The sequence below is a fragment of the Paroedura picta genome, chromosome 11 (genome assembly GCF_049243985.1).
Source record: "Paroedura picta isolate Pp20150507F chromosome 11, Ppicta_v3.0, whole genome shotgun sequence".
Classification (NCBI taxonomy): Eukaryota; Metazoa; Chordata; class Lepidosauria; order Squamata; family Gekkonidae; genus Paroedura; species Paroedura picta.
The window spans coordinates 27,382,315-27,526,493 of record NC_135379.1 but is presented as its reverse complement, the minus strand read 5'-3'; the positions used below and the strand labels follow the sequence as shown (position 1 = coordinate 27,526,493).

At 42.3% G+C, this 144,179-nt stretch overlaps 2 protein-coding genes and 2 long non-coding RNA genes across 7 annotated transcripts; 3 read left to right on the top strand and 1 right to left on the bottom strand.

Annotated features, from left to right (window-relative positions):
• The first annotated feature begins 2,929 nt into the window (after positions 1–2,929).
• Positions 2,930–5,484, top strand: LOC143821120 (uncharacterized). The gene is made up of 3 exons (XR_013225689.1): positions 2,930–3,298; positions 4,736–4,780; positions 5,257–5,484. It is a non-coding gene; the product is annotated as an uncharacterized LOC143821120 (long non-coding RNA).
• A 25,583-nt stretch (positions 5,485–31,067) lies between these two features.
• ITGB8 (integrin subunit beta 8) lies at positions 31,068–79,798 on the bottom strand. Of its 2 annotated transcripts, none has more exons than XM_077302542.1 (14): positions 79,089–79,798; positions 59,267–59,352; positions 56,298–56,469; positions 55,440–55,686; positions 54,989–55,154; positions 50,158–50,316; positions 47,704–47,799; positions 47,529–47,618; positions 44,672–44,806; positions 42,338–42,740; positions 40,884–41,109; positions 39,170–39,270; positions 35,488–35,654; positions 31,068–35,380 (listed from the first exon to the last, which is right to left on the bottom strand). In XM_077302542.1, exons 1-14 carry the CDS (start codon positions 79,216–79,218, stop codon positions 35,258–35,260), a joined length of 2,301 nt encoding a protein of 766 aa, XP_077158657.1. In that variant the 5' UTR covers positions 79,219–79,798; the 3' UTR covers positions 31,068–35,257. The 2 variants fall into 2 exon arrangements, with proteins under 2 accessions (XP_077158657.1, XP_077158658.1); XM_077302543.1 differs by lacking the exon at positions 79,089–79,798 and adding an exon at positions 59,822–64,410.
• On the top strand, positions 79,680–88,123 carry LOC143820128 (uncharacterized). Its single transcript, XR_013225245.1, has 3 exons — positions 79,680–79,815; positions 81,217–81,365; positions 84,600–88,123. It is a non-coding gene; the product is annotated as an uncharacterized LOC143820128 (long non-coding RNA).
• An 18,802-nt stretch (positions 88,124–106,925) lies between these two features.
• Positions 106,926–133,575, top strand: MACC1 (MET transcriptional regulator MACC1). Of its 3 annotated transcripts, none has more exons than XM_077303216.1 (5): positions 106,926–107,112; positions 115,947–116,045; positions 117,017–119,082; positions 127,608–127,796; positions 131,153–133,575. In XM_077303216.1, exons 2-5 carry the CDS (start codon positions 115,955–115,957, stop codon positions 131,363–131,365), a joined length of 2,559 nt encoding a protein of 852 aa, XP_077159331.1. In that variant the 5' UTR covers positions 106,926–107,112; positions 115,947–115,954; the 3' UTR covers positions 131,366–133,575. The 3 variants fall into 3 exon arrangements, with proteins under 3 accessions (XP_077159331.1, XP_077159329.1, XP_077159330.1); XM_077303214.1 differs by having other exon boundaries at positions 106,927–107,112; positions 117,014–119,082; XM_077303215.1 differs by lacking the exon at positions 106,926–107,112 and adding an exon at positions 108,442–108,462 and having other exon boundaries at positions 117,014–119,082.
• The last annotated feature ends 10,604 nt before the right edge of the window (positions 133,576–144,179 follow it).

Genomic DNA, 144,179 nt, shown 5'->3' with positions numbered 1-144,179 from the left:
TCGGCAGGTTAGAAGTCACTGTTCTTAACCACTGACCCAGTTGGCTCTCAGAATCATGCCCCTGTCACAAGCATGTCCAGGTTTAGAGAACTGCAACACCTGGAAGATGGAACGGGAAGCTGTCTGTCACAGTGACTAACAACTTGAAACTGCTCCTGTCTCAACAAGAGTTTGCCAATCAGCTGACCGAGGGGGGGGGGGGGAACAAGCATGAAGCTCCCTTGGGCTTATGGGATTCTTTAGATCCTGGCCTACAGCCACAATCTGTAGATTCTGCTGCTTGATGAATGAGAATAAATGTTCATTTCTATTCAACTATCATTGCCTAATTCTTATTAAGTGGCAAAATGGGGATCCTGTAGTGTCTTCGTATGTGCTAAATGGAATTCAAATAGGCAGAGCTTTGGGGGTGAATTTAAATGGACAGGTTTGCATGTACTATAAATGTAGACATAATTATCAACCCTTTGAAATATTCTGCCTCTGTCTGAAAAGCAACGAGCCCCCCCCCCCCCAATCTTGAATTTGTTACAATGACAACTCAGAATACTGGCTTCTTCATCCCTTGTTGTCTGAGGCAATATCCATAAATCTTATTTTGTTCAATGACCTTGTAGTCGGAAAGAAAGGAGGTCAGCAATTAGCTTCCACAGAACAGAAGTCATGCTGATGTAAGAGTTTTGGGTGGCCTATATATCAGAATCACTTCTAGCTACTAATTAACTAGAATCAATTATGGGTTACCCCCCCCCCCAAAATCACCTAAACTGTTGAAGTGTCTGCTACATGGCATGGTCCAATTTGAGGAATGGAGTTAGAGTAAATGTACCACCAGAATCTGATTTATGTGTTTCAAGACACACACAGGCAAGTCAAGTTCAACAGAAATAACAAGACAGAAGAATAATTAGATATTTTTGCCTATCATGAACTGTAAAATAGTGAAGAAATAAAGAAACACATGAACCAAATATGTGTTTATGGTAAAGAAAATTTTTATGAGGACTTTTTTCAAAAGTTTTCCGAATTGTTTGATTCAGGAACAATTTTCATTGGTGATTTTAATGCAGTTTCCAACATACAGCTGGACAAATCACATAAGAGGTATGGAGCTAGAAGCCCAAAGAGAGCTTTGTCTACTCTCAAACAATTGGCGCTAGTGGATATTTGGAGATAGCAGAATCCAAAAATTTGCAAATATACTTTTTTTTCTAGAGTGACATAACTCTCACTCAAGGATTGATCAATGCTAGCTTTCGGACAGTCTGCTACCTCTAGTGATCAATGTGGAAATCCTACCTTTGCAGATCATAATCCTATAGAATTGGAATTGGTATATAAGAGAATGGGGATAAGAAGGTGGAGAATGAATGACAGTATTTTAGAAAATAAACAAAGATTGGAAAGTTGTCAAGCAGAGTTGCAGGAATATTTCCAAATCAACCGAACCACAAATATGAAAAATACAACAAACAAGCCTTTGTGAGAGGGAAATTGATTGGATATAATTCAGCTTCTAGAAAGAAGAAAAGACATGAATAGAAGATGAAATTGGATCAACTACAAGTGTTGGAATTGCAACATCAAGCAATTCAGTCAAAGCAAATATGGAAACAAATTAAGCTTTTAAAACTCAAAAGAGATTTGTTAGGAACCGATGAAGAGAAAAAATGGACTTTTTGAAGCAATTGTTTTTTGAAAATGTGGATAAGCCAGGAGTTTATAGACTCCAGAAAAAATCTCATAAGAAGACTATATCCCAAATGAAATTATATGGGAATACAGTATTGTACAGAAAAAGAGATCAAAAAATGTTTTTTGGGATACGTCAAAAAATTATATAATTTAAAAGATCAAGATAAGGATTAAAAACCTTATTTAATGAACTACCTAAAATATATTCATCTGATTTTTTTTCCTAGAACACCAATACAGCATTTTTTTTCTCCTAGAACACTTCCTGTGTAGAAACCAAAAGGTTTCTACACAGGAAATGAATGATGCAATCAAGGCTATGAGAAATGGGAAGGCTCCTGGACCAGATGGACTAATGGCTAAATTTTATTTTTAAATTGTTCAAATTGTTACACTCCTGCTTCAGGAGTTAATTAATGAAATCATGGAAAATACAGAGTGTTCCCAGAAACATATGAACAGGCTTTCTTAATGCTGATATATGACTGGACCCCTTAACACCTCAATCTTATAGACCCATATATTTGTTGGATATGGAATTTAAGAATTTTGATAAGATACTAGTTGAGAGGCTTCAAAGATTTCTCAATGACATGGTCCATGAAGATCAGACTGGTTTCATGCCCAAAAGACATATGAAGAATAATATCCGGCTTGTATTGAATACAATGGATTATTCTTGAAAGTAAAAACAACAGATAGCTGGTGTTCTTAGATGCTGAGAAAGCATTTGATAATGTCAGATGGGACTTTTTACATGCAATGTGTCATGCCTGCCCTGTTGCTTGCATCAGCTGCACCACTGGCACTCACATTAGGGGGCACTGGCCTTGCTTGACCCTCTCCTGGAGCCACCGGGAGACCGGGCCTCAACTCTGCCAGATAATGAGCAGCCTAGGCCTAGCCCTTCATGCTGGTCTATATTAAGCCCTGGGACAAGACCTCTCTTGGCCCGAAGGACTCACCAGAGGAGCAGCCCTGTCAGCATCACATCCTTGCAAGCTCCCTGCATTTACTGGGATGGCAGTGATGGTGGAGGCAATCTACCTTGATAGCTGTCAGAAGATCAGCATGCTTGGCAGTGAGCTTACAATGTAAATGGGGCACAGCTGCAACCCCTTCCTCTGATGAGGATTAGCTCCAGCTGCAGGCCTTCTGGCTGAGGGCTGCTCCACCTGCTTCTGGCTATTTCAGAGGGACCTTGAGACAAGGTGCTTTGTGGGGGCAATGCATGCATTATCCTGCCCATCTTCCCAAATGACTCCTGTTCTGCTTCACCTCAGTGAAACTCTTCTCCTTGGAATCCTGGTTCCAGATCCTTGGCTCAATTTTGACAATGTTCCTGGTTCTAAATCTTCAGCTTGCCTTTGACTATGCTTCCTGTTCCAGACTCTCAACTTGACATCAAATACATCCTGACCCTCAGCTTGGCTACTGACTCTGCTCTTGAATCTGGTTTAGCTTTTGAATCTCTCCCTGGCTTTTGACCCCAGTTCATCTTGACTCCACCCCCCTTCCCACTTGCTATGAATTCTGTCTCCCTTGGCTCCTGACCTCCTGGACTGGACTCTGGCTGGCCCTCTCAGCACCACCACCCAGCAGAGTAAGTGAGGCCCAGCAGAATTTTTTCTGAAACTAATTTAGCAAATATGTTAAAGACAGGAGACTAGAATCTTTGTGAATTGAATGATTACTGAAGAAAAAAAATAAATATTAAGAAAAGAAGTAGACAAGCTTGTACTCTTTCCCCCTATTATTTAATTTGGTAATAGAGACTATTGCTACAAAAATAAGGAATTTGGTGGATTTACCAGGAGTATCAATGCCAGATGGAAATGAATTTAAGATAAGAAGCTATGGAGTGGGGGAAAACTTATCACATCCCTATGGGGTGCTAGAGGGGCGATACTCTCCCCCAAAATGCAGCTGCTAGGGTCCTTACAAGGTCATCCTGGAGGACCCACATCAAGCCTCTGCTGAGGCAGCTGCATTTTGCTACCAGTTAGCTTTTGCATCGGGTTTAAGGTTTTGGTTCTTACCTTAAGGCCATTTGTGGCCTGGGCCCTGTTTATCTGAGGGACCACTTGTCTCCTTATGCCCCATGCAAGACTCTTTGCTCTGTGGGTTTGAATTGGTTGGTTGTCCCCCGCCTGGCCTCGACCAGGGCCAGGGCCTTTTCACTCCTGGCCCCAACTTTATGGAATGATCTCCCAGGAGAGCTAAGAGCCCTGATGTAGCTATCACTGTTCTGTAGGGCCTGTAAGATGGAATTCTTCCACCAGGCATTGGGTCAAGACAGGGCTAGGAAAAGCGAGTCCCTCCCTTCCGGTATAGGCCCCCATAGGCTGGACATCATCAGAAGATCCCCCCCTCCCGGATGTGGGTATGGTGATGGCTGCTATTACAGGGAGTGGATGGGTGGGAGGGAAGAGGTTCATAGAGTGGTTTTTGCTGCCAGTATGGTTTTATGGTTTCGTATGTATTTTATATGGGTTTTAAATTCTATTGTAAACCACCATGAGCTGGCAGGGTGCGGGAATGGCGGTTAATAAATATAAATATAAATAAACATGAACATAAATGAAGGTGAATGGCGTAAAAACAATGCAGCCTTTTGTTTGTTTGTTTGTTTGACTTCCAAAGCCGCCCAAGCAAACATTACAATAGTTTTCAATAGTTTTAATATCATGAACATATATGCTTTCATGAGTCCTGAGAGCAAGTTACTTCTGTTGAAAGCAACTGAATCTAGAACCTACATCCCTAGATTTAAGTGCTTCTAATAGAGCATGTAAGATTTAAATGTGTAGTTATGTTCATGGGCTGGTTCATGGGTTGGATGTTCTTCATCAGTATTAAATGATGAACTGTATATGGAATTAAACCATCCCAGATTTAAACCACAGAAAGGAATTCTGTTTCAGCTGTCATAACCTCAGATGCAATGCATTTAGAAGAAGAGTTAGTTTTTATACCCCACTTTTCACTACCCGAAGAAGTCTCAAAGTGGCTTACAATCGCCTTCCTTTCCCCACAACAGACACCCTGAGAGAAACTGCTCTATGAGAACAGCTGTGACAGATTTGTAAGTACTCCAAGATCACACAGCTGTCTGCATGGGAAGAAGTGGGGAATCAAACCTAGCTGTCCAGATTAGAGGCTGCCTAAACCCAAAAAATCTGGAAGTACAATGTAATCAAATACCATCCTGAAAGACTACGCATGTTCTATTTTCAGCCACAAGGTGGCTGTAGGAGACAAGATTTACCTTCTGTACATTTTTATGGCAGGCCACCTGCTATTTGTTAATTTGGGGGGGGGGAGCTCTTATTTTTGCAAAGGAAAATAAAAACTTAAAGTATTGGTATGCAATTTGTATCTGCATTTTTATTTATAATTAGTATTAGGTTAAAATCCAAGATATTTTTGGTCAAGTTGCGAAGTGCTAAAATATGGTTTTAGAATGTTCTTAAAACCCACCACAACCCCAAACTTATATGCATGTACGTTTGTATGTATTTTATTTAAAACATTTCTGTGTTTTCTTTCCACCTACCACAGGGTCCCCAAAGGTAGTGAACACCCTGGTTTTTGTCCACCAACCACTGGTCACTATCTGGACCAATGCCGGAGGAATTATTTATTTGAATTGTATGCCGCCATTTTTTATGCTAGAGTTTTGGATGTTAATATTGGAGTGTTTTATGGGAGATCTGTTTTTATGTTAATTTTGTGAACTGCTGTGAGCCAGCTTGCTGGGAACGGTGGTCTACAAATCAAATAAATAACTAATGAACAATTAGAACACTGCAAACATTCATGACTGAGAATGGCCTTTCTTGCGTTGTTACCTGTTACCTCAGATGACTGGTGGGTAGGCTCCAATGCAAGTGGGCAGTCCGTAAGGTATACTGGCCCCCAATGAGATAGGACTTTTAACCAATGTCTTGAATTGGGACTAAAGGCAAACATTTGTGGAATGATATGGTTTCCTGAGCCTCTTGTGGCGCAGAGTGGTAAGGCAGCGATATGCTGTCTGAATCTGTCTGCCCATGAGGTTGGGAGTTCAATCCCAGCAGCCAGCTCGAGGTTGACTCAGCCTTCCATCCTTCTGAGGTCGGTAAAATGAGTACCCAGCTTGCTGGGGGGTAAACGGTGATGACTGGGGAAGGCACTGGCAAACCACCCCGTATTGAGTCTGCCATGAAAACGCTGGAGGGCGTCACCCCAAGGGTCAGACATGACTCGGTGCTTGCACAGGGGATACCTTTACCTTACCTTTTATGGTTTCCTGATCGACTCTAGTCAGCCTTTTGGCCACAAAATTCTGAAGCAGCAGTAGTTTCTGGACAGTCTTCAAGGGCACAGCCACATAGAGCACGTGACAGTAATCTAGTTTGCATGCTACTAGCACATACACCATACACCAAGATCTTTTCTGTTCAGTAAGGACTGCAGCTGGCTCATAAATCAAAGCTACTGAAAGGTCACTGCTGCAGGAGGCCCAGATCCAACAGCAATGTTAAGCTACAAAGCTTTTACTTTATGGGACCTGCAAGTCCTTCCAGAACAGGGGATAACCCATTTGCTGCATCTTCCCTCCACCAATAGCATCTCCATTTTGATGGGTTTAATGTTGAAGAAGAAGAGTTGGTTCTTATATGCTGCTTTTCTCTACCCGAAGGAGGCTCAAAGCGGTTTACAGTCGCCTTCCCATTCCTCTCCCCACAACAGACTCCCTGTGAGGTGGGTGAGGCTGAGAGAGCCCTGATATCACTGCCCGGTCAGAACAGTTTTATCAGTGCCGTGGCGAGCCCAAGGTCACCCAGCTGGCTGCATGTGGGGGAGTGCAGAATCGAACCCGGCATGCCAGATTAGAAGTCCACACTCCTAACCACTACACCAAACTGGCTCTCAGTTCTGCTTCTTAGCCCTTATCCATTCCAAAACTGCCTCCAGGCACCTTTTCACAGTTTCTACAGCCTCATTGGTAGTGAGAGATAGAACTGAGTGTCATTGGCATAGTGGTGGCAGCTCAGCCCAAGTCTCTGATTGCCCATTCCCAGCAGCTTGACAGAGATGTTGAAACGCACAGGAAACAAGTTGGAACCTTGGAAAGTCCCAGAGGCCAAGGTTTTTATCTTTCTATCAAGCAGAACATAATGTGCCTTTGCTGACTTTTCATCATTTTTTACTTGAGGGAAGCTCCACTTCTGAAATGATAACTCTTTGGGGCTTTTGTGGCATTCATGGTTTATTCACTGATTCCTTCCTCTCACTGCTGGTATTAAATAGTTTATTAAAACTCATGAATGACCTACATATTTTTCCTGATTAGGTTTGAATTTTTTAAAAATTCTTTTTCATTGAGTTTGCCTTTTCATATCTCCCCCATAAAGGATCTGCTCAGAAGCCACTGCACTGCCTCTGAAGAAGAAAGGCCTAGTCTCTGTGCAGCCTAATGCTGGGATAAAATCTGACTAGTCTTTACGATGCCTCATGACTCCATCTCCCCCACTTAATTGTATCCCCTTCCCATTTCAAAGTCAGTTATATCTCTGGCTCAATCCACTGACAGCTTTTCCAGGTCAAACAGAATGTGATGGAAGGATTCAGCATATATTTAGTAACTGGTGCAGTCTGGTAGCTAAATTAAATGAGTACTCTTTCTTTAATGCCATTAAAGGTTTGCAGATTGTTGTTAAGTGAGCAGCCCTATGTGCAGCATGGAAGTGGTCTCCACCGTAGATATTGTGGGCTCTTCTGGATTTCTAAGATTAGGTAGCAGCTACCACCCCAACATGGATGCCTCAGACCTCTGCCTGAGACCCTGGAGAGTCATGGCTAGAAAGAACTGTGGTGTCCTGTAGAGAAGGGCGATTTGTAATTTGCTTTCATGGAATATAAGGGTAGGATCTGAATACTGTGTGTGTGGGGGGGGTACCTCAAAAGCATCTTTCCCAAGGGGCTGTGATGGCTTTTAGCAGACCTTGGCATGGCCTGATAGGATAAAGTACAAGAGGCCTTAGTGCAAGAGTTTCCTCTTCTGACCTTATCTGCCACCTTCAACATCCATTGTGCAGTGCAGCTGAACATATCCCAACCTGCCTGGACTCCGGAGCACTGGTCCATTAGCTCCAGTGCTTGCTGCTGCCCTTGTGTAGGATTTGGTGTGGCCCTGTTGCACTGCAAGTGGGTTCTTATTCCAGTATTGGCAGCTGGGCTCCTGATCCTGTCCTGCACTGTCCTTGCTCAATAAGTGAAAGAATGGATTGGTTATTAAAAAACAACAACAACCTTATCAGCGTGGTGTAGCGGTTAAGACTGGTGGCTTCTAATCTGGCAAACCAGGTTTGATTCCCTGCTCTTCCACATGCAGCCAGCTGGGTGACCTTGGGCTAGTCACAGTCCTGACTGAGCTCCTCTGACTGAGCACTCTGTCAAAGCTCTTTCAGCCCCACCTGCCTAACAGGGTGCCTGTTGTGGGAAGGAGGGAAGGCAATTGTAAGCCGCTTTGAGACTCCTTCGGGCAATGAAAAGTGGGGTATCAACTAGACAACTCTTCTTTCAATAAGGACGCTTTGCTGCAAAGCTGGTCATTCCAGATGGGTTGCTATGCATCGATGAAATAAAGCAGGAGATTGGAGTCTTGTGTTCCTGTAGCCTCTGTTTGTAACATCTTTCTCCTGCTGACTTTCTGCTGTCAAGAAAACCTGTCAGCCTAGTGAACAGACTCGATGCATCCAATGAAGTGAACTTTCATTCAAACAAGTTTCTGCTGGAAGACAGTCAGGGCCCTTTCCACACACATAGGATAATGCACTTTCAATGTGCTTTGGCAGCTGGATTTACCTGTGCAGAGCAGGAAAATCTACTTCTAAAGTGCATTGAAAGTGCATTATCTATTGTGTACAGAATAGGACCTGGTCTCTAAGCTGCCACCGGATTCCTCTTTGATCTTTCTCCCCTCCAAGGGTCCAATAAAACAGATACTCATTTCCCTGGAAAGCTTAGATCACCACCACCACCCCATTTTGAAAAGACCCCTGCTGTATTTACATTCTGGCTGGAGCAATTAAATACATGGAGTCTCCTGGAATTTGGCTTTCTGATATTTATCAGCCAGGATCTTCTGTCATTTTCACTTACTGTCTGCACGTTGTCCAAGCTCTCCCAAAAGACTAGTATAAGCTTAATTCTTTTTTACATTATTGGCAAAGAGGGATTCTGAGGCATGCATAAACACCACTTCCTTGTAAAAGAGCTGTACTCATCCCTCCCTCGTGGGGATCGTAAAACCCTGGAGCAGCTGGACCATTGTACTCCCAGCCACATCTGCTCCTGCCAACCAGAGTGACGGTTTGCCTGCAATTAATGTTCAGCTAGAGACCATACACAACACTGCGGTGATTGCAGAAGAAATGATGTCAAAGGGAACATGGTGTGTTGAGAGGCATATAGATTGTCATTCAATTCAGTGATTGAAGAGCACATTGTCCTGGCTGCCCTTGCAATTTGGCATGAGGAAGGATGCTGGCCAGGTTGAACCACCTGAAACCCTTGGAGTCTGGCTGCTTTCACCCATGAGTTTTATTTGAGTTATTTGCATATCTCTTACTTGAATAATTCCTAGTTTTGCTTACAAGCACTTTGTTAATCTTGATCTAAAATGCTGTTCATGAAGTATCCAGATTTTAGAAGAATGGTTCTAATTTCCACAAAGTAGGCTTGCTCTATTATTTTTTGTAACCTGCAATCAATTTATTTTTCTATTTTGGGGGGGAGGCAAGCACTCTGCTCACTAATTGCATATGTTTTGTTCCTATTTTTCCTTCTATTGCCCAGACAAAACATGTTGGAAGTTAGCATTGCTCAACAAACTTAATGGGTATGTGGGGAATTGAATAGTGAGATAGTTAGATCAATGCATGTATTACACTATCTGACTCTTAAATTCTAAACTGCTCAAAGAAAACTCAAAATAAGCGATTACCCTGCTGTGGGAGGGTCATTTTTTCACCTTACACAGTGATATGTCTCAGGGAGATTGAAAATGTTTCCACATTTCCTTCCTGACCCCGCAGTGTCATGGCCCAGTCGTTAAAGTGACCAACTTTTCGGGCACTGAAAACTCACCCTGTGCCCCCCTTTGCTCATATTTATCCCTTTATATTTAGTTAATATAGGTGCCATGTTCCAGGAAGACCAAATAACCATGAGTGCTGAGATGCATCCCTTTTAGTAGCTATAGTTGCCAGTTCCAGCTTGGGACATTCCTGGAGCTATGCGGGTGGTTCTTGAGCTCTGTGCGGATGTCATGCTCCAGAGTCCGGCTTCTGAAGCAGCCATTTTCTCCAGGGAAACTGATCTCTCTAGCCTGGTGATCACTTGTAATTTCAGGAGAATTCCAGGGGGATTTCCGCACCTGTTAAATGTAGTGGAATACTTAACTTACGTAGTCATTATATTCCAGCCCCTCCATATGACGTCGCCAACATCCAGCGTCTGGGCAGTAACCGGCTGGCTACATCCTCCATTTTAAAGCGCTAGTTGGGGAATTGCATAAAATGGATTCCCCAACCTCTTTAGCACTAGCTAAGGGAGAACAACCAGTAGAGGGAAGGTATGGAGGGTCAAACGCACTAAAGGTGCCTGCCTTGTCCCGCCCTCACACCCACCTCCCTCTCCCTTGTTCCCAGGGACAGGAATGTCTTTTAAAAAATGGAGCAGTGAATAGGCATACAAGTGTGCAGGCAATGCCAAAAATAATGTTTGCCCAAAGTTGTTACACAAAGCATGCCAGGAGTTGCAATAATATTTAGCACTACGCCATTCAGCTGGCATAACACTATTTTTACCAATGTGCGGAAGAGTCTCAGGTTCTACCTGGACACTTGTAAGCTCTGAAGTTTTAAAAGCAAGATATTTATTATGGATGCAGTGGGAGTGGGAGGGGAAAAATAAACTGCAACTATCATGAAAATATGTGAGAACATGCATGAACCAATTAATCCACACCCAGAAAACTCAGCAGCAATAAATTAACTTGTCATAATAAGGTGCATAGAGACAACAACTAAGGCCTAACAAACTGTAAGTTAAAAACGTGTCCTTTTACGTCATAGGCAGTGGTAGTATCAGATGTGGTAGCAGGATGGGGAGGCGAGAGCACTGAGCAATCGTACATGTGCAGTTGTCTTTTGCCTTCAGAGTCTGATGAACCATCTGTCAAATGGTCACCTCCTATGATTGCTACCTACAAGTGGGCCTTAATCTGAAAAAGTGGATAACTGAGCCTTCCGTGGCCAGAAGAGGTCTAGTCCTGACAGAGGTTCAGGGAGAACTTGGGCTAAGTGATACCAGTCCTCAGGTGGGGAATTAAAGGTGTCAACAGCATTGCAGTGATAGTCAGATACTCACCCCATTCAAGCTGCTCTTTTGTAAGAAGAGGGAGCTAATGTAAACACTCTTGTATATGATAAATGAATGGGGAGTGGAGTCTAGTAATTGGTGGCATATTATCTATTAATAACCTTCAGGTTAGCTTTGCTGTATTGTGATCTGCAGCTAAAACTGGGTTTAGGCAAATAACATAAAGCTGCATGCAAGCTTTGGAGTTCTCTCTCAGCCTCTTTCCACTTTGAAAACATTATTCCAAAATGGATAATGATGTTTACTGCAGCTAGATTCAGTATTTAGAGATTTTCTGTGTTACTTCCCTGGAGATCTGTTCTAATTTCTAAAGAAATGTTCCCCCCCAAAATTACACAGCAGCAACATATGCTTAGATTTGCAAAACAACTTTTGTTATGGTGATAATAAAGAGGACAGAATGTGGCATGTGTTCCTACAGGGGTAGTCAAACTGTGGCCCTCCAGATGTCCATGGACTACAACTCCCATGAGCCCCTGCCAGTGAATGGTTAAGAGTGGCAGCTTCTGATCTGACAAGCCAGGCTTGATTCCCCACTCCCCCACATGCAGCCAGCTGGATTACATTGAGCTCATTACAGCACTGATAAAGCTTTTCTGACCAAGCAGTAATATCAGGGCTCTCTCAGCCTCACCTCCCTCACAGGGTGCCTGTTGTGAGGAGAGGAAAGGGAATGCAATTGTAAGCCACTTTGAGACTCCTTCAGGTAGAGAAAAGCAGCATATAAGAACCAATTATTTTCCTTCTTCAGTAATATCAGGGCTCTCAGCCTCACCTCCCTCACTAGCATGAGAAATTAGGCTATTGTATGAAAATTGGAACTGTTATTTGAATCACCCTTTTTTGGTAGAACACAGATCATTTTCACTCCTCTGGCCAGTTATTAGTTTCCCAGATTTTCTAGCACAAAGCTCTAATGGTGTTGATTGGTACAAATCTCGGCAGTTCCACAGGTATGATGTCAGTGCCTGGGGCCTTGTTGTTTGGCAATTGACTTTAGGCTCATTCAACTTCCTCAATAATCAGCGGTTCAAGTTCTATTTCTATTTCTTTTTCATTTTGAAGAGAGTGAACATCCATTCTGCATGCGTGCAGTTCTTCTGGGTATTCCCATCACTTGTTCTTAAAGCTCTGCTGGTCAGTCAGTTCCTTCCGGTCAGCCAGAACCTTCACAGAATCAGCCTCCCCCTCAGATGCCTATCCAGCCTCTGCTTAAAAATTTCCAAAGATGGAGAACCCAAAACCTCCCGAGGAAGCCTGTTCCACTATTAACCACATAATCACCTCTCCATGTAGTGTCTCCCTCCTTGGATTGACCAGAAGTTCCAAATTTAAAGGAAAAGAATCCCATAAAAGTCAATGATCAAGTCAAAAAGACTTACACCACTCTCCTGCATCAGCTTCTTCTGCCTGTGCTACATCTCTTTTAAGACAATCACAATTTGTACAGATGGGTGTAGTGGTTAAGAGTAACAGCTTCTAATGTGTGAGCTGGATTGATTCCCTGCTTCTTCACATGCTGAGTGACCTTGGGCTGTTAGGAACTGTTCTCACAGAGCAGTTTCTCTCAGAGCTCTCTCAGTCACAACTGCTGTGGGGAGAGGAAAGGAAGACTATTGTAAGCTACTGGGAAACAGTGTCTCCCCCCTCCATGTGTCCCCATGGCCTCATGGTGCTTCTGTGCTCCATCTACACTTCCCCCATCTTCCATGCCAGTAGTCTCAAATTTGCTTTGTTAGGATGTTCTTGGGAAGACAGCAGCAATACCGATAGTATCCATATGGAAAGGGAAAGTCTATGTCTTCCCAGTCCCACACCCATCAGCATTATTGTCCTTGCTGCAATTGCCTGTGATGGCCAGCAGGAAGAGAGGGCCTGTCACACAGGCAGCCCCTTAAATGGGAGGCTTGGCCGACCCTCTCTTTCCCACCCCCCTGCCGGCCCTTGGCCACCAGTGCCCTCAACAGGCTTCCAGTGGCCGGGCGTGCGCTCTTTCTCTTCTGGCCCCGGAAGAGAGATCCTTTTGATTCATTAACTAATTAATAGTATATGTGGAAGTGTTTTTGTAGCTGAATGTTATGATTTCTGAGAAACGGCAACAAATACATTGTTGTAAGCATCCATATAACATGAGATCTAAAAACAGACATGATGTGAATCTCTACTGGAAAAATTCTTGACTTATCTTTGCCAATTTCATTTTCAGTGAGATCTACAGTTGCCAACTGACAGACTGTGGAGCTTTTCTTTGGATGATATATTGTTCAAAACAGGCACTTTGACATGAAGTAGGGAACATTTTTTTTCTGGCAGAATTACTTCCACGGGTGTTTTCCCGTTCAGATTGCAATTAACATATTCTCTTAGCGAGGTTTGATTGTTAAAGAAACAGAGGGACTAAAGTGATTATTTTTGCAGATGATGGGCTATTGGGATCAACCATCAGCAGTTGTGAACAAGATCACACAGTACTGTATTAAATGTGCTGACTGGGATCTTTTTCTAGTGTCACATGCATCCCTCTGCATGCGCTCATCCTTTCAACAGTGGACTTTAGGATAAAGCAACTCCCAAAGGGAAGTTTTCATTGAGTACAGTAAGCCTCAAATAAAAGTAGCTCAAATAAAAGTGTAGCTACCTAGTGAATGTACAGCATCTGCTTTTGGCCTGTTATACACTACTTTGGATTCTTGTAGGAAAAGAATAGCTGGGTACTGTAACGTCTCACACAACTTAAGTTTTCCCTTGTCATTTCAATTTTTTTAAATTCAGCAATCTGAGACCAGTGATAATCACATATCTTGAGACTCATGTTGTTTGTCAGAAAAGAGAAGAAAATGGGGAAATTTTCAGTGGAACTTGTATGCTGAGAAAGGGAGCAAGATGGCGAAAATGCAGAGTGGGCAGAATGACCTCAGTGTGGATGGAAGAGTGGGCTTCAAAGCGGTGGCAAAAGGGTAGGGCGGGGAATTCCAAGGGAATCTGTATGTTCTTGAATTACTATTGGCTTGGAAGCAAAACAAGGGAAAATTTGGCACAAAAGTGCTCTCAGAAAACTCGTGGCCAGAAAGCAAACTGAGCAATGAAGGAAGAAAAATCAATGCAGAATGAAAATAGAAAACCTGATAGACATGCACAGTGAAAGCAAGGGAAAACACGTGTGCATAATAGGCCTTAAAGACTGTTACAATTAAGTGGAAGTTGCTGTGTTATCCCATGCATAGCAGTATCAACTGCACATCATAACTATGACAACATTGTGGGTCAGATTAAAAAATAGTTCAGGGGATTTATTTCAAACATACTTTGTAAGGTATCTTTTTGTGATGCACACAAAGAGAGCACTCTCCATTCAAGTGTGTGTGTAATTCTCTCATTGAATTCAGTAGGATTTTGTTAAGTCTGTTCAATAATGCCTCCAAGTCAGATTCCAAAATCAGTTTATTAAGGTCTCAGCCAAATAGCAGTTAAAACACATTCCTACAGCTGCATTCGCTCCAACTTCCTGCATCTGATTTATATACAGCTCTTCTCATAACAGTTTTCTTAAAGAAACATGCACACACCTACACCACAGATTTACGAATGCTTCAGCTCCATTGGTTTGGTCCTTTGGACCATTAGATGTCACTATTGTATGCCAAAAGCACTGTTGTAGCTCCTTAAAGGTGTCTGGTTGCTAATATTGCTTTCCGGTGAGCCAACTGCTCTGAGATGAGGGTTCCAGGGTTGTTATGGATCAAGATGCTTTCTCTAAATTTCTTTACCTCTTTCAATAGAGCTGAATCAAACAGCTAGGTATCGGAGAGTGATAGATAAAGATAATGGAAATCCCATTCCTGTTTTAGTAGACATTCATGAATAAAAAATGAAAACATTATTAGAAGAAAGAGGGGCACTTTCTTACACGAGCTGTTACTCAATTTAATTCTACACAGTGTCTATGTCTAAGCCAATCAGGAAGCTGATAAACTGATTGCATTTAATAACATGGCATTTTTATTCACTGTGCTTGTTTTAGTTTGCTCACAGCTATGCTGCAAAATCTGACTTTCTGATCCGCAGATTTCTGGTTTCCGTCATGTAGCCCTTTACTGCCCCTTATCATCAGTGACACAACCACTTGGAACCTTCCTATGACTTCCTGAACGATACCTTTATTCATCAAATATGCTGCAGTGCGATCAACTCACCAGAAAGTAGCTCAGCTATTTATAAAATATGCAAAAATCAAAACTGGAGTAGGCAAATGAGATTTGCCCTAAGGGTTTAGGGACGGGCAGACCACTGGATAAACTGTGTTAAGAGCTGGAGGACATCCCATACTGGGACCAGGAAGGCATTGTTGCAGTGTGAAGTGCACAATGGCAGCATACCTGACCGGAGGGGCTATACCAGTGGTTCTCAACCTTCCTAATGCTGCAACCTTTGAATACAGTTCCTCGTTGTGGTGACCCCCAACCATAACATTAGGCAAGTGTTCTTTCACAGAAATTAAACCGAAACTGACCAATGGCGTGAAGATCCATTGTTCACAACTGTATATTTATTTTATTTATTTAGATTTATATACCGCCCTCCCCGAAGGCTCAGGGCGGTTTACATTGAACTAATCAACAATACATGAAACAATATAAATTGTTTTTTTCACGGAGATTCTCAGTTCAATTCTGCCTCTTGTCTCACCATGCCAATCATGCTCTTTTCCATTGCTCCAGACAGACGAATCTCAATCTACTCCACAAGGCTGTTGTGTAGATGGTGCCACCCACCCGGCCAAGCTGCTTGCTGTGCCGTGACCCCCGTGAAAGGGTCATTCAACCCCCAAAGGGGTCCCGACCTCCAGGTTGAGAACCACTGGTCTATACCCTCTGCTTGTACAAGAATAGGGAATGGATTGTGTCAATTTCTATTCTGTGTAAGTAGATGCTTGGGAGAAAACTACTATTAATAGGTTATAGTCTTAAAGCAATGCAAGTCAAAGAAGAGCACTGGGGTGGGGGAAACATTATTCAAAGGCCTGGCAGAGTTGCATGGAAAAATGGTTTCAACTCTCCAAAGATGTATAAAATAAGATTTATAAGAAAACTGAAACATGAACCTTTGCGTAGAACTCTGTGTATTCCAAGTTGACCTCTGTTACCAAGTATTAAAAATAAATTACATGACAGATGTCTCAGCACATGGCTCCTGCTTCATAAAAGCATCCCACTCGCAGTAACTAAAATAGGATCTGGATTGTGATTAAGTATATCATTGGCATATAAATCCACAGGAGTTTGGACTTTTATTTGGAAGCAAGATACGCATTACACTAAGCAGTTCCATTGTTATACAGAAAATACAGACAAGCTACTGGAAAATCCAGCAAATTACTCCTGCGTACCTACCAGGATTACATTGCCTTTTGGTATATAGTGTAATGGTGTGATCATGGCAATGAAAAAAGAAATATCACCATTCAGGATCATGAAGAACCAAACTGGCAATGACCTGGCTATGCTAAGAAAAACCCCAGCTTTTGTGCAGGTGTAAAGATTCTGGGAGCGATTGAGGGCAAAAGAAGAAGGGGACGACAGAGAATGAGGCAGCTGGACGGAGTCACTGAAGCAGTCAGTGTGAACTTAAATGGACTCCGGGGAATGGTAGAAAATAGGAAGGCCTGAAGGATCTTTGTCCATGGGGCTGTGATGGGTCGGACACGACTTCGCACCTAACAACAACAACAACAAAAGATTCTGCACCCAAAGAAAGATCATGTCCCTTCTGTCCTGAGCTCCACTTGCATCTGTCCAAGTGCATCTTGCATCTGCATCTGTTGTGTCAGGGATCCCGCTGGATACCTGCGGCTCTCCCTTGGCACTCAATCCCTTATCTTGTTATTGTTACTGTTGTTACCACATCACTTTAAACAGTTAATTGTATTGTTTGGTTTCATGTAAACCGCCCTGAGCCTTTGGGGAGGGTAGTATATTAAATAAATAAATAAATAAATAAATAAATAAATAAATCATGCAGCTTAATGCAGCAAAATACACCTCTAGAAAGAGTGGAGAAAGTAACATGGAAGCTAATTTACAGTCCTCTATGAAGGGTATTTTTGGAAAGCAAGGAATAAGATGCAATGAAAAAAACTTAAGCATTTGTAGCTCCATATATATATATATATATATATATATATATATATATATATATATATATAAAACTTTTCACTCTGGGGTAGATGAAGCTTTCATAATTTTCAGGAAAACAGGATCCAAAGAAAAATTATTACAAAGGACAGAGAAAAATTATCACAAAGGAAAAATAAGAAGGCTTGCTTGGAAGGTGGAAGAGAAAGATTTTGCAAAACGTAGAGGGAATCTGTCAACTAAACTGCACTAAACGTACCCCGATGATTTTTCCAAACAGAACTGCAAACACAGGAGTAACACAACATCCTATGACAGCAGCAATGACACCAACTGCTGTAACACAATGCTCAGGTTTGTTCAGAGACACTATTCTGCAATATGGTACCTCAGGAAGCTTTTCTTCCTACAAAAGTATGGAAAAGTAAAAAGTATGTAAATGAGCGTAAAAGTACGGAGATGAGAAAGGAGAACAAATTGGACGAGTCAAGATGGATGTCGGTGTTAAAGCGAGGGATGCCAACTGTCTAGAGAAGAAGCTCTGCTCCTTTAATAGAGGTTTAAAGGGTGATTTATCAGGTGAGGCTATTTACCGCCACAAAAAGCTTCAGCTGTCCATTTAGACACATTAAGCAGCTATTAAAGGTACAGGCCTGTCATCAATGTTAGTCAAAGCCTGAGTCATTCTGTGGAATAAGAAATCTTATAATGTGAATGACAGAAATATCTGTCTATTGCAGTCATCACTTAATATATAGGCAGGAATATCACTGGTGCATCTGTCATTTTTGTCTATATAGCATTACCAGAAAGTTACCAAAGGAAATGAAAATGTACTTCAACTGTTTAGTCTCCTTTTATAAGATATGCACTATTCATCTTTTATCAAATCAGAAATGTTATAAAACAAGAAACTAAAATATGTGTAATAAAAAATAAAAGAATGCCATATGTATAGGTCAATTTTATGTCTGATGATAACAGCATGATCATATTTCAGTGGTAGGAACTATTTTTCAAAACTGATATTCCGAGAAATGCTACATTTAGTCCTACTTTAAAGAATCTTCCTGCTATATTGCTCTATTTCTTCACCCACTCCTAACTTTGAAGCTTTTATTGTATTGTTTCCTATTATTAGAACAGTCTCCTTTAGATCCATCATAGTACTTCTCTCTTTCCAGCTTTTGATCATCTTTCCAACTCCATTAGTTCTTCCCAGCCTCTCTGTAAAGATAAAATATGCTCCTTGCACCTTGCTTCTGCTAACAAGCAAGCCATGGCATTTAGAGTTGTCTTCAGTGGTAGTCCGAAGTACACTGTGTTAACCCCAAGGTGAATACGGCTTAGATCAGTGTAGCTAGATTGGCAGAGTCCCAGTAAGGCACCAGCCTTCCTGCCAAATGAAGGTAGGGAAAAAAATCACTTCTTCCCATCAGATGAACTCGCTTCTCTAACAGCTCTTCAGGGGACAATGTGCCTTCTAGACTCCTAAGACAGTTAGAGATATCTGTAGACCATCAAATGTCAGAAACACAACATCCTCCAGGACCTCAGCCGCCTTGACCTTCGGTTTTATCTGGATTCATCTCCAGCTTGTTTGCACTCAGCCTCTTGCCAGTGGCCGGCAGACACAGATCCAGGACAGAGACAGCAGAAACTGTTGTCCTGGACAGAGCACTTCAGAGCTTTGTGTCATCAGTATACTGATGGCACCCAACCCAACATCTGCATATCAATGTTAGGAGAGACGGTTGGGAAGGGTCTTGGCCTCTATGTTCTGATTCTTGGTCCTCCACAGCAACTGATTAGCCTCTGAACTAAACATGTCACGGTGACCTCCAGAATATACTGTTGCAATTTGCTTGACACAGGGCTGCCCTTGAAGGCACTTTAGAGACTTCAGGTTGTTCAAAATGCAGGTGCAAGGCTTATGACTGGAACATCTTGTATATAAGGTACATATACAGTCTACCTTAAAGCAGCTGCACTGGCTGCCTATTGGTTTCTGGGTCAAATTCATGGTGCTGGTTTTGGCCTTTTAAGTCCTAAATGATCTGAGACTTTCATACCTACCTCTTCATTTCAAGGTCTACTGATGGTACTAGGCCCTCAGGATTTGGCATCCACCACAGCAAAGGATTTACAGTTATAGCCCCATATTGAAGAAGAAGAAGAAGAGTTGGTTCTTATATGCAGCTTTTCTCTACCGAAAGAAGTCTCAAAGCAGCTTACAGTTGCCTTTCCTTTCCTCTCCCCACAACAGACACCCTGTGAGGTGGGTGAGGCTGAGAGAGCCTTGATATCTCTGCTCGGTCAGAACAGTGCCGTAGCGAACCCAAGGTAAACCAGCTGGCAGCATGTGGGGGAGTGTAGAATGGAACCCAGCATGACAGATTAGAAGTCTGGACTCCTAACCACTACACCAAACTGGCATGAGTCCTGTACCTTAGTGAGGCTTGCAGCTTATGTGTTCCTGTGGCAGTGCTTATTCCAAGGTAGGCCACAAGTCCCTTGCTGACTTTCCTGAAATATGGACACACTGGGGAAAGATACTCAGAGGAGTCGCAGGTAACACAACGAAGAGCCACACGTGGCTACGAAGCTACTGAGTATCACTGCTCTAATCCATACTCTTCACTCCAAATACCTTAATAAGTAGCATGTCAAAGGCCAGTGACATATCTGCCAGTAGCAGCAAAGATGCATATTCTTTATTCATATACAAATCCAGGTCATCCAGCAGGACTGCCAAAGTAATCTCCTAGGCCTGAAACATGATTGTAAAGGGTCCATGGCTGATGATTCAAAAGCAGAATCCCAAAAGTCTCAATTGCAGCTGAGGAGCATGCTTGGTCCGCAAGTGGCGCACTGCATAGCGGCCATCTGGGAGCAGCCCTGGAGAGCAACAGCTGCTGGGTACCAGTGGGTGTGAGCCTCTAAGTGGCACTCCACTGCTACCAGGTACTGAGTAGGGTAGGTCCTGCTCAGCATGTGCCCAGCTTCTTAAGGAAGCTCCTGTTCCAGGCAGTCTGTTGCGCAGACTCAGTCTACCCCCCAAAACAGCTCCTCCCATGTCCAAGCTGCCAGCTATAGCAAACGAGAACAACTATTGCTTGATGAGACATTAGTGTGATGTCCTCACCATACCAGCCTTTCAAAAACAATGCCTTGAACATTACTGTCTGGTTTAGTTTTCTCCCCGCCACCCTTTGCCTTCTACAGGGAAGTGACAGGGAAGTAAAAAGAACAACATTTGCAAAATATTTCTGAAAACATTGTGTGGAAAAAATTATGAACTGTGTAGGCAACATCTCTTTTTTAAATTTGATTTCAATAAAATTGATCCTGTGATCAATATTATCGGATTTGGATTTAGGTAGATAAAACAAGGTTTTTAATTTTTTTCCTTAAAATAATAGTTGATATTATGATTAATGTTATCGATTTTTCTTCAGATCCTGAAATGCATGAAAATGCACTGTGTTCTTTCTTTCTCAGTTTAAATGGCAACTTGTTAAGGAAAAAATCCAAACCTATTAATTTATTTGTTCATACATAATCTGGAATAGAGTGAGCACCATTTGCCAATAAGCCCCCAATAGTCACTGTCAGGTAGGACCTCTTCATGCTGAGGAAATAGAGTCAACAGGCAATATTGTCAAAATGCTTCAGGCAAATGAGCACAGTGAGTTAAAGGGGGAGCTTTAGTCCCCTGGACACACATCCTGTTTTTCATGGGAAATTATTATACACCTCCACACCCAGGTTCCTATCACCTCTCTGCCAGTCAGCTTGCTGGGTTTCTTTCGACAAGTCACTGTAAGAATTATTGTAAGAATGAAGGCAGAAAATATGTACATCAACCTGAGCTTCTTGGAAGAAGAAGGGGATAAAAACTGTAGTTAATTAAGGAACAGGGTGAACATGTGAATGGATGTTCCATCTCATCTTTTGGCCCTTTAAAACGGATAAGTAGCACAAGAGACTGAACTAGGACTCATAACTATGTTGTTTTTCATTAGTGTAATTATGGTCTTCTTAAATTGGTTGGGGAGTTTGTTGTGCCTGGGGTGATCAGTAAGTCAACAACTCTTTGGTCAACTGTGTAAGATGTGGATGGAGGGATGACTGTACCCATAGCACCTATAGACTCTGAAAAAGGCAAATTGGCCCTCCTCCTCCTTCTGACAGTTATCATTTGTCAAGCTGGTTCCTCAAGAAAAACCCACTTAGGAGGAATTGCTAAAGAAGAAAGAAATTATGTACTTTGGACAACATTGAAAGAATTGTAGGGCAACCAAACATCAAAGGGACTCTAGTCTACTCCCAGACTGTACAGGTGGTAGTTTGTCTACACTTACAAGATCAAGAGAGCTGATGTATGCCTTTAGCAGCTGTCTTAGTGAGTGAACAATAATTCTTTGACTAATCCATCATCCTTTATGCAACTGACTGAAGATAATGAATAAGGTGATTTGATTACTCTGTAGCCAATACGTTGGTCTTTCTAAGAGCTTTCTCCAGCCATTTTCTCTCAACCTGGAAAAACAATTTGTCCATTATTTGCTCCTTTAGCCAAAGAGTTAAAGTTGTTGCCTAGGGTATTTATGCCCTCAGTTTTAGTTGTAGAAGTAAAGGTGGGTAGAGAACCTGCAATGCTCTTACTAAGGGTAGTTGTAAGGATTGCCTCACCATAGATACTAAGACGACTCCTGATTGTAAAATCAGACTTCTTTATTAGGTAGCATTGAAGTAGCAACAAACACACTGTTTGCTTGAACTGGGGAGAGGTCCCCATCTCAGGTCAAGCTTTTGGAGTACTAACTCCCCGCCCCCCATAAGGCAGCAGGGGACAGAAATTATAAAAGGTGTGAAAGGACAGGGGCCCAGCAGGGGGGAAGGTAACTGACCAGGAGACGTGCCTTACATGTGAGAATCCTGGGCTGAATGGTGGCCAGCTCACTCTAAACAAAAGGGGTTTAAATATTATTATTATTATTATTATTATTATTATTATTATTATTATTATTATTATTATTATTAGTTTCCTGCCACTCTCGGCATGCCAGCTGGTGGTGGGTTACACTACAACCCAGATACAATAGATACAGCCCAGACTGTGAAGAGCCTGAAAGGTCAAAACCAAAACCTTGAACCTGATTCAGGCTGCAACTGGCAATCAATGCAGCTGACCCGGCACTGGCTGGATATAGGCCCTCCAAGGTGTTCCTGTGAGGACCCTAGCAGACTCGTTTTGTACCAGCTGCAATTTCCAGGTCAGACACAAGGGCAGGTCTGTCTAGAGCGAGTTACAGATTTCAGTTATAGAGGTAACCATTGCATGTGTCACCATGGCTAGGTGTTCATAAGACAGGGCACTAGTAGCCGTGCCTGGCAAAGATGGAAAAGCACCTGGCAGGCTATCTTCTTGACCTGTGCCTACATGGTCAGTGAGGCATCCAAGATCACTCCCAAGTTCCTGGCCTGGGACACAGTGGTCAGTTGTGTCCTGGCCAGGAAGTTTCAATGCACTTCCAGTTCTGTCCTCTTCCTTCCCAACCATAGGACCTCCATCTTGGAGGGGCTGAGCTTCAGGCGACTCTAATCAAGCCATCTAGCCACTGCTTCCAAACATCTGGTGAATGGATCTGGGAGGGGAGTCTGGGCAGCCATGCATGAGGAGACAGAGCTGGGTGTTATTGGCATACTGATGATAGCCCCACCCAAAACTCCAGACCACCTGGGCCAGAGGGCGCATAAAAATGTTTAAAAGAACAGAGGAGAGCACCACCCCCTGAGGAACTCCACAAGGGAGCTTATGGGAACGCAACGGCTCATTCCTCATTGCCACCCTCTGTGTCCAGTTTTGGAGAAAGGAGCATAGCCAACTAAGGGCTGTATCCCATATCCCTGTCCTTGCGAGGAGGTGAGAAAATAACTTGTGGTCGACCACATGAAAGGCGGCCAATAGGTCTAACATTATGAGAATGGCTGCCCTGCTTCAATCCAGCTGCAACAAACATTACAACATGGTAACCATCGCAGAGGCGAGGAATCAAATCGCACAGGGGTCCGTTAACATGACAAATCCCACAGGGTTTTGACAGTGATCTTGTTAAGTTCACTTGAAATATACTTAAGCTGCCAATAAACAACTGCCACAGTTCCCCAGTAAGAAGGCAATGTTCACCTATAAAATATAATAAAAAATCCTTACAAGTGTCTCCAAGATGTCCCCCTGAAAACCTCTTGCATGTACAAAGGAAAAACCTTCCAGAAAGCAGTGAGGGACTTGTGCTTCACAACTTTACATCTGATGAGAGTGGAGGAATCAGAGAATCTAGTTACTGTGTCTTTCATTATATTAAGGTAATCCACATAAAGCTGTTTAGCAGAGTTAAAGAACATGTTTCCTTGTACTCTTCTCCTTTTCCATAGTTAGTGTACTGATAACAATAATTAAAAACTGTGGGCTGCTAGAGATTAAGTTCAAACACCCTGAGAAAATATACCCCTCCCCCCCCAAAAAAGAGAAAAGCCTACAAGATGTCTTGCAGCTGTCACAAATAATCTGGTTTTGTTGCCTGGAGAAAACAAACAGAGAGTACAGCTAAAACATCCAGATAAACCAGCTGAGGGGGAAAAAACTTGCTTCCAACAACTTTTTCTTATCAGTTTCTTATCACATTATAGTCTAAAAGTTAAAAGGCAGTTTTGACCATGAAGGACCCCCTGGAATAATCTTCAGACTTCAAGGACCCCTGGAAGAAGTCAGCTGGCCATATCCCCTGGAGGCCACACTCAGACTTTCCCACCAGATGTGACATCATCAGACCACTCCCACATAACAGAAAGTGGTGTTACAAGGCTTCTTCCTGTACCACCAGAATTGACATATCTATTAGACCCATTCCATACCCACCTACATTTGACTTTCACACACTGCAAGAGATGCCAACCTCCAGGGAGGACCTGCCAATCTCAAAGAAGTACAAACTGATCTCCTTTGCTTCATGAACAGAAAAATGCCTGCACTCTGTCTGTCTGTACTTCAAGGAAAAGGTGCCTGAGTTGGATTCGAGAGGCTGTGGCCAAAAACTGAGCAAGGGGGCCAGACCTCTCTGGGCAGAATGAAGCATCCTCCCTCTGACAGAAGCCTCGAGTCCAGCTGCAGCTTCTTTCTCCTCACCTCCCTGCAGTGTAGCATTGCAGAAGCCAGCCCCGCTCCTGATTGGGAATATTCACCAGATGGGCTGCCAGTTAACCATAAAATCACAAGAAAGGCCATGATGAATCAGTTCAGCCCTCTGTGTCACACAACCACCAAATCCCAGGGATCACCACAAGGTCTACCAGCAGGGCTGGACCTCCAAAAGCTCTCCCTCTGTTGCTACCCAAGCATTAAGTAAAATGGCATCACTGCCCCAGTCATAAGAGCAAAAAAGATGCCACGTTGGGTCAGGTCAGTGGCCTATCCAGTACACCACTCTATGTCACACAGTGGCCAAATCCCAAAGGCCATCAGGAGCCCTTGAGTCCCTGCACCAGAAACCAACCAATGGGGAAGGGCTTCTGGAGTTCTGGTCCTGCTGGGGGGCCTTCTGAGGATTCCTGGGTTCTGGGATGGGTATAATAGATATGTAAATTCTGGAAACACAGGAAGTAGTGTGGCAACCCCACTTCTTGTGATGGGGATATGCCAGTGTGCAGAACATCACAAATAAAATAAAATGCTTGTTATATAAGAAGATAGTTTCATTTGTGTGAGTGTGCAGTATGCTATATAGTGAACTTTGCCTGAGCAAAACAAGGAAGCATTAATCTCAGCTGTCATAAAGCCCATCATGCAAAGCAGCAATTCTCAGGGAAAGTGATCCATGTGCTTTGAAGGAGTCTTTGGGAGATCTCCAGGCAAACCAGGGGGTTGGCAATCCTAGCAAGACCTGAAAAGATATTTTCTTAGTGTCAGAAATGGCTGCTAGGGCAAGAGGAAACATGGGAAGAAAGGAATCCGTGTTCAGTCTTTGCACTGGATCCAGGTGTAGTAACTCTCATCTATGGATGCCAACGTTCCCGGCCTTTTCCGCCCATGCAGAATTGGCCTGTGTGAAATAGGATGCTGAACTAGGTGGACCACTGGTCTGATCCTATAAATCTTCTTATGTTCTTATTTAATGATTTTCATTTTTATAAAGATTTTAGCTGGCCTTACAGGTGCCTGAGCAGTATGTGGTGAAATATACATTTTCCCATGCAGCATCTTAGCTTTACAACCAATCTGGGGAAAAAATCAACAAGGAACATTCTGCTCATCCACAAAGCTTGCTGGTTACAGGTGCCCACATTGATCCAAAGAAATCGACACAATACCTTTTAATTAAACAAAATGACATAGAAGAATAGACTAAGATAGTTAACATCACTTGTTGAAAAAAGAGCAGGCTATAACTGTGACAAGCACATTCTTTCTCAATTGTTCCTGAATTATCCGTATTCATCAATAGAACGAAGTTTGACTCTAGTGACAGCTTTATGACCAACAAAGTTTAATTCTGGGTAGAAGCTTTGTTGGTCTAAAAGGAGCCACAGGGATCAAACTTTGTTCTATTGCTTTAGAACAACACAGCTACATACCTGAATCTTATCTTCATGGAAGGCACTGCTGTGATCAAGCAGTTCTTATGAGTTAATCTATGCAGCCACTGGATGGCACAGTTGGTCTGCTAAAGAAACACCAACTCAATTTGCATGATACTTAAAAAAAATAAGTCCCATGTTCTCTGACTTTGGTAGAAGAGAAAATGTAATTCATAGCTAGTTTAGTATGATGGAGTATCTTATTAATAGCAATTACGTTCTAATTTAGCAGCTTATTCTCACTTTTTTATACCATAACAGAATTCTATATTACTACTGTTCTATGTTTCTATCTTTAGGCAAAACAAATTATACATATTTGATATATATATATATATTAAAATGTGAGTGGAAATATTTTGAAAACATTGGGTTTTTGGATGCATTTTAGGTAAGCTGATCTTCTCACTGGGAAACCCAAGAAACATAAGGAACTCCAAAGAGCATAAAATGTTGTTTGGATCTGTTTGTTGTTGGAAGAATCTGAGAAAGTATGCATTTTCTTTCTTTCTGTGTCATGTTAAACATTATCCAGTTTCTTTGGTTTACATTTGCTAGCTTTACCTCAGTAAATCCAGACAAAGCCTGATATCAAGGACATGTCCTTACTAAAAATTTAAATGGCACTGTAAAGATGGATTCTTTCCCGAGGAATACTGGGAATTTAGTTCTGAAAGGCTCTGGGGATTGCCATAAAATTCCACACATGACAAAAGCCCCTCTTCACTGGGGGCTAACAATGGTTTAACTGGGCCGTGTACAACCTTAATGAAACTTTCCCCTCAGAATACTCAAAAGTTCCAATGACCTCAAGGGGGCATCCTCCTAAATTAGTGTGTATGGATTGCCACAGAGGAGTGCCATGTCTCCAAAGGCAGAATTAATTTTGGGGAAGACAATGTATGTTAAGATTTGCAATGTTTCCAAAGACTATTTCTAATACACAATAATCCATTAGAAATGTGTTTTCTAGAAATTGTGGAATATTTACTATATTCTGGATATTTACTATGATAAATCTTGTGCCAGCTATCATGCCTGTTTTATGTTAAACGCTTTCTTCTGCAAAATAATAAAATATAGAAAATCACATTTAAATCCCCAATGGAATTGCATTACTGACCATCACTACTAATTTACACTTTGCCTTTCCAGTTCAAAGCTGAAGATCAACTGACTCAGCATGGATTTAGGAGTCCATGAACCACCCCAATGTCTATATTTCATGGTATTCTCTGCATGAATATGTTGACTTGGACATTAGTCAAAACGGTTTCTGTATATTCTAAAATAATCCAGGGTTATCCGTCAAACCCAATGTGCATTGTTGTTCCATGTTTAGCACAGATATAATGAGTTCCAGTCCTGCTGCTCAGTTAGTTGATCTTACAGGAAAAAATAAACTATGAAGAGGACAACACAGCTAAAGAAAGCCAGAGAATCACCGATAGAAATTCTATGCAGAAACAAAGGCAGAGGTCCAAGATCAGTATCCCAGAGTCTGCAGCAATAAAGTAGATTTTCAACAGACATAATCCATCTACAGATGAATAAACAGCACTTGAAAGAAAGATGGAGTAGTTCAAGAGTGGAGGCAGAGAGATTCCAAGACAAACTCCTCAGAGAGTTTTCAGTAAAAAGAATTGTGTCAAACAGAACTCAATACTCCCTCACAGACCTATAGTAAAATCACATTGCTTATATCTTCACGAAGAACAGCTTTTCATAAAAATAGTAGCAGGTCACACCAATCGTTTCCACGACAGCAGATGCAGAATGAAGGGTGGTGATGAAAGGTTTTCCATGAATATTAAAGTTTAGAACTGATTTGAACTAACACATTGAATAAATTAAAGGCCAGAATAACAGAGGGATATATCACTTAAAGCATCAAGACCAACAATAATTATTTAAATGTATCAGGAGGAGGAAGCAGTTGGGCCATTGGAATTAAAGGAGTAATGAAGAGGAGAAGATAATTGCTGAAAAGCTAAATGGATTCCTATCATCTGTCTTCACACAGCTGAAGATATAAGGCAGATGTCTGTTCCAAAATTGATGTTTTTGGGAGGGAAGGATATGGAGCTTGGGCAAATAGTGGTAGCAAGGGAGGAAATTCTACAACTTAAAGACAAATTGCAAACTAACAAATCACCAGGGCCAGATGGTATCCATCCTAGAATTCTTGGAGAACTGAAATGTGAAATGGCTGATCTTCTGACTAAGATGCATAACATGTGCCTAAGATCAGCTTCTGTACCAGGAGATTGAAGATTTGCCAATGTAACAACTATTTAAAAAAAAAAAGGATCCAGAGGCATTGGGGCAAATTGTGGTTAGTTCTGGGTAAATTGCTGGAAAACATTATTATTACATATAAAATTGTCAAACATACAAAAAGGCAAGTTCTGCTAAATACAAACCAACATATCTTTAAACATGTGGACAGGATGATTCAGGTGACATTGTTTATTTCAACTTCAAAAGGCTTTTGACAAAGTCCCTCACCAACAACTCCTGAGCAAACTTCAGAATAAAAAAAAGATTGGAAATTGGCTAAAATACAGGAAACAGAGTGGGAATAAATGGCCATTTCTCACAGTGGAGAGATGTGAGCAGCTTGGTACTGCAGGGATCTGTATTAGGACCAGTACTTTCCAACTTGTTCATAAATAACCTGGAGTTAGGGGTAAGGTTGCCAGCTCTGGGTTGGGAAATACCTGGAGATTTGGGGGATGGAGCCTGGGTAGGGCAAGTTTTGAGGAGGGACTTCAGTGGGTAAAATAAGTAACAAAGTAGCCAAGTTTGCAGATGACAAAAATGGATTACAAGTCCTCCAAGAAGAGCTCTTCAAACTGGAGGAATGGGCATTAAAACAGCAAATATGATGCATGTGAGCAGGTGTAAAGTGATGCATATTTGGGCAAATAATCTGAACTTCACAGATAAGGATCTCAGCTGCCATCAACAGACCAAGAAAGTAGATTGCACAATTAACATGTCAACCCAGTGTGCAGTTGCTGTGAAAAAGGCAAATTCAATTCTGGCCATAATTTGAACAGGAATAGAGACTATAACTGCTACAATCATACTGCCGTTATGCAGATATATGGTGAGACCACAATTCAGATTTTGTGTACAGTTCTGGTCCCTGCCCCTAAAAAAGGAGATTGTAGAGTTTGAAAACGTGCAGAAAACAGCAACCAAAATTATCAGAGTGCTATGGCAGAGCATCTGCCATGTGAAGATTGGTTAAAATGCTTAGGGCTGTTTCGCTTAGAAAAATGGTGACTGAGATCTATAGAATTATGCATGGTGTGGAGACAGTGGACCAGATTCTCCCATAATACTAGATCTCATCCATTGAAGATTCAGGAAAGAAGAACAGTTGGTTCGTATATGCCACTATTCTCTACCCGAAGGAGTCTCAAAGCGGTTTACAGTCGCCTTCCCTTTCCTCTCCCCACAACAGACACCCTGTGAGGTGGGTGAGGCTGAGAGAGCCCTGATTTCACTGCTCGGTCAGAACAGCTTTATCAGTGCCATGGCAAGCCCAAGGTCACCCAGCTGGTTGCATGTGGGGGAGCACAGAACCAAATCTGGCTTGCCAGCTTAGAAGTCCACACTCCTAACCACTATACTAAACCACTACACCAAAGCTGTACTTCTAGTTGATCCCAGGGAGGCTGTGAAAACTTTGAGCAGGGATGAAGAGTAGCAAACTGAAATTCAATCCTGACAAAATTAAGTGCAGAGAACGTTAGACCCAGAAACTAGGATATATTCTGTTCTGGATGGAATTGCACTCCCTAAAGAGCAGGTAGGTTGGAGGTGCTTCTGGTCCTGGGGTTTCTGTTGAATAAACAGCTAGCAGAAGTGCCCAGGAGTGCCTTTTGCCAGCTGCAGCTCTTTCTGGCAGGGAAAGATCCTGACACTTTAGTGCATGGCCTGGTAACCTCTAGCTTAGATTACTGTAATCCATTTTGTATGAGAATGCCCTTGAAGGCTGTCTGAAAGCTAGTTGGTACAGAATGCGGCAGCTAGAATTTTTACTGGAGTGGGTTGTAGGAATTATATCATTCCAGGCACAGTCTATCTACATTGATTCTAATTTGCTTCCAGGATCAATGCTGAGTCAAAAACAACATAGAAATGTTTTAAATAAATACACGAGTACCCTATCTATCCAAGAAGTTCAAGGTCATGCGCATGATTTAATTTACTGCCTGTATTTTCTTAACTGATCCCTAGTATGGACAGCAAACTTTGAAAATACTTTGTGTGTTTGCAAATTGAAGGGCACATTAAAAATGAAGCCAAGAGTCTAGATATAATTCAGGAACAAAAAAATTATATTACAGTAGTAGATGTCCTGCTCTGGAAGACCCAGGAAGATCATTTTTCCATGACCTTGTACTGAACATGTGGCCAGCTTCAGTTTCTGCTACGTACAATCCATGTTGATTACAAAGTAAGAAGGCAAAACAGCTTTTTTTTATGGATCACATGTGGGCTTTCAGTTGGCGCTCTCCCCAAGGCATTACTTGATTATCACAGCCCTTTACAACTTCAATTCCATCACGCTGTACATATGCAATCTCATTTTCCCACCCGTCACAGGTTGTGTACCATTTAATCTGTGCACCATTTAATCCGTCAAAAATGCATATTATTCAGTTTCATCAAGTGGCTTATTTCCATTAGTTACAGTTTTCCAGAACTCATTGCCCATTATTTACACTCAACCACACAAGGCATAGATGAAATCAGCATTTCTATATTACCATAAAGAATATTTTCATACAGATACCATTTTCAGGATTAATTTGATTTTGTTTTGGCTGTCCAAGCTCTTGCAGTTCAACAAAACTACTTTTTTTGAAATACAGCCAAACAATTTTGGGGATTATGCTGAGCAAACAGTGGGCAATACTCAATGAAAAGGAATGTTAAAAGTAAAAGCAAAATGGTAAGATTTATTGAGATTTAGCTGTTCCTTCTGTAATCCCACTGTTCATTTGCAGTAAGACCTTAACGTAGCAGACTGAAATCCCATGGATTTGTTTTCATTCTTGTGCATGATAGAAATTGAAATTAGGTTTTGTGTCTTGGCATGTAGGTGGGAAGGTCTCTATAAAGTTTTTTTATCAAGACTCAAGTGCAAACATTGGGAAATTGTCTTGCAAGACCTGTATATTGTGACCGAGATGGACAACTACCCAAGGACAAACTTGTCAGTAAATACTTGTTGAACTGCCACATAAGTACTGATGGGCCAGTACAAGACAATGAGAACAATCTCCAGCAGGTCTGCCTCACATTATATAATGGGGCTTACTCCTGGAAAAATGCTTTTAAGATTAAAATGGTATGAGTAAACCAAAAAGATAAACCAGTTAAAATCCACGTCATACCAAGATATTGTTTGTTGTTGTCATCATCCATTCGGTTGCGTCCGACTCTTGCCGATCCCATGGCACAGCTGTTGCCACGATCCTCACTTAGCCACACAACGTTCTGGCTGGTGTCCCATCCTGATCACGTCCAAAGATTGTGCCCTTTGTTGGCCTTGCTTTCTTTTTCCATTGACATTGACAAATCCTAGCATAATTGCTTTCTCCATTGAGTTGGATTGCATGATATGGGCAAAGTAAGTGAGCTGGAGTTTTGTGATTTTGCCTACCAAAGATATATCAGACTTTATGCCTTGTAGTATTTCCTTGTTTGTGACTTTTGTTGTCCCTGGAACCCGCAGAAGCCTTCTCTGATACCAGAGTTCAAATGAATCAATTTGCCCAATTTTTCCATTGTCCAACTTTCACAGCCATGTGGCTCTTGGAAATGACAGATCTATATTGGTAGTCAGACTTATGTCCTTGCTTTTCCATGGTTGGTTCAAGCTCATCATTGCTGAGTGAACCAGGGCAATTCAACGCTTTATTACATACCGCGATCGGCACTCACATCAATTTGTGATCAAACAGAAATGAATTCTTGAACGCATTTGATCTTTTCACCATTGTTATTGTGAAATATCTTTTTTGCAGTGGTGATTATTTTTGTCTTTTTAAGAAAAGGCCAAATTTCTTACTTACTTCATTGACTTACTGTATTCCTCAACAGGATTCTGATTCAGAGATTCTGTTCTATTAATGAGGGATTCTTTCTCCATTCATTTTTACTGGAAGAAGGCATCACCATTGCTGGAACACAACCTTTGGATCCCACCCAAGCCTTCTAAAAGACCCCATTATGAAAGAAAACAAATCATGACTTCAACAGAATTTGCACATAACTTATGATAAGCAGGATTACAGGAATCACACTCAAATATTATTTTTAAAATAAAGGTCTTTCAGTAGAGAGAACATAACAAACATGTCAATTAAGGTGGAAGAAAGAGGCAACTTAACAAAAGGAACTAGAGGGAGGAATTCTTTTAATTTTTTTTAGACAATGTACAAGAATTTGGCATTAACTTAATGCTAAGTCATAGTTATTGCAGTTCTTATAGAAAAATAAACTATCTCCTGATATACTAAAGTGGCAAATTAATAAATAGAAATTAAAGTTAGTCATATACACTACAAAAATATACTTTAAATAAAACACATAGTAAGCTTTCAGGGGAGTTAAGGCAATTATTTGTTTCAAATGGTTTAAAAGATTATAATGAACAATGAGTATTTATATTCTGAACTGTTCTTTTTTCCCTAGAAAGATTCTACATATTATTAAATAAATCCCATAAAAACAGATGCCATTCACACTTATTTTTACAAAAGTACAGTACAAATTAAATACGATAAAGGCAAAAACATCAGAAACCACTGCAAAATATACATTTTAAATTTGAGTCTATTTTTTCTGTTTAAGTCATGTAGTTATATGCAAAATTCAAAGAGATTACAACATAATAAACAGAAGGAAAATCCAATTATGGGTAAGAAGAAATAATGGGCTGCATGATGTTGATAGTGATATTTGAGTATTTTGATATTACTATGTACCTATGCAAAAGGAAAAAGGAATTATTTAGAATGAGACATTTCCAGAGAACAATATACATTCTGATCCTCAAAGTGCTATGTTAGGGTAATTTGAGCATTGTAATCACAGGGACATACCTTATTATTTCCCAGGGTTGCCAACTCAACTTCCTGGAGATTTGGGGTGATGCCTGGGGAGGGAGCTTGGTATGGATGCAATACCATAGTGTGCAGCCTCCAAGCTGCCATTTCTTCCAGGGTAATTTTTCTCTATAGCCTGCAGATCAGTTGCCATTCCGGAAGAACTCTAGATCCCATCTAGAATCTAGTAACCCCATTATGTCCACAATAAGTTGGTTTGATCAAATGATCCACAGATTACAATGTGTAAAGTTTCCACTTCTGGAAATTCTCACTATTCAAATCAGTGCTGTAGGAAGCTCCTTCAGTGCAAAGGATATGAACATGAAACCTACAATACCATTAGGTTGTTGGGGTAAGGACTCTCTCTACACATGTCTGCATCTGTAGGGTCAATTTCTTGAATTTTTAATGAGATACTACCCTGAAGTCTGAAAGTAAATGGTTTCAGCAGTCAAAGCCCTAACTAGATAATACAATGAGAATTTGTGTCAGGAGCTCCCAGTCCTATCCAAAGCCACCAAGGCACCTGGGAGGCCTGACTTCAATCAAGCGGATGATGTAAAAGGACATAAAAGATGGCACCCTATGCCACTATATGCTGTATTGGGAAAACAAAAGAGCAAATAATGGCACCCTTCAGCCATTTTAGGTTAGGAGAAAGGCATGGAAGGAAGGCTTAGCTCCCTCCCCTTGTGATTCTATCCCAATCTCTGTCAGACCACTGCAGACCTTATAAATGATTTTAAGAAATACTGGGGCTCGTGACACATAAGAACAGGTCTTCTGGATTAGTTCAGTGGCCCAACTAATCCAGAAACCTGTTTCACACACTGGTCAGCCAACAGGGCAGGAAGGCCTAGGCCTTCCCTTGATGCCACCTCCTAGCACAGGTATTCGGACGTTTATGGTCTCTTGACAAGGTGGTTCTTTTCAGTCATCATGGCTAATGCTCACTGATGAACCTATTCTCATGAATCTGTATAATTCAAAGTACTCCCAGAGTATCATAGTTAGACCCTGAGTGGGTAATCTTTTTGTATCAGCTACACGACCTCCACTTAACTTTTCTGTACCAACACAGTATTTAGAAACTCAATAAAATCTGCTAGTCAAGTGGAATGGAATGTTTCAATGTACAGTCTTAAACCCTGTACACAAATTCTAACTGCTACAATTTTTTAGCTTAAAAAACCCAGTAGTAATCACAGATGTGTTTATTCCAGTCTCTTGCAAGTAAATGTTCTATTAAATTTTAGAAAGACTTCAAAACAAACAAGATCAGCACAATTAGTAGCAGCTACAGTCTATCAAAGGTGCTCTGTACAAGTATTCCTGTAGCTCCTAGGGCTCTCTGAAATACAGCTTGGTTAGGTTTTTCACATCATTTGCTCATTCACAAAGAATGGATTTTCGAAAAGCAAAGTTAATTTTCTTACAGATGGTTGCACAGTTGCTGAGAACCGTCTCCCACGGTCAACCAATCCTGGCCATTCTTATTTGTAAGTATATGTGTAATGGGATTTGCTTCTCAAATGGCGTGTTTAGGACAGTGGCCTTACAGTACAGTCTTCTAAATCCAATGAGGTTAATAGTCTCAGAAGAGTGTAATTCAATTTTTGGATTGCACTGCTAGTGTCTTAAGTTAGCAGAATTAATGAAAGCTGACCTCCTAATTAGTGCAATATAGATCATTAAAATTAACCATCAGTGCTGGAAGTGGAATAAGACTCAGTTTTTTAAACAGCATTTTTAGGCTTCTCAGTGGGTCCATCTGGTTCCGTTTTCTTGTCTTCTGATCTATTAGCACTGGACATTAAAATGTATCCATTGTATATTTCTTGACACAGTTTGAGAATCCCTGCCATAGATCAAGCCTGTGTTAGCTACCTCTAAAGTGAAATCAGTGCTTTCATCATGCCAGTTGTTCCAACATTTTATGCCAAAATGTTGTAAGTTACATTAAAGTGCTACAATGCTGAGTGGTATTCTCATTAAGTGGGGCGGAACTGGCTCCCGTCTAAATATCTCAGTTTAACTAGACTAATTTGCTAATCAGTAGTTAACACTCGTGTGTCTTTCAAAATGCAGCAGCTTGGTTCAAGCCTAGTTGTGTTGTGCAACTAAGGCTCTTAGGCCAGGCCTTTTCATTACGGTATTCATACCATCGTCCAATTTATCAGACAAGGACCCTTCAAATACACAGGCTTAGAAGAGACTGGTTTGTCTTCAGGAGTCACACTTGAAAGTTTCATTTACTTGTAACTTGGTAAGGCCGACGTTTATTTCTTCAGGCTTATCACACCTGTAGGTTACCGTTTTTGTACAAACCGCAGGCAAGAACATCTTATCCTTGAAGGAGAAGATACAACCAGTTAGAAATCTCCACCCAATTAATATGGCCTTAAATGTTCAAGGGGAAAAAAATACATGTATTGTGATTCTCTGACATGAGTTACCTTTTTTGCTGCCGGTACTCTATAGTCAACTGAAGTCTTAAGTTTATTATTGCCCCACTGCAGAACTATTTGCCGGATTATAAGTACATTAAGCAACCCAAAAAGAAATGTAACTATAAAGATGATGAAGAAGATCCTACAGTGGCTTGGATCATTAGAGATGCATTCTGCAATAAGAAAAAAATATATGCATTACCATAGAAGTCTAATAAGTGAAGGATCACAGTTACCTGTTGCCAATTACCTTTATCTTTGCATTCTGCCATGTTAAAGACTGAATAAATGCAATCATTATGTATGTGTGTGTGTGTTTATGGAAAGTACATTCATGAGGATGATTTGCAGCTCTAATGCCACCAATACAGTGTAGTTGGATTGATAAGCCAAAACTAAAAAGTACCGGGATCAGACTAGTTTTGTTAGCTTCTCAAATCCAGAGCACTGGAGAAAAAGTGACTTAACGGAGCTTTTTTAAATGTAAATGCATGGTCAGAGAATCACATTCTGAGGAGAACAGTTGAACCACATTCTGAGGACAACCAGGTTGTCCCTGATCCCCAGGAGGCATGCTTGGCCTCAACCAGGGCTAGAGCCTTTTTGGTCCTGGGCCCAACCTGGTGGAACGAGCTCCTGGAAGAGGACACAGAACTATCACAGTTCTGAAGGGCCTGCAAGACGCAGCTCTTCTGCCAGGCATTTGGCCGAGGCCAGGCTAAGAAGATCGTGTCTCTCCCTATATAGGTCCTCTATGCCAGTCATTGGGGCAGGAGTTACTCCTCGAGGCGGTGATTGAGGGCCATGGATGACTGTGATTGGGTATGCAGACTAGGGTTTTTAAATCACGTTGTACAGGATTATATGTTTATATCTGTTTTTATATGGTTTTATAATTTCATTGTAAACCACCATGAGCCAATGGGGCCCAGGAGTGGTGGTCAGTAAACACAATCATAAATAAATAAAGCCAGCCAGCCAGCCAGCCAGCAAGCTAAAACCAGGCATTTAAATGAACAGAGAATGTTGAAATAATCCACACCTCAATTATCAAATTAGATAACTAGAAGAGAAGGCAAGGTGCTGACGAGAGGCCCACTGAGCTGCCTTCTGGGGAGATCAAGGTCAGTGGTGCATATCTAGCCATAGGGGCACCATCTGGAAAGTGGCTGGCTCTTAAGAACTGGAGTTCCTAAGATGGGGGAGAGATGCCATTAGGTTGGAGAGTGCACCGAGGAGGGAGTGTGCAACAGTCCCGTCCTTTGGACCCAGCTGATGCAGCAAAGTTAGGAGAAGATTTAAGGGGAGAAATGGAGAGGGGTTGGGTGCCTCAAAGCAAAGGTGCAACAGATGCCCCAACACTGAGGAAGGTGGAGCAAGAGCATAGAGCATAGGGAAGGGAGTGACTGAGGCAGTCAGGAAAGGGAGTGAGGTTATCTGCCCTGAAGATCCTACATCAGTCAGCAGCTAGACACTGTATGTGGAACTCAATCAAAACTTGTGTTAGCAACAAGGAGGTGTCTGTGAATGCAGGTGTTGCATGCAGGTCTGAGCATGGCCCAATCTACTGACACCTCCCATAATGTTGGTGTGACCAGGGCAGTTGGTCACAGACTAGAACCCAGATACAATAAACCAGAGGGCCTTTCATGTAGCTGGTGTCAAAAGCAAACCAGACTCATATATTTTCTGATCACCTGGATTCTGCAGCTACCACCAAGCTAATTGGACAAAAAGAGAGAGAGAGAGAGGAGAGGACATGGCTCAGTGACAGAGCATCTGACTGACATCAGAGGTTCCAGGTTCAATCCCCAGCATCTCCAGCTAACAGGATCAAGTAGTAAGTGATGTGGGAAAACTCTGGTTGAGACCTTGACAAGCCATTGCTAGTCTGAGTATTCAATACTTACCTTGATGGACTGATGGTCTGAATCAATATAACGCCATTTGACATGTACACAGAAAACACTGGACACTATTTACTTATTTTATTGCTCCCCCATTTTGCCCCTTGCGTCCTCAAAATAGCTAGCAATAAAATCAGCAGTAGAACCTGCACCACATGATGCAATGATAAAACCAGCAGCATAAAACTCAGAATGGCATAGCAAGACAATGTCATCCTCATAGCCTGCATATACAAAGGCCAGTGGCATGGAGCTGCCTCAAGAATCATATTGGAAGGGACCTCAAGGGTCATCTAGTCTAACCCCCTGCACAACATGGGAACTCACAACTACCTGCCTACCCACAGTGACCCCAATTTCATGCCCAAATGATCCCCCACCCCACAACCAAAATCTCCAGAATCCAGCTTGGCCTGGAGGAATTCACCTACCATCCCACAGTGGCAATCAGCAATTCCTTGGGTATGTAAGGAAGGGCCACAAGAGACAAACACTGGCACATCCCTTCCTGCCCACCCACTCACAATCTGCCTAAGTTCATAAAATCAGCATTTCTGTCAGATGACTATCTAGCCTCTGCTTAAAAACTTCCAAAGAAGGGGAATCCACCACCACCCGAGGAAGTCTGTTCCACTGAGGAACTGCTCTAACTGTCAGGAACTTCTTCCTGATGTTTAGCTGAAAATTCTTTTGAATTAATTTCAACCCATCGGTACTGGCATGCCTGATTTGAAATCACATAAGTAACAATGAAACAGATAGTGATAATGGGCTTATAAAACTATTTCTTCCTGCATTACTCTTGCTGGCTTCAGTAGCAGTCAGTTAATTTCTCAAGGGCATGGAAATGCCCAGCCAAGCAATGCTTTCCAATTACATTCCCTGTTATTATTGAAGTTTTACTTTCCCTAGAGATAAAAAGAGAGAAGTTTGCCTTTAAATTCCTACATGGAAATATAAATAGAAGTGAGAGCAAGCAGCACCATCTATAGAAACAAAATCTATTTCAGCACTTGCACAAGCTCCAGGAATCCTTTTCATGTGCATTCCTTTGACCCAGAGATCAAGCTGGAGGAAGGCACTAGCACTGGCACCAGAGTCCAGCAGGTGAGGCAGCTCTTTTTAGGCTCCAGCTTTACCTTCTTGCCGGATTCTTATCCTGAGGACAGGAGGCAGAAGTGGGCTAGTCCTTTAAGCCTGCAGTTGGATGGCAGCAGGTAGGGCCGAGGGCGCAGGCTCTTGTCAGAGGCCAAGAAAGGACAAATAACAGGAAAAAGCAATTTTGGTGCAGGAAAAGTCCTGGGGGGGGGGAAGGTAGTGCTTGGCTACCTATAACCCAGGCAGAACTAGTTCCTCGGGTGGGACATGAAGAGTGAAGTTGGGAAGGTAATGAGGTCATATGGCAAGAGGGTGAAGGTGGGATCAGGCCCAGTGCAGATAATGGGCCTGGGAAGACAGCAGACCTTACTGCCTGATGCTAGAAGGAGTAAAGTTGAAGGAAAAGAGGAAAACGTGAGCCCCTATATTGCCCACTTCGGAGGCCATTTGGTAACAAGGTGCTTAGATGGTAAGTGTAGCTGTGGGGAGACAGGACCAGTGCTCACCATCCCATAATAACCAGAACAATCCTAAGAGGCATTCCAGCATCCCATAATTCTGCACATGTTCCAGCCGTGAGTTCCTGTGCCATAAACTATGCTTCATGCAAACTCAACAGGGGAGAATGAGGAACTCTTTCATGTAAAAACTTCACATCGGGTTTGCAAATCATTTTAACTTACCTGAAGATTTTTCAGAATAATGGATCCTGTAAGTACATGAGGCTTTGCACTGGTCAAGTGTAATTTGAGATGAATTAGCATGATGGCATGGCACACAGTTCCTAAAAAGAAAAGCGAAACTGAGTGGATTCTGGAAAGATTATTCTCCCTCTGGACTACAAAGCTCTGCAACTCTAAATGAGAATCTCAGACACATTTAGCTCATATCTACTTAGCAGTAAAGATAGCACAGAGAACAACCCAGCCTTTCAAGGCTGCTCAGCACAGGAGATGGGCTGGAAAACCCACATAGCCATAAACTGGATTCTTATCATTCTCCTGGTGCCAGTGCTTGCCAAGAGAAAAATGAATTGGGCAGTGTCTGTACTAAAATTACATAATATTTACTCAAGAATGAGGCAACAAGGCACTCCTCAGAATATAAAAGTGGTGCAAAGGACTTAAGCAGCACAAATCTAAAGACTTTTTCCTGGAAATAATCTGCACTGGAAAGACCTGAGTAGAATTCTAATCAGATCTGCTTAGGATGTTAAAAAATCCTGTCATGTACATTTTAGAAGACTTCTACTCCAGAACAAGAAGCAGCTGGTTTAAGATCCTGGAGCCATTTCTACCTCCTTGTGACCTTGGCTTTCAATTATCTCCTTCCTCCCTGCCCTCTTTACATTTGGGAACTGTGTAGGAACAGCTGCCTAAGAGTGCTTGGAACTGTCCAAGAAAGACATGGGAGTAGACAGTAAAACCACATTTCTGGGTGTGTCGGAATAAACAGCAGTTACTTCCTACTCATGAGCAAGTAGCAAACAGAGTCCTGAAGAATCAGTGCTGTAGCCCAGGGGAAGTAAACCTGCGGTCCTCCAGATGTTCATGGACTACAATTCCCATGATCCCCTGCCAGCAAATGCTGGCAGGGGATCATGGGAATTGTAGTCCATGAACTGTATTGTAGTCCATGAACATCTGGAGGACCGCAGGTTTACTACCCCTGCTGTAGCCTACTTTGTAAGGGGGGATCACAACATATGTTTTACATGGAGAAGGCTTCAAACTTAAGCTCTCACCTTCAGCTAAGGCAAATACTTTTCTCTGAAACTTGGATAGCTATTAGAAGTCTGAATATACAGTTCTGTCTCAAAGGTCTGACTTAATATAAGATAGTTTCATGTCTAATTAAACAACATCCACTTCCAATTGAAGCCCAAAGAGACCATGACAACCTGCTTGAGGGGGATAGGAGACAAGACAAGAAAAAGGGCAGGAGTGAGAGAGAGTTGTCCTGGATTGTAGTGGTTAGCCAGAACTGTAAGCAATTCCCAATACAAACAGTTCAGGGGGGGAAAATAAGTAAATGAATCCTATATCACTTATGCCATTTAAGTCAGGGGTAGTCAACCTATGGTCCTCCAGATGCTGGCAGGGGCTCATGGGAATTGTAGTTCATGAACATCTGGAGGACCACAGGCTGCTTTAAGTGTTATGCCAATGAACCATGAAGAATGACCTAGAGCAAGCCATGCACTCTATTCCGACTATTTCCTTAAACAAGATGGTTTGCCAATACTCAATATCCTTCCAGAACAACCAGTCATTAGTTAGATGCCACATGCCAGCATCTGAGGTCTGAAAGGATCAAGGAAGAGGCTTCTGTGATGAAGCTGCAAAATTCTATATATGGCAAATAAAGAGCAACAAGTCCAGCTTCTAAAAAACTTACCACTTTTCACTGCAGGTTGTAGTACAAGTAGGGCAGAATTCACACAAGTGACCAAAACTGTTGTAATCAGTGCACTTGCATTTTCCACACACACAGGTTCCTCGTCCACTGCAAATCTGGCCATTGGAATTAAGGCAGTGCTTTCTTGAGGACAAAGAACATTGGCAATGGTCACCTTCCCAGCCATCAAAACATCTGCATTTGCCTTCTTCACATTCACCATTGCCTACAACAGCAAGAGAATGAAGGGGTGAGGTGGCCTATCAATGCTGCTCAGTAGAAAATGGCCTTAAGTTCTAGCCTACCATAACCAATAAAAATTCACTGTTCTCCAACACTCCTGGTCTAAGAAACCTCAGTGATCTGGGACAATTTATCAGCTCTTGGCTTCAGTTTTTCATTTCAAAAACAGGAACCATACTATCCATTGACTGCTGTGGAAAAACAAGCTTGCCTACTTGTAACTCCTCTTCCTGGAGAGTAACAAATAGAGGCTGGCCAGAAAGGAAATTGGGGCGGGGTGGGGGGGGGCAGGGTCTAAATTTTGAGACAGAACTTTCTGGATACTTGTCTGACAGCAGGTGTATATGCCCCAAGCTACCTATCATCCTGAGTCAGAACAGCTTTATCAGTGCTGTGGCAAGCCCAAGGCCACCCAGGTGGCTGCATGTGGAGGAGCAGGGAAACAAACCCGGCTCACCAGATTAGAGGTTTGCACTCCTAACCACTACACCAAGCTGGCTACACCAAGATGGTTGGGATCACAAATTGCTAGCCAGATATTAATCTGGGTGTGAATTCTAAAACAAGGAAGGCAGGAAGAAGCCATGACTGTGTGGATATTTCTTTCATAACAATAGCTTTTATTCTACGAAGTCTTGCATATGGGTGATTAGTAAGCTTTTCAGGAAAAGAAGAAGCCATTCTCTTTAGTGACCTTGATATAAAGCACATGTATGTTCCAGGCATCAATATTTAGTGGTCCTTTGGATTTCCCACAAGTATCTACAAGATAAGAACTTGTGAAGAAACCTGTTCAAGGGCTTCTTACTCCAGGTGACATGCCCGAAAGGCTATCCATTATGTGTTTTTTTTTCTGGCATCACTTTAAGTGGTCAAGTAAACTGACAAATTACAAATATTCTGGACATTAAAATCTTTTTAGAAAGCATTTTTCCAATTACCTTTTTCAACACAAGACGTGGACTGTGCATACAACAAACACATTCTCTCTCTCCTTTGTGACTGCAGTGTCATATCGTTATGGATATGTTTTAAATAGTTTAATGGCCATTTTATCCTTTTTTGTGTTGCATATTGCCAATAATTCTAGCCACTTTGAGAATAATAAAAAGAAGCAGCAGCATTATCCAGCCTGGGCTTTTGAAATAGTCTTTATGCAGGTGGTTCTAACACAGCTGAACTGGTAAATGCAACAGAGTTCTAGAACTTACCAGCACACAGGACTCCAAGGTGATATGGACACGAAAAGTCATCCTTCTCACAGTATTTACCATATATCATGCCAAGTTTGGTTTTATGGCAAACACAATGCCCACCAATGCAGTCTCCCTGGCCACTGCAGATGGGTTGGTTCTTCTGCATCCTGCACTGCTCAGAAGACAACTGATCACTGGAACTACAGCTAGTGCCCTCACAGATGAATGGATCAGCATCCAGAGACATTTCATTAGAACATATTCTTCTGTCCTTTATGCTGTCCTCACACTGACAAGCACATTTTGCAAGTATATTAACCCTGGTAGATTCATTGAAGCCAATCGCTTTAAGCATCACAAATCTTCTTCCTCCCACTGTATTACAGCCTTTCATGGCAACCGATACGTTGAAGAGCACCTAGGACGACAACAAAAGACTTTTGCTCACTAGACTGCCAAAAGCAGTCCTGTGGTTCACTGTGACTTTGGCGGGACATTAAAAACATGACATCTATTTTAAAGTGCAAAGCAATTAGGAAGGGAAAAGCTATTGGTCGTCTTAACCTGTAATCTTGTTTCTGGCCACTGAGGCACGAAGAACAATAGACTATCATAACTTCATAACTAATTATAATCGAAGGCAAGCAGATGCTAGCTAAATCAGCCCCAGCCCCAGCCCCAGTTCCACGAACATCCCGGCAGCCAGCAGCTGCTGCAAAGCAGGCTGGCTGAGAGCTGCAGGAAGCAGCCCAGAAGCCTGCGAAGGAGAAGAAACAGAAGCGGAGGCCACAGAAGCAGCCATGCCTAAGGGGAGCGTGGCCGTGTTTCCCCTAAATCGATAATTCAAATGTAGGTAAATTTGTATCCTGGCATGTAGAGATTATATGTATGCATTTTGCCAGGTGCATCAGGAAAATTATTCTACATAAATAGTTTCCTGGTAAACTTATGTGGTAAAAAAAACAAACAAACTTGGCAATCTTCACTCATGATTATGGAACAGCATCCTGCAATTTTTGGTAGCAAGGGAAAAAGCAAATGTGCGTGAAAGTGAGTTGCATTTGTAGCCAGGTTTTTTTTAAAAAGCAGATCTCTGAGGAAATGACCCCAGGCAATTGTCCAGTTTAAAAAGTGGCTTGCCTTTGTGGGACCTGCAGTGGCAAAGTTTTAAAGAAGAGTTCTGGCTGCGTTTATGGGACTTTTCATTCCCTTTAAACATTTTCTCAGGATTATCCCAGTCTAAAAGTAGAGTCATATCCTTCTAAATCCATTGTCAATGGGTTTAGAGTGGTGCAACTCTGTTTCAGATTTAATTTCTAGTTTGGAACTGCATTCACATCCCCCAGTCCAAGAATTCACTGCAGGCAAATGAAATTATACCTGTGAGGTATTCCCTATCTATTTTATCAGAGGAGTACCATGTGCACAAAGAGCATACAAAATGAGATGCTGCAATCTATTTTTTTCCTTTCATAATAATAGAACTCAGAGGCACCTAATGAAATAGTTCAGGATAGGCAAACAGGTTCAGGATAGGCAAAGGAAATAATCAAGCAATTAAACTGTGGAATTCACTGACAGTGAGCATAACTAGCCTTAAAAGGGGGTTAAACAGATTCATGGATGAGAGGTCCATTAATGGGTACTAGCCATGCAACTGATGAGAGTCCTCTTATATAGAGGCAGCAAAATTCTGAATACCCAGTGCTAGGGTGCTGCCGAAGTGGTCCTTGACTTCTGTGCCCCGTTTGTTGGACATCCAGGGAAACTGGGTAACAACTGTGTGAAACAGTATGCTGGACTAGATGGACCTCTGGTCTGATCCAGAAGGTTCTTCTTGTATTTTTAACAGGAATAATTTATGTAGAATTAGACACTCAAAAGAATAGAAGTACATTTATTTGTTTTGGGATTTATAATCTTTGGAAACTCAGCCTTGCTAGAACAAAGACAATAGCTATGAAGGGCATCCATTAGAAACTGTGGAATCAGCATGAATGGTGATTTAAAATAGAAGTTTCACTTGTGGTTATTTGCCCTCAAACTTGCTATTCACATTCTTCAACCAGACATGAGATATAAACAGTGTGCAGGTACACCTTGGGATCAAACAGCACAGTGGACTTCTTCAAGAAGTTCTTAGCTTAGTTTGAGCATACAGATACATACTTAATCTTGGTCTGAATTTAAAATAAAGCTCTGTACAAATAAATTCAATGAACAACATGGAGTGCTCATGGACCACACCAGTTTACTTTAAATCCATATAAATACCCTCTTTTGAAAATGAAAAGAAGTTATAAAAACATTTTAAAGCACCCCCTTTCTGGAACAAAGGAATGTTCATACTTCAGTCGTGGATTTCACATTTTGGCACCCGTCAAAGCCTGTTCTACTACTTCCGTCAGGACAGATTGCAGTAATATTGACATGTATATCTTGGATTGTGTTATCCACCTGAATTTTCACTTCAGAGAGCAGCTTCTGGAACACAAACCGAAAGAATTCCATCATACTGCAACATTTTATTATTCAAAAAGCTTTAGCATGTCTGACTCAATGGCTTTAACCAAAATGAAAAATAAAAGGCTTATCTGAGTCCACTGATAAAGGAATGAATTGTTTCCCACATAAAGACTTCATTATGTATCAGACAGCCACAGACGGGGGAGCTACTAATTCTGTAAGAGGATAGCAATGCCTGTGTTTGTTTCTAGCTAATTATACTTTTGTAAGCTGAAGTGTATATGACAAAAGAAAATCCTGTTTGGATCCTGATTCATCTCCTAAAGAGGAACTGTGTGCATAAGAGGCCCCTGAGCACTTGTGGCAACCAAAAATCACTGCAGGGGCCCTCAAGCAATGACAGAACTGTCACTGAGCCCAGTTACCACTGCGGCAGTCCTTCTCTCCAGTTCTTGCTGGGGAAGGCATGTTATTCCTTCCGAGTTTCATCTGTTTTCCTTCCTCTTTGGTAGCTGCTAGTTTCCCTGCTCTGTCCTCTCTCGGAATACCATCCACTAACATAGAGAACGGAATAGGACATTGTTGATTTAGTGATTTCCTTGTTCCCGCCATGGTCTTCAGCAATTCTATTCTAATCATAGAATCATAGAGTTGGGAGGGGCCATACAGGCCATCTAGTCCAACCCCCTGCTCAACGCAGGATCAGCCCTAAGCATCCTAAAGTATCCAAAAAAAGTGTGTATCCAGCCTTTGCTTAGGCAGCCTATTCCACTGCTGAACTACTCTGACTGTGAAATTTTTTTCCCCTGATATCTAGCCTATATCGTTGTACTAGTAGTTTAAACCCATTACTGCGTGTCCTCTCCTCTGCAGCCAACAGAAACAGCATCCTGCCCTCCTCCAAGTGACAACCTTTCAAATACTTAAAGAGGGCTATCATGTCCCCTCTCAACCTCCTTTTCTACAGACTGAACATTCCCAAGTCCCTCAGCCTATCTTCATAGGGCTTGGTCCCTTGGCCCCAGATCATCTTCGTCGCTCTCCTCTGTACCCTTTCAATTTTATCTACATCCTTCTTGAAGTGAGGCCTCCAGAACTGCACACAGTACTCCAGGTGTGGTCTGACCAGTGTCGTATACTATGGGACTATGACATCTTGTGATTTTGATGTGATGCCCCTGTTGGTACAGCCCAAAATGGCATTCGCCTTTTTTACCGCTGCATCACACTGCCTGCTCATGTTTAGTTTACAATCCACAAGTACCCCAAGGACTCGTTCACACACAGAGTTACCCCCATCCAGTAGGCATGCTTTCATTTTTCTGACCCAGATGCAGAACTTAACACTTATCTTTATTAAATTGCATCTTGTTCTCATTTGCCCATTTTTCCATTGTGTTCAGATCTTGTTGAACTCTTGTCTCTATCTTCCGGAGTATTTGCCAGTCCTCCCAATTTGGTGTCAATCCTAGCCTACTACTTAACCAGGCACATTTTAAAGATGAAGTCAGTCTTTCCCCTCCCCTCAAGTGATATACTAACGTCTAAATGCAAGGATTAAAAAAAAGAGAGAGACTGGGAACAAATATGCAAGCTTCCATATGCACAAAGGGCTGTTCCCATATCCCGAATGCTGATTATCTCCATAAACTAAATGCATGTTTTCAATATTTAATTAAAGTTAAAATACAGGGGAAAGTCATACAGTTTAATAAAATGGAGTGGAGGGGGCCTTCCTTGGCTAATTCATAGCATGATCATAAGCAAATATGTGTCAAGTATTTGTGGACTCATTCTTCTGTAGGAGATTTCTGAGATTTACCCTGGATATCTTTCTATATTTCCTTTTCTAAGCCATTGAATAGATGACCTCAAAGTAGCTGTTTTATTACAAAGGAACTTCAAGAACAGAAAGGAAAGGGAAATTGCTGAAATGCAAGTTACTAGAACATGCAGAACAATGAAATCCCTAGGACTCAACATGGACATTGGTTTCTTAATTCACTATATACTAACCTGCATTCTTAACAAGCCCTCAGAAAGACCTAATGTCCTCTGTATTTTAATTTATTTCTTAATTGGAATAATTGATTTGAACAAGTAGATTGTAACTATGACTAGTGTAATGCAATGTAGTTTGGAATACTATATATATATCCTTTCCCTGGTCTGTGAACAGAAACAGCCAAATCAAAGCACCATAGATGCTCTACTTCAAAGAATTTGATGCCCTAAGAGGCTTCCATGCTTGAGAGGCCAGGCAGGGGGCAGAAGGGCAAGGTCCCAGCTAACTGCTATCAGTAACTAATTATCTAGCTGCCCATTATTCTTTTACTGTGGCATATTTATTGTACGCCAAATGTTTCCCATGCAACTCAATCTCAAATGAACACAAACAAATCCAAATTGCTGGTTTCTCCTGTTTATCTCTGGAATCTGCTAATCGTTTTCATTATGCTGTATGCTAATTTACTCTCACACTTTGCCTGTAAGTATGAACTGATTACTTCCATTCCATGACACTGTATGCGTCATGGAAGTGTGCGTGCACACGAAAGCTCAGACCTTGAATACAACTTTGTTGGTCTTAAAGGTGCCACTGGAGTCTAAATTTGTTTTCTATATTATAGTTGTCCTTGGAGTCTATTGTCTATTCACTTTAATAGTGATGTTAGGCAAGTAGCTAGTAAAGAAGGGAAAAAAAACTTTGCAACTGGATAAGATCTTTCAAAACAATTACCTCAAAGGCATCGACCACCAAATCACTAAGGTTTGCTGCTTGTGACTCTATCTGTCTTGCGATAGTACCAGGCAGCAGAGGCAGAAGGTCCTGTGAATAAGACATATACCCAAGATTATGATGCTAACTTAATCGCAGCCTTCTTTTTTTAAAAAAAATTAAATACTCAAAATACCTTATACCAGTGAAACTGGCTTCCCTGGACTGCAAATATTACATTAATGTTGTTGTCGATGAGCTTTTCAGAAAGTTGACCAAGTGATGGGTGCTCCTGTAAGAAAACAAGACATAAACAAGGAGCAGTAATGTGGCTGTTTTCACCACCAGGGAATACCAGAGAGTAAAAAAAGGAAATCCAACATATGTGGTAGAGTCTCTAATTGTTTGTACACGACTGGGGATTAGGACATATTTACAAATTATGGCAATTGCAGATATTGCTTGATAACCTAAACAGCTGCATATATTAAGGCAGTAGATTAAACAGAAAGCTTCATGAAAAACAAAATACAACAATGGTATCTGTACAAAAACAGAAGTAGAATTCAATCGCTTATAAACAATAAGATCAAACTTGATCTACAAGATTAAAAACAATATTGCAAAATTCCACAGAGAAGCTGTTTCATAGTGAAGCTGAAAGTCAACGACAATCTAATTGAAAAGAATGGAGTTCAACTTCAAAAGGTTAAACTTTAGACTACAGCTTTGAAAGGTCAATGAATCTCAACTGTAATAACAGGGAAGGTGAGTTTTTTTAGAGCTCTCTCTCTATTTCATACTTTGTTTTTGAGGAACGTTCTCCTTCTCCAATGTAGGCAGATAGCTTGTTATCATATTAGACCAAGGCCACTGAATGAAGTTGATCTTAGGAATTATTTAACTCATTGATTCCGACAATATGACCAATTTACAAATTATGGGGCACCAAATATCACCTCCTGGCATTGCATGTTCATGTGAAACATAAAGCTGAAGACATGCTTTTGTCATGTATATGCATAAATTTTCATTCCTAAGGTATACCTCAGATGTGAGGTGTAGACTCCCACTGTTTCAGTCTGTACCACTATGTATCAGATAGATTTAAGTACCTAAAAGTTAAGAAGCTGTAAATATATGGGCACAGTGATTCTATTAGGCAAATTTTAAATTAATATATAAAAATAGCTTTTAAAATATACATGCATTTATTTCAAAGTAAATTAAAAACAGATATTCGCCTTTATGATAGCCTCAATTAAGATTCATAATTGACAATGACAGCCAGAAATAACCATTGTTGACCCTGATCAGATGCACTTCAGCTCACTGGCCTTTCTCAGTGGTCAACAAATAATGCTGCAGGAGTCGTTCCTGACACACACATCTATATATCTATATCTATATCTATATATCATATATTAGGTACATAATTTATGTTACAACAAGGAAACTGTCAGAATAACTTAAATTTAGGGGCAGCCAATACCACACCTGACTGATCATGATAGGATATACCACACCTGAGTACTGAAGGCCATACATAAGTATGGGGAAAGAAGAAAGGAGAAAAAGCAATGGGCATCTAGCCAGCATTAACTAGGGCATAGAAATGCTATTTTCAGTTTAGCAATATCTATGAGTGTATTAGTTTCCAGAACATGTTGGCTTACCACCATCAGGCTGATTTTTGTTAATACAAATTAGCACAATTAGCATACCACAGAGTTTATTTTGGAACACAGTTTGTTGCTATTAAAGCTTTAATATTGCTTCAGCTTCAAAGCTTTGCCCACTGTCCGCAGATGTTCTTTGGCTTCTCTCACCACTAATTTTGCATACAAATACAGATTTAGCACGTATCACAGAATCTCCTTCTGCAGGTTGCTTAAGGCAGAAGGTCTTCAGTCTTGCATCTCCCTCATGTCTTTGGTATCTTACAATGCCTTTTATGTAAATTTCTGATGAACTCAATGAGACTGAATTCCTTTTGATTCTAGCAGGCTCAGTTACCTTCTACTCCAGTCTTTAGTATCAAGGAGTTACATTCAAGTACCAAAACATGACCCCCTAGTAATATGAATATGAATATGGGGATCTGCAGCCTCTGAGGGAAGTGGAAGGTAGAGGGGATGGGCAGGGGTGGAAGATGGAAGGTGATTTGCTGGCCGCTGGACAGACAGGCAAGCTGGTTGGAGGAGGAGGCACTCAGGGGCAAGACAGCCATCCTGAGTGGGTGTTAAGCTCTGAGTGGCACTTAAGACATGAGACTTGTTCCTCCTCCAAGGCCTCGAGTGAAACAGATTTCTAAAGAAAGCAGATCAAAAGAGAAAGAGGGAAAGCAGTCTATGTAAGAATTTAAAGTCTTTGTGGCATAGATTGTGGTCAGTTGCTTCACTGATATTTCTTTCTCTTTCCGCTCCAATCAACACGCAACCCATGAAACATAGTTACTCACACTGCATGGACTGAGAGGAAGCAGACTGCCATACTGCTTTCTGACCAATCAAGAACTTTAAACAGCTTGAGTGAGGAGAGATCTGGCAGAAGTTCATGTCTTCCCAGCAGTTGTTTCTCATTATGGATGCCCTCTCAAGCTTTGGGAACTATGGTCCAAAGATAACACCATCCGCAACATATACCTTACCATACTGGTTGCTTTGACGTACACATTATCTTTCAAATGGCAATTTCCATCATTAGGAACTACTATCCCTGCTAATTTACTGTCAAGGGCGAGATGAGAAGTCTGATCTGTCATCATGAGAAGTAGACGCTTTGCTTCCCTGCGCCAACCAATCTGGCTCTAGGAAAAGAAAAATAGTTCGGTAAGCTTTTTGAATGGAAAAAAAAATGCTAGTGAAGAGATGCCATTTGGTACTGGATTGCTCAAGGACAAACCTATGAAGAAGAACAGTTGGCCTTTATACCCTGCTTTTCACTGCCTGAAGGAATCTGAAAGCGGGTTACAATAGCCTTCCCTTTCCTCTCCCCACAACAGACACCCTGTGAGGTAGGTGAGGCTGAGAATGCTTCTGACAGGACTGCTCAGACAGAACAGCACTAGCAGGGCTGTGATGAGTCCAAGGTCACCCAGGTAGCTGCATGTTGAGGATTGGGGATTCTCACACAGGTTGCCGGATTAGAAGCTGTTGCTCTTTACCACTATACCATGCTGGGTCTCCATAACGATAGGATTACAGTAAGCACCATTTTTTTAAAGTCTGGGATACAAGATTAGGTGTTACGCATGGCAGGATCCCTGCCTTATGCCTTGGCACACTGTCTTCTATAACCAATGGCACCCCACAATAGTCTAGGCTTAAGCTAAAGCCATGACACTGCGAGGGTCAGCCGAGCCAGGCCAGACTCCATCTTAGAAATCTTGTTCTCTGCCTTAGGTTTGGAATGACAGCCTTTGCCTGACCCTGAGGTGCCTCTGGACTCAAGCTTGCATCAGCTCACCCCCCCCCCCCCCCAATTGTATTTCTAAGTGAGTGGACTGGCTTCCTCCTGTTTGCCTAAGGGCTCCTAGGAAAATCCTTTGTCTTGCAACATTTTTCACACTTGGTCCCTCTGCCAGGGGATATCTCCTCCCATCCTGCCAGCTAGACCTGATGGCTCTCTTCCTCAGAGCCATTAATACCTTTATCCAAATCCATTTACAGCCATCACCCCCCACTTGGCCAGGTATTGTCCTAATCTCTGGGGACCCTGGAAACTTCCAGCACATGCTTACCTGAGCCTTGTCACATAGCCCCCTTCCCAAAATCCTATAAAAACTGTGGCTTCACACAGCCACTCTGAGTGTCTTCCAACCCGGGACCTCCCACGCTGGTTCGTGCTTCTTCCTCTGACCCACCGCTCCTTGGACAGGTAACTATCAAGCCTTCCACTCTTCCTCCCCTTCTCTATATGACTGCTTGTATGTGTGTTAGCTATTTGTGTGTACTTTTGTTATTTTCCTTTCAATAAAATCTTATATTAATATTTTACCTTTAAATCTGTGTTTGCCTTGAGTTCCCACGGGTGTAATAAACCCTCGTATACAAAGGTAACGATCCGATAACGCTAAGTTACCCCCCTCTCGCAGCATTTTGGGCTAATATTCCCCACAAGCTCAAAGATACGTGTTTTTAGGACACGTGTCCACGCAATTTGGGTAACATAGGCACCATCTGCAGGACCTAGGTCTCCTGAACCGATGTTGCAAAACAAAAGGAAGGTTTGTCCTTCCTGTAGTGGAAAGTGCCATCAAGTCAAGGCTTAACTTTGGCAACTCCACAGGGTTTTCAAGGCAAGAGAGGTGCAGAGATGGTTTCCCATTACCTGCCTCTGTTTCATGACTCTGGTTATCCTTGGAGATCTCCCATCCAAATGCTAGCCTACTTAGCTTCTGAGATCTGATGAGATCAGACTAGCCTGGGCCATCCAAGAAAGGCTCTTCCTACTATACACAATAAAATATCTCTGCACCCCCCTATAAATAAAGCTGGCATTGATCATAGATCCAAAGGTTCTGTTCTACCTATGTGGAACTTTCCTCCAGTGCAATGCATTTTCCACCGGTGGAACATGCTGTTTCCACTAGAGGAAGGCTCTGTTGGTAGCAGAACGGAACCTTTAGACGCCAGGCATAGCTAATTGTATATTCTGGGTTTACATTGTAACAACTAAAAAAATAACTGATTGACGTGCAGGGAAGAGGGGAAAAGGCTACTAAACGTAAAAATGATATTGACCAAATTATTAGCAGATTATTAGAAGATTCTTCTTGCTAAGGAAGAATATCCCAGCTTCCCCTTAGGAGTGAAGTTGGCATATTCTTCCTTAGCTGGACATATATTTTCACTTTATTCAAAAACTTTAGAAGAAGAAAAAATCAAAATAATGCTTGTTTCACTAAATGAAGTAATACAATAGATTCAGATAGTGTCTACACATTTGTTATTTGTTCTTTTACAAAGTTTATACCCTGCCTTTCTGCCTTCAACGGGGCCCCCAAGACAGCTAACAATTTGCAGATATGCATAATAAAAATAGGTCTTAAAAACACTGCAAACATACAAAAGGGTTTGAAAGTTAAAATCAAACGCACATACAAAACCATAAAAACAACAATTAAAACACTGTGCAGGAAGGAGGTCACGAGGGACTGCTAGATGACACAGATGTCTTCCCCTGCTGGCTGAAGATGGCAACGAAAGGGACTCCTGGGGACAGAGTTGCAGAATTCCAGGGCTGTGATTGAGATGGCCTTTCCTCAGGTTGCTACCCGCCTAATATTTAAAAGTGGGGGCACCTGAAGCAGGGTGTTGGGAAAGGAGTGTAGTAGCTCGGTAGGCTTGTAAGGGAGTAGGCAGTCCTCTGGGTCGACAGCAGCAACTTGACTTGTGTCCAGAAACAAACTGAGACCCAGTTTAGATGGGCCAAGAGTGAGGTGACATGGTCCCTATGATACATTCCTGTCTACATTCTAGCTGCAACTTTCTGCACCCAGCACAGTGCAATGTATACATGGTGAGCAATGGGTTATGGTTGAAATATTATAAGGAAATGCACTGCTGAAGTGTATTCATATATGAGTGACATTTATCACATGCACATACAGTGGTCTTGTCAACAAACTGAGGATTTCCAAGAGAGGGTAAGAGAATTCAACAAACAGGCAGCTCATAAAATTCTATTTAACTCATGCTTGAGTCTGCTGGAAGGAGCTGAATCAAGGTGGAAGTTCATCACTGCAAAAACCTTAGAGTTAATCTGTTACTAGTATCACAGTTATATATTACTAAGAATTGGGGAAATGCCTAAATTTCCATGATGATGCAATGGGTGACTAGATGCCGGGAGATTGCCATCTTGCAGACCTAGCATTTGAAGTTCAGGGCCACTTTCTGAGGTTATAAGCAGGAGAGGACATATATTCATCTGGCCATTTATGTAAGACTATGTTGAAAAGAAGGATTTCAATGAAGCATTTTAGGTCACTGTATTTCGATTAAGTATTATGCAGAGTAGGTGGACTTGGATTTTTTTTTTTCCTTTTACAAGATTTGTTTAATACTGGGAATGAAACAAAAATTAATAGTTTTTAAAAGAAAAGAGTAAAATAATACCCAAGTTATTCCCGAACTGTCTTCTACATTTTATTTATACTATTCAACAGACATACAAGACAGAATCACAAACACTGTGTAGGTGTTGCTGGGAATTAGTTTTGGGATTTTCAAAGCATGACAAACTTCTGTAAAGCCATTGGGCAAAATATCTGGTGTATATCCAATAACTACTTTCTGCTAAGCAAAAGCCTTCTCCTGCCAAAGCAAGCTTCCTGGGTTAGCAGACAGAGATCACCGAACCCAATGCTATGCCTCTGGGAGCAGCACAAACTCTACAGTCCTGCCTTAGGCTATGGGACTTTCTCCACACTTCAATGTTGCCACTATTTTCCTGTAAGTTGAATCCCCAGCTGGTGTTTCAACTTTGTGGCACCCCTTCCACAAAGCAGCATTTATTTCAAGGCATTTTTCTTGAATTCAGATCCAACCCTCCCCATGTGTTCCACACTTCCCTTGAAATGGGGTTGTGCAGCTGGGTCATTGTGTACTTTGTAAACACCAGAACGACTTTTGTTGTGCATATACAGTAATGCTATAGCATCACATTATTGTAAGAAAAGATGGATGTATCATGGGAAAGAGCATGGTTTCTGCCATTTCAAAGGTCCCCTGACGATCGTTGAACTGGATACACCAATTCAATAATAATGAAGCATGCTAAATGTGTCCTCATGTACTCTGTCCTTTTCTGAACCTCCTTTTCTGATATGCAGAAATGTTATAGCATTGTAAAAAAAGAAAACACACTGGGAGCTATAGGAGAAGAGAAGGAGGGGGGAAGAATGAAGAAACATTAAAAGCGAATAGTATCAAAACCTACCCACCTATCCAAAAAAGGAAGGAAAGGAACTTCATGGACAGGTAACTGCACAGAGAAGGTGACATGAAACCTTGCTGCCTGTTTTGTCCCCATGTTATAATACGGCTATATTGTAATGAAAAAAAAATGTGTCATAATGCTTAAAAAAATAACTGGATTGCTCAGGGAACATTTTGTGTCATCAGTGAACATGTTACACTGATGACACAAAATGACAGTGCCATCAGAAACCAAAGTTGAACTGGGAATTCCTCACTGGAAAACTGAGCTAAGATCTGGAGGGGAAAAAACACTATAAAGAAACCCGTAGAATGAGGGAATAAAAAATTTGGATCTACTCCTGGGGAAGCAAAATTCTGTGCAAGGTTTTGCATTGTTCAATATTTTAAAGAATGCCAATGCGGAGGTTTGCTCTTATGTGGAAATGGTATCTGGGAACCTATCATCTGCTTCTCAAACCATAAGATTCTCAATTACAGAAATTTGGCAAAAATCTCCATTTGCTATCAATTGCTCCTTCTCTATTTACCTCTTACCTGGCATACAGCTGCCTGCAGCACAGCATCAAAGCCGCCTTCTGGTGTATCGATATTGGCAGAGATTTTTTGCCTGTTAATTGCACTTCTGAATTCTGTTATCTTGTCAGTTAGTGATAATACATTGATATAGCCATGAGGAGGCATACAATCCAGATTATAATCACTGTTTGGGAAAAAGAAACGCACCAAATAAAAATATAGCAAATGCAGCAGATAAATCTAATACATTGAATCTGGGGTTGCATGAAGCCCCATCCCCAAAATCACCCTAGGGGCTCTGGTAGCCCTATGCAAGAACCCTTAGTAGATACTCAAAGATGAATGGTTGCTCACTTATTTTTATACCCCAATGATCTTCTAAATATAAATTACAATAAATTTGGACTGGAACATGTGTGCGCATTACACCATCATGACTGAAATCACTATGGAATGAATGTGCACCTACCTGCACTGATTATGGATTCTTCCTGGGTGAATACTAATGTATGGAGTCACTGTCTTATCCACATATGATCCAAATCCAAGTCTTAAATCAAGGGAAATACTTTCCATCTTTTGAGATAAATCAAATCCAACGGTATTTAATTTTTCTATGTTTTTGTGCATAGATGCAGACACATCAACTAAATAATAGAGGTCCACAGGGTACTTTTCCAGAGGGCGGACTTTCAAAATAAAACTTGCTTCAGATCCTGAAATGTAAAAACACACTGCTAGAATCAATATTTCTAAATATTACACGTTATTCAACAAAACCCCGAATGGAAATAACTATTTCTAAATCAATTCAATTTTTTCTGAATAAGTGTATTTTGTAAATGGTAGACTACAAGCAAAATGGTAGACTACAAAAGTGTGCTGGGGTATGAGAAGCAAAAGATCCATCTGTGCATAACACTGATATGTCTTTCTGCGAGCGAAAATTGAAGGATGGATGAGAAAATCACCCTCAGTACTTTAGCAAAACCTTGGTGCATTATATTCCTGAGACCCAGGTCCACTTGCGAACATTTCCAATTCTCAAACTTCTCTACGACAATAAAGCATTATTATTGAAAATGTTTTGGACCCAATCTTTTCACTAAATACAGGTTTCATAGCAGCCTACAAATTCCATCCAAAATATTTTAAGAGAAGATAATACTTCCCTTCTCATCTTTGTTTCCCTTCCTATAGTGTTGCCAACTTCCATGGGGAAGCAGATCTCTCTCTCCCTCTCTCTCCCTTTCTCTCTCTCTCACTCACACACGCACGCACACACACATCCTTTTTTTGGGGGGGGGGGGGGAGGGAGTAAGCAAACCTTCATGTAGCTGGATTGAAATCTCTCCAGGTGTCACTTGTATATTAACTTCATTGTTGGATACAATGACATCAACTTTAGGACTTTCTATGAAGTCTGGCATGCATCCTCTGGTAATTAAATGTGAAACTATGTCACAACGTTCCTTCTGCTTTTTTCCAGCCATGAAATCCTGTTATAAGAGAGGTGGGGAAAATATAATGAAATAGAGCTCTAAAGAAAATGCTCTGTAGTATCTTCAATCACCACAATGCATTTTAGACAATGGTGCATTCACACAATTTTTCATAAATATATATTTTTGAAACAATGTAAAGAAAACATTTATACATAGATGCTAATTGGTCTAATAGTTTTTTTATGAAATTCATTTATTTTTGAAGTGATGGATTATTTTTTTTGCAGTTTTAATAACTTCTGCTTAATTTGATACACAGACTACATATCCAAGCTGGTGAGCCAGCTTGGTGTAGTGGTTAGGAATGTGGACTTCTAATCTGACATGGCAGGTTCGATTCTGCACTCCCCCACATGCAGCCAGCTGCATGTGGGCTTGGGCTTGTCATGGCACTGATAAAGATGTTCTGACCGGGCAGTGATATCAGGGCTCTCTCAGCCTCACCCACCTCACAGGGTGTCTGTTGTGGGGAAAGGGAAGGCGACTGTAAGCTGCTTTGAGCTTCCTTCGGGTAGAGAAAAGTGGCATATAAGAATCAACTCTTCTTCTTCTTTAGGGGTTTATGCTACAATTAGCAAAGGAGCCACCAGCTCTGTTAGAAGAAAGTGAAGCTTTGCCATTGACTTCAACTGGACTATGCCCTGAATTTAAAAGCCTAAGAGACCTAATTCATGACATTTATGCATTGCGGATGATGGTTTGAGACAACAGTTATATAATTGAGATCTGAAGTTACATTTCAAAGAACAACGTGAAGAGTCTGCTTCTAGCGGTTCCTTCTTGGCTTACATCTTGAGAAATGTTTCCTGAATGGTTACAGTGAATCGTTATGCTTCTGCCTAACTATATATGACAACTTCATTCAGCCCTGCTAAATAAAAAGAGCCTTGTTGTATCAGATCAGTGGCCCATCTAATCCAGCATCCTGTTTTACACAGTGGCCAGTCAGTTGCCTTGGAGGACCAATGAACAGGGCACAGAGGCCAAGGCCTTCCCTTGATGCTACATCCCGCACTGGTATTTAAATATTTGCTGCCTCTATATATAGCTATTCCCTTTACTGACCATGGCTAGTAGCTATCGAAGAACATATCCTCAATGAATCTGCCTAACATCTGTTCTTCCTTGTGTACTACCCTGAAAGCACATAGTGACACTATTCTCTTGAGACTTCTCTATTGCTACTTTTACCCCTTCAAAAGGATCCTGGAAACAATAAAAAATCCCATACCTCCCGGCTTTTCGGAAGTCCTGTTATGAAGTTTTGTTTGAAAGGACCTTTCTATTGAGGATGTGGTGTGTTAATACACCTGTTAAAGGAGGGTGCTTTTTAATGGTAAATTTGCTGTTGTGCTTCAAGTTTGTTGCAGCTTGTTATGCCTTCGTATATTCTAACTTCATTGCTCTGGCCATTCATATCAGTTTAGAAAGCATACACCCACAAAGCTGAATAACTGCAAATAACATATGAGTGGAGACTGCAAATGTGGGGTCACAGTGACCGGTTCTGTTGCCAAAGATATGCTGCATGCACCTTACCCCAATGCCCATCACTGGGGTATTATGCACTGGAGCAGGGGTAGTCAACCTGTGGTCCTCCAGATGTCCATGAACTACAATTCCCATGAGGCCTTGCCAGCAACATGTGCCAGAGTGGAAGTCAGGTGATGCTGCAGCTGACCATAGCCTACCCACGAGCATCTCGTACAATGGAGGAAGTACCCCTTCCACTTGAGGATTTGTAATCATAACTGTTTCAAATGCACAATCATTTACTATGATCTACTACAGGGGTAGCCGAACTGTAGCCAAACACCTTTTTTTTAAAAAGGGTATTATCAACGACACCTCATTAAATGGAATGCTTGCAGAGGACCTCTTACTCAGCGCATGCAAATTAAGTGTCTGTATGTGAGGAGAAAAGCTCATACTGGCTGATTTCACCTCAAAAATCCTTGACTGTATGACTTCATCATCATAGCAGGCAAACATTACCCTTTATCGGTGGCCATCAGTATTTCAACAAGAACTGCTTTTCACAAGACAATTTTTTAAATTGAGTAGATAATAAATTTGACAGATGAAAATGCATTTTGCTCTGAACTGCATAACTGAATTGCTTTTATTGCCAAACAGAATTTCTCATTTATTGGGCTGGAAAATATCAAAACACATGCTATGGTGGTTTGCTTAAAAACAGGAAACAAAAAAAAATGGGGGGGGGGGATGGAATGAACACAAGAAAGATGTAGAACCTGGTCCATACTTGGCACAGTTCTTACCTATAAAGGGGCATGATCAGGGTCAAAATCTTATGCCTACAAACTGCTAAGCACTGAAAGTAATCTATGACCACAGTCTTTGCATAGCCATCCCTCTCACTCTGTATGTTATTTCCTACATAGAGTGATAGCCCCCAAATTATATGGTGGCAGTGGTATGACAAAGCCTGTCATAAAAATCTCACGTCTACATGTAGACTGAAGCACCTTCTGAATGCAAACTAGAGACTCTTCTGCTTGGCAGCAGCCCCTCTCCCTATTAGAAAGTAAGTTGGTGCAAATTATGCATTCTTTTTACATGCAACATAAATACTCATTAGAAGGAGAGAAAGGGTTGTGTTGGCAGTTAAAAATAAATGTGGAGAACCATGCACAGAATTTAAAAGTTATTTCAATAGACTTTTCCTTCGCAATGGATTTCCTATTTTGATACAAAAGTTTTATTGTTTGCACAGGTCTGCACAAGGAACACCAAAGCCAGTAGCTCTGTACCATGAGCAAGAGCTTACCTCTTGAGTGCACCATCCACATTCTGGGCCCACAGCAAGGCACTTGGTACATGTTGCTGCATTTGAGATGGTACATCTGTTTCCCGCTGTAATAAGATAAAAAGCCATTCAAGAACTTTGCCTGGTGTACATCTACATTTTAAATGCGGAGTTTTAAGAGAAAGACTTTCCACAAATAACGTCTATGAATCAGAGCAGGGAAGCACGAAAAATACTGGAGCAGACAAAAGGCAAGATAAGTGACACTTTGCGGTCCATCAAAATAAAACTCTATTTGGCTTATAAGCTTAATAATTCCAGCTGCTACATAAGCAGGAAGCAGTTCTGGAAAGACTGGAGCCAGGCAAACAAGGTGGGTGGTATAGAGAACTCCGAGTGGGGTACAGCTCATGGTTGGCAACCTCCCTTTTGGAGTTCAAGCATTGTTCTTCAACAAAACAGCAAAGAAAGGCCAGGGGTGGCTGTACTGGTGGCAGTGTTTGCGTTTGTGAGAAAAGAAGGCTCTGACCTATTTGTGTATATGCATAATGGTGTCCTCCCCATCAGTTTCATCACCTTGGCTTTATTTTGCTGCTTTCCCAAGTATTCATACCAAAACATAACCCAGCAGATTTGACATAGGTGTAGAAAATCCCACTAGCAGCCTTGGTCATGCTGCTTGTTGCATCTGCCACCATCAAGATTTCATTGGCACCGGAACCCTGTGGGATTTGCCATGGTTATTATGATTCTGTTTGATTTGATTCCTCGCCTCTACGATGGGGAACATGTCATGATGTTTGTTTTATTGTTCAACCCCCTTTTGTTTAGAGTAAGCTGGTAGCCATTCAGTTCTGGGATTCCTACGCGTTACTCACCTCCCCAGTTACCCCGTACCCTTGCTGGGGCCCCCTACCTCTCACACCCGCTGTAATTCATGTCCTCTTGGGCCAGCCTGGCACCTGGGCTGTTCCTATCACCACCCTCACGATCTATTCCACCAGCCCCCACCATCACCATGTTGACCATTCGCAACTCAAGGCAAAGGGTGACCTTGTGGGGAGTGGGGGCTGGCAATCCAAAAAGCAATATAGGACACGTTCAAGCTAAGAGTATGTTTGTTGGTACTTCAATGCTACCTAATAAAGAAGTCCGATTTTACAGTCCCGAGTCTTGTTAGTGTCTACAGGGTGCAATCCTCCCTCTAGCCTGTGCTTCTTTTCATCGTTTTAAAATAAACTGCCTTTTGGATCAGCAATTCAGCTCTTTATTGCTTCTCTCCCTGCACCATCTGGTATAAAAGACTGCCAGTGGGGTATTTTATTTCTCAGGTTAATAAACTGAAATGATTTGCCCACAAGCAACAGCTAGCTACTGTGACGACTCAAATAAGGAATACGCATATCCTTTTCAGCTTGATGCCTTGTTGCATGTTTGTGTTATTTTTTAAAGGGCAGGGTGCCATCTGCTATTCTCAGCTCTTTGACAGAGAGCTCTGGAAAACTGCCCTCGAAATGCAAGCTGCGGTTCTTTGTCCTGTCAGTTCTCTAGCACATCCAGAGTAGCAAACAATGAAACATTTACTGTCTCCTTATCCATAAAGCCACAAAACTGTAATGCTGGACTGTGAAGGGCCAACTGCTCCAAGTCCTGCCCAGAGGCAGGCTCCTCAGTCATTGGGACTGATGGGCCTAAACCGGAAAGCAGAGTCCTGCTATTTAACTGCAAAGAGTTCACATGGAAATGAAAGAAACTAGGCCAGAGTGCTGAATGCCTCTTTTGCTTCAGTTAAAAGGTAAACTGTACTTAATTAAGAGAGAACCAAGCAGGGGAGGTATGTAAGCCAAGTCAGAATAAGAACATTCTAAGGATCCCTGTGATACACTGGTTGAAGTGTCAGAATGGAAACAAGAAGACCTGGGTTCTTATGTCCAAGCAGAGCGCATTATCTCAAGCAAAATGTTATGGCTGGTTGCACACGCACAGTCTACCCTATCTAACAAGGCTGTTGTAAGGAAGATAAAATAGATGGCACAACTATGTGTGCTGCCCTGACTTCTCTGGGGAAATATCAAAATGGAAATGTGACAAAATCATTTTTGATAACAAAAATCTCCAAATGACCCCCCTCTGCAAAAGACTCAGAATGAAAACCACAGCCTGAGAATGAATTGAGTTGCATGGTAGACCTCCTGCTGGAATTGACATGACAGCATAATTTGGGAAGCCCATCCCATAAAAAACTCCACTCATGCAGAAATCTAGTCCATTAGTTTCATGTTGGACTGCAGCAGGAGAGCTAGATTTGAGTGCGGTAGCACCTTACAGAAAAAGATTTCCCAGGTATAAGCTTTCAAAGAGTCAAAGTTCTCTTCATCAGATACAAATGGAAATCTACAATAAGGAAACAACTAGCATGTTACGAAGTTCTTTTCCACAACAAAAAAGGAAACAACATAGTGGATTGATAAAAACAAAGCAGCTAACTTTTGCTGGTATAGTAGTCAAGGACATATTCATTAAAAGAAGCCTGGCCAGCCCCTTATGCACTTATGCATGTCTAAGTCCATTTATGCACTGGAGGTTTCATTCCAGGCTGCAGACTGGAGTTTTAGTTGTGGCAGGTTACCCCACCTCTTCCTGCACCCATATGGGGGAGCATTTGGCCCCGTGCATCTCATCTGCCCCTGATTTGTGCTCCTGCATGGGAGCTGGGGCAGTGAAGTTCCCAGTGCGTAAATGGTCTAACTGGTAGTAAGGACTGCTCAAAATCAAAGGAGCCCAAGATGTCATTTGTAGCTCTTCATGTAATCTAATACTAGAGTAGCTACAATATCATTGATGGGATCACACCAGTTGGGAAGGTCTGCAAAGCCTCTGTACAACAATGGCACACATTGTAAACTCAATGCAAGTTAGAAATTTTAAAAGAAATGAATGAATAAGGTAGGCTTCTCTCATTTCTTGCAAAATGAGATTCAGAATCTGTTAGGTTAATAATCTGTTCCAATAGATTCTTATAGAAGTAAAATGTACAGACATGCATTCATTCATAAAGTATTTCTCCTTCAGCTGCCAGTCTATTTTTTAAAAAGCATAAATTAGAACCAATGCACTATTAAATTAAAGAAAAAAAAACTTGCACTAAAGCTAGAAATATTTTTATGAGCTGGCACTGTACTGAACAGAGACTTTTCTTGCCATTTTACCAAAAGAACCCAGACAAAGCTGCACAATTGCATTGCCAAAATCAAGAGGCAAGTTTCTACTGGCTTTAGTTAAATAACTGATATATGCCAAAAGGTATTTTAAAACAAGTCAGGCCACATTTTGGCTTCATGAAAAAAACACAATTGCACAGGCACATATAATAAAAGTGTAGCTCATTAGATCATGGCTAGTTTTGTATCATGTTGGAGAATTACAGTTCAGGCCCCTAAATAAGGCTTAATGGAACCGGGTACTGCAAGAACAAAAGAGGGGACATGCCCAGGACAAGACCAAACGGAAGAACAGAGTTAAAACTGCATTTCTCACATTCTCTTCAGGCCTAGGTCTACTCATGGTCTAGACATGCAGAAGAATGAGGTGGTAATGAAGTGTCGAGTCAACTGCACCAGACCTCTAGTAAAGGATTACTTTCCCCAACACTTTTCTACATTAACAATCCCCTGTTAAAAAAGAAAAAACCTACCACAGGAGGCAAAAGAGCCCTCAGCATACTAACCCTGCTAAGCGCATCAGGGATTCCTAGTTTGGTATGCTAAATGTGCATGAGTAGCTAGTAAGTAAGGGTCTGGTTTGAATAAAATGCCAGACACATCCCAGGCCACATGCTTATTTCTTTCTTCTGAAATGAGGCCTCATGTGTCTACTGTCATCACATCTGTAGAACAAGCAGAGTTGGTTTTCACAGGCTGCTTTTCTCTACAAGGTGGAGTCTCAAAGCGGCTTACAATCGCTTTTCCTTTCCTCTCCCCACAACAGACACCTGGTGGGTCTGAGAGAGCCCTGATATTACTGCTTGGCCAAAACAGCTCTATCAGGCCGGGACTGGCCTAAGGTCACCCAGCTGTCTGTCTGTGGAGGAGCAGGGAATTAAACCGCCAGATTAGAAGCTGCACTCTTAACCCCTACACCAAGCATGTGAACCTACTCTCTGTGTGTGCATATCTATTCATGTATAGAAAGCAATCTTTTGTTTTTCAGCAGCAGGTTCATTTGATGCTGGGCACAATAACTCCAGAGAGACAGACAGAGAGCTGGTATTGGAAAGGATGAGGGCATTCCTCTTGGCCTATGCTTGCTTTCATCTTCCCAAGAGCATTTACTTGGGACTAGTGTACACATGCTAAAAAACAGAAATGGCCATGGGAGAATGGCAACATTCTAAATAGAAATGCATATGAAATGGTCTGGTTTTAGTGAAAGGCCAGATCTTTCTCACACACATGGGTACGGTGTCGCATACATCTGTTATGCATGGTGCTGTATTTGTTTGCAATTACCTTGGTTGTAAGAGGACAGCCGATCTCAACATTCTAGCCCATGTACTCAAAACAACTGTGTTCCTCATTTGCATGTTTCCCATGTGGAAGTGCTCTCTAACCAAGAAATAATCAAAAATTCAACGAGACCCTCAAAGGCTACTGCGGTGGGCAAAAGACTACACTGGAACCTTGCTCCCTGATGTGCCACCCCCGGATTTTCTACTTGGAGGAGCAATATAAAGCTGAAGTTCCCCATCTGCAGTTTGAAACAGTGCTGCCCATTATTCCACTTTTCCTATTTATACTAGGAGAAAAGCCCATTTAAAAAATGGGCCATGGAATGACCATTGGTTACTCACCGAAAAGGGTCCTTAGTCCTCTGAGGACAAGACAATAGTAACAATATTAACAGTATGCAAAAACAGATTGTCTTGGTGAGGGATCAGGAGGATATTTCCCAGTGACGGGCTTCTCTGTCAAGACATAATGCAAAGGACGAAAGCTGGGGGTGGAGGGGTGAATCTTATAGTGGAACAAGGCAATAGCCTAGCCCTCCGATCCAAGCGTCCATGAGCTGGTCGCCAAAAGTCCTGAAAACATAGTTACAGCCTATTTTATGACTATATGGTGTATTTATACTGAAGATAAAGGAACACGACAATGGTAGGCAACTAACTTATTGAACAACAGGAGTCTCTGGGAATAGCTGACTCCATTAAGGTCTCTGCACTATGTAGGGCAGGGGTAGTCAACCTGTGGTCCTCCAGATGTTCATGGACTACAATTCCCATGAGCCCCTGCCAGCATTTGCTGGCAGGGGCTCATGGGAATTGTAGTCCATGAACATCTGGAGGACCACAGGTTGACTACCCCTGATGTGGGGGACTTCTGAGATGATGCTAATTTCAAAAAATCCCATAGATTTTCTTTAAGAAAGAAAACATTGTTGAGGTGTGATATTGGTACATGTCAGGTCTGTCTCAGAGAAAGAAAGAACTAATACGTGTGTCCGCTGAGAAGGTACATACAGCACGATGCAAGGTTTTGATATGATGCCCCACAGAGATATGTAAGGAGTCAGAAGGGCAGCAACGTGGACCCAAAGAGAGATGGACAACATAGCAATACAAGCTGACTAATAGTGATAAGGCATGGGGGAACTCAGTCAAATTTGCTCCAACTGGCATCGACTCCCCAGACCCTAGACAGAAGTGTTTTTTAAACTCACAAATCCTTTCACCTGGAACACCAGGGGATGAACCAAGACATTCTGCATGTGAGCAGAGGCTATTACGCTGAGGTAACAGAGTCCCTCCCCTCAGTGAAGGGGAATCTACGTTTCTCTTTTTCTTTCTTTCTCATTAAAAATTAAAACACTTAAAACCAAGTTAATATAGTACCAAAAACACAAAGTCTTTAAGATGCTACTGGATTCTTATTCTGTTCTACCAATTAAAACATGAAGGAGGGATCACTGAATGAGTGCAAGATGAAACAATAGTCCTTACCCCGCAGCAGAAGATGGTAACAGAAAGGGGCAGGTTAGTCTAACCGGGGAGAGTTCCAGAGTTCTGGTGCCATGACTAAGGAAGCCCTATCTCAGGTGACCTCAGTGCCTGCTGTCTTTTTAGAGATGTCTTTTTTCATATACTGTCATTGCTTAGCATTTCATACGATCTTTGCAACTTCTCCCCTTCCCTTCATTTGTTATTGCTACTGGACTGGATTTGGCAATGTGGTGCTGCTTTTTAAATTACATTTGATGTGATGTATTTGATATCTATTTTGACTGATCATTGGAAACCACATTGGGACTTTAAAAACCATGATGCATGAAATTATTAAATATTCAATACTCTTAATAAAATGTCACTCTATTTGTAAAGCATTGAAGCATGAATGGCTCACCAAATTCTTAGCCCAAGCTAGGAAATATCAAAGTTCAGCAATGTTGCTGAATAGCCCTTGCCCCCCATGTCTGAGAAGGAAAATTGTGGCAAAAAGCCGAAAAGCAGCAAGATGGGATCAGTTAAGCAGAGAAACAGCAGGCAGAGGACTAATCCCCTTCTAGAATGTGCAGTGAGGCCTTACTAAATTTTAAGATAATCAAATTCCTTGCTGTTGCTCAATTGCTACTTATAATTTACAAGCAGTGATACAGTTCAAAAGTTTAGGGTCAAGGCAAGAAATATTTCATCAAGGTTGTATCAAGTTTTATTTCAACCAAATTGCTCATTCCAGTACCATTTCTCTATTAACTAACTCAAATAATCTGCCGGGGGAGTAAGAGCAAGAGTTTACTAATCCTAACGTATTTTCCTCCTCATTCTGGCTGGTTTCTTTTAAAAGAAAAAACCTTGCAGCATCCCTTCCAGGTTCGCTCAGAAAATAAATCCCACGTATAGCACGTGTCCTGCTTCTGAGCAGGACTGCAGCTTTCATTTCCCAAGGTGGCTCAAGAAAAGAGGGAAAGAAACAAAGACAGAAAGGAAGGCAGAAATATTCTCTTCCTGCTGAATTGTTGCTTCAAGAAAGGCTGCAGCAAAGCAGCCTGAATACTGAGTGCTCTATACAAAGCAGCTTTTATTGCATGTATAAGTGGGGCGAGAAGCCCACTAGAAAGAGAAAATTAATAAGCAGGTCTGCCTCTCTATTAATGTGAAGCACGTGTTTAATCCACACACACTCTGCAAACCCTTTTCTGCTGTTTACCATTTAAAATAATGTCTTCATGGAGAAGCTATGAAGCATTTCTTCTTAGAGAAGCAATGAAGCATTTTGCCTTAAGTAGGGGACAGGACAGAGAGAGTTGACAGGAGAAATTTGTCTCCCACTCCCAAAATTCTAGCACTCGAGGGCATCCAATGAAACTGATGAGCAATAGGTTCAGGAAGGACAAAAGGAAATACTACTTAACATTGTGGGGAATTAAAATGTGGAAGTCACTGCCAGAGGATGTAGTGATGGGCAGAGAAACAAATAGCTTTAAAAAGAGAATTACATAGATTTATGGAGGATATAAGTCTGTCAATGGCTACTAGCCATGTTGACTGTGTGGAACCTCCACATTCAGAGGCACTAAGCCTCTGAATACCAGAGTCAAGAGGCAGCATCAGGGAAGTCCTTGGCCTCTATGCCCCGATGTTGGCCCTCCAGAGGAACTGGTTGGCCACTGTCTGAGACATGGATGGACTGCGGGTCTGATCCAGCAAGGCTCTTTTTATGTTCTTAAGTGACTAGATGTTGTAAGAAGATGCAACAAGACTGGCAAGTTACAGGAACAAAAAGAACAAATAGTGAAACAGACTATTGAGGGATGCAGAATGATTCTACCAAGATAGATTACTAGTTTCACTTCATGCTGTAGCAAAATCACTTTGTTTCTCACCCTTGCCAACTGCCATTAATGTCCTTGCAGTGTTCTGTTTTCTTAAGACTTTAAAAACATTTTCAAAACAAAAAAGTAGACATTGGCAGATAATTGTTTTCTGCTGTGGAGTATGTTATAAGTAACAGACTACCCGGAACATAGCTTAAGGGGCACAAAATCTCACACGAACCTACCACCATGACAGTCATCTTCTTGGCCTTGGCTTGGGTGCCTCCACCATCTGAGGCTAGACAGGTCACCCAAGGCCTTCTCAACTGCAGACTGCAATTAGAGAATTCCTGCCCCATAGACATTCATTTGCCCTTCCCTAGTCCCATCTTCTGCCATTGGGTGAAGCCTTTTTGTTTACTCAGCCTTCCTTCAATTAACCTCATTCCCAAGTATATGTCTGTGTCTTGCTGAACTGCTTTTCTTGTCATATATGTGCACGTGGACACACGTTTCAAAACATAGTTTTTATGTTTGGAATGTTCATGCTGAGCAGTGTGGAAAGATGACGTTAGAATGGTTTAAATTATATTGAGGAAAAAAAAACACCAAGTGGAATACCAGGTCAACAAGAACACTCTTTGGAATAGTTATCTAATGCTGGAATTCCTCAACCTAAGCCTGTTTGTGGCCTGCTAGCTAGTGAGATCAAGGAAGAGGCTTGTGAATCTATTTTAAGATAAGCCATATTGACTATGGACACCCCAAAAATGCATTCACCCATATGTGGGTCTAGTTGTAACTGCATTAATTCTAACCCATAACCTACTGCAGTAGGGCAAAACATTCATGCACAGAATGCCATATTGATAGCAATCACTCCTTCTGGGTGCCATATTCCCTTATGACTGCCTAGACTAGCCAGATCTCAGAAGCTTAGTTGGGTTGATCCTGGCTCATATTTGGACAGGAGACTTCCAAGGAATACCTGGGTAATGGCAGGGAGGCAGGCAATACCAACAACCACCTCTGAGTGTCTCTTGCCCTGAAAACTCTACAAGGTCGCCATAAGTCAGCTGTGAGTTTATGAAAAAAAAATTGGATTCTACAACACTAAGTCAGGGGAAGGCAATTCCCAACACAGATGCTGAAAGCAGAATATCAGGCAATTTTGTTCTAGCAACCAAGGCAGGCCCAAAGGTGCAGGAGAGGGCAGTAAGCATGCCTTATAACTGTCGTTACATCCCAGACGTACACAAGGCATTACGCAGCTGGGGGGGGGGGTCAAGTGCAAGGTGACATCCTGAAATGCTTGCAGCACTGTTGGGACTGGGCTTACTTACTCCAAGGTTGTCTCCAAGGGCATCCCTCATTTCTCCCCACCATTGTCTGGCAGCTTGTCAACATCTTCCTAGGTACACTTGGAACAAAAAAGCTGCTTTATTCCTAGGCTTATGTCCTTCTACTGAAAAGTCACCTAGATTGGAATTATTGAGACTTTAAAAAAAGGGTTGTGGGTTTTTTGTTTTTGCCAATTACTTCATGTATCACAAACAGCTAGCAGCAGACCTTTAGTACATGTAGACCACATCACAGACAAAGCAGGGCAGTTTTGCTCATTTTTATATTTGCAATGGAATGCACTTCATTTGATAACCTCATCATTAGGACAAGCCAAATTGATTCAGGAAATGCTTTTGGCAAACCTCCCTATATGGCAACTATCAGGTATTCACTTCAGTTGGCTTAGCTAAACTGTAATTACCCCTTCGTTAAAGTCACAGAAAAGATCCTTTGTTGATGAGCCGCAAAGCTGGAGGACACTTGCTCTGGGATTCACAGCTTCAGAAAGCTACTCTAGCGTTATGTTCTGTTGGCCATTTTATACCAGATTAAGATTTACATTCCGCCTTCACTTAACTATGTTGTCAAGACAAATTTAAATAATTAGCTGAAGAACAAAGGTTGAGTTCAGTTAGCTGCCATCATATGCATAAGTTGTTTACTTTCTCTCACATCTTTTCAAGAATGTTATGGAGACTAGGGTTTGGCGGAAGAACAAGCTCCAGATCTAGCTGTGTGCAGAAGGGCAGCAAGAGCAATCCATGAATTTTATGGACAATCCGTTTCCATCTGTTCTAATACTGCCAGATTAAATGCTGCCAAAAAGAAAAAAAACGGGAGCTATTTTTTTAAACGCCGTCCTTTATTTAAAAAAAAACATTGTTTTCAATAGACAAATAGTAAGTGAGGGACAGAGGAACACATATCAAGCTGCAAGGATAAGGGATAAAATACAAAAGTAAGTCAAACATACTAATATAGAAGGTTACAAGCATTGCAGGAATGCAAGATATGTTTCAGCACATATTAAAACATAGGTAATAACAACAGTACATGAGTATTCAGTTACAATAATATCGCCAGACTGGTGTAGTAGTTAAGAGTGGATGACTGGGAGATGCAGGTTTAAATGTCCACTCAGCCATGAAAGCTTGCTGGATGGGCTGAGATGAGTCGCTGTCTCTCAGCTTTACCTACCACACTGTAGGCAGGGTAACTGTGAGAATAAAATTAAGGAAGGGAAGCCAGTTTTTGTCTCCACAAGTGAGAAAAGTGCGGTGCAAATATTAGTGCAATTGTAAACAGTGTTCAGTCTTTCTAAGGTCTTTGACTTCGATGTAATAGAAAAATGCAGCTCTGCCTTAGGATTGCACTGTAAATTTGGTATACTTATTTACTCCAGAGCCTGTATATCTGCAAACGATGCAAAGCTATTATATGTAGAATTGCAGATCACAGTTACATAGAACTGGAAGTTTATTTACATTTACTTAAAGTACTGCTTTTGATTGTGAGCTGATTATAGGTTTGAATTTCAATTTTGTAGTTTTTGCTTGTCAAAATCTTCCCTAATTACATCACCAAGCATACTTTACTGCTAGTTCCAAGAGTTCATTTAAATATGCAAGCTACTCAAAACCTTACCCACAAGCTTGCAAATCATACTATATGCAGATATTATGAACTTGGTTGTTGTTTTGTTACGTACTTCTCTGCTCTGAGGGTCTCTTCAAGTTTTTTATAATCTTCCATATAGTGAGTACTTCCATTTAGAAATATGCAACTTATGCATACAATTATTTTAAGAACATGGGCTAGGAAGTCAAAATCTGCTACACTGTTACCTCCAACGTAAGTACCAAGTAAAAAAAGAGTAGCATGCATAGCATGGTGTGCAACACAAGAGCCATGAGTGTGGGAAAGATCTAACCATTGCACTAAAGCAGACCATTTCCCAGCCATTTTAATTTTATTGTTGTTTGTTTTGCTTTCAAGTCACAGCAGACTTAGAATCATAGAAAGAGTTGGAAGGGTCCTCATGGGTCATCTAGTCCAACCTCCTGCACTATGCAGGACACTCACATCCCTATCGCTCATCTACTGTAACCTGCCTCCCCTTTGCCTTCACAGAATCAGCCTCTATTTAAAAATTTTTAAAGATGGAGAACCTACCACATCCCAAGAAAGCTTGTTCCACTGAGAAACCTCTCGAATTTCATCCCATTCATTCTGGTCGGTCCCTCTGGAGCAAGAGAGAACAATTCTGCTCCATCCTCCATATGACGCCCTTTTAAATACTTGAAGATCATAGAATCATAGAATCATAGAGTTGGAAGGGGCCATACAGGCCATCTAGTTCAACCCGCTGCTCAACGCCTGCTCAACAAGATGATCGCCTCTCAGTCGTCTCCTCTCTAGGCTAAACAGACCAAGCTCCCCCAACCTTTCTTCATATGTCTTGGTCTCCAAACCCCTCTGGACACATTCCAGTTTGTCAACATCTCTCTTCAACTGAACACAGTACTTCAAGTAAGGCCGAACCAGAGCACAGTAAAGCGGTACCATCACCTCCCGTGATCTGGACACAATACTCCATTTGATACAGCCCAAAATCCCATTTGCCTTTTTAGCAACTGAGTCACACAGCTGACTCATGTTCAATATATGGTCAACTAAGACTCCTAGATCCTTTTCGCACATGCTACTGCCAAGACAAGTCTCCCCCATCTTATCTTGGTGTATTTGGTTTTTCCTACCTAAATGCAGAACTTTACATTTGTCCCTATTGAACTTAATTTTATTCAGTTTAGCCCACTTCTCGAGCCTATCAAGATCATCCAGTATTCTGTTGCTGTCTTCAGTTGTGTTTGCTGCCCTTAAGGCAACCCTGTGGGGTTTTCAATGCAGAGGTGGTTTGCCATTGCCTACCCAATACCCCATTGCCTACCCCTCTCACCCCAATATTAGCCAGGGTCAGTTTCAGAGATCTGACAAGGTTGAGCAAGCCAGGCCTACCCAGGTCAGGGCCATTTCTTGTTAGTCTGCTGCAATTCTCCCATGGTTGTACTAATTTATCTTTTTTAGCATGTTTAAAATAGTTTTAATTATGTTCTTTTGGGAAGATGAAGGGAAGTAGAGGCCAGGAGAAATGTCCTCCTCCTTCCCACTTCCAAAGGAGTTGCTTCGCCCAGCGTCAAATAAACCTGCTACTGAGAAACAGAAGGTTACATTCCGTGTATAAATATATATGCACACACAGAGTAACTTCAGATGTTACCCAGAAATTATGACAGCGGAAGCATGAGGTCTTATTTCAGTGCTGTACGGGTAGAAGAAAAACATATTCATGTATATATCTGGCATTTTATTTAAACCAGACTGTCACTTGTTACACATGCACATTTCCCATGCCAAATAAGAAATCCTTGACATGCTAATAGGACAATAATAGTAGGCTGAGGACTCTATTTATAAGAACTATCTAGCATATACAAAGCTGCCTATGAAAGTTATTCTTGCCTGCATCATGTTCAAATCATGACTCTGGTTTGTGACATGGGGCGCATGGGAGACCCTGGAGAGTTCAAAGTGAGCTTTTCAATGGAACCCCAAATTTACTTTATTTTTAAAATGTACAGTATCTGTAGTATCCTCACTAGTCAGGAGGCCAAAACAGATCAGAGAACATTCATAATGTGAGCAGCATGATCAGGCTACCTTCTCTTTATTTTCTCTACACATCTGGAAGAGGAATGAGGCCACACACTCACTGTTCAGACAGACATTTCTTGTTCGGTTTCAATCAGGGTTGCCAAGTCCCTCCTGGCAACTGGCGGCCAATGGGGGGACTCTACAGGAGTGAGAGGGAAGTCCAGGATACGTCAACAGCTGTGTCAACAGCAACATCACAATATAGCTTCCAGAGTGTACCAGAAGCAATGGAGGCTCACAAGCATACTGAGATGATGCTGTGATATTTGAGAAAAAACTATGGGGAAAATGGCATCTAGAGTTTTTGTCTAGTGTGTTACTTGGATGATGCAAACATGATGATATGGCTTCTGGTACATAATGGAAGCGATGTCACCTTACCCGCAATATTGCCTGAGCCTTCCTACTGCTCAAGGAAATGTCCCCCCCTACTGAACTGCTGATTTATTGGGGGGGGGGAGTTCCCACTGACTCCAGTGGGAGGACGAGCTCTGCCTGACTCCAGTGCAGGGGGGCTGCCAACCTTGGTTTTATTTATTTGGGAATTTATATACTGCGCCTTCACCTGAAGGTCCCAGGGCAGGTCACAAAATATAAAATGCAGAATAAAATAATCTAAAATATATTTAAAACATAACCCCACCCTCCCTTCCACCCTTGCAGGACAGCACCCAAAGGAAACTAGACATCAAAGGGTGTGTTTTCACCAGGCCCTGAACATCATATAATGTAGGTGCTGGGCAAATCACCAGAGGACAGCTGTTAGGGCGCCACCACAGAAAGGACCCTCCTGCATGTTACCGCCCCTTGCACCTCTGAGAGAAGGCTCTCTCCTTGAGATCTCAGTGTTTTTGTTTATTTATTTAGGCAGGTCTCTAAGGAGGAAGGTGCTCTGTCAAATAATTGGGGCCAAAACCATTTAGGGCTTTATATGTTAGCATCAACACCTTGAATTGGGCTTGGTAACAAATAGGGAGGCAGGGCAGATCTTTCAAGACTGGTTTCAGTGATGCTTCTTATGATTAGGTTCAATAAACCTCGTAAGATCTGAACATTCAACCACTGGACACTAAGGTAACATATATGCTTGCATGAACATTCTTTAAAATGATCTCATACCATTATTATAATTGGCTGCGCAATTTCAAGCAGGTCCAGATCAGTCTTATCTTTGGCCAAGCTTGCTTTGGGCCTTTCAAAAGACCCCAAAATCTTCCCTACCCCATCTCCCACAACCAGAGACTGAGAGAATGGTGAATTCTGCAGTCACCCAGCTGAGTTCTACTTTAGAGGCCAGGTCAGGTCCCAGATATGTGATGGTGGTGATTATGTGCAGGCTAGAGAGGCTCAGGCAGAGGGATAGAGAATGAGACCAGCAGGCACAAGGTGAGTGATCATATGATTGCTATAATGTAGATAGAATTGAGAAATGGGATCAAAACCAGTTTTTAAAATCTAAATTGCATTTAGTTCAGAAGCAATCTGATCAGTGCTCAATTTATGAATATTTACCCTCCAACCAAACATTAATGTAACATTTTGTAACTTGTTTTTAAATGACTTTTATCTACAAAATGATATAAATTAAACTAATGCTCAGAGCTGAGGGTCCGAAGGAACCCATTCAGTTCTGCAGGGCCTGTAAGACAGCTCTTCTGCCAGATGTTTAGTTGAGGCTAAGACTGGGAGGCTCTGGCCCTCCTTCAGTGCCTTTGGGCACCTTACCTGCATGACATCTTTCCTAGGCACACACACATCTTGACAGCATCTTCCAGCTCACCAAGTGTGGAGATGGGGAGTGGGGAGGGTTTTTGTAATGGTTATGTCTGATTTTACTCTATTTAACATATGCTGTAAGCTGCTGCAGGCTTCTTGGTTCTGGGAGTGGCAGCAGATTGATTGAATAAATACTTAGATTAGCTGCTATTTCATCTATATTTCTATCATGAATTGTCCTCTATCTTCTGTTAGGTGATGAAATCAGAAGCTTTACCCCTCAGATGTTTGTTTCACATTCCATTCAGGAATGCTATAGTTTTGAAAGGATCAGGAATTAATATTTGGTATGCGTGATAGGCAAGAAAAGCACACGAATGACATATGACCCACTGGCATCCCTAACCAAAGTACTGAACCTCTCCAGCCAGTTTCCTGCTATTAGAACTGCAACTTTTCATCCTAGTGCTACTGCAGTGGTACTTATTCTATGTCACAAAGAGAGACACAGTCATAATTACTTTTAACCAAAAGGGCTGTATGACTACTGCGTGGCCTGGGTACCACTCTACCAAACACGCACAACAACAAAACTATTCAATAGATAATTATGCTTTTTCAACTGAGCATGCAGGGCTGTCTCTTCCAATTGTTGTCGAACACTGGCCCGTCCTTGTATATCTGGAATGAGGGTGATGGAAAAATACTGGATGTGAGCTGAACAAGAAATTAGCCTCTGTGCTGAGTGGGCCCCAAGAAAACTGTTAAGTAAGGCACCAAGAGATTAGCCATCTTCCATACCACAATACAGTGTTAGGCAAGGAGATAGGAAATTAGCCACTAGGGTTGTGTGCTTCGGCCAACGTCTTCTGCAAGGCCTTGCCCCCAGGGACCTTCTGACTTTCCTACTTGCCACTCATACCAGTAAGTCTTGGCCAAATTCTGACTGTACGTACGGACAGAGAACTTAGATGTCCTGAACTAACTGCACTGACACCAGTGTCTAAAAGAACCCTGAAAGCCTATGACACCTCCCCCCCCCCCCAGCTACTTCCCCACCCCTTGTTTAGAAAAGCCTAACCTGACAAGACTTCTCAGGAGATTTTGCTCCTCTCTGCCTTCTGTTGGGGTTTTTAAACAACTAGAGAAACCTAACACTAAATGTGGCTAATGACCCTTTAAATGACCCTAGCAGGAAACAATCAATCTTTTTAGAAGGTTAGGTTAGGGTTTCAAAAGACTAACTATGAGACCTGACTGCCAAGTCTAGGAGGAGGACCGCAGAGATGTGGGGCAGAACCCTACCTCTGCCCCTAAAAATCCAAGAAACTGGTGGACTTGACGTTCTCTCTGTAACACAAAAGCTGGAGAAGAGCCACTGCCCCTGGAGGTGGTTTTTAAAGAAGAGGTGCTACTGGCCTTTTCTCTTATAATTCCAATCCTAAACTGTCTATTTAGGGAAGGAATTGAAGCTCTATCTTTTAATATTAGCAGGACTTAATTTTTTTTACTGAAATAGTCTTGTTTAAAGTCTACTTAGAAGGGAAAACCTAATTGGGCCCCCCAAGAAGAAACCAACAGTGAGCAAACAAACCGGAGCGAACGGCAGGCCACCCAGGAAACATCAGCCCCCAATGTGAGCTACCCCCACAGCACATGGATTAAAACCCCAAACCTTAAAAACAGCACCCCAAGAAGAACCCAGAAGTTCCCAGGCCACACACCAGAAGCAACCAACACGGTCAGTAAACAAACCAGAGCAGCGGGCCACCCGGGAAACAACAGCCCCCAAAGCAAGCAACCCCAAGCAGAAGAAAAACAGAGAACAGATTAAAACTTCTAACTTTAACAACACACCCCAAGAAGAACCCAGCAGTGCCCAAGCCACACACCAGCAGCAACACACCAACAAGGTCAGCAAACAAACCAGAGCAGTGGGCCACCCAAGCAACAACAGCCCCCGCCTCAATGCAAGCAACCCCCCCTGCAAAAAAACAGATTAAACAGGCAGAACCCCCCCCCCATATCCAAAAGGAAAAAAGAAACAATCAGGAGATAAAAACAGAATCCCAAGTATCTCAAAGCACCCCCAGTCCCCACCCCACCCACAGAAACCCAAAGACTAGCTGAGTTTAAAACTTAGAACTGAAGAAGAGTGTAATTATGTGATAAGAAGAAAAGTGAAAAAAACAAGAGGAAAAAAGGTGTAGAAGTAGCCCCTTGGGCAAACCATTCGAAGTCTACTTCTCCACTAAAGATAGATCCTCCATGGTTCAGCACAGCAGCAACAAGCCAGCCAGCCAGCCAGACCAGAGCACACTCTCAGAGAACAATCTCCCAGAGCAGCAGGTCAGCGAGGCAGAGAAGCATCAATGGAGAGTCAGGCAAGACCCCTCTTTATACCTCTTGACCATGCAAAGAAGATTTTCAAAAATTGGCCAAGAGCTGTTTTTCTCCCCTTCCCTTTAGGCTAAAACCTCCCCCCACTTACCTTGCCTTACATTGTTCAAGCAAGCTTAGCATGCTGCAAGATGCACTTGCAAAAGGCACTGCAACGATTGGTTAGACTTTTTCAGAGAGCCTAGCCATTGGTCTGCCTCCCTCCCCCCTCCCCTGTGAGCCCAGGCAGAGGCGGGAAACACAGAGCAAGAAATCTAGAGGGCAGTTCCCACTCTGTATGTGTCCCTTTAAGCTTCAAACGGCCATCCAAATCACCAACGTGTGCTTTGGCGATTCAAAGGGTTGTACTTCATCAGTGCATTTCTATGGGTTTTTCTGCTTCGGACCGTATTCAGCCAATCTATGTCTGAAGCAGACCAGCTTCAGGCATTTTTTGGCCAAAGGCGCTGGAAGCACCCATGCCTATTAAACACGGATGACATTGCTATACTTCCAAACTCTGATGAGATTAAATTCCTCAGCCTGCTACTCTCATTATATTAATAGAGTAAGACCAGCTGATGGAAAAGGGCCAAACAGTGCCTAAATCTGAACATGAAATGCCTTATAGCAGTCCCTACTGAAATTATTAAAGAAGCTATGCCCACACAAAACTTTTCAGGCATGTGTCTGAGATGCAGATACGGTGCGTATACAACTGTTGTCATCGAGATTTGGCTTTGGGAAATCTGGTATCAAATTCCCACTCAAATGGGACATTTATCTCTCTTGGCCTAACCTACCTCAGAGGGGTATTGCAACAAAACTGAAGAATGGAGAGCTATTTACAGTGCCCTGAACTCTTGTTGGAAGGCTGGGATAAAAGACAATAGACAGATGCCAAGATTACACAGTAGTATACAGAAAGCACTGCAGTTCTCCAGTGATCCTTTCTCTATTAAAAAGTCTGCTAAGTGGATCATGCTGAAAGAAAATGACCTGCTGAAGGCAATGCAGCAAGGAATGTAAACATGGGTTTCCTTGTGTCCAGACCCAGCAGCCCATTCACTCTTCCACACGGGAATATTACACAAAACATACAACAATGCAGGTATTATTTAGCATTATCACCACAGCACTGGCAAAAAGAAGTACAAAAATGCAATCTAGTTTGCGCAGGTGTCCCACAGAAATGTTACAGTTTCATTGCCCTTTGTCAGGACAGCCACACACAAGGAGCTACTCAGATTGTAAATGTACACAAAAAGGTAAGGGGAGGCAAGAGGAGGAGTGTAGGAAGTTCTCCGTTAGGTCCTGCTCTGTCTGAATTAAGGTATTCTCACTTGTACAAAGCCTGTTTTCACCAGTTCAAAACTAGACTGCCTTTCTGATCTGCTCCATTACAAGTCCCACGCAACATGAAAGACTGCATATCGTTATATGAACAAAACCACTAATCCACCTATCTCCTCTCCTTCTCTGGAATGAAGAGTGCAACTCCAACCCGATTTGTACTCTGCTAAATCCATTGGAGTCAGTGGGTTCAACCAGGGTGTGATTCTGTTAGGACTCCACTGTAACAAAGCAGCAATCACTGCTTCCGTTAGACTCCACCCCTATTATCATGTCAGGGAATGATAGAGAAATGACATAATTAACTCTCATGAATTTGGCTCAGCAACAGGCAAAACACACCTAAATGGAAAATCTAACACTCTTGTCCTGTTTATGAGCTGCTCCTCTGGTTTTCCCTCTATCCAACGTGAGAATAACAGTACACCACCCACTGGAGAGCTATTCCTAGGCATGTTCCACTTGTCAGAGAACAATGTCCCTTTTGCTCCTTTTTTCCTTTTGACTTCCCACAAAAGTCTCCTCGCTCACTCCTGCAAATTGTTGACTAAGCAACCGGGATCAAACACACTTGGAGGATGCATTCAACAGGCAAGCAGAAGATTTGAATGCAGGACTGGCAGCTGCTTAAAGGTTGTCCAAGAAACTTTAGGAACAAATGGTCACAAAAGTTTAAGAATCAGTTTAAGAATCTCCTTGTACTGCATTTTCAAGATGCATTGCTTCTTTAAGCATCCCCCCACCATAACTGCTTACAGCAACTTCAGCTGTTTGAATGCTGGATTCTAATTAATATCTTTTAGCATTAACATTTAATATTGTTTCATGTAAACCGCCCTGAGCCTCTGGGGAGAGCAGCAAACAAACAAACAAACAAACATGTTTTTATTCTATAAGTCACCCTGGGCAGGTTCCTGGAGAGGAAGAATACATACGATTTAAACAAATGTATCATAAATTTATGAATACAACCGCTTTGTACCAGCAGCCCAAAGAGTGCAAGACAACTTCTGCCACAATAAACCTGACCGTTTCTAAAAGTGCTATCCCGCCCTCCTCCGTTTTGGCCAGTCAGAAACATTTTTTTGTCAAAGGCGAGTAAGAGTCCATAGTGCGGTATTTAAACTACATTTATATCCCAAACCACACCACACCCTGCTGTCCGGCCAGTCTACCAAGGTCAGCTCTGGCCGCTTCCTGGCTGAGCACGCCCCCTGGGGGGCTCAGGCAAAGAGAGGTCGTTCACGATACCCCCTGACCGAGCCCTTCAAGAGGAGCATCTTTGAGCCGCACCGCGGTTGAACCGCGCAACCCTTCACGATCTAAAGACAGGCCGCAAAACTTTCCTCCCCATCGCTGGGCGCTTCTTTGCGCCCAGTGGCTCGCATGCCGAAGCAGCTGCCCAATCCGACGTGTACTTATATATCCGGAATAAAGTGCCCCCGACCCATCCAGGTAAGTGTGCCCAGCGTGGCAGGCAAGAATCAGGTGCTTCTGAAAACAAGGCACCCCCCTCCTCCCCCTTACTTACTGCGCTGGCACCACCCGGGCACGGCGGCCGCGAGCAGCCCAGCTGCCCCCAGGAGCGGGCCGGGACGTCGCTGGCATTTGTGCAGGGAGACGAGCCCGACGGCCAGGCAAGCCAAGAGCGGGAGCCACATAATGCGCGGCGCCTCTCTCTGCGCCCCTCTCCGAGGCCAGCCGGGCGCTCAGCAGAACGGTCTCCACCTCCACCGCCTCCTGCAGGGGGATCCGACGGCCGAGCGGCTGCACACGGGGGGCGAGGAGGAGGAGGAGAGGCGGCCGCAGCGGCCCGAGCGCAGGTAGCAGGCAGAGCAGCAGCAGCAGCAGCGCCGCCGCATGGCAGGGCGAGCGGGGCAACCTTCCCCGCCCGCTCTCCGGACTCTTTCCCAGGGAGCCGCCGGCGGTCACAAAGAGCTTTTGTCTCCTTCCCTTCGCCCGGCTCCTTGGCAGGGGGCCGGAGCAGCAGTCCAGGCGGGGGAGAGGGGGAGGAGGAGCCGCCGCTCCAAAGGGGAGTCCCTCGGGGCTGCGCTTGCTCCCCTCCGGGGCGCGCTGGCGGCGGCGGCCGAAGAGCGGATCCTTTGGCCAGCCTCGTGCCGGGGCTGCCTGCCAAGGGAGGGCGTCCCAAGGCGACCCTTCTCTGGCGCGTCCTGCCGGCTGGGCTCGGTCCCCACTGGGGATGCCGACAGAGGAGCCACGCAGGTTGCAGGGGCGAGCGCCGAAGGGCCGTGAGAAACGTGTGTGTGTGCGAGTCTCTCTCTCTCTCTCTCTCTGTTGTGTGGGACGCCGAGGCTCCGCCCAGCGCCTCTCTTTGTTTGGTCGGGCCGCGGCTCGCCAGCGCGAACTCTTTGGCGCTATTGTTCCCGCCGGGAATGTGGCTCGGCCGGCCGGGGGGGGGGGGGGGGGACGATGACCGCTCTCGGCCCGCCGGCTTCTCCCCGCCCCACGTTGTCACTTGACAGTCAGCCCACGCGCCCAGTTCTGGGAAATCAACCACGACAACAGCCCCCCCCCCCCCAGCTGCGTAATGCCTCGTGTGGTCGGCCTCCTCCCAAAAGGCCAAATGCGATGGATGGGGGAATTAAAGGGCACGGGGTTAAGGTGACCAGATTTTAACATTGGTAAAGCGGGACCCCATTGACCGGGGGGGGGGGTTGATTACAAATCTGGTCTATATGGAACAACAAAATTTTTCACAGAAGGCAAAAAAAATAGTATTGTAATTATATATTTTTAATTTCAACGTAAGTAGCATTTGCCAGGTGCCCCCAAATGTCCCTCCAAAAGTGGGACAGTCTGGTTACCTTACGCTGGGTGCCTGTGAGGGACGGCACTAAAAATACCGGGTTCAAAGTGCTGGAGGGAGAGTGAAGGATACTGGGCATCAATCTGACCTTGAAAGGCCTCCTCCTTTTCTGTCTTCTGATAAGTCTAGCTATATCTTGGCACCGGCAATGTTATTGCACAATAGCCGTAGCCGAGCTTTTACACTTGCCAGGTGTTCTGCACTGCCATTCTTAGAAGTATTGAAGCAGGTGTGGGTGCAAAAAAGTCGCCAGGGGCTGCTGCCTTCTGCACCTCTTAAGAGGCAATCCCTGTTAATCATTTGCAGTGCCAAGGCTCAGCCCCTCCTGAAAACAGCTTTGGGATCAGAGCCCGGGTGGGGAAGGGGCCTTGTTAAAATCAGGGACCGTTATTGTTCTGTCTGTGTTTTGCCTCCAGCTGGTCAGTTTCCAACAGCTGAATACCATTCTGAATCCAGGCTGCAATCCTAAGCATAACTCCACTAACTAACAAAGGCACAAGTCCACCTGACCCAAAGGCCTTTCTGCATGCAGCAAACTGGGACATTTGCACTCTGTTGGGAACCTGTTCTTTGAAAATGATTGTTTCAAGTCAGTTCTGAATATTCTTACATGATTCGGAAAGTCTTACTGCTTTTTTATTTTATGAGCCCTGTCCTGAATTTACCCTAAAACAGTGTAGAACTATTTATGCTAGAAGCACAACTGGTTATGCTAATCAGTTGCAATTGTGAGTCTTTTCTCCTTTACATCTGCTGGGTTTTTGCCTTCCCTTGGTTTTATTCTGCTTCTTAACAATGAATTAACTGAAAATATGTTTACCTTCTGTAATAGATTCAGGATAGATAAAAGGAAATAATTGAATCAACAAGGAATTATGTTGCGGAATTCACTGCCAGTGGATTTAGTGAAGACCATGAGCATGGATGGCTTTTAAAAGGAGTTAGAGTCATGGAAAATAACTCAAATGGTTAGCAGCCATGGTGAGCAAATGGACCCTCCCTATATGGAAGTGGGGAACATCTGGATATTAGTGCTAAAGGCAACATCAGTGGAAGTCCATGTCCTGTCTATTGGCCTCCAGACCAGCTGGGGGCTGACTGTGTGAAACAGGTTGCCAGCCCATCCATCCATCCTGTCTCTCTCACCCCCCTCTCTGCTCTCGGTGGAGGCTGGCTCACAGTGACTTACAATTCAGAAACAGAAATAACATTAAAAACATACAGACATTTGCCAGCAGGCCTCTTCTGATGTTCTACCCCACATTTTTCCTGTGAACAGGATTCTACATATTTCCAAGTTTTTAGATGGTTGTGCTAAGACTACAATGTATTTTAGTTTGATTAGAAGCTGTTTTGAGGTTCTTTGTAGGAAAAAAAAAGACTAGAACTCCTTGTGGTCATTTGCACATATATCACTTGCACATCCTGATACCAAATACATCTCGTAGAAATCAGCCCTATTTATTTTGTAATGGGCTCTGCTCAGCAAAGTCTGAAGCATGGAGTCTTTCTTCAACATGTGGCTTTTTTGTTTGCTGAGCTGTGATTCAGAAAGGAGTGATATTTGGGGGGGGGGGGACATTGCAGATCTCAGGAAAACCCCGAGACAGATGCTTAAAGCTATTGTTCAGGAGCTAAAAATAAATCTAATTTTAAAAGATCACTGCTATTTGGGGAGGAGAATGCAAAGTAAGAGCTTTGGGTTGGAGTAACTACATTTATTTATTTATTTATATTTCTATACAGCCCTTCTATACAGCAGTATAAAGCACTGTAGAATGGTTATGTAGAATATTATAACAGTGCAATAAATAACAATCATAACATAACATGGCATAACATAATCATCACATCACAACCAGAACAGTATTATTAACAGAACAATGACAATCCCTGGGCAGGTCAGATTGTTCAATCATGGAAGGCATCTGAGGGAGGGGTGTGTGTATATTTCGTAGTGAAGGAAAGCACATGTCCTTTTTCATTGGTTCAGATGTCCCAAGGCCAAAGCTCTGTGGCTGTACTGGGACTTACCTTGTCACTGGACTAGTTTTTCTGTCCATTCAGATCTACCATGGCCTTTAGCACATGAGACAGGCCTTAGAAACTGAATTCTTGTAGCTTTTGGGAAAAACATTGACTCGGGTCAGACAACGTGTGAAACCATGGTTTAATGGAACTATCAAGTTAGTATGATTGTCTTAATGTGGTCAACTGTTGGATACTTAAGGGCTGTCAGAACAGGATGTGAAGATGGTTGAAGCAAATAAGGATTTGACCTGATCATCTTTGGGATGAATCCTAGTCTTACAAACTAGCTAAAGTTTGTTTTTAATCGGTAGCTTCAAAAAATGTCTGAACTGAGCCAATGACATTATAGTCCAGTCTCCTCAAGAGAGTTTCATTGGTTTTAAAATGTGCCTAACTGTATATGAGATCAGGCTATAGGATTTCCCATTAGCAATGTGGAAGTACAATTTTTGTTCCTGGAAGCATCTGACCCCCTTGGTATTTATGTACTGGACAGACAGCCATATAACTCCAGGTGAGTCACAAGATGATACAATGCATAGAAGGCAGCTTGCTACAGTGGTTCTGGACAGGTGATAATATGGCTCTTTCAATAATCTGTGGATAATACAAAAATTGAAATAGAAAGATATAGATGATGTGCAGTCTGCTGCCAGTTCCTCACTGCCCCACACATGAAGCCAGAGAGTAGGATCCTTCATTAAAAGTTGGTGAACAGCCACCCACTTTCCCACCCACTCCTAGTGAGTAATAGCTTGTGTTTCACTTGCTGTTTCATTTTTAAATCTAATGTTTTTTCTCCAGGGATGCTCTGTCATCAGTGGTGACACATCATGAGTAATGCTTTTGCCTCCATCATCCTTTATGTCACCTTTTCACATTTCAAAGTTCTTCATTTGGGCTGACTGAGGTTGACAAAAAGAACAAAAACCTATTGAACTGAAATTAAGCTAACTTAATTTCTGACCTTTGATCAAACAGAGGTATTCAGAGATTACTTCAGACTGACTGAGTGGAAAGTACCTTCCTTTCAAGCAAAGGCAAGGAAAGTCCCTCCCTATCTTTTCAGGTATATTAATATCACAGTGACAGGACAACCTGAAAGCCACATTACATTTTGATAAAAACAACATTTTCTTAAAACATAATATTGTTGGGTGTGCGTTCATAGGAAAGGGCTCAGTCCAGTGCTAAGGATAAATCTGAAGATGTTTTGCTCTAGGGTCAAATCATAGAATCATAGAGTTGGAAGGGACCTCATGGGCCATCTAGTCCAACCCCTGCACTATGCAGGACACTCACATCCCAATTGCTCATCTACTGTACCTGCCACCTCCTTGCCCTCACAGAACCAGCCTCTAGCCATTTTTTCTAGTGTTGAAAAAGGAAGGTTGTAAACACCAGCAAAGGTGATGCATAGAATCATGCAACCTGCATGTACAAAAACCATGCGGGATGGGGACCATGGTATGTGGGGGAGCTGAGTGAAAAAGTTGACTAAATCCAATCCTGCATTTCCATATAAAGCTGCCTTACACTGAATCAGACAACTGGTCCATCAGGGTCAGTCCTGTCAGCTCAGATTGGCAGCAGCTGTCCAGGGTCTCAGACAGAGGTCTTTCTCATCACCACCTCCTACCTAGTCCTTTCAGCAGGAGATGCCAGGGATTGAATGTGGGGCCTCCTGCATATACAACAGGTGCTCTTCCACTGCAGCACGCCCCCTCTCATTCACAGGTGTACAGCCTGGAGTTGTCACTATTTGTATATAATTGTGTTTTTGACATGTTTAATATAGTACACTAAACTTGATCCAATTCTACTGGCTTTCATGTGATCGTACCATTATTTATTACATCTGTATTATGAGAGCTTATTTCATTTACCCATTTAAAAAAAAACAGATGTTTAGAATGTGTTTTTGCAGCATGGAATTTTTGTTTATGATACTGAGCAACAGTGAAAAACGTTACCCTCCAGTTTTTTTAAAGATTTGATCAAACCTGGCCTTTCATGCCAAATGCTGGCCAATAGCCTTATTACTTTATATATGCAGCCACCAATCAAATATACTTTTTCTGTTATACTTGTTCTCCCTGCTCTCATATTTCTTTCATTTCTCAGTCATGAAACTGGTGTTTACATTAGTGACATACAACTTTGATAATGTATTTTGTTTTTCAGAGTATACTTTGTATTGGCTGTGGTTTGGATCCTACGCAAGAAAGGGAAATTTCAATATCGCCTCCTGTGGCAGCCAAAAATGTCAGCTGAAATGCTGCTTCTGGGGGACGGATAACTGCTGCAGAGGCAATGTTTTTCAACCTCTTGACCATGGAGGACCTCCTAAAATAATTTTCAGGCTTTGAGGACCCCTGGAAGTGGTCAGCTAGCCACACACCCCGGAAGTCATATGTCACCGGAAGTTACATCACCCAGGCACTCCCACCAGATGTGACATCATCAGACCACTCCCACATCACAGAAAGTGGTGTTACAAGGCCTCTTCCTGTGTCACCAGAATTGACATATTTATCAGACACATTCCACCACCACCTACATTTGACTTTGACACATTGCTAGAAAAGCCAATCTCTAGGGGGGGACTTGGCAATCTCAAAAGAAATACAAACTGATCTCCTTTGCTTCATGAACAGAACAATGTCTGCACTCTGTCTGTCTGTCTGTTCTTCAAGGAAAAGGTGTCTTGAAGGTGGATTCAAGAGGCTGTGGCCAAAAACTGAGCAAGGGGGCCAGACCTCTCTGGGCAGAATGAAGCATCCTCCCTCTGACAGAAGCCTCGAGTCCAGCTGCAGTTTCTTTCTCCTCACCTCCCTGCTGCAGTGTAGCATTGCAGAAGCCAGCCCCGCTCCTGACAAGGAATATTCAACAGATGGGCTGCCAGCTAACCATAAAAACAAGAGCAAGGTCATGATGGATCAGTCCATCCCTCTGTGTCACACAATCATCAAATCCCAGGGTTCACCATGTGTCTACCAGTAGGGCTGGACCTCCAAAAGCCCTTCCTTTGTTGCCCCCCCCAAGCATTAAGTAAAATGGCATCACTGCCCCAGTCATAAGAGCAAAAAAGATGCCATGTTGGGTCAGGTCTGTGGACCATCCAGTACACCACTCTCTGTCACACAGTGGAGTTCTGGTCCTGCTGGGGGCCTTCTGATGCCCCTTGGGTTTTGGCCAGTGTGTGGCACAGAGCATTGGACTGGATGTGTGGCAGAGTGCTGGACTGGATAGGCCACCAGCCCGATCCAACATGGCTACTCTTATGTTCTGCCCAGAGTGCAGGTATTGCACTGTTCATGAAGCAGAGGAGATCAATTTGTACTTCTTTGAGATTGGCAGGTCCCCCCTGGAGCCTGGCTGAAGCAGTTCAGTCACTCTGCTTAGGCCTGGGTGCTGCACCTGGTGGGAAATACAGGAGGGTGCCCCTCTTCTCCTCCTCCTTCACCTACAGCTCTGAAAGGGTTAAGCCCAGCCATTACTTCCTAAATGGGCCAAGCAAGACAGGGAGGGAAGGAGGCTGAAAGGCCAAATTGGGGGCGGGGGGGAGTCTGGCAACCAGAGGATCCTGGGGAGGTTTCCTCACAAGTCTGCATACCCACCAGGGACCCCCCCATTGGGAATGACTGCTCTAAGGAATAGTTTTTTTTGGGGGGTGGGGATAAGAAGTCATTACAGAAGGGAGAAATTAGCAATTATGCCCCCTTGCTCCATGGATGCAAGAAACTACGAGTATATATCAAGGATACAATATAAGGATTTAAAAATACCCAGAGGTGATGGAATCTGACTTGATCAAGGCTACCCATTGAATTTGTATCTCTAAGTGGCTCTGTGCTTTACATTGCAATTGTGTTTGTTGTAGATATGCTGTCTCCCTTTATTTATAAATAAATCCATATTGGCTCTTGACTGCTTAATCCTAGCAGGATTAGGAAGACCCAACATGAGATGGATTGACTCAGTCAAAGAAGCCACGGCCCTCCGTTTCCAGTGCTGAGAATGGCTGTTAAGAGAGCCAGTTTGGTGTAGTGGTTAGGAGTGCGGACTTCTAAGCTGGTATGCCAGGTTCGATTCTGCACTCCCCCACATGCAGCCAGCTGGGTGACCTTGGGCTCGCTACGGCACTGATAAAGTTGTTCTGACCGGGCAGTGATATCAGGGCTCTCTCAGCCTCACCCACCCCACAGGGTGTCTGTTGTGGGGGGACGAAAGGGAAGGCGAATGTAAGCCGCTTTGAGCCTCCTTCGGGTAGAGAAAAGCGGCATATAAGAACCAACTCTTCTTCTTTTTCTTAATGATAGGAAGTTTTGGAGGGCATTAATTCATAGGGTTACCATAAATTTAAAGCGACTTGACAGCATGTAACCCACACCATCCTAGCAAGAATACATACTACAGGCTCCACCATGACCATACATGTAAACATCACCAACTAATTATTTAGGATTGAGGCCAATGGCTGTTTAGGAATGATGTAGCAGCTTGATATACAATCCATATTTACATGGTTACTATTTTTTAAAAACTCTTCTGTGGTTTTGACTCCAAATCCCATATATGCATGTTTAGCATTTTTGAATCAAAAAGTTGTTTTTTTAATCCAGCTTTTCTCTACCCAAAGGAGTCCCAAAGTGGGTTACAATCATTTTCCCTTCAACTCTCCACAACAGATACGCTGTGAGATAGATGCAGCTGGGAGAACCCTGAGAGAACTGGGAGAACAGCACTATCAGTATTGTGGCTAGCGTAGCCCAAGGGCAGCCAGCTGGCTGCATGTGGAGGAGTGGAGAATCAAACCCGCCTTTCCAGATTCGAAGCTGCCAATTTTAACCACTACACCAAGCTGGCTCCCATAAAATGCTCCAATTGGCTACATATTTCAGGGACAATATGATGGCATCCATTGATAAGCTGTGCTCCCAACTAGTCGATTTTTCTATGCTACAGATGTCTAGAAAATTTTAATGTGAGAGTCTTCCTATAAGGTAATAGTTCTGTGGCTACAGAGACCACACTGGAGTTTGTCTCCATGGTTTTCTAGGAAATATTTAAAATATCCTAATATCATCCATTCTTCTACTGGAACTAATGTCGCTTTGAAATTTCTCTATTCAGGAAGTTTCTGCCTCAGATCATATCCTTCCAAAACAAGATGAAAACAAGAATTTATGGGGGTGGAAGAAACTGAACTGTTCTTCGTAGTTGAAATCTGGCTATGCTTATTCATGTCCCATTTTTCCTTTCTACAAATGACGGAAAAGCACACACAAATAATGAAAAGTACAAAATGTTCTGATGGGTAATGTAAGAAAGATAAGATATCTCCTGGCTCCTCTGTACAAATAGGCCTTTAAAATTACAGAATTAAACATTTAGGACATTTCACAGATGACTGTTGTCCACAAACTTTTATCACTTACACATAGAATCATAGAGTTGGAAGGGGCCATACAGGCCATCTAGTCCAACCCCCTGCTCAACGCAGGATTAGCCCTAAGCATCCTAAAGCATCCAAGAAAAGTGTGTATCCAACCTTTGCTTGAAAACTGCCAGTGAGGGGGAGCTCACCACCTCCTTAGGCAGCCTATTCCACTGCTGAACTACTCTGACTGTGAAAATTTCTTTTCCTGATATCTAGCCTATATCGTTGTACTTGAAGTTTAAACCCATTACTGCGTGTCCTCTCCTCTGCAGCCAACGGAAACAGCATCCTGCCCTCCTCCAAGTGACAACCTTTCAAATACTTAAAGAGGGCTATCATGTCCCCTCTCAACCTCCTTTTCTCCAGGCTGAACATTCCCAAGTCCCTCAACCTATCTTCATAGGGCTTGGTCCCTTGGCCCCAGATCATCTTCGTCGCTCTCCTCTGTACCCTTTCAATTTTATCTACGTCCTTCTTGAAGTGAGGCCTCCAGAACTGCACACAGTACTCCAGGTGTGGTCTGACCAGTGCCGTATACAATGGGACCATGACATCTTGTGATTTTGATACAGCCTCTGTTGATACAGCCCAAAATGGCATTTGCCTTTTTTACCGCTGCATCACACTGCCTGCTCATGTTTAGTTTACAATCCACAAGTACCCCAAGGTCTCGTTCACACACAGTGTTACCTAGAAGCGTATCCCCCATCCAGTAGGCATGCTTTTCATTTTTCTGACCCAGATGCAGAACTTTACACTTATCTTTATTAAATTGCATCTTGTTCTCATTTGCCCATTTTTCCATTGTGTTCAGATCTCGTTGAACATGAGAATACTGAATTCCTGTTCTGCCATGGAAGTTTGCTGACTCATCGCAAACTCAGTCTGCCCTACCTCACTGGGTTGTTGTGAAGATAAAATATAGAGGAGAACAATGTAAGGTATTTTGGGTTCCCACTGGGGGGAAATGGTGGGGTATAATTGAAGCAAATGAACAAACAACTCATTTGTGCTACATCCTCCTTTTAATGACAGAAATAAAATGGATTGTTAAAAACTTGCCAGTCCCTTTTAAAGTGACACACAAAACCTTTAGGTGGCAGCCAAGGGCTATAGTTTTAAGTTCTGATGCACTTTTTGTGTGTGGCTTATTGTTTCAAATTGGAACAGCAAATTCAGCAATCTATGCCACACTTATAAAAACAATTGGTTGATCACCAGCCAAGTATGATGGCTTGCGTAGTGGTACATTTTTCAGGGTTTTTTTTTCTCAAAGCAATGTAAAGTTTATGATGGTTGGTGTGCTTTACTAGGCAAACAAGAGGCAGCAAGATCATTAACAATTAAGGGGCAATCCACAAATATTCCCCTGCTGAGCCAGCCCTGCCTCCTCCTTTGCACCAGCACAAAAAAACCCCAAGCACCTAAAATAGGTTTGAGAAAGCACATGTCTCACCTGCCAAGCAAGGACTGCTCACATGATTGTGATGGGCTGGAATATTTGCACCCATCAAGAGGCTTGTGATTGTTGCCAACACTCATATCTACACAGTCTTGTTACACAGAAGGCAACAGTGTTTGGGCTTTACTGTGAGGACGGGACCTTCACATTGTGGTGTACTGCAGCAGCACATTAGCAGAGTGGGCCCAGAATGTCCAAAGTCAGCAGTGAGAACAGCAGAGGACAGGAATAGAAGAGCAAGTGTTCCTGCGTCATTGATGGTGACCCCAGCAAGAGGCTTTCAAGGCAGGGGAGGTTTGACATTGCCTTCCTCAGAGTCTTCCTTGGTGGCCTCTCATCCAAATACCGACCCTGCTTAGCTTCCAAGATCTGACAAGAACAATATTCACCATACCACCTTCCATTCTGGCCAAGTCTGCTTAGCTTCTATTTAATGTACCTATAAAACAAGTTACATCAGACTAGCTCAAGCACTGTGATCCAGTACTGTGAAAGCTTATATAACACTTTCCCAAATGCCTTTTCCCAATAGTTTTTCTGTTTTCTATAGCCTTACTTAAACTGGGTGGCTTCAAATAGTGCAATCCTATGCAGAGTTAATTCAGTGGACTTAAACTACAGTATCTCTGCATAGAGAGCAAGTTTGGTGTAGTAGTTAGGAGTGTGGACTTCTAATCTGGCATGCCGGGTTTGATTCTGCACTCCTCTACATGCAGCCAGCTGGGTGACCTTGGGTTCGCTACAGCACTGATAAAGCTCTTGATGGAGCAGTAATATCAGGGCTCTCTCAGCCTCAGCCACCTCACAGGGTTTCTGTTGTGGGGAGAGGAAAGGGAAGGCGACTGCAAGCCGCTTTGAGCCTCCTTCAGGTAGAGAAAAGTGGCATATAAGAACCAACTCCTCCTCCTCCTCCTTCTAGAATTGCCGCGTAAATCAGTCTCAGCACAACTTGCTCCTATCGACATTGGCAACTCAAGCCGGATGTATGAAGAAAGATGAACTGTTTGTCCATACAGGAATCTTTTGCATATCACCCAGCTTATAGATGCATATCTCCCTGCCTCAGAGATCAAAACATATTCATGAAGGTTAAATGTTCCTGGCTGGCTGTACTCAACTGTACTGAGCAAGGTCAGCAGGAGCACGTGCTAATTTACTACAGTCTGAGGTAGAAGGAGATGAAGACATGGGTACCCTCTTCATTTTTCTGAGGCCATCTCCTTTCCTCACTACTTTGTGGGACTTTTCAGGAAAAGGTCTACAGGGGCCAAGTCCTATAACCAGCCACCATCTGTTTTGAATTTCCTTTGATGCTGGCAAATTGTAATTATTTACATGCCATATTATTAGGCAATGAGTTTTCAGAAAGATTGCCAACTAAAAAACAATCTCAATTATTATCATGCAAACATTTTAATCTGATAGCCCAGGGCATCCCATTATATATGCATTTCCATCAGCAACAAAGTTACTCCGAATCTTAAGCCACATAGAACGGTGCTCCTTTTTATGTCTGTGACAATGTGTTGATGTTCTCTTTCCCTTCTGGGCTTGATGGTGGATTTGGGACACTTTGGGGAGAAATGGTTTTAAAAGGCAGTTCACCCAGAGAAAAAGAACTCAGGTGCTTCTTTTGTGGAATTAAGGAGGCAGCCCTTGAGGACAGGGCCAGGGGTAGTCAAACTGCGGCCCTCCAGATGCCCTGCATTTGCTGGCAGGGGCTCATGGGAATTGTAGTCCATGGACATCTGGAGGGCCATGGTTTGACTACCAAGCGATGCTTTGCATGGAAGTCAGGGTTCCGCCTGTGACTGCAGCATCCTATTTCAATCATCCTCATTAAAGGTAAAACCCTCTTGCCACCCTCTTGTGACTGCAGCAAGCTACCTGTCTGGGCCAAATGCCCTTTTCAGTCTTAAGCAATTGTAGACCACATTAAACTGACCACATTATATTTGTGCATTATTCTGATTGCATGTCCAAGCACATTGCTAGATCACCTTCTTTCCTTCCTAGCTGAAGCCCATTCACCACAAATGAATATTTCATTATTTTTAATTGAACAGAGAGAACTCCTACTAGCAAACCTAGCTTAAAACTATATACATTCTGTGTCATTTTTCAAAGCATCGTTTCTGCCGTTCAATTAGGTGCAGAAGTCAGGGTTTCCCTGTGTTGCATCACCGCTTTCGATATTCTGCGTTCTTAGAAGAGCAACTGCAGTTATTTGAAACATACTATTCCAAGCTACATCTGGAAACCATTTCTAGGCCCTTACCTCATGTTCTGTATTCTCATGTCAAGTAGATTTTAAAAGCATTCCTCCTTGGCTTCATGGTCTAGTATCTAACCTAAAAATAACAGTAGCTTGCCTAGTTTCGGAAACAGAACCACATCTTCTCATAGACTTCTCTCGAGATGTCAGTTGCCTCTTGAACTTAACCCACCCCTCTGTTCTGCCATCAAAAACATAACAGTGTAGCTCACAGTTATGTAATAGAGGTTTCCGTGACTCTTGTTAAATATTGTGCACACCAGCAGAAATGTGGACAGTTATCATCACTGGGAAAGAATCTGTCGACAACATTCATTTTATAGAATCAGAATCATAGAGTTGGAAGATAACGCCAGGGTCATCTGGTCTAACCCCCTGTACAATGCAGGAACTCAATTACCTGCCCACCCACAGTGACCCCAATTTCATGCCCAAGTGATCCTAACCACCACCAAAAATCTCCAGAATCCAGCCTGCCCTGGAGGAAATTCACCTACTATCCCACTGTGCCAATCAGCAATTCCTTGGTTATGCAAGGAATGGCCTCATGAGACAAACACTAAAACATCCCTTTCTGCCCACCCACTCACAATCTGCCTAAGTTCATAAAATCTGCATTTCTGTCAGATGGCTATCTAGTCTCTGCTTAAAAACTTCCAAAGAGAGAACCCACCGCCTCCCAAGGAAGCCTGCTCCACTGAGGAACCACTCTGTCAGGAACTTCTTCTGGACGTTTAGTCAAAAATTATTTTGAATTAATTTTAACCCATTGGTTCTGGTCCAATCCTCTGAAACAATAGAAAACAACTCTGCTCCATCTTCTTGATGACAGCCCTTCAAGTATTTGACGATAGTTCTCGATCCATCTAACAATCATAGGATCCATACTGCCTTTACCAAAAGTCTTCCTCTTAGTCAAAGATCTTAGAGAATGCAAATTGGAAATGAAAAAGAGAGAGAGACTACTCAGCACAGGAAAAGTATAAGTTATGATAGGCCACCTGCAAAAACTTTTTTATACATCAGATACTGGACTTGAATAGCTGACATAGAAATAGAAAACTTCATTACCACCAGATGAATCAGATGCTAGAACTGCCTTAAACCAGGGGTCCTCAACCCCCAGTCCGCGGCCCGGTACCGGGCCGCCAGTGGCCACGCCTTCCTCCCCCCACACAGCGAGAGGGGGGGAAGAAGCAGGCACGGCCGCCGGCACGCCAGCGACGCAAACACGCATGCGCGGAGCTGCTGCGCATGCGTGTTTGCGCCCCCTGCTGGCGAAAACGCGCACGCAGGCAGCTCTGCATATGCATGTTAGCGCCACCTAGTGGTGAAAACGTGCATGCGCGACAACTGCGTGTGCACATTTGCGAGCTCTCTCCCACTCTCGGAGGCAGTCCCCGACTACTAGAAGGTTGGGGACCGCTGCCTTAAACTATTACCAGAGTGCTTTTATTCTGTAACAACAGTAAATTAATACAAAGAAAATCCTGAGGTGTCATTGATCAAACTTTCATGAGGCTTTAAACAAAAACTTTATCCATTAGTTTACAAACATATTGTTATTGTTGCTGTTGTTGTTATTGTTGTTATTATTTTAATTTACTGCCCGCCACTCCCCAAAGGCTCGTGGTGGGTTACAGACATCTGAAGAAAACACCAATAAACCCCCTTAAAACAGTCCACCCAGAGAAAAAGAACTCTGCCTTTCTCAGCCTCAGCTACCTCACAGGGTGTCTGTTGTGGGGAGAGGAAAGGGAAGGCGACTGTAAGCCGCTTTAAGACTCCATCGGGTAGAGAAAAGTGGCATATAAGAACTAACTCTTCTTCTTCTGTCTGTCTGTCTCTTCAGATTACATGGGGTTACCTGTGCAGTTATTTGCACCCAGCACTTATCCACAGAGATAGATCCACAGAGAGTCCTTTCAGTTGAATGGACAAAAGACTTGAATCAGTGACTCCTTCCACCACCCAGATAAATTTATCAAACATTATAAGATGACAAGAATGGGGAAAGTGTCAAGGAAAAGAGAAACCAACAGCTTGTCTCCAGCTACAATAAAGCAGCAATATGTTGAGAATATAAGACTCCCTTAAAAACAAACAAACCAAAATCTTCTCTCCCCCCCCCCTCCATAGAAGCAAACAGTTGCTATGGAGACTGCCTGAAGGAGAGGCAAAATATAGACAGAATTCCCCAGAGGAATGAAATGAACTCATCATACGTCAACACTCACACTGTACAGAGGCTGACCATAAATCCTTTCCTTTTGTCTCAAAGATATATTTTGTGGAAATGCAGCACTAGATTCGAGCTACGTATCTCTAACTAGCAGCAATGGCAAGTTAATAGCAAAGAAAGTATTTTTGTTTCTGGCTGGTATTTGCAGCATAACTATCCTGTAGTCACAGGTGTTAACACCACCAAAGACACAACACCAGAGATAATCAAACAGTGAGAAACAAATGCTTGCAAGTGGGTGTTATTCCTCTGTCACTAGTGGGACAGGAGAATCTTTCAGTTATGGCAAGCAGCAGATTATTCCTAGCACGTGGAAAGGAACTAGTAGGCCCAAGGCCTAGGTGATGCTATATGGCAGGACTCAGGAAAAGTGGGATATGAAGCGTCTCTTGAAACAATCTCTTTAGCTCCTTTGCAGATCCATGTATATAGTCTTGCCTACAACCAAAGGTAATCCCTGGGACAAAGAACAAACCTGGGAGGTGCAAGTAATTTTTTTCCTCTTTAATTTTTCTAGTCTATAGAAATAGACTTTTCTACTGAATTGTCTACGAGCAGAACAGCAAAAAAAGCCAAAACAAAACAAAACCCAAGTTGATGCAGGAAGAAAGCAAATATGAGAACAATGATAATATGAAGATAAGAATTGGGAAAATATATTAAATTATAAAGAATTGGGGAAAAACAGACATCCCAGGATAAAGCTGTAAAGATTTATAAAACCAAAAGTGTTCTAATGTTATCATGCACTAAATAACTGACATGAAAAGGTCAACAAACAGCGCTGACTCATTTCTGGAAACACAAAGTAATAGATTAAGACAAAAAACCTGTCATAGATGGTGAGGGAGTAGTAATTTTGAGAAGTTACATCACAGCTTGTTGACACATGTTAAAAGCTACTGTGAGAACTAATTGTCTTAAAATTAAATACAATTACCTCGAACACACACCAACTCAGGAAGGACTAACCAAACCTTCAAACATATGTGGGTATTCCGTAGACTAGCAAATTCTGGCAGGGGCTCATAGGAATTGTAGTCCATGGACATCTGGAGGACCACAGGTTGACTACCTCTGGACTAGAGCATCAACCCAAGACAGCATGGCAGTCTTCACATATCCCATTCTTTCCTCTCAGGATGTTATCATGGTGGGTTGGAGAAGGATCAGTGAAAGACAGAAAAAAGAAGAGCGATACACGAGTTTCAGGAAGGGGAGTTAATCTGCAAGATTTGGGAGTAATAGGCAAATGCCCAGAATCCAGAGATATGGTCCTGCACCAGAAACCAAAAAGATAGAACATTTTCTTTGAACTATCAGAATAATTGGGCTGAGAATACCAGCATGGTGATACTTCATCTGATCTGTGTGCCAGGTTTAGGACCCACTTGCAAAGTAATGCCATACTACTTTCTCCCTCGTTAATATAAAAGATATGAATTTCACATTGGTTCAAGTTTAGTATAGTATTAATGATAAATACAAACAGGGAACCTGAAAGAACTTGTGGAACCCTTCTTATTATCCCCTGTATTCCCTCTCTATATATTTCTTCTTTTCCTTCTCTGGCATTCCCCACAGGCTCTCCTTTTTTCCTGCTTCCTGTTTTCCTGTTTTAACACTTTAAGAAATTCCAGAATCAAATAATGTGTAATTCAGAGCGCCAGCTACATATCCCTTCATGACTTGTTTCAAAAATTATTTCATCACAGTAAATTAACTGACATGCTCCAGAAATTATGAAGATTTATACATTATAAATAACTGAAAATAGTCACTTTGCTCAGAGTTTATTGCATGAGGAAGGGGCTGTAAAAATGACTGCTAACATATATCTTTAGAGATCACCTTGACTTGTCATTTCCATTAGATTTTAAAATAGCTAGGCTGGGCAAATTATAACAGGTCAGAAATTATTTTCCATCTTTTAGTATTAGCTAGGATTTTTTAAAATGGGGGCCCTGCTATTTCAGATTTTCACATGCCATTGTCCTTAAACCATTTAATTGCTTGTGGATGTCTGTTGTATATGCAGGCACGCGGGAGATCCTACAGAGAACCAAGCACATGGTCAGCACATATGGTCGGCGGTAGGATCGGGTAAACTTGGTCTCTAACCATCGCAGTCACCACAACAACCAATCAGTTTGAACTAATCAAGGGGGTCTGTGCCAATCACTCGCCACCCTGGCCAGCCCCATTGTTCTCTCTCTCTCTCTCTCTCTCTCTCAATGTCTAACAGAGGAAAGGGAATGCTGGTGTGAGAATCCATATTCAATATTCGAATTGGATTAAAACAACGCAATCTAGGAATTGACCACAGATATTCATTTCTTGGATGCTTTAGGATGCTTTGAGCTGGTCCTGCGTTGAGCAGGGGGTTGGACTAGATGGCCTGTATGGCCCCTTCCAACTCTATGATTCTGTGATTATTGCCACATTAGTGTATCTGCACGAAGTGTATAGAATTCCTCTACAGACATGCCAATAGTGCAGTCTGTGAGTTGGCTGAGACAGGGTGGAATAGAAGGCTCATAATAGTCTACCTTACATAAGATGGGGCACAGAGGCAAAAGTACACCTACTATGCTTCTAATGGTATACTGCTCAGATGGGGCTAAATCCAATGAACACAGATTAAGATCTCACTGACATTTCCCCACGATTATCTGGGAAATTGACAATATTAATTGATACTGCACATTGTTGGTTCTGGCCCCAACAAATATTAAATGATCGTATGGATGACCAGTTTCATATGAGGAGGGGCAGATATATCAGGTAGGGTTGCCAGATTTGGGTTGGGAAATACCTGGAGAACTTGGAAGTAGAGCTGGGAGTGGGCAGGGTTTGGGTCATAGAGGGACCTCAGTTGAGTCCAATGCTATGGAGTCCACCCTCCAAGCACCCGTTCTCTACAGAGGAACTGATTGCATTAGTCCGAAGATGAGCTATGATTCCAGGGGATCCCACTTGGGGACTGGTATCCCTAATGCCAGGTGAGTGGGGATATAAGCCACAATTCTTGCTTTTCTCTACAATGCATTGTCTCCTTCATCCTAGTGACTTGGATACCGGTACGGATGAGGAGGTAACTCTCCTTCTGATTAATTCACCTTTGTGTTTTCCTGTGAGGATGACTTTCCATCTATTAATGTGATTGAAATTTTTAACCAATATATTACATTTAACTGTGGAAATGCTTAGAAATCTGTGAGATGAAAATGATGAAATATACTATCATTATCCTAAAACAAAACCAAATTGGCAGTATCTGAAGAAGGAGGTGGAGAAAAAAAAAACATGTACATTCAGAACGTTGCAATGAACTGCTAAACATTAAGGCCAAATCATCATGGACATCCCCCCCCCCCCAAAAAAAAAGCCCAAACCCACACCTTTTAATTCTAGTCTTCATTTTATGGTACTGACAAAGTCAGAAGCAACAAGAGATAGGTCCATGTGCAGAAAAAACAACACATATTATTTGTAGTTGAACAGTGAATCAGTTCTGACATCACAACCATCCATTTTTAAATTAAATTTACTATGGTTACCGTGATCATGGGACATTCCACTAACTCTGTTTGTTAGGGAGTATTTCAAACCAGGATCTGAAAAAATGGATTGGATCCAATCAGCTTTTTTACTCAATCTTGTCCAATTTTTCTTCATACTACAGTGTCCATCCCACATTACTTTTGTACAGGAGGTTCCTATGACTCTCATCAAAGACCCCACCTTCCAAAAAAGCTTTGGATCCAACTCTATGGTCTGGAGTTGGTTTATCAATCACAGGTAGCCTTAACTATGATTTGACATTACAGTGCGCTTTTAAGAACACGCATGGGCCTAATCCTCATTGAGCAGCCTCTCTTGAATAGACCTGTTCAGGACTGCCCTCTTATGAACATGAACACATGAGTTTAATATTGGCTTGCTGATTTTTAACAACTTTCCCACCCTACCATGAGGACTGCGATACCAGCTGGATCTCCGAAGGGGAGGCAAGAACAAAGTAATACATTCAGCATTTATCAATATAAATCAGACTTTGAATCAAGTCCTGCAAACCTTGTTTTACAAAGTAGCTGTTGTTGGAATAAAACCAGAGTTTAGCATTATGTCTGAACCAAGCCACAATTCTTTAGCTCTTCCTGTAGATCTAGGAACATGAAGTCATTAAGAAAATGAGCTGCAAGACCAACGTTCCTTAGTTCTTCAAATATAATTTCAGCCACGATCCTGTTGAGTGTCCTCCGGGTGTCCTGCATCTCAGTTCCCATCATTAACAAAGGAGATAAGAATGCTAGCTACTTTTAAAGGGCTATTACAATGATGAATGTAATCATGAATTTGCAATGCTTTGAGTGTTTTACAGAGTACTCTATAAATATTAAGTAGTAGTATTATCATTCTCAATATACCTTTTGTTCCCTTTTTGGGTGCATGCATCTGTCTTTCCCCTCCAGCTCCTCCTTCAATAATTCTGGATGTCAGTCTTTTGAAGTTAATCTTGCTGTCCCGAGGGAGTAGAGAGCATAAAGGGAAATATTATTTCGGGAAGAAAGACTGTGCAGGCAGTTGTACAAATCACTATTTAAATTTGCCAGCAGCAGATGGAAGCTGATGTTATGTTGAAGTGGGGAACGGGCAAAACCTCTTACAGTTTTGAGAATGTAAAAGCCACAACACCTGGCATGTGACAAAAATGGAATAGATGGGAATCTAAAAAGCAAATTGTTACGAGGGAACCTGGAAGTGTAATGCCCTAACTGGACAGAACTGGGGACTGAAGAATGAGTCCAAACTTGCCTCCATAATCAAACATTCAACATCCCATTGCAGTAACTGAAAATCAACTTCAGTCTGTTTGCTCCACGTTGAAAAGGGATGATTTTTATTTGCATTTGAAACATGAGGCAATCATTTCCATATGAGCTGCACACATGCTCCAGCGGCTTCTATTTACTAGCTCCACAGTGCAGTCCTAATCATAGAACCATAGAGGTGGAAGGAACCTCCAGAGTTATCTAGTGCAACCTCTTGCAGAATGTAGGAAATTTGCAACTACCTGCCCACCCACAGTGCCATGAATTCCATGCCCAGATGATGTCCCCCCCTCCCAAAAAAAGCCAGAATCCATGCCAGTATGGCCTGGAGTAAATGTGCCTCTTGGCCCCAAATTGGTGATCAGCATTTTCCTGGGCATGCAAGAAAGGGCCACAAGAGCCAAGCACAGACACAATCCCTTCTGCCCACCCACACACAATCTGCCTAAATTCACAGAATCAGCATTTTTGTGAGGTGGGTATCTGGCCTCTGCTTAAAAACTTCCAAGGAAGGAGAACTCACCACCTCCTGACGAAGCCTGTTCCACTGGGACACTCTAACTGTCAGGAACTTCTTTCAGATGTTTAGCCAAAAATTCCCTTGAATCAATTTCATCCCATTGGTTCTGATCTGACCCTCTGGGGCAACAGAAAACTACTGCTCCATCCTCTATATGACAGCTCTTCAAGTACTTGGCTATCATATCACCTGTTATCATCTTCTCTCTCGGCTAAACAGATAAAACTCTCTCAAACTTTCCTCATACGACTTGGTCTCCAAATACCTCACCATTTTTGTTGCTCTCCTCTAGACTCGCTCCAGTCTACATCCTTCTTCAATTGTGAAGCCCAAAATTGAACACAGTATTCTAAGCGAGATGTAACCAGACCAGAGTATAGCAGTAACATCACCTTGCACGATCTGGGTACTATACTTCTTTTGATACAGCCCCAAATCCCATTTGCCTGTTTAGTCTCACATGTTCAGTATATAGTCTGGTAAGATCCTTAGATCCTTTTTGAATATATTACTGCCAAGACAGGTCTCACCCATTCTATAACTATGTATTTGATTTCTCCGACCTAAATACAGAACTTTACATTTTTCACTATTGAAATTCAATTGTTTATTTTAGCCCTGTTATTCAGACTGTCAAGATCATCCTAAGCAGAGTTATAGTCTTCTCAACCCAATGGATTTAGAAAGGCGTAACTCCTTTCTGGAGTGCAGTGCCAGCCTCTGAAAGACAGAGAAGCTATGAGAATGAAAAAAGCAGACGAGAAACTCTTAAGCTGCAGCCCTAAAAACACCTTCCTGGGAGTAATCCATATGAATAAAATGGCACTTACTTTCGAGTAGAACTGCTTAAGCGTGTTCCCATACATTCCCATTTTTAAGAACAAATTTGAAAATAAACAGTGGCACAAGATCCTGAAAAGTCCAACGTGAGAATTGTTCACTTACAAGTTTGTAGAATTATCTTTAAAAGGTTACATCCTTTAAAACAACAATTCTTCTTTGCCCTTAAAAACAGTACTTAGCTAGCCATGTGCATAAGGTATGCTAGATTTTCCAAGACCAATTAATCAGGAATTAAAAGAAAATTTTCTCTGCACCAAACCATTGATCATTTAACGGCTCATTTTATTTAATTTATTTAATACTATTTAATTTAAAATCTTCTAGGATTAAAGCCCATTGCAGTCTTAAATGCAACAGGTGCTAGCATGGGGGTGAGGGAGTGCTGGGGGAAACTCCTGTCCCCGCTCTCCTGGGCAGCCCTCCCGCCAGCACCCCACCCTGAGCCAAAAAGGCTAAGCTGTGCACGTCCTGATTGGCCTGTGAACCAGAAGCAGAGGCCGGACACTCTCCACCCAGGAGGCCTCTGGTCAAATATTATAGGTAGCTAAGTGTTACAGACGTGGTTCACAAAAACAGTTGGGTTTTTACTTAATTTGAAAGACTTGAGATCTAATTTCTCCAGAATTGCAGTCACCATGGGATTGTTAGGGGGCCACTGGGGGGGGGTGTCTGCTGACAGTTGCATCCCCCCCTCTTTTTCAGTTTTGCTGCTGGAGTGCATGGGACATGGACTACATTATACTAAAGTTGCTCTGACTTTAGCATTGACCCATCGGAAACAGAAGAAATGTGAATTGTGGCCTGTGACGTGATCTGCCCTGGTTCCTTTTTCATAATACGTCATAAACCATGTTCCTGGCTTCTGCAGTATCTCCCTGCAGACCACCAGAGGAACTCCCATGGTAGAAAACCTTGCCTCCCATCAAGACAACCATGTGTGTTCTCCAAGGCATTGTGTGTTCTCCAAGGCATTGTGACTGCAAACTGATGGTGACAGCAGGTCCAAATCAAGGCCACCTTTCAAAGGAAGAGTATCTACCTGGTGAACTGTCAGTACATGGGAAGAATGACATTGCCAGTAAGGAAAGCAGAGGACAGGATGGCTGAACTGGAGGATTCTTGAGGACAGATACTCTCAGATGCAGCTAGCCTAAGGAAGGGAGAGGGAGAAACTTTGCACAAAGAAAATAATCTCCCAGAACTTGCTGTCTTTTGCTGTTCTCAGCTTTTGGACCCATCCTCTGCAACTCTCTCTTGAAGAGTTCCTAGTCAAGCCAAGCCCTTAGTGCTTTCCAAGCAGAAGTCTGGCCGAACTGTGATGCTCACATTCAGCACCATGGCCCACTTATCTGTTTGATTAATGCTATTCTTTAACCCATATTTTTTTTCTTTGCCATTGTCATTGTAAATCAAGTATGGCTGTCTGAAAATGGCTCGAGGCAAACAGCATAAAAGACCCCGGGGAATATAATTAGCAAGCCCTTTAAAAAATGGCATGACCCCAGAAGATCAATTCACAACTCATTATTTAAGGCTTTTGCTATAACTCTAACAATTGCCATCATGCTGGATATTATTGACAAACTTCAGTGCTTAAACTGAATGCCATCAAAATCTTCAGTCCCAGCTTTGATTGACAATGGGAGAAGACTGTTTTAGGGGTGGGTACATTCAGGCAGATGCTGAGGTCTGTAAGCTGCTTGGAGACTCCGTTGGGTACTGAAAAACGGGATATAAAAACAAACTCTTCTCCTTAAGACTATAAAAGTTATATTCTGGGTATAAGCGTTTGTGTGTATGCACACTTCTTCAGATACATAGGGTGGTAAGTGTGAAATAGGTTTTTGGTAGTGGGGAGCATCAATTGATATCCTTAGTCTATACACAGTATGGCATGTGCTTAGAGTGTTGGAGTAAGATCAGAGAAACCCCTGTTAAAATCCCCACTCTGACATGGAAGCTTCCTGGGTGAAATTGGGCCAGTAGCTGCCTCATAGCCTAACCAAACTCACAGGCAAAGATGGCAGATCGGAAGGATACCAGGGGTGCTGGAGGAGTGATAAGTAGTCAGTAGTAGGTAATCAGCAATGGGGACATAATTAAGTATGGACATACACCCATCCATGTGTATGAGACAGAGTCTTGTTTATGTATTATGTGATAGGTCAAAAAAGAGTACCAGATCAAATTATTCAAAATTTAGATACTCATCTTTGAATAGATTCCAAGTACGCAGTGGATTCATCTATGAAGGATCACCATGTCTGTCACTCTTTGAAGCTCAATTTATTCTACTATCATTATCAAGAGCTACAAAGCCTTTCTACAAAGAGAGAGAATGAAAGCTGCCCTCTTCCGCAACCGTGTTTATAAGTATCAGCAGTTTGCTCCCAAACCAAAGGATGTTGGCAGAGTGGAACAACTGCTACAACAGCGCCAACTTGTGGCTGACTTTAGAATTGGACAATTTATGTTCAGTCAAGGAAATAACAAACCACAGGTGGACGTATTTTCTTACCAAGTTAAAAGAACCCCCTAGTTCTTTTTTAAAAGTGAGTTAAAGTGATTCAGCAAATCAAAGATAGTTATGATAACTAAATTTTATACTTCCTCAACCTGTTAATTCACCCCTTTATTATACTAAGACTGGTAGCAATTCCTGGATATCCAAAACAAGACTAAAAATATGGGTCTCTGCTAAGCTATCTGACTTTCTGTAGATTATTGTTTACACGCCTCTATTACATTATGCAGAAACATTCCCCAGCTTAACAAAAGTGGCTGCATTATGAAGTTCTATCTCTGAGCTGTTTGCACTGTAGAAGATTTGTCAAGGCATCTGTTGTGTATGTAGCCACCCGAACGTTCCTATAGAGGACCGAGCTTGAGGACCAAGGCAGGATTGAAGCTAGCATGGCATTGGCGAACGGGCTGTAGGAATCCCCGCTGTGGGATCCAGTGGTTTCAAACTAATCAAGTGGGATCTAGCCAATTGTGCATGGCCATGCAACGATCTTTTATTCCTGTGGTAAAAAAATTTAAGGGGTTTTGGGAATGGGTTTTCAGTGCAGTCTTGGTGAAGGTGATGCTGGAGGAAGCCCTGACCAAAGAGACAGCCATCCAGGACACAAGGTAGGTTCATGGCTACAGCCCTCAGCTGCACCACTGTTCCTGAGCAGCCACCATGTATCATGAGGCCGTCTCCTCCTCTGTTGAGTCCAGCAAGGATGATGAGGAGTTTCCAGGCCCTTCATCCCCAATGCTCTACTTCACACACCACCAGCAGCTGTGCCAGCTATGATGGCTCACATGCACCCCAGTCATGCAAATTCCGTGATGCCCTATGCTGGGTATGTGGAAAGAAGGGGCACATCTCCAGGATGTACCTCTTCAAGGGAGCCAGTGGGAGTCTTGGTCCCTTGGGGAGCCCAGTGCCACTGACTTGGACAATATCAACAAAAAAGTTCCAGACGGCAACCATCTCATCCATTGGCCATGTGTCTTCCACCACCATCAACAACACACAGTTCATCACGGAGCCAAAGGTCAACAGTGAAGGGTCACCCAGCGAGTTGGAGCTCAAACCAGCTCATCACTCTCCATCATCTCTGGTTCCACTATTCAGTGAGTTTGCCCAAATGGGGGCCATGATTACGTCCCCTGCCTATCACCCTGAAGGACTTCCAGGTTACTGAGGTCCCAGTCTGTGGCATTGGGGACTTCCACGTATCATATAGGTTCTTCTCCAGCCCTCTGTGACTGGTTGTGGTTAAGGGGAAATGTGCCAGTCTCCTTGGCCTCGAATGGGTGAGACCCCTAGGGGTCCTCATCACTGGCACAACCAGATCCAGGCCACTGCCCTCGCAGACATCTGCACAGAGTTCCCAGCCATCTTTGACCGGTCACTGGCAAACTACACCAGTCCACCAATCACCCTTGCCCTGCAGATAGGTCCAATCTAGCTAAAGGCCTGGCCGGTTCCCTTTGCTGTCATACCCAAAATAGATGTTGAGCTGGACTGGCTAGTCAAGCAAGGCATCCTCGAGCTGGTCCCCAATGCCCATTGGGAGATGCCCATTGTCATTCTGCTCAAGTCCAACAGGGAAATCAAGATCTGTGTCAACTTCAAGTGCATAGTTAACAAGGCTCTCCAGCAACATTATCAGCCACCTCCTGGCATCCCTTGCAGTTGGTAAGGTCTTTTTGAAGTTGGAACTTGTGCAGGCCTACCAGCAGCTGCCCGTGAATGATGCATCTGCTGATGGGCAGACCATTGTGACATACCGTGGCACCTTGAAGGTCAAGTGCATCCAGTTTGGTGTAAATGTGGCTCCTGGGGTCTTCCAAAACCTTATGGAAGACCTCCTCAAGTGCATTCCAGGTGTCATCCTGTACTTTGATGCTGTCTTTCTTGCCAGGAGGAATGAAGCAGAGCTTGCCACCTGTCTTTGTGAGGTCCTCAGTCACTTCCAGGATGACAGCCTCAGGGTTAAGTGAGAGAAAGGCCACATTGATGTACCTTCTGTGAAGTTCCTGGGATTCCTGATCAACGCAGCTGGCATATACTCAACTTCTGTGAAGGTAAAAGCTATCCAGCTGCCCCTCTGCCTCAGTCTAAGCATGACCTGCAAGCCTTTCTGGGACTTTTAACCTCTATCACTCATTCCTACCCAACAAGGCTATGGTTGCTGAGCCACTACATTGGCTGCTGGATAAGAATACACCCTGGCTCTGGCACAGCCATCTTGGATAACGGGGCACAATTTATGTCTGCGGAATTCAAGGCTCTCCTGGAAGACCCCTTGTTCCATCACATCACCTCCATGCCCTTCCACCCCGCAGCTAACGGGCAAGCAGAGCACATGGTCTGCATGGCCAAGAACAAGCTCTCCTGCCTCACACAGGGGGACTGAAGGAAAGGCTCTGTCAGTAAAAGCTTATTGGCAGAAGACACACTTTGCAGTCATGGGTTTCCAAGTTCCATTTCCTGGCTTCTCCTGGTGAAAAGGAGCTCAGATAGCAGTGCTGAGAAACACCTCTGCTTGAACGTTTGGCGAACCATTGTCAGTAAGAATAGATAACAATGGGCCAGCAAAACAGTTTTACACATTGTAATACAACTCCATACGATCAGATATGTTAGTTGGCACATTCATTCTGCAGCTATTGCTGTGGTTCATAAAGGACACACCCTTGTTCTGTTGCAATGCAAGCCTGTCTGTTGACTGTTTCATTCAGTTTATTGTTCAGCACTCATACAGCCTAATCATAGTGGCTTGATAGCTGCAAATAAGCCTGATTGTCTACCCGACTGAAATGTGGAAAGAATGTTGTCAGATGAATCAGCAAACAGATGCTGTTGCTTTTGTCCTCCTCTATAGTGTGTGCACACAAATACTCTGATTAATCAATTAAGCACACTCCAAATTACTTACTAGCCATTCACACAATACTGAACTTCCCAGTGATCTAATGAGGCAAGTCAATGCAGGATATATTGGAGGGGGGGGGGCAGTGATATAATCCTTGTGGATTCATCATTTGACATTCAAAAGAGAGGGGAAAGGGGAAATCATGAGGAATCTTTCATAGTTGTGCAGTAGAGCAGTGGTCCCCAACCTTTTTATTACCGGAGACCGGTCAACGCTTGACAATTTTACTGAGGCCTGGGGGGGGGGGGGGTTAGTCATTTGCCAAGGGACGTTGCCTCTGCCACCTGAGCCCCTGCTCCACTTGCTTTCCCACTGACACCCCTGACTTCCTGCTACCCACTGGGGAGCACTGCTAGTAGCAGCTGCACAGTGCCATGCCAAGGGGGAGCCCCAGCCATGGGAGCCGCCGGAGAGCACCAAAGGTGAGCTGGTGGCAGGGCAGACAAGGAGGAGCTACGGCCCGGTACCGACTGGTCTACGAACCAGTACCGGTCCCCGGACCGGGGGTTGGGGACCACTGCAGTAGAGGTTACTCTTGAAATATCTGAGAACCTCCAAAGTCAGATATGTTTGTTATACCATTAGGATGAAGCCCAACAAAGAAGTTCTAGTTACTCTGTCAAATGACAAAACAGTGAGCTTCCTATTCGACATCCAGTTGTTTTGCGGAGAATTTATTGATATGCCTCAGCCAAGGCATGGAGTGCTAAGAATCCTTCCTGTAAAGCCAGGTCCAGAGTGGGATTGCGCCTGCTGAGTCCACGGACGTAAGGGCAAAGAAAAGGCAAGCAGGGATGGCTCCCGGGAAGCTGGGCAGGCTTCATCCCTTGAGAACATTATCCCAAAAGGGTTATTTGGAAAAATATAAATGGCTCATGGTGTCCCGGTTTGAATCTCCGCTCTGCCATGGGAGCTTGCAAGGGTAAGTATTGTGAGATTAAAGAGGAGAACAACACAAGGTATACATATTGAAATAAATAATAAAATAAATATTCTTATTTCCTCCGCAGCTAACAACTCATGCCACCCCAACGTGTCCACCTGCAGACAGCTCAGAGTGTCTCATCTCCAGAATCTGGTCGTTCAGGTTCTGGTATTAGTTTAAGCCTCTTGCCCTGGCAGCCTTGAAATTCACTGTTTTCCAAACAGAGCCACTCTTTTTGCCTGGCTTCTCTCTGCCACTAAATAGGCTACATACTTAAATAGGGCTACCCTTCTACAGGGTGGCCAGGCCAAACCAAACCAAATGCACAGAAAACAAATTGCAGAAACGGAATGTACTTTCTCTCACGCTTCCTCCTCCCTCCCGCCCTAAGGTGAAACTTCCACAGCGAAACCAGCTCGCCTAGTTTCAGGTAGGAGCCGAATGGAATGATGGATAACGTAGTTCTGTCTTCTTGAAGCGCCTGCTTCGGAGAACGCAAATGAAGCCGCTGACGGACTCAAAGTCCCAGGCAAAACGGTTACCGCCCACAAGAAGCCACAGGTAGACGGCGCGCGTTCTGGGTTAAGGAGGTACCCTATTCACATTTTTGGGGGAACCAGCATGGAAGTATCGGAGACACATTAACATACGAGGGTTTTCAAGACAATGCCTGTCTGTGCCTCAAGCTAAGCAGCACTTGCATCTTCAAGCGAAGGAAAGGTATGTTGATAAAGCTATAAGTTTCAGGTTTTGCAGAACTTAAAACCGGGGGGGGGGGGATATTTAGATCTGCTCAAAAGAAGAGAGAAAGGGGACATAGGGTACTATTCCGCCTTTAGACAAATCTGGCTTCTGGCTCACGCTCTGAAACAGACTTTTAAAACCAAAGTTGTAGGGGAAATATGTGTAGAGCCAAGGCGTCCTGTGAGGGGCTGGTTGTCTGTTGCTGTGATTTTTAAGAACGAGGCCCCGTCCTCTTGATGCATTTCAAGCGGCTGTGGAGGTACGAACTGGTTGTTTCTGAAAGGAGCTCTGGGTTGGGCATCACAAGTTGGAATTTTAGTTCTGGTGTGACGTTTCTCCCCCCAACAGAACCAGCCCTGTGTTTGTATCTGGTGGGTAGCCATATTGGACTGAAACAGCAGAACAAAGTTTTGAATCCAGTGGCACCTTTGAGAGCAGCAAAGTTTTATTCTGGGTGTAAACGTTTGCATGCATGCACATGAAAGCTTATCCTCCATAATAAAACTTTGTTGATCACGAAGTTGTCACTGGACAAATACTGCAACTTGTTCATCCCCAGAACAAGTTAAAAGTGTTTGACAATTGTTTTGAGTCCAGTGACAACTTTAAGATACATTGGCTCGCAGGAGAGCCATTTCACATTCTCCTTACACTTTCTTCTTCACAGGGCTTCCCTGTATTTGGTTTCAGTCAGCCCATGCAAAATTCCAGCATAAATCAATGTTATCTGTTTAGTGAAAACACAAAAAGATTTATGCGAGCTGAAGAGAAACCAGAGTATGCAAGGCTTTAGTCTATAAAGCAAGGCCCTACTCTATCTTGAGGCACAGCAAGAAATACACCAAAGCTTGAGTTACCTAATAAAAGTTCCAGTTAGGATCAGAGAAGTCTGATAAACTAAACAGAAAACTTCTCATTTTATGGGCCTGCTTATGTCTCTGATACCTTTCCAGACCTAACTTTGGCTGCAGGTGTGTGTTGGTTTGTGCATCTGTGACTCACTTGTGGTCTGATTCATGAGTTAAAGACCTCTGCCTTAGAAGATAGTATCATCTATGGCTGTATTTCTTCATTCATGGTTTGCTGTTCTATGATGTGTTCTTCAAATGTGGTGTCCGGATTATCCATGAGTGTAAGTACTCAGCCCTGAGCAAATAACAAGCCTCACAAGATTTGCTGTCTGGCTAAACCTCACACCAGAAAAACGAAAACAAACCCCTCCCCACCAAGTTTATGCATTATTTATTGCTGCACCTTTTATAGGTTGCAAACAAAGCCTGGTGCCGTAGTGCATTCCATATGTTACATGGGAAACAAGAAAACAAGGTGAGAGTTGAAAATTACTTATGATGTAAATTGGCCCCTCAACTGGCTCAAGGATGTAACCACCTGCCTTTTTGACCAGTTGAATTGATCATTGTCATTTATTGAAAAGGCCATTCTTATCCAGTCTTTCCACAAACTCAAGGTGGCTTACAAAAACATTTGTTCCACTTAATATTTCTGGTAAGGGATTGGAGGAAGAGCTGGTCTCATGGCTTAGCGCTTAACACCCACTTTCCAGCCTTTAGCCTTTCCATGTCCGGGGGGGGGGGGAGATCCATCCAGAGAATTCTTCCACCACTCACCAATCTAGATCCTGTTGTATTCCTGAATGCAATGGGCTTTGCCCCTAGTTTGATATAAATTGACATACTGCTAAAACCTCTGTACAGGAACCCTTGGGAGATATCAAAAGAAGTGTGTGTTAATTTATCATTTAATGAATAAAGGCTGTAATTTTAAATATACAGCACAATGCTAAACAGGGTTAGATCCTTATAAATTAAGGTTAAGGTTTTGGTAATCACCTTCAAGGCCATACGTGGTCTAGGACCAGTGTATCTGAGCGACTGCCTCCCTGCCTATACCCCCCAAAGAGCCTTACGCTCCGCCACCTCCAACTGGCTGGTGATCCCTGGCCCCAAAGAAGCATGTCGGACCTCAACAAGGGCCAGAGCCTTCTCTGTCCTGGCCCCCACCTGGTGGAACAAGCTCCTTGAAGTGATAAGGGCCCTACCCGAACTTCCAGAATTCCACAGGGTCTGCAAAAGAGACCTCCTCCACCTGGCATTGCTTGAGGCCGTCCGATTTAAAACACCTGCTGATCTGTCCCCCCCCTCAGACGCCCCCTTCCACGACTGAACAATCAAACCTACTCAGGGATTTGTTAATGTTATTGTTCTGTTAAAATACTGTTCTGGTTGTCATGTTATGTTATGATTGTTATCTGTTAAATTGCTATAATGTTCTATGTAACTATTTTATGACGTTTTATGTCAACCGCCCAGAGCCCTATGGAAGGGCAGTATGAAATCTAAATAAAATAAATTAATTGATGTCAACGGGTTTAAAAGGGTGTATCTAATTTTGTTTCAATTACCGTACAATAGCCCTTATTTTAAATGCTAGTAAGATTCTGCTCAAAGTCATACAAGCATGCATAGCAACAACCATTTAAAGGAGATTACCAGATGTCCCAGGTGGCTTTCGAACAGGGGCGTGGCACTCGTGATCATATAGCAAACTTGTGGTGGATTTTGGAAAAGCCATGGGAATATCAGAAGAATGTCTACATCTGCTTTATTGACTACAAGAAAGCTTTTGATTGTGTGGATTACAACAAATTGTGGGAAGCCCTGGTAATTTGGGGGTACCAGTGCATTTGATCAAACTGATGCAGTCGCTCTGTGCAAACCAACAGGCCATTGAGCATACACCATGTGGTTACACTGACTAATTCAAAACAGAGAAAGGAGTGTGCCAAGGTTGTATTCTTCCCCCTTCCTGTTTAACTTGTACGCTGAGCTCATTGACTGGCAGGAGGGCATTCTTCGGCTGAAATAAGATGCGACTCATTGTTTTGGCATCAACATGGCCACAGCCTTTTATTAATAACTCCCAACCCCACAGAGGCCCAGCATGAGACCTGGAGCCCGACCCCACAGGTGTCTGGCTGTAACATACCCGGGGTCCATAGGCGCCGTGGGACCCGCACCTTTCTCAGCTGGCAGAGTGGGCCCCTTGCCTTCTGGATTCCCCCTCAGGGGAAGTGACTTGAGTGGGGGCCAACGGGCACTCACCTCTTTTTAGCAGCCCCAGTTGTCTGGCTATGAGCCCCTGGCCTCCCAGCTGGGCTGGCCGTGCTCGCTGTTAGCAAACCTCTTATGAAGACTCCCACATCTCTGGAAGCCCGGTATGCAAACTGGCCTCCCTGCCCAACTGGCTCCATCTTGTGCCACCTTAAACTGCAGCTGTGACAATTAAATTCAAAACATAACCAATAACCATGAACATTACAACATTTTGCAACATTAGAGTGAGGGTGGGAAGCAGATTCTTTAAAACCAGAAATACAGTTGCTCTGACTGATTTCCATGGCTGTGACTTTTCAGTGTCAAATTATTATATAAATATTTAACAATAAAAACATATAAACACAACAAAACTAGGAAGCAAGAGCAATAAAAAATACTGGGAGATCTTGAATCAGTAGTTCCCCTGATGCAAAGCTGCAGGAGCGCTACAACATGCCTTTAGAATAGTATTTGCCCTGGATCAAATGACTGCCCAGTCTTCCAAGTTTGCGTTATACTTTTTAAGTGAGTTGGTGCCTCCAGTTATATTAGTTAGGTTAACTCAACAATTTCCTTTGGTATGTGGTTCAAAACATGAATTATATGCTATGTTCACCTTTTAAAGGGATATATTTTATTTTAAAGAAAATTAGATGGCAAAACTGGGCTGTATCCATCAACTTTATTTCTGCACTTTTTGCCGATTTCTTCTCTCATTGCAGACTCCCCAACAAAACAAAATCAGAGTCCAGTGGCACCTTTAAGACCAACAAAGATTTATTCAAAGCGTGAGCTTTTGAGTGCAAGCACAGACTCCCCAGTTGTGAAAAATCAACCCCCAGCAGCACAATGGGGGGGGGGGGGGAGGGAAAATCCCCTTCCATGGATTTCGCTCTGCTTGTGATACTTCAGACTGAATCTACTTTCTCTTATGCAAAATAACTGTTGAAGGGACAGGAGGGGTGAGGAAAGTGGGGTTCCTCTACTGGTGCTTATGAATCCCAAACTTCTGAGTTAAATGTATGTGGTTTTTATTCTTTGATTAGGAATCCATTAGGAAATGTTTCTACTTTCTATTTTTCCTGTAATGTCTTTTTCTACCCTATTTACACAAAATACTGTTTCTTAAAATGTTAAATCCATTCTATTTGAAAACTTTTATTATCAGCTTAAAAGTCAATAGATGCAGATCACCTAACTCTTAAACCCTGCTTTGTACCCAAGTCATTTCCCTGAATGAGTTTTATGCTTAACTGATGATGTCCTCATTAAAGTGCCTGTTTAAGAGGCCTGGACATTCAGGTGAGTTCCAGTGAATTCCCAACCATTTAGGGCAGGCTTTCTCAACCAGGGTTTTGTGAAACTCTGGGGTTTCCTGGTGGCTTCTGTGAAGGCTCAAGGGGGTGGCAGGTTACAGTGGATGAGCGATAGGGTTGTGAATGTCCTGCATAGTGTAAGGGGTTGGACTAGATGACCCAGGAGGTCCCTTCCAACTCAATGATTCTATGACTCTATGATTCTAAGAAAGTTTGTCATAATCCGTACTGTTTCAGGCCTATTTAGCACTATTAAGATGAAATAACCAGCTGCAGTTTCACAACTGCACACCATTTTCCCCACTGAGGAGGTTAATTTCTATGTTAGGAGTGAGAACTGTCCCTTGCATCCATTCCTTAGTTCCTTGATAAATGACAGGGCAGTCTCAGTGCTTTGGTGTTTTGACCAGCGTTTTGGCAAGAGTGCTGATCCTGAGAAGTTGCATTTGTTTGCCTAATTTAATGGTTGAATATGAAGGCAGGACTATGTTGAAAAATCCCCAAGAGAAATCTGGGGAATGATTTGTTTAGTTTCTTTTCCTAAATGTTATTTTAAAAATATGTAAGAAAACAGGTCTTTATATTAATGCTGTCTTTCAATACACCCCTGTAGATACAATCATTTTTTGGTACCTGACTAGCATGTTACTTTAATCAGCTGTTTTTCTGCTTTTTGGTGTGCCGTCCCATTACTTTCTTATCTCTAAATTTATTTGTTTTACTTATACCCTGCCCACTGCTGTGCTGGAGGGGCGTTATAAGAAAACACCTTTTCCTCAAAGACAGTAGCCTTGCGCTAATGGTTTGCTGGAGACATGTGAACATGTCTTATTGTACTGCCCCATTTATAATGCCATTAGATGCATTCTAATTTAACCAACACTGGACAATCCCTCTAGATTTGTGAGTGACATCTGCACCCTCCTCCCTCCCATCCGTCCCTCTATGAGATGTTACGGGGGCACTGAGAATAGCGAGGGTTTTGTTTTCTGCCGTATCTTATTCTTTTGGGTTTTTGGTTAATATTTGTGTTTTTATGTCTGGGGTTTTAATAGGGTTTTTATTCAGATGTATATAACCCGCCACAAGCCATCAGGAGTGGCGGGTAATAAATCAAATAAATAAATAATAATAATAATAGATCCCCGCCTAAAGAAAAGACCAAGATACTGCTCCAAGATGAAAATAAGAAAACAACTTTCCTTACAGCCAAATTCTGCACTGTTGCTATGAAACTGTGTAGTATCTATATAGAGCAGAAAGCACCCATTTTTTCCAACTTGAATATTGTAGTATAGTTAAGGTATCTGTTCTGTACTACTTTTTCTTATTATAAGTTGCCATCGTTAAACAACCATAACATAAAGATTGATTGATTCACTTATACTCCCCACTTCGTCAACAATGAGGACCCAAAGTGACTTGCATTGTTCTCCTCTCCTTTGTTTTATCCTCACCTGTGAGGTAGGTTAGGCTGAAAGTGTGAGACTGGCCTGGCCAGGTCACCCAACAAGCTTCCATCTCAGAGTGGGATTCAAACCAGGGTGGATTATAGTAATCAGTCATAGCACTGCCCAACTTCCTGTTTTCCTGCACAGAACACCAGAGTCCTGCATACCAAGAGTAGTCTGCTGTTTTTAGTGTGAAGATTTCTATTCTCAACAAGCTCTTAGCATCCCAAGAAAGTCCTGACGCATCACCCTGCCAGTTCTTTCTCACTTTCTTGCTAGAGATTGCTCATCACATTATATCAGATAAATGGTTCCCTGGCTTTTCTTTCCACCTTTAATCTGAAACAGATTTAATGGCACAATGAACTCGATCAAATTCCAGGAGATGCTTCACAGTACCAGTTTCTCAGGTCTCCTATCAGTTTATGTCAGAAATATTTTATTAGGGTTAATAGAATCCTAGCAATAAAAATCAAGTCATCTGGATCTAAGTTGTCTCTTGTAAGGCTTTTAAAATGTTAAATAATACAAGAAAGCCCAAGAATTTCACGCTATTTTAATGTCAGATGAGTGTTTTGGTTTGGTGATGGGCAGTCTGTAAAAGGAGCCAAGCTTCACTGACGCTGAAAAATACCATTACAATAATAGATGTATTTGTGGTGGTGAACTGTTCTGATATTATACCATTTATATACTGGTGAAAAAAAGCTTGCTTGTTGGAATCTGACAGGGAAATTACAAATTTCAGCTGAGCTCAAAGAAGGGGTTCAAATCACTACTAAGAACTGGAGTTTCAGTGATTGGCAATAACCAAGGAAAGTATCTATCTCTAAGAAAGTTCAGTATGCTGACAACTTTACAGACAAAAGCATCTATAGGCAAATTGATCCCAGGATCTTGCAGAACTTTCACACCTACACAATGACAATTCAATACTGCACCAGATCTAACCCAACTGAAAAGCAATCTATATTTCCTTCCTAATTTTAAGAATTCACCTACTTTATCTAATGTACACTACAAGCACAACACGAACTGCTGACTGCTATAGTTTAAGAACACAGAATATGTGTTCAAGTTTAGTTCCCATGATTCAAAGAATGTATACTGTTGGAGAGTTCAGCTAAAATCACGGATGTGATCACCAGTTCAAACATTCCCCTCCATTCTTCACTTGGCCTTCACTGACATGGCCATACTATAGTTAATTTGTTTTTTTTTTTCAGTTGCCAGAATGGCAGTGCTACTTAGCCATTCAGGACCCATACTGTTCCTTAAGTAGGCCTTAATTTGCTGCAGACATGAAAAACCCTTTGACATCAAGCACCTGTGAGGGCTGAAAGTCCATTGTTGTTCTTCTAGAATTTGGTTTAATTTTTATTTGTCCTTCTTGCTCATTCCTCTCTAGAACTTTTGGGTAACGTCTGAATTCTCTTTCAAAACCACTACTATAATGTCTTGCAAATGAGTTTTTCTGGATCAAGAAAGTAAAACATCTGGAATTGAAAGCACTAACCCCATTTAAAGCATTGCAATTGTCTGTAAATCTTCTGTTAAATTCACTTACAGTGTTACATTGCTTTGGAATTAGGGGTGGGGAGGGGAGATATAGCATCTTCTCTTTTCTTTACGAAATCTGAGTCCAATGGCACATTTAAGACCAATAAAGATTTATTCCAGGGGTGAGCTTTTGAATGCAAGCACACTTGCTCAAACAATGGAGGAAGTACTAATTTGCTACTAATTTTCTTTCTCCTTATATGTGTACTCTTATGATCCCTGTTCCATTGTCTGAGGGAGTGTGCCTACACATGAAAGCTCACGCCTTGAATAAATCTTTGTTGGTCTTAAAGGTGTCATTGGACTCAAATTTTGTTGTGCTACTACAGACCAACACTTGAATCTCTCTTTTCTTTGAATTTCCTTTTGTAAATATCTCCACCTGTGCCATGTAAATATCTCCACCTGTGCAATCTTACAGTTTATCAGTTAAGGAATTAACTAGAGCACAAGCTTGAGCCATCCCACAAGCTGATTTTTTCAAGTAGTCCGATATCACTTTCAGTTCAAGAAGCACTTCACTAAAAAGAGTCAAATAAAACACAAAGCTAAAATCTATTTGATTTAGAATTCTGCAAGCCTCTACACTTCTTTGAGAATTTGATTCATTACTGATTATATTCAGAAGCAGTACATTCCTTAAAGGGGAATGTATACAGAGAAAGCTTATGTATATTTACTCATCTGTCAATCCCACTGCCATCATGCCTCATATTCCTTTTATTTTATATTGATGATTGTGAACAGGAAGTCAGAGACTTCTTGAAACTTTCTACTGCAACTGCTGTTTGCACTGCTAACAAAACTTTTCATTTCCGAACAGTTCTGTTGACTTAAGTCTACCTGCCCAAAGGCCTCAAGGATGAGTGGGGTAACCTTAGCCAGAAACAAATCACCCAAATTTATTATGACCATATCTCTCATATGTAAACTAAGGAAACCCATCTGACCATACTTATAACAGAGAGCTCATATAGGAAATGCCTCCTACTCTTGTAAGGTTAGCATGCCAAACTTCCTTCAGCTTTTCCACATCATCCTCTCCTTTTGTCTTACTTTTGCTGGTTTTGTAAAATAGTATTCTAAATACCTGCTGCTGCCCACTCCCCCTCTATACCACTTGATGGATCATGCTTAAAAACTCATGCTTGTTTAAGATTTCTGTTTTAAGATTGCTTTATTTCAGAACCTATTGTGCTGTTAATTGGATGTCTCATCCTATTGAGTGTACTTGGTTTACCCTATGTAATTTACCTTGAGTCTCAGTGAGAAAAGTGGACTGTAAATTACCTAAAATAATAATACAAGATTTGTGTTTTGTTCTGATCTTTCTTGCTTTGTAAACTAACATGTCTTACATTTCTTAGGAGGAAAAATGTCTGCTTCTTGTCGTATGAAGGAGATTTCATGGAGTAGATCAGAAGGATCTTTGATTGATTTGGATGAAGGAAGCCCTAATCAGACAGGTATGATTTGGCTGGCATTCTGCCCTTTCAAACTAGAAATTCCAGTCCCCTGTTGACAGAGATAAGTTCCTTTGGAGAAAATGGCTGCTTTGGGGGGCAAGACATCATTATACTCCATTAAGGTCCCTCCCCACCCCAGATATTGCCCACTCCTGGCTTCACCCCAAAATATTCCAGGTATTACCAATCCAGAGCTGGCTACCCTATTTCAAGCAGTATTCAGTCACTAGTTTGTGGTTCTGCAAAGAGTGCTCCATAATAGCATCATGGACAAGGGCTTGTGAAAGTCCACTTCTTCTCAAGCATGTCCTGTACAGCAGGGGTAGTCAACCTGAGGTCCTCCATTTGCTGGCAGGGGCTCATGGGAATTGTAGTCCATGAACATCTAGAGGACCACAGGTTGACTACTCCTGCTGTACAGGAGAAAGTCAACACAGAAAGGCAGAAGGAGGAGGTGATAGATGTATAGATGTATAGAATATAGTGCAAATGGATCTCATCTATTCTTGTACTCTAGAGTAAATTTTTGGAAACTACCAAGTGAGGAAAAATCGCTGAAGTATTTTACTACAATGTCCTTTCTCTTAAAATTATAAAACAAAAGTAATTCCTCAAGGAATTTTGAAACAGGGTAAAGGAATATTTTTGTTTCCTAGGTTTTAGATTTCAACTGGGAGAGATGTTATGAAGCTTGGCCAAGTATTTGAACCTTCAAACAACAGGAATATTATGTAGGGTTTAATTTTTAAAAATGGGAAACTGAGTCATCACAGTATTTTGTGTGTCCAGTTTTCAACATGGTTTAGGATCAGAGCAAGTCAACAGGTTGCAAGTTTTGGTGTTTCTCTTCACATTGCTCTTGGCATTTTTAAACTAATTAGTAGGGGAGACAAATACCTTGGCAAAAGCAAAAGAATTAGAGCGGGATAAAAAACAAAATGGGAATATTTATCTCTGTTTACTTTTAGCAGATGGCAAACAAAATGAATTACATCTGAAGTCCCATTGGCCTGGAGAATTTAAGGAAGGTGGCCCTGGTGTGTTCAAGACAAATCCTTTTTGGAATGAACTCTCTGCTTCCAACCCTTTTCTAGATGATGTGGCTCAATCAAGCAACAGAGAGAAAAACAAGAAGTGTATATCAATATTAAAAGAAGACCCTTATTTATTTTTTAGGGATTTAAATAATGGGGATTCAAGTAACAGGGATTCTGCTGCTTCATCTGGAGATGAATTAAATATTGATTTTCTGTTCCTGCACAAAATTTCAAAGAGATCTGCAAAATATAGGAGTGCTTCAGATCTTCTGGATATTGTTGGGGCCAAGGCATTTGAACCTCCTAATACAGCTCCATCCATCCATCACCTGCCTCTAGACAGTGAATCTCTTCAGAACGATCGAGAAGCCTATAAAACAGCATGGTTGAATCAACGACAGCTGGCCCGATCATGCCTAGATCTGAGTGTGATGAATCAGAGTCCAGGATGGGCACAGACCCAATCTGTAGAAAGTCATATAGTATGTAAAGTGAGTCACGAAGGTGGCTCAGTGCAGCTTCCTGACTCAGATATTGCTGTTCATTTCCCTGAAGGTCATGTAGCACTTGGAGAATTTCAAGAGGTTGGCTTACGAGCTCTCCTTGACCCTCCCTTGTCACTTAATCATGAACACTCAACTACTATAAGCCCACTGTTAGAACTGACATTAAGTAACCTCAACACAACAGAAGCTATCTTATTAGAAATGAAAATTGCAGCAGAAGTGAAAAAAGACCCTTTTAGTCAGGTGATGACTGAAATTGTGTGTCTTTGTGGTGGCAGCAAAGAAGGTTCATTTGAAAAAATACACACGTGCTATATTTATAGGGATACTATACAAGTGAAGCTGACAGAGTTAAGTCACTTGATGTACATTGTGTCTGTAGCCCAAACAAACACCATTCATTCTCCTTCAGCAAATGTTTGGGAATATATCCACAGGAAACTTTCAGTTGGAATTTATGGACCCAAACATATCCACCCATCTTTCACTGCTGTGTTTGCGCTGTTTAGTCACAATTACGTGCCAGAAAAACTCAGAGTGTGTGACATTAAAAAGGGTGGTAAGAGTATGCCCCCAGTTGTTTTCCAATTATGGGGGAAGCACACATTTATCCTTGAGAAGCCACAAGACCTGAGCATTTTTGTGGCCTCTTGTGATTCTGACTTTGAAGTGAAGGAAGAAGATCAAAGCAAAGAAATTAAGCAAGGAATGCTGAAAGAGGGTGAGGTGGTTCACCGACATTTTCCATTTTCTGTGGTCAGCACAAGGAAAATACATCTGTTTGTCTTCCGTGTTCAAGTTAAAGTCCCAAATAACAACCTGGTGTGCCACTTCTACATTACTACCCCTGAGCCAGCTCCAAAGCTACTCCCTGGAATAGCTAAACAGGCAAACCGATTGAAAAAACGCAAAGAGATCAAATCTGCACCTTTGCTGTCACTGCCAATAATTAAATACCCTACCTTTCAAGCCAAGCCTTTAAATGTTACCAGCTACGGCATAGCTTTGAAAACTGTGTTGCGTCAGACAAAAATTGATTATTTGCTGGAATATTTTAAGGGTGATACAATAGCGCTTCTTGGAGAAGATAAAGTGAAAGCTATCGGACAAACTAAAATAAAAGAGTGGTATGTGGGAGTTCTTAGAAGGAAGGTTGGCCTTATTCACTGCAAGAATATCAAAGTTATAACCAAAGATCAAGCTATAGATGTTGAAGACAGTGCAATCCTGACCAGCAGTCTCCTTGAACAAATTGCACTGCCCTTTAAAAAACTGACGTACATCTATTCAGCAATCTTATCCACTGTGTCGGAAAAGATGTACGACTGGAAAACTTTGGCTGATACCCTTGGATTTTCACACTTATCTCTAGCCGATTTCAATGAGGCACAGGCTGAGAAGGAATCCGAAAAAGTAGCATACGTGGTGGAAAAGCTGAAGGAAGTTTGCCACGCTAACAGGAGTAGGAGGCGTTTCCTATATGAGCTCTCTGTTGTAAGTATGGTCAGATGGGTTTCCTTAATTCATGTGTGAGAGATTTGGTCATAATAAATGTAGGTGATTTGTTTCTGGCTAAGGTTACCCCATTCATCCTCGAGGCCTTTGGGCAGGTAGACTTAAGTCAACAGAACTGTTTGGAAATGAAAGGTGTTGTTAGCAGTGCAAACAGCAGTTGCAGTAGAAAGTTTCAAGAAGTCTCTGGCTTCCTGTTCACAATCAAGATGCCTTTAAAACCTAGAGGTGAAAAATGTTAACGTTCTTAAATAAAATGGAAGAAATTGAAAATAATCAGAGCGTGGTTTGCCCACTGGAGAGTGAACCACTGCCAGTCAATGGCTTCTCATGTTTTGTTACATTTTAAAATTACTAATGGTGGTTAATATCCTATGGGAGTCTTTAAAAACTTTCCTGAAAACTTCCTAGGTTCTTAAATCAACCTCCCCTCCACATGCCTTTAAAGCCCTGAGTAAAGCTAGATAGGCTTTGGGAATCTAAAGCTGCCAAATAGGTCCCTGTGAGCATCTGATGAGTTGGAGGCACCATACTTGTGTAAGGCATTGAAGCCCTTTTCCCTCAGGCTTTGCTGGCATGCTTGCTTTGTGTTGTCCTTGCATTCTCAAAGAATCCCCAGGCAGAATGGTTTAAGTAACCTTGGCCAGGTTCTGTGCCATTGCTACATAGAGCCCTGCTCAAACTTCCTGTGCTTGATCAGGCCAGCCCCTAGATAACATGGAGCTGGCCAGGGTGACCAAGGCACCCCACTTTACCAGCCATTAAGCCAAGGATGGGAAAGCCTCCTATAGGCCCCTTCAAGTCTATGCCTGCAATACGGATGTTTTGAGGTAAATCTTGATCGCATGTGTTGGCCTTGTATCACATTAGGTTTTGTTCCTTTTCACCCCTGAACTCTCCACACTTGCTTTCAGTGTGACACTTTTTTGGTGAACTGATGCCAGTGGTGCCACTGAAAATGCTGACCTTTTATGTAATGGAAGGGCACATCTTGTCTTCTTATTGTTCTGTGCATGTACAGTATTGGTAGCCCCATCTAAGCTTTGAACGGAGTCTTTGTAAACAGCTGTATCATTGTCCCCTGTAGATAATAGAAATTATCCCTGGTGACCAAGATCTGGAAATGTTCTGGAGTCATAATGATTAATATGAATATTTAGAGTTGGGTTGCCAACCTCCAAGTGGGACCCGGAGATCTCCCACTATTACAGTTGATCTCCAGACAACAGAGATCACTTCCCCTGGAAAAAGTGGCTGCTTTGGAGGGTGGCCTGTATGACATTATACACCACCGAAGTCCCTCCCATTACCAAGCCTCATCATCTCAGGCTCCACCCCCCCAAAAAAAGAATTCTGGATATTTCTCAACCTAGATCTAGAGACAGACTAGCAAACAAAAGCTGTTTATAAATCAAATGTGACTGATTTGAAAAAAAAATCCATGAATATTTTGACTAAAGACGTTGATGGGGAGGGGAAAAAAACCTATATAAGAATACTGAACAGCCATGTCTGTGCAATTCAAACCTCTGACACCAGAAACCAGTTCAATAAAAACTTCACATTACCTGTTTATTTTTGATGTCTGTTAACTAGGGCATATATACTTTTTTGATTTATATTATACAGCTCTGAATAGAAATGCACTGAGAGAAGACTCGGGGGATCCCTATTATTAAATCAGGGAAATGTCCTCATTATACAGCTGGAATGAACACAGCTCCTCAGAGTGTTGTTCTGAGGATCCAGCAGACAGTGTTCGAAGTGAAATATGTGTGTTCCCTCCTGGTTAAATTGAGCTACAACCAGTCAAACTAAATGGCAAGTGGAAGTGCAAAGTGCTGCACTTGGCAACCTAATAAATCCTAATTTCATATATTTGCTGGTGACATTCTAAGCTGGCGGCAACTAATGTGGAGCTGCATTAAATGCATGAGCTCAGGGCTGGATTAAGACATACCGAGGCCCCAGACTGTTTCCCTTTTCTGTGCTCATTAGCAGGTTGACAAAAGCCACATTGCATAAACATGGCAAACACTGGCAATAATGGGCTTTGTCACTATTGAGATGCTACCACAAAGCTCCTTCGTAAGCCTAGACTTACAGGTAAAAGTTCTTTCTCTCCTTTCCAGCTCCTTTTCCCCAAGACAATATTCAGAATCCTCATATGGATGCTCTTGCTAAAGTAAGCAGTATCTGCTTCTTGCCTAAGAATAGCAATTAAAACTGCAGACAAAGATTTGAGGCCGGGCTGGTCCATGAGGGGGAAAGAAAAACCCAGCAATGTAGAAATTCATGCAATGCAATGCATACAGCCAAAGTGTCATAAAATCACGAGCTAGCTTCTGAGCTTCCCATGCCACTTCAGCAAGGTGAATTTTCAGTGCTAAGTATAAAAAGAAAGACAAGTGGGGAGGAATGTTTTAAATGTCTTAAAATGAAGTAGAAACATTGAGAAAGGTTGGTTATAAATGTTTCAATAAATGAATTAGATGATGGTGCAAAACAGATTTTAAGTTGGAACCCTAGGAGAGAACTCATCAAGCTGTCACCAACGGGCATCTGGAGTCCTTAAGAAGGCAGTTCTCTCTCCAATCCTCTTCAATATCTTTAGGCACCTTCTTGCTCAACTGGAGTGGAGGTTTGGGCTGGGTTGTCACCAATATGTTGATGACACCTAGCTCTTCCTCCTGGTGGATGGCTGCCCTGACTCTTCCCCAGAAACATTAGCTAGCTGCCTGGAAGCAGTGACGAGATGGCTCAAGCAGAGTCATCTGAAGCTCAGCCCTTCAAAATGGAGGTCCTGTGGCTGGGCAGAAAGGGTCCAAGCGAGGAAGTGCACCTACACAACCGGGATGGAGTGTAGCTATCAGTGGCCCACTCTGCCTGGAACCTAGGGGTGATTCTCGATGCCTCCCTCTCAGTGGAGGCTCAGATCACAATAGTAGTGCAGCTAGCATTTTACCACCTTTGCCAAGCCAAATTACTAGCACCCTACTTGGCCCCATAACACCTAGCCACAGTGATACACGCAACAATCACCTCTAGACTGATCTTCTGCAACTCATTCTACACAGACCTGCCCTTAACCTTGGTCCTGAAACTACAACTGGTCCAGAATGCAGCAGCCAGAGTCTTCACAGCAAAACCACAGAGGTCCCACATTCAGCCCATCCTCCAGCAGCTGTGCTGACTTCTGGTCGAATTCCAGATCAGCCTTAAGGTTCTGGTCATCACCTTTAAAGCCATATGCGGTCTGGGCCCAGTGTACTTCTGCAGGGCCTGCAAAAGGGAGCTCCTGAACCAACCATTTCCCACTGGCCCCCTGACCCTCTCTCCTATGGTAACCCCTGCTGATCCATCCAACCCACAGGGCCATCAGTATGCGTTAGTAGACTTGACTTAATGTTCTCCCCACTGTTTCACTGTTCTACTATGTCATCTACTGTTACCACTGTGTTATTTTTTGTTAAAAATGTTGAGTTACCTGTATCGTTCCTGTTTTATGTAAACCACCCTGAGTCTTTGGGGAGGGTGGTATATAATATAATAACTAAAAAATAAAATAAACCAAAGGCTGCAGGGCTAAACAAATATGGTGGCTGTTGCTGGGCAGAGTTTGAATATTTAGAAAGAGCAGAGCACCAGGCAGCTTAAAGAATAAAATAGTTTTTATTAAAAAGAGAAACTATATCTTGAAAGAGAGCAAGACCTAACTATCTAGCTAGCAGTTGTCTGCAGTCATTCAGCTGCTGTTCAATTGCTGTTCCAAAGGCAAGCAGGGAGAAGTTTCTTCAAACACGCAGGAAACAAACACTGTTGAACCAATCAGGACACTGGAGGAGATAACTTAAAAATCATCAGGAAGTTCCTATCCTATGCTAAATGTACATCTCCTCCCATGCCCCCTGAAGAACATCCTTTATATTCTGCTTAATTATGCGTACTGCAGATTTTGCATATTTCAACAGCTGCTTCCCTTCAAAAACAGGCATATCAGGGTGTATTATGTACCGCAGTATTTTTGATTATGCATGGCATTCCCCTCTCATGAAAATGCTTGTTTTTACATGCATAAACGCTGGCATGTTTTTGATCTCCTCCTCTGTGCCACCATACACCAGTGGGGAAACAGACAGCCTCTAGTCCCTCATCCACCAATGGAAGCTCAAGGCACCCCTTATTCAGCGCAGATTCTCCCACATCTACTATGACAAGATGACACTAGCAGAAATTAATTTATTAATTCCCTCAGAGGCATTTGCAAGCATATCAATCCATTCTTTATGAGGAGCAGCATACCTCTGAGGGTGAAAAGTTGTACTGTGCGCCCCGATGGAGTCTCCATCAATGAACTACAATTCCCATATGGCCCTGCCAGTAGCATGTGCCCAAGCCTTTAAAGCCCTGACTATGGCTTGCCAATTAATGTCTAGGACAGTGGAGGAATTGCCCGCCCTACTATTTGCTATCATAAGTCTGTCTTTCAAATGCATAATCCTTACAGAAAAACACGACCGTTTTAAAAATCACAATTTAAAAGGGTTAGCGTGCTGACTTTGTTGAGAACCTTTACATGCATCACCCACCCAGGTATAATTCAGTTCTCTCCTTAGCATATGTGTCCTTGTAAATCATATATCAGAAGTGAATAAAATGTAAACACCTTTATATCATCAAAGCTGGAGACCAACTGCTAGTGTTAATGAAGAGTCGATAGAAATGTTACTTTTGGTGGTTGGAAAGCTTAAAACTTGTCTACTAAATTAGGATAACTTTAACCATCTTCACAGAGGAAGAATTTTGAAGAACACCAAGAGGTGTTAGTTTCCTACTAGAAATGTGATTATTCAATTATGTTATTTTGTACTGACGTTACAGAATTCAGAGATATTCACAGAATTCTCTCACAGAATTCAGAGATTAGTACAGTTCTGTGACGGTTGGTGCCCACTTTTTAAAAATTGAGCTTAGGTGAAAGTTCTGTAACAACAGTTTCCCATAAACCATCCATAGGTCATTTTTGTAAAGGTCAGAGGTGGCCATTTTATATGCTTCTTATAAGAATAGTAAGGTATTTCAAGGGGCAGAATTTAAGACTTGTACTCTTTCTCAGTTGGAATGCTGTTCCTTTTATTGGGTCTTTGACCCAGTGTAGTAAAAGCTGGCTTTTCTCATGATGTATTTTATACTTAAAAAGTGGTAGAAAGCATTTGGAGAGAGGTAAATCATTAAAGACATCCCTCTGCTCCTCCACACTTTTGCCTAAAATAGTCATGTAAACCCCAAAAGCCAGGCAATGGATGGCTCCCCTCCCCTCCCCACCTAACAAAGTTTATTCAATTTTAACCTTGTTATAAAATCATTACTCTGGGCAGAACTCTCAATGATTTCTACTGGAATGTTCTTTGGCTAATTACTATAGGCAACACTGCGTGGATCTCCTTATTCAGGAATAATGAGTAAATACTATTATTGATTCAGTATGATTGTGCAGTCTGAAAACAAACGAGATTTGCATAACAATCTTCTTTTTGCTCCAGGAGCAACACATATGTTTGGCAGCACAAGGGTAGCTTGTAAGCTAGAGAACCTCCTTAGTTTTCCTTCTTTAAAAATCTGGCTTCCATTATTCTGCTTGAAACAATAGTTTCATCTAGGGGAGAAATTACTGACCGTTTTAATTTATGTAAACTTTTGAAAATCCATATCCGGTTTGAATTTAAAAGATAGTATCCATTATCTCTGGGGCTAGAGAGAACTGTCAAATATTTCCCCAGTATATCCTAGTATGGATCCTGTGTGGGCCATATGGAAGAAGAAGATGAAAAATAAGAGCTGGCTTTTTATACCTACCTGAAGGAGGAGCGAACCTATTCCTTCCTCTTCCCTTAAGAGACACTCTGTGGGGTAGATGGGGCTGAAAGACCTCTGTGAGAACAGCTCTAAGAGAACTACGACTGGCCAAAGGTCACCCAACTGGCTGCATGTGGATGAGTGGGGAATCTAACCCAGTTCTCCAGATAAGAGGCCTCTGCTCTTAACCACTCTTAACCGCTCTACCACACTGGTTTAATTTCAGATGATATAAACATAAAACACTTTGATGAGATCAGGTGTATAGGAGAGGTTCTTTCCATTGAACATTGCTCTGTGGTTGAGTCTGTCGGCCTATCTAATTTAAAAAATTATATTTATATAGCGCCATTCCTAGTGGCTCAGGGTGGTTTACAGTGAAAATTTTCATGGTACAGTACAAGGAACATCATCATTGGGAACTTATAATATTTCAAACAGTAGAATTTGTAACAATAAAATATTTATCACTTAACACTTGGAATTAAAGCTTTTCAATTCCACAACTCAGCAGTTGTATATTGTTTGCTGCACTGCGGTTTGCGTTTTTTCTCGAATCTTTGTGACATAGTTGGTGGTGGGAGGGGCTTCTGGGCTCTGGATTGGTGGAGTTGCTTCATTAGCCTCATATGTGATTTCTAAGACTCAGCACAGGTTTCGCAAGAACAAATCATGTCAGACCAACCTTATCTCTTTTTTCGAGAAAGTGACTACCTTGCTGGATCAGGGGAATGCTGTGGACATAGCTTATCTAGATTTCAGTAAATCTAGATAAAGTTCCACCTGATATTCTTGTTGACAAGTTGGTAAAATGTGGTATGGATCCTAATTCTGGCAGGTGGATTGATAACTGGTTGACAGATTGTACCCAAAGAGTACTTGTAAATGGTTCAGCATCCTCTTGGAGAAGAGTGACAAGTGGAGTGCCTCAGGGATCTGTCCTGGGGCCTGTGTTGATCTTGATAGGCTCAAGAAGTGGGCTAAACTAAATAAAATGAAATTCAATAGGGACAAATGTAAAGTTCTGTATTTACATACTTGCATATAAGCTGACCCACATATAAGCTGAGGCACCTAATTTCACCACAAAATGCTGGAAAACCTTATTGACTCGCATATAAGCTGAGGCTGGTGTTAGGCTATGGGCTTTCCCCCCCTTCCCTTCCCTTCCCTTCCCTTCCCTTCCCTTCCCTTCCCTTCCCTTCCCTTCCCTTCCCTTCCCTTCCCTTCCCTTCCCTTCCCTTCCCTTCCCTTCCCTTCCCTTCCCTTCCCTTCCCTTCCCTTCCCTTCCCTTCCCTTCCCTTCCCTTCCCCCCTCATCCCTCTTTCCCCTCCTCCTCTCTCTTTCCCTCTGACCCCTCTTGCCTTTTTATATCCAGTCCTTCTTCTTATCTCACTCCCTTCTTCTTAGCCGGGTATTCTGTTCCCTCCACTTTCCATTCCTTCTTCTAGGGGCGTTTCCTCCTTCTGCTCTCTGCTCTCCCTCTGAGACAGAGGCTTCAGAGATTCCTGCAGCAGCATGTTCTAGCCTCGTGCTAGCCTTGTTAAGGCAGTGTGATCTGTTCCTCCATGGAGAGGGAGGTGTCGAAGATCATACCCAGGTTCCTGGTTGAGTGTGCTACTAGTAGCTGCACCCCGTTCAGGTAGGGTAGTCATATTTCCTCGCCAGGCCCCTTGCTACTGAACCACAGGATTGCCATCTTTGAAGGATTGAGTTTCAGACAGCTCTGCTTGAGCCAACACATCAATGCTTCCAGACATCCAGCTAATGAGTCTGGGGGTGAATTAGGATGGCCATCCATCAGGAATAAGAGCTGGGCGTCATCAAGTATTGATGACATTCCGGTCCGAACCAACATACCAGCCGGGCAAGAGGGTACATGAAGATATTGAATAGGGGACCTTTGGCATGAAGTATCTCCAGTACAGAACTGCAAGGGACAATTGTCTGACGCTTTGGAGAACTGCTGCAAGTCAGAGCATAATGCACAGAGCTAGATGGACTGCTGGTCTTCCTTTGCATTTCATCTGTCTGTGGATGTTTCATATGAGTGAATGACTAACGCGAGCAAGTCATCTGTACCAAGCCCTCATGACACCATCAGCATCCTCAGCAGTGTAGGTACCTGGGATTTAGGTCTGAATTTCGACATCTTCAACACTTTTGGACAGATTAATATCTTTGAGATTTCCCCCCATTCCCACCTTTAACACAAAATAATATTGAAATAACAATCTTCTGAGATTTAAAAATGTTATGTTCTTAACATCTGCCATGAGAAATATTTTACTAAACTGAACAATTCCTAGCCATTTCCGATGAAAGCCTCCTTATTTACTAGTAGTAATAAAAAGGTAACTCAAACATTTTCATTAGCTGCTATATATTTTAAGCAGCTAAATTTGAAATCACAAATAGTGGGGAAAATCACCTTTTTCTTCAGGGTTGCTTAGATCCTACAGAGAAAAGCAATGTGATGTCAGTGTTAATGTTTTTCATCTCTTCAATAAAAATTGATTTGTCTTCAAAAAGCATAAGAAAATGGGCTTAGGATGAAAAAAAATTGCGCCTAAACATTAATCTTCTGAATGGCTGTGATGATGAGCTATAAGCTTATTTGTTGTTAAAGACTATTGAATTTGTGTCTACAGGCACTTCTCAAGCTGGACTGCCAAGGATTACTGGCGCGCATCACACAGGACACCGTGGTGTTTACTGCAGCTGTAAAACTAGGCAAAGGCTGGAGAGAGCTGGCAGAAAAATTAGCCCGACTCACAAAACAACAAATTGAAGCTTATGAAATTCCCCACTGGGGGAAAAATGGGGATGTTCCTCCAGAGGTGAGAGACTTCATGATCGTTCTTTTGCTAAAAGGGCATTTTTAGTTGGGAGTCAGAAAAGTTTTTAAGAGTTGAAAGTGTTTTGAGAGAGGCACACCTTTCAAAGGTACACACCAGTTCCTCCGGGCCTTTGGTGGACTCTGACTAAATAACATGGTTCAAGTTTTTGAAATGACAGCACAGTCTGTCAGACCTGTTTGTTGGAGGGAAATCTGGTTTAAGAAATCCTTCTTCTTTCACAGGATCAGATTGCCATTTTAGGCTTCCAAATTTAACAGTTAGTCACTTACATGTGTCTGAGCCTCATGCTGGCACAGCATGGCTTTTAAACTAAATCCCAAACTCTTAGGTGTAACTGTGCAGCGTACACAGAGCATTCTTTGTCATGTAAAATTTTTACAATTTTCTTATCCTCTCTTTGAGAGTCTACCAACATTTGTATTTAGAGCTATTTGTCACAAACAGTCGTAGATATAGATATGACATATAAGCTGCTAAACTAACCTGTCAGTGTGAATAAAATGAAACATTTGCAGCAGCTACACAGCTGTCTTTGGGGGTTTGTCAGAATGCACAGCTGACCACTTGGGCTTTGTCAGTTGTGTACATAGTGCTTTCATTGTTCTGTGGTTTCCCCCCTCAAAAGGCCAGGCTCTATATTCTATCCTTGCTCACCTTCAGAGAATTATTCTTGGGCAGATCCTTGTCTGCTCCAACATGGTAGCCATGGAACAGACATTGGGCACCAGGTTCCCAGAGTTTAGGATTACCAACCTCTAGATGACATGGAGCCTGGCGCTCTCCCAGAATTAGAACTGATAATGATCCAAGAAGGATGGAATATTAAGAGAAACTAGAATCAGTGAAAGGGAAGAGAGCTTAACAAATCCTTCAGCGATTGTTGGAGGGAGGGGGTATCAAATGATTGTCTTCTATAAATCTTTGTACCCGTCCAATTTGCAATATCTCATAGAAATGTATCTCCATTTTGATAATGAAACCTGCAAAATCATCTGCCACAGGTAAGGCAGAGTGTTCTCCATACTTGGAATTCCCAAGGTATGCAGGAAATTATGCATTAGTCCAAAGGACTCCCCGCCCCTATGGCAATCCTTTCAGAATGAAGAAGGCTGTAAGTCCTACAGAAGGAATGTTGAGAGCAGCTGAGAGACCAGTTAAAAGAAAAAAGGTGGGAGTGGAGAAGAGAAAAATCTGTGCAAGCTCTGTGAAACATTTGGGAAGTGAAGTTTTCGAGAGGTGGGGTGGGATTTCCAAGTTGTTCCGCCATGACTGTTCCCAAGCTACCGGCTTGTTTATTGTAAATACAATTGAATAATTGTTCAGCAAAAGATAAGGCTCTCTTTTTCTAGATGCTTGTTTTTTTTTAATTCACTTCCTTCTTAAAGTTATTGCCCAGATTTTCTTCTCTGCTTTTGCAATCTCTGTACTATAATCGCTTTCCCTGCCCATCTTTGTTCCACTTCAGGTGATTGTAAGGGCAGTTCTGCACCCATTAAATGTAGTGAAATGCTAACCTTACATAGTCGTTATATTCTGGCCCCTCCATATGAGTTTGCCAACATCCAGCATCTGGGCAGTAACTGGCTGGCTACATTTTAAAGTGCAAGTTTGGGAATTGCATAAAGTGGATTCACCAACCTATTTAGTGCAAGCTAAGGGAGAGCAACCAGCAGGCAACCAGCAGAGGGAAGGTATGGAGGCTCCAACGAGCTAAGGACACCTGCCTTGTCCCACCTTCACACCCACCTCCCTCTCCCTTGTTCCTGGGGACAGGAATTTCTTTTTAAAAATGGCTTTACCTTGTGCAGGTGATAAAATGCCTGGCACACCACCTTTGTGATCTGACCCTCCATAGTAAGGGAGACATTGAAGATCACCCCAGATTCCTGAAGGTTTGCGAACTGGAATATGATAGCAAGAATATGAGGGAATGTGTGACAAGGAGCAACCCAGACTCAAGGTCCAGATTCAGCTATCAGGACAGGCCTTCAACGAGATAGTTTGCTAGATCCTGAGGCTGGACTAGGGGGAAGCAAGTGGCTGTAGTGGGTCGAGTGAAGTGACTTTGCACCTTGGAAAGAAGCCACTTTGTAATAAGGGACAGAGTTGAGGAGTCAAGACTGCCGCTGAGTAACTTACCGTGTCTGCTGCCCCCTTTCACCAGGGCTTATGGTCAGGTGGAGACGTGGTCACTCCCTCTCTCAATATTTCAGAACTGGAAGGGCATCAGCCATTCACCCACCAACCATTCTTTTGTCATGTTGGGAAACAATCCTTGTTTTACAGTCTCTGCCTGATCTCACAATTTTAATCTGTGAGCATCCCTTATTCATGCCATTTAATAACAGCAGCATATAAATGTAGGCTCTTTGTCAGGAGACTCTTAATAGCTGTAGCGCAAGTGTCTTCAAGGATAGATTAAAAAAACTTTCTCATAGAATTCTCTAAAAGGCTTAAAAAAAAAGAACTGCTTATTCAAGCAGTCGGTATGTGCAGAGACTCCTATCACATTTCTTTGACCCTCTGCAGCTTCTCATTGCTGTTCAGAACAACTGAGCTAAGCATGAGTAGCACTCCATCCTGCCTTAGGTATTAATTGTAAAACTGATGAGGAGGGAGAAGACAGGAAAAACACAGCTTGATTTGCTGCCCTGGCTGAGCTTGCAGGACTGCTGTTAAAGGAGCCCATCGTTTTATTTGCAAATCAAGCTTAACTGAACACACCTGATCCAGGAAGTCCTTGAAAAGTTTGGTGGTATTTTTAGCCCTCTCAGTCACAAGTCGTATGTCTTCCACAAGAGGACCGATATTCTGACTCCATAAATGCTGGTGATAATCCTACTCGCTAATTGCTGTTTTTGATGTACTTTAAAAGCTTTGACAGGGCCTCTTGTGGCGCAGAGTGGTAAGGCAACAGACATGCAGTCTGAAAGCTTTGCCCATGAGGCTGGGAGTTCAATCCTAGCAGCCGGCTCAAGGTTGACTCAGCCTTCCATCCTTCCGAGGTCGGTAAAATGAGTACCCAGCTTGCTGGGGGGTAAATGGTAATGACTGGGAAGGCACTGGCAAACCACCCCATATTGAGTCTGCCATGAAAACGCTAGAGGGCGTCACCCCAAGGGTCAGACATGACCCAGTGTTTGCACAGGGGATACCTTTACCTTTAAAAGCTTTGAGACACCTTCTGGGAGAGAAAAGTGGCATATAAGAACCTCTTCCTCCTCCTCCCACCCTCCTGCTCCTCCTCCTCCTTCTTTAAAAAAAATGTTCTTGTATTTATTGTTAAATCCTGTGAAATCTAAACGTGTGATCACTGATACATATTTATGCTGTAGATGATGTGGAAACCTGCATATGATTTTCTCTACACCTGGGGAGCTCATTATGGAGACAGCTACAGGGACATGTTGCAAGACCTGCAATCCGCACTGGACAAACTGAAAAATCCTGTAACCAAACAGTGGCGGGAACTCACTGGAGCGCTGATTCTGGTGAACTGCATGGAGGTTCTCCGAGCAAATGCGTTCTCAAGGATGGATGAAGAATGAAATCTGTCATTTTTCAAAGCTCTCGGAATGATCTGCCTGCAATGCAAAACTCAAGCATTTGCATTACGAACCATGAATGCCTCTGCCTGTGAAAATCACCCCTATTGTGTTGGCATGAATAGTTTATAGCTTTTAAAAATTAAGTGTTTTTTTCCAGCACCATCACTTGTATCTTGGTTTTACTTAGTCATGTATATGTAGCACAGGGTTTCTCAAATGGGGTTGCCAACACCAGTTTCGGATATTCCTGGAGATGGCGCCCTGGGAAGACAAAACTTGAGGAAGGGAGGGGAGAGAGCTCAGAAGGGCTGTAATGCCAGAGAGACCACCCTTGGAAGCTGCCATTTACTCCAGGGGAGATGATCTCTGTTATCTGGAGATCACCTGTAACTCAGGAAGCAATACATGCCCTATCTGGAGATGGGCAAACATATTCTCCTGAGTGGTGACTCTGCAAGCTTCTGACCTCACCTCCCTGATGAACTTCTTCCCCTGCACAAACTCTGTTCTTCAAAAGGCACCACTCACAATTTCCAAAGCCATAGCTGGCAATCTAGTTGCGGGGGCCAACAGTTTCTTTCCTAGAAATTTCTCACTGACTCAAATAACCCACTACTGATCCTCGTTGTGTTTCTGATAAAGGTCAATTGGGAAAACTCATATGGACATGTGACTATCCATGGTTGCTGTGAAATAATTAACTATGTTAATTAATTGCATGTATTAGTTGGATGTATTTTATGGGATTTAGTAATCACTGAGTTTTGGGATCGCAGTGGAACTAGACAGTATACAGGAATTGAATTTCTTGGCCTATGTTGCTACAATTCCCCGAGGAACAAAGGGAGGTTGTGTCATTGGTATAAGAAAGAAAATCCTATAACAACCAGTTTCACTCTGCTTCTGAAATATCTCTTTCCTGGTAGATTTGTGGTTCTTGTCTCTTCAGTTGTAGGCATTTGGTTCCCCACCCCCGGTGTTTCCCTCGTTCCTAGCAGGTCATAGCAGTTTTCCGATTTCCCTATTGTTGCATCACCTGTCGTTCAATCTGAACTGAACTTCTAGACCTGTGACAACATTCTCAAAACCATTTTTATTCTCTGCTCTTGGTCTGTTCTTGTGGAACCCAGTGGGGAGATAAACTGGGGGAGAAGGAGATATGATGGAGGCCACATATAATACGGAGGTAATCAAACTCCATAGCCATCACAGGTTGAGAAGACAAAATGATCATCCAAAATATGGCAGCTGCAGAGTCCATATCAAGCTGATTCTGCTTACCAGACACTAGGACAGGTGATATTTATGGGAAAACTAATTATTTGAGTTCACTAATTTCCAGAAGCAGGTATCACAGCTGTAACAGGTTAGACATAGAGAATCTGTAGTTACAATTCTATTTTATTTCCATTCATTCTATTACATTTGAGTGGACTCCAATTCAAGCAAAAACAGATATGAAAGGTCAGTAGTATCTATTGGGTCAATGGCTGGTGCGTTACTCATTCACTACCCCTTTTTCAGCTGTATTTTTAAAAAACAAAGTACAAGTTGGACGTTAGTTAGATACTGAATTAATTTACTATTTTTATTGGCCCTTTTGTTGAGGCCAGTGCCATTCACTGTACATAGAGCATCGAGGCAAGGCAGCTTTAGAATGGAAGATTTGCTTTTAGGTTGATTTATTAATATTATGATCATTATTACTTTGCTTCTTGGGGAACTCATTTCTCCTGGAAAAGGGGGAAATAAATAGAATCTACACATTTGGACTTTGACAACTTTCCCTGTTTGTACAAGAAAACTTAATAGTAAAGAATTAATGTGAGAAAAATATGTCATTTGTTCCTTCTAATGTGCAGCTTCCACAACTGCAAAAGGAGAAAAAGGCAGCTCTTTAAAAGAGTCAAAATTTAATAGGTTTGTTAAGAATTAATATTTTCAGCTATTAATTTTACACAGTGGCTGTTTTGAACCTGGATAGGGATGTTGGAGTAATCAGTATTTTGCCATAATGTAAGAAATTCTAGTTAAAAATTTTCAGATTCTAGGTTGGAAATGGGTCTGCTCAATAATGCTCTGAGTGGGCCTGAGACAATGTAGTTTTTTGGAGATTATGATATTTTTTTTAAAACTCTGGGCTAATGTGTATATATATTTTTTACAAAAATGTTTTATGTATTGTGATTAAATGGATTTATTCATCTTTGCTTTGGGCAAATATACTTCTTTACTTCAGATGACTTTTGTGAATCTAAATAACCCAGTGGACTTCTATACCCAAATAATTTATTACTGTAGTGTGGAAACACCCAGCTCTGAAGTCAGAATTGTTACGCTCATCACGTTTATGTCTAACAATGGAATGGACCTAACTGTGTGACTTTCACTGCAGTGCCCAACAGCCCAACTTCGTCCAAGCGAGCTGTTCTTGACCAAATGAGAGAGGTGAGGTACAGCCCTGCGCAGAAGCCAAAGTCATCTTGGTGAGGGAATCCCTTCATCTCAGCCAGAATTCTTCACTGTTCACCAAGCCCCTGCTAAGGAAAATTCAAAATCTTTTTGTAAGGTAGACTGCTACCACCTCCTAACTCTGGCCCTCCTCCCTAGTTTGTTGTCAAGAGGAACACCAAATTTTTTTTTGCGGAGTGCTTTCATATCATCTGCAGTGAGTCATGTAAGAAGGAATTGAAGCAGCTTTATTCTACAGGTACAGGTCTAGAGTAAATACAGGTTACAGGACTAGGATGTGGGGTAAGAAAACAAATGGAACATGGTACGTTTGCTAACCTGTTGAAACGTAAACAAATCCTTAGCATCTGATCTCCCGTGTTCCCCACACACCCTGGGAGATTCAAATGTGCGTGTGGGTAAAGAGGATGCTGGCTTTTGCAGGATCATGCATGCACAGAAGGGAAAACTCCCCTCCACGTGTGAAAGTAGGTATTAACCAATATGGGCCTTGAAATAGAGCCAACAGAGAGGTGGGAATATATCAAAACAATGCCATGCTTTCACTCCTGGCTGTGAAACAATGTCTGTCATACAGGTTGTTTTTCACCGTCTTGGTGCTGCCACAAATTCTGATCAGTCTGCATAAATGTCCTCCCCCTTTTGCTCTCATCCATGCTCCTACCATTGTGGTTCTAAATATGTCAGTAAATTATTAAGTGCCTGATGTGTAAGACTTTGCTCTGCTGGCTCAGAAGGTTAACTTCTGGAGATGCACTCTTAGGGTCATGATAGTAGCAACATAGGATGCAACATCTTAACACATTTGTGAGCCATGAAACAAGTTTCTGTTATTGTACTATACAGCTGTGGTAATGATCCGTTATTCTATGCCAGCAAAACTTTCTAGGTAGATCCAGCGCCTGAGAGAGAGACACACAGAGACACAGAGAGCCCTGCCAAACCAAGCCCTGATTACCTGCTACAGCTCCTGCTGCAAGGGAGAGAGACAGAGAGACAGAGCGAGCCACCCTAAATTGCAAACGAGCCCTTATTTCCTGCTACATACTGGCCCTAATTACCTCCTATGGCTCCTGCTGTGATGGAGAGGGAGAGAAAGACACACAGAGAAAGAGAGAGAGATCTGCGCCTGCCGATGTCCCCTGGGTCCTTGTGCCCTTTGCATTCCTGGTTGCAATGGGCTTTCTTTCTAGTATTTTAATAAGTGTGTGGATAAAAAGCCATACATGTTCATTTTCTCATTAGTTAAGATTGGATCTGGGTGTGGTTAGTGGTGAAAGACAAAGTGTCTTTGCCCAATTTATTTCTTTAACTATTTGATGCATGGTGAGTGTGTAGCAGAGTCAGGAGATCCTGATTGCAGGTTGCCTGACAGCCATTGCCTGCTTATACATCATGACCCTAGTTTTCCTTGGAGGTCTCCCAATCCAATACTAACCAAGGCCGACTCTGCTTAGCTTCCACGATCTGAAGGATTTGGGCATGCCTGGGCTATCCAGGTCACCTTTGCACTGAACATACAGTACAAAGGTACTGTTTCTTGGCTTCTTAGTGTAATTGGTTTTCTCAAAAGTGGAGGAAGTCTCACCTCTAGCCAGAGATTCTTTCATATGGTGAATATGGGGTTAATTTTTGTTGGAAGACAAAAGGTAAAAGCTAAATTCAGACCAGCAGTTGTCTGGAATTAATCCACTGATATTTGGTTGTGTCTACAGGGCTTGTCAGTTGGCGTCTAAACACTTTCACAGTCACCTGATCCTAGATCTGTGGACTTGTGGTTTCTGGAACAATGCCTTGTGCTGCTTCAGTTAAGTGTCTCTCTAGAATGGTCTCTGGTGTTACAGAACCAGGCTGGTCTTACCGCTAAAGGATTATTGCCTCCACTTAAAGACACCAATCCCTTCCTTGTATAATAGAAAGTACTGTGGCCAAAACACCATATACAGTTAGGGAATTTGTGCTTTACCCCAAAACAGTGTCATAGGGCTTCCGGTATAATTTTCAACATTTTTGCTAGTCTCTATGATGCCTAGGAGAGAATGTGTCTATAGGCTGCATGACATGATCACTTGTGCCTGGGCCCTTGTAGTCCTTTGGCTCTGGCTGCCTAAACCTCAGTTTAAGTATTTGTCTGTTCTACTTGTCAGAAATATTGGGTCATATTTCCTGTAATTAGCAGTGTGCCCAATGGCTCAGAGCAACAGCAGAAGCCCTTTGACTTGTGTACGTGTGCAGGCAAGTAAACAACAAAACTAACACTCCTTTCTCTTTTCAAACTGATTTGGCTGTTATCAGCCATTTAGAGGAAAGTGGGTCTGATTTCAATTTGCAAGGCCATGTGGGAGTGAAAGGTCAGCCTCACTCCTCATCACACAGTCTGAATTTGAGTTGAGTCCCAGGTGGCTTTATTGCGCTTCTGTTTGGAACCCAAAGAACAGAAGTCAGGAAGGATGGGAATATACAGGTGAAAGGGAGGCTGGGTACTAAAGGTCAATGATTCTCAGTGGCTAAAATCATCAGTAGCACAGAACCCACTTAGCCTCCCCCTAAGGATGTTCTCTGCACATCCCTTTGTCTTCTCCTATATAACCAAACAGCTGCCATTTATTTCTTAATCTCTCTGCTACATTGGCTTTATTAGCACCTCACTTGTCTCTGGAGAAATCATCTCACAAAGGAGAAATCTCATCTTGCCTGATGACAAAAGTATTTTATACTCACCTCTCATATTTTTATCCTACCCTTGCCAGAAGGAGCTTAAAGTATACAAAGTTTTCTTTCCTTCACCATTTTATCTTCACAGTGAGAGAGCCCATGTAGTGTAGTGGGCAGATTGCTGGACTAGATCTGGGAGACCCAGGTGTAATTCCCCACATACTTTCAGCCTTATGTACCATGCAAGGTTGTTGTAAGGATAAAATGAAGGAGAGGAGAATGATGAAGCTGTTTTCAGGAGAAATCTGGGATTGAAATGAAATAAATAAAATAATAAATGAACATATAAAAACTGAAAATGAAACATCTCTTTGAAGTGACCAAGGGATTTGAAGCAGCTCTTTCCATTCCTAGTCTGACCCTTAGACTATTATACCACAATAGCTGTCAGGAGTCATGAGGGAAGATTAGTTCACAAGTCTCAGCAAGAAGATTGCCTTACAATGTAGATGGTATTGCTGAAATCATAGAATCATGGAATCATAGAGTTGGAAGGGATCTCCTGGGTCATGCAGTCCAATCCCCTGCACAATTCAGGAACTCACAACTGCCTGTCTACTCACAGTGACCCCAATATCATGTCCAAGTGATTCTCCCCCCACCACCACCACCAAAACTAGCCTGGCCTGGAGGAAATGCACCTACCATCCCACAGTGGTGATCAGCAATTCCCTGGGTATGCAAGGAAGGGCCATAAGAGACAAACACTGGCACAAATCTCCCTTCCCACCCACTGGCAATCTGCCTAAGTTCATAAAATCAGCATTTCTATCAGATGACTGTCTAGCCTCTGTTTAAAACCTTGAAAAAAGGAGAAACCACCAACTCCCGAGGAAGTCTGTTCCATTGAGGAATCGCTCTAACTGTCAGGAATTTCTTCTGGATGTTTAGCCGAAAATACCTTTGAATTAATTTCGACCCATTGTTTCTGGTCCAACTCTCTGGTGCAACAGAAAACAACTCTGCTATATGACAGCCTTTTAAGTATTTAAGGATGGTTATCATATCACCTCTTAGTCATCTTCTCTCCAGGCTAAACAGCCCACGCTTCCTCAACCTTTCCTCATATGACTTGGTCTCCTAATCCCACGCCATCTTTGTAGCCCTCCTCTGGACATTCTCCAGTTTCTCTACATCTTTTGTCTGGTGCCCAAAACTGAACACAGTACTCCAAGTGAGGTCAAACCAGAACAAAGTAAAATGGTAACATCATGTCGCGTTATCTGGACACTATATTTCTTTTGATACTGCACAAAATCCTGTTGGTCTTTTTAGCCACCCATCCTACTGCTGACTCATGTTCAGTGTCTGGTCCCCAGCAACACTCACCAGTAGTTCCTGAGCTGGCTCTTTCTCCTTCTCCCTGACCAGCTGCTTGAATTTATCACTCTTCTCTCAAAGTCTCCACAGAAATGTTGATGTAAAGTATCCTCTGAAGATCCTCCAAATACATGAACACTGCTAAACAAATATTCAAAACAAGTGTTCAATATTAATATTCAGTATCTACTATCAGTTATGCAGTGGATATAATTGTATTTATAATAACCTTGAAACAAGAGTTCTCTGCTTTGATTGGGGTATTTGTCAGTTCACCTTTATTTGTGTTGCACAGCTTTGTGACTCAGAGAACATTATTAAATCATTGGCCTATGGAGATGGCAAGGCATACGTTTTTTGATCCATGCACTCTCCTGTTTGCTGATTTGTCATCTTTATTACTGACTCATTAGTAGCATGTGGTGGAAATTACTGAATCATCTTAGCTGATACTGGTTATCAGCAGTATCCCAGATGCAACAAAGAGGTTATAACTCACCTGTCACTGCTTTGTGATGACCACTTGGGAATCATATCAGCTGTTTCCGTAGATTTACTTTGCACATGCAAAAACTGTGCCTTTCCTGTCTCTTCCAGGATATGCTGAAGATGGAAATGGAATTCTTGCTCTTTATTACTATCACACAATGTGAGCAAACCCATCCCTCTGTAGAATATTCGAGATGCAGAATTCAGTGCACGAACACTTACGTGAACAACCTACATGGTTTTTGATAGAAATTTAAATATTACTAGTGAAAGAGTAGACTGACCTTCAGCAGGATCATTCTGAATTGAAAATGACCTGGTCAACCCAAGATGTTCTGCCCAAGGAAATCCTATGTTCACTTCTTTGCTGCCTGATTCAAATTCAACTTCAGGATTATTTATTGACTTAAAATATTTATTAGCTGGCTTTCTGCCTTATGGAGCTCAAGGTGACTTGCAATGTAAACAAAGCAACAAGAAAGATTATTGCTTTTACCGCAATCCAGTGTTGCTTCCACCTCTGTTCTTTGCATAGAATGATTCAGATGGTATTCATGAAAGAGGAAAAAAATCTGTAAGCCTCATGCTGGGACACACAAAATCTGGAAAAAGAAATAAATTCATGTTGGCATATTTGGTTTGAGCCCAACCCTCCATTAGGCAGATTTTACAAAAAGTAAAAAATGAAGGAAAGAAAAAGCCAAATTTCCAGGTCTAGATCTTGAGGCTGTGTTAAACCAGCTTTTGGGATGCTTCAGGTTCACAGTTGGATTGCTATAGTTGTTGGATTACAGCACCTGCAGTCTGGGAAGAAGAACCAAATAATGGAGGCTTATCTTATGGGGAAAAGGCAAGGTGACATTGGGTGATGGACCTTGCTGGACTCCAGTCCCCCCTCCCCTAAGAAAATTGTAACATCTGCCTGACAAAAGATTCTAGAGAACTTGCACAACTAGTTGGAGAAAGAGTGCTTACCCTCGAATCTCACACCTTGAATAAATCTTTGTTGGTCTTAAAGGTGCTACTGGACTCTGATTTTATAATGTTTTTTGTCATTTGTGCTGGCCTTAGTAAAGATATTTTATGGGATTTTTTCCTCCCCAGATGGTAATACCCATTGAAACAAAAGCAATACATGGCAGTATCTGTTGTTGTTCAGTTCAAAGTGAATGTGTCTGCATCAGGAATGATGTATCAGAACGACTCGCCCTTAGAACAGATCATCTATTATATCTCTTTGTGAGTCTCTTCCTTGGGAATGCTTCCTTCTAATCTTCTCATTTCTGAGAATGAAATGTGACTCTAATAGAGAAAAACAGTGTACCTCAGTAATCGATGCGCTGGAGTCACAAAAAGAATGCTCACACTGAGGAGGCCCAAGTCTTCTTCATTCTATCAGTTTCCTGGACAGTCATTCAGTACTGCGTGAGTTTTTCTCTTTGATGCTTATATTTCTGTTAAATAAGAGAAATTGTCCCTTGATTATCCCAGCTATGGTGTTTGCGCCTCTTATTTCATGACTGTCTGCAATGAAGCTTGGCTCTGGAAAAATAGTGTACTGCAGCCATTGGACATGAGAGAATCACAAAAGCAAGTACTGTTAGATGTGTCTGCAGAGGCTGAATAATGGTATCTTGCCTGGCAATCACATTGATGCCACAGAACAGGTGCCAAGCGGATTCCACACAGGAAAAGTTGGTTATATTGATAGCAAACTGGAGTAGCATTTTCTACAGCTTCCTCTTCCTGCCTGGTTTTGTATATATCATGCTTCAGAATGACCATAAGGCAGAGGAAAAGAGACAAATGTGTACTTCATTCTGCAGCAATGCTGTTGCAGTGTGCCAAAAACACCAGGGATTTAGAGAGCGCTGCTACCCTTATTAAGATCACAGTATGGAGTGTGTTGCTACAAAGAGTTTCTACGAAAGCTTAATCTTCTTAGCTCAAAGCAAACATTTATTTTACTCTGCTTTCCATCAACGTGGCTAAGTGGGGATGTTTTAATAAGCTATATTATGAAAGAACGTGCCCATGAGGTATAGTCAAGGGCATGCATCAAGTCTCTGTTGTCCTTTGTACAGAATCTCTTAGAAAGAGCTGTTAGGTCCCTGGTTTGCCAGGATGGAGCCCCTCACCAGATGTTTGATGTTCTGGCAGCCCTATCAATCAAGCAAATACTTGGCCTATATATATGAACCAATTGTGATAGTTCAAGGATAGTTGCATTTCTCTTCATAAGTTCAATTGAACTTATTTCTTTAAAACAATATTATTTGAATGAGATATAATAAAAGGTTCATAAAATATTTCCCCCCTCCATTTTCTTGTAATTAGGGTTGCAAGATGGCTGAAGAAGAATGCATTCTTCCTTTAAGAGAAGATTAAAGGTGTGTTATTTACTCAGTGATTTTATTTATTTCCATGACTTCTACTGCCCATTTCCACACATTAAGTAACATTCCAGTTCCACATTTTCCTCTAAGCCAACTGGCAATCCAACCTGTAATGTTAGAGCTCAGGTCACCTAATGAAGTTTGATCATTGGCTGCAAACTCAGGCCAAACAAAGTAAAATACTTTCCCACACAGTGCATATTTAACCTAATGATGTCATGATGCCTCTATGCGAGATGGCTTCAAAAGGGGATTAGAGAAACTCTGGGAGAACAAGGCTTGCCTCCTGAGGAGCTCCAAAACAAGCAACACATGATGTGATCATAAGAAAATGAACGTTGCTACTACTTTGAGTCTCTAATCCTGTTGTTGGCACTTGTGGTGCTTCTGACATTTTGACAACAGGTAATGGGAGCCAAAACAAAATGGCTGCCTTCACCAAATTTTGAAAGGACCCAAAATAAGCATCCTCTCATGAATAAGGTAGCTTTCTCCAAATGGGTACTTCCTGCACACACTACATGAAGACTCCTGAGCTCTTCAGAAGTTCTTCTTTGTTTAATGAGGATGCCTGGCTTGGCTTTTTGGGGAAGAAGGAAAGTGACTTCTAGAAAACACATCAGCCAGCACTGTGGTTTGCATGGTTGCACTACTAGGGATCATAGCACACCATCCTTATAATGTATTCAACTTCCTTTATGCTCTGGAACCCCTCTTGCTTCCCCCTGAAGATTTCAGAAATAAATAAGTAACAGTTCTCTTGATGGAGTGACCATTAGAATTTTCTCTCTTGTAAAGTATTTTACCTTTAGAGAATAGGGAGTGAAATATGTACACATTAAGATATCTGCAAGGTGCTTGGGCAGCTTGCCTGAGGCAGGGGGAAAGTCCCTGGAAGCCAGCCCGGATGGGGAAGACTACTTGAAGATGAGTAAGAGTTAAGCAGGCCTTGATCGGACAAGTTTATCTAACTTAGTTTGTACATAGTGGTTAATTAGATAATGACCTAATTTGGGTGTGTTATTTGGACTGTATATAAATCTGTACCCAGTGTGGCTCTGTGTGGATGCTGAATTTGAGACATGACACAGTGCCACCCCTTTTAATTCTGAAGTTATTAAAATGGTATTTTGAAAGAATTCTCTGGCATTGTGGATCTCTTGGACCTGAACCCCCTTGTTTGGGCGTATTACTCTTAAATAAAGAACAAGCTTTTTTATTGGCTGTTAGATGAGGTGGCTAAATGGAGGCAATGTTGAGAGGGAGTCTGCTGCTGTGCTTGTGGAAGGGCAACAAAGGAGGGATTGCAATTGCTTCTGGGAGCGGGGGCATATTGTATTAGGTAGATCTGTCGTCTGAGTCCACAGGTTTCTTTCTTACATTTATATCAGTCTCTAGTGCCTATGACAGATATGATCCGTGCCTGTGATCATTTCCATTTCAATAATAAACCTTGGGTGGAATTATTTATAACTTGATCCCAATATGAAATTTCACAGTCATGTAGCATTGTTCTACCGATTTCTAAAGACTAAGAATTAATGGGAGGGCTGATCACACTCTTTCTGAAACTATTTGTGTCATGCTGAGATGCCACAGAGCCAATCTTCCCTAAAAGCTCAATTTCCCTCCTTCCTTTCTTTGTGTGCTAATAAGTGGATTTAAGGTGGTGGGCATTTCACAATTATCGCTATGGTGGCAGAGTTTCTTAATGGATTCCAAAGACAGCTCTGCAGGCACAGACAAGTTTATCTGAGGCCATTTCCCAGCCTCCATTCTTTGGATTCTGTGGTCAATTCCAGCATATTGGTTATATGGAAATAGTAATGCCTGAAGCTGCTATCTGTTCACCATCATGCCTGCAAACTATTAGAAGTGTGTCTCTCTACACAAAAGGAACAAGCATTCTTGGTCTCAATTCTAATCTTATTTCATCTTGATTCTTGAGGTGTCCTATACATTTTTCACTGTAGATTGAATATATGTGCCATATATTTACTGAATTGCCCCTCTGGTGAGGGCTGGATTGGTTACTGAGGGCAGGACTAGGGAGGGGGGTGATAGGGAGAAATGCAAGGCAGATAGCTTGTTTATGTGGAGAGGCTGCCAGCTGCTGGATCATACTTCTGGCCATGTATGTGAAGGGAACCTATGTGGATCATTGGATATATTCGAATTCTGAGCTCAGGTGGTGTTTAGTTTACTTATTTTTTGAGGCAAGTTGATTCAGGACAACTAAAGGCCAAGCTAGAGAAGTAAGCACTCTCTAGTTCATCCAAGGGATACTCTTGTCCGTGTAATCCAGTCTGACTCTAAGAGAGAAAGGTAAAATAAACGGTCTTGTGGGATGCTTCCTGGAGTGCTACTCAAACATGCCTTTCTATTTTGTTTCGCAGTTGAGTTAAATGGACAAATCTCCATATGGTTCCCTAGCACTTTATGAAGTATTGAGTGAGCATACAGGAGAATAAAAGGCAAGAAGCTACGTTTGAGACAGTATTTGTGGGAAGATGACGACCAGCTTGCAACATCCAGGATATTTGTCTCCCTTCTGTGCAACTCCTTAAGACACAGCTATGGTTGTGGGTACTTTCAGCAAAACAGGAAATTGAGCCAACTGTGTGGATTTTTAAGTTTTCTTCAGTGAGCTTATTAACAATTTGGGAGTGGTGATATTCAGTGAGTAGAACTGCCAAGTGCCACCATTGGCCACTAGACAAATATTCCCTCTGGGTTTTTTTCACCCAACCTAGATTCACTCCAACAATCACCCAAAGAACTCATATTACTTGCCTAGTCCCTGAATGCCTGTGTTTAGGGCCCCAGAAGCAGAGATGCCAGTCCTCAGGTAGGACTTGGGGATCCCCCAGTTTTACTGCTGATATCCAGGTGACAGATCTCAGTTCCTCTGAATAAAATGGCTGTTTTGGAGGGTTGACTCCAACCCAAAATTCTGATCACTTCCAGCTCCACCCCCAAAGTTTCTAGATATTTCCCAGCCCAGGGCTGGCAACTTTACCCATTGTCCCATTCTGCAGTTCTGTCAATTTGAACAAAATCCAGAAGTAGAAGAATTCTGAGAGGGAGACTTCAGATCCTGAAATGGAGACGTCAGCTCTAGGGCAGCTATTAAAGAACAATACCAAAGGGATCCCCCTGTTCAAAGGATGCTGTGGATTTCCAAAAGCAGCTAAACCATTCTTTCTTTGAGGAGTAGGAATGTAAGAGGGGGAAGGATGTCTAGAACTTGCTAGTATATGTTTTTGTCTCCCACAAATCTACATTCCCATATTTTGTGTGCTGGATTTATATAGTTCTGTAAGGATAGAATGAATTTTCTGTTGCTAAAGATGGCACTGTAGTATTTTCAGTTGGGGGTATCTCTTTAAGATAGATATTTTCATGAGGCCAAACTGATTATC

Bases quoted from the DNA above. Each gene is read 5' to 3' on its own strand.
- ITGB8 (XM_077302542.1), bottom strand. From the start codon at position 79,218: ATGTGGCTCCCGCTCTTGGCTTGCCTGGCCGTCGGGCTCGTCTCCCTG. The intron at 50,317-54,988 runs GTAAGAGGTAAA...TTCTTTTCCTAG, and splicing joins TGCAGGCAGCTGTATGCCAG to AGCCAGATTGGTTGGCGCAG. The intron at 41,110-42,337 runs GTAAGTTCTAGA...TTGCTGTTGTAG, and splicing joins CCTTGGAGTCCTGTGTGCTG to GCAATGGTGAATGTGAAGAA.
- MACC1 (XM_077303214.1), top strand. From the start codon at position 115,955: ATGTCTGCTTCTTGTCGTATGAAGGAGATTTCATGGAGTAGATCAGAA. The intron at 119,083-127,607 runs GTAAGTATGGTC...TTGTGTCTACAG, and splicing joins TCCTATATGAGCTCTCTGTT to GCACTTCTCAAGCTGGACTG. The intron at 127,797-131,152 runs GTGAGAGACTTC...TTTATGCTGTAG, and splicing joins ATGGGGATGTTCCTCCAGAG to ATGATGTGGAAACCTGCATA.